The sequence below is a fragment of the Candoia aspera genome, chromosome 1 (genome assembly GCF_035149785.1).
Source record: "Candoia aspera isolate rCanAsp1 chromosome 1, rCanAsp1.hap2, whole genome shotgun sequence".
Lineage (NCBI taxonomy): Eukaryota > Metazoa > Chordata > Lepidosauria > Squamata > Boidae > Candoia > Candoia aspera.
Window position 1 is genome coordinate 304,071,147 of NC_086153.1, and position 111,811 is coordinate 304,182,957.

Consider the following 111,811-nt stretch of genomic DNA (forward strand, 5'->3'; position numbering starts at 1 on the left):
GTTCTTTTTTTAATGTTTTTTAAAATATTTTTTTTTAATGATTGTAGGCTGTCCAGTCAATTAGATTATAATTAAATGTGAGTTTGAGGAGTCCTGTTGGTTTCTACCATTGGAGTAGCATCACATGTTTGTAGATGTAAATCATATCCCAGTCAAAGGAGATGTCCATAATCTCAGAAAAAAGTTGTCAGTGCTCATGAGGCTGGAAAGGGTCACAAAATCATTGTCGAATATTTTGGCTTCATCAGTCCACTGTTAGGCAGATAATATACAAATGGAGAAAATGCTATGCCATTGTTACTCTTTCCAGAAGGTGTCCAATACAAACCACCCTGAGAGCAACATGTACAATATTCTGGGAAGTTGTGAAGTATCCCAGATTAATTACAAAAATTTTCAGGCCACCATAAAAACAAGCCCTGAAAAAGAGTAGTGCATCTTGGAGGATACCAAAGAGGAAACCACTGCTTTTCACTGTTACTTGTCTTAAGTTTGCCAAGGACACCTGGTTGATTCAGCAAGCCAGTGGAACAACCATCTGTGGATGGATTAGTCAAATGTGGAATTTTTTGGCATCAATGAGAAACTGATGTTTGGAGAAAATGAAACCCAGCATGTTAACAAAAGAACCTCACCTGACCCATGAAGCATAGCGATGGGAGTATCATGATTTGGGGCTTCTTTGCAGCCTCAAGACCTGGGCAGCTCACAGTCACTGAGCAAATAACAGTTTCTGGCCTGTACCAGCAAACTATGCAGAAGAATGCCGAGCAGAAGCTTAAACAAATGTGGATCATGCAGCATAACCACAGTCCTGCACACACAAATCTCTAACAGAACAGCTGAAGCAGAAGACATTTTGTGTGTTGGAATGGTTGTCAAAGCCCTGACCTTAATCCAACTGCCATGTTATGGTATGGCCTGAAGCAAAGCAGTGCAAGACTGCACAAAAATATCAGTTAGCTGTAGAACTTGTATGTACCTCCACCCCAATGTGCAGGATGTATTAAGAGATTCAGAAAATGTTTGACCCACTGCTGCTAAAGAAGATGCCACCAATTACTATTATAAAAAAAAATCCAGCAAAGGGAGTGAATGTTAGTTGAACGTATTCAATAAAGCCATGACACAATTCTCTGTTTTGTGTGTTATTAGTTTAACTAGAATCTTTTTATCTATTAATGTGATTTAGATGAAATTCAAATCACGCTGTAGATCACAATTCTACAGGCTTATGGATAATTCCAAAGGGTTCGCAAAGTTACTTTCTCCATTGTATGCTACCACATTATTATCAAATTTATCTTGCCACTGCCTCTGGGGAAAAAAAATCTAGTTTCAGATAAAAGCATTTCTCAACTTTTAACTACACTTCCCACCATTTCATATCTTGATCCAAAATACATGTAAATGAATATAAGGCTGTCTACCCTATTGCCTTCAGTACAAGTTACCTGAAAGTTTTAAATCAGAACCACAATTCTTGGTATCAGCAAGATCAGAAAGACAGCATCTGTTTTTCATTGTCTTCCTGATTAAGAGCTTTTTTAAAAATATAAACTAAGCATATTCTCATGTGGCGCAGAGTGGTAGGCGGCAGTATTGCAATTGAAACTCTCCCCATGACCCAAGTTCGATCCCAACGGAAGCTGGATTCTCTCTCAGCCAGCTCAGGTTGACTCAGCCTTCCATTCTTCCGTACCAGCTTGCTGGGGAAGGTGATGACTGGGGAAGGCAATGGCAAACCACCCTGCTCTATAGTCTGCCAAGAAAATGTCGCAAAAGCAGCATCCCCCCAAAGGGTCAGACATGACTCTGTGCTTGCACAGGGGACCTTTCACAAGCATATTCTATACCAGATTATCTAGTTACTGCCATGTTTTGACCTTGCCAGTTGTTTAACAATGTTTTCTTCCTTTTTGCAGTGCTTTGCATTGCTTGATAGTTTTATTTGGCTCACCCACTCGTATGTCATGCACTGCCTACCGCTGAGTAAAGCGCAGACACTGATTCGGTTGAAGCAGGTTCTGTTTTATTCATCACGTAGTGTCAGTTGTGGAAAAAAGCCGAGAGTGAAGGGAGCGCGTCGGTGCGGGGTTTAAATACCCCGCGCCGGTCAGCGCCCCCTCTCCTTAGGTTACGTCACCCGCCCTTTGTCCTGCATCCTTTCGTGCCGGTAGGTGTAGGGTTGCGGGGCCCCTGCGGGTGCCCCGGGATCGCCCATCATCGGTCTCCTCCTTCAGCCGATGATTGCTGTCCGCTGGGTGATCTCCGTGGCGCTCCTGCTAATAGCTTGGGTGTGCCTCGTGATCCGCCTTGTCTTTGTCTTCTTTTCCTTCTCTTTGTGTCGTGATGGCTTTGCGTGCTATGCTTATTTTGTGTCCCTTCCTTCTGCTTCCTTGTCTTTGTCATGTGTGCCGATGTGCTGATGTCTTCAGCTCATCGGCACTCATGACACTCTAATGCTTGGCCTGATTTTTAAAACAGATCAGTAACTATAGTTGATGAATTTAGTTTACTCTGTCTGTCAAATATTGCACAAGGTTGCTTGCTGTATAGTTAATACTTACTTATTTATCAGGCTTATATCCTGCTGCAATCACAGGACTCCACAGCTCACAAAATAAGAATGTACAATAAAGTATAAAACATAAAAAAAATAAAAAAACCTGCAACAATATTGTATTTTCTCCATTCATGAAAGCTAAATTAGTTCAAGGAGCTAGGGGTCACAAGTTACCTTCTATTGGATATAATTCCAAGTTGAGATTCTGTATGGAAGATGTAATCAGTGAGTAAATAAACTATACATTTAAACCACTGATAGTTCTGTTTAGATTGCTGCAGCTGCTCCAGGACTCAAAGGATGACAGCATAATGGAATATTTGCAATAAAATGAAAACAAGCTTGAAAGTGTGGAGAGCATTGATAGCATCAAAAATTTTTCAAAATACACTAAGTGTGTGCAACATTTCATGCATATGGGGATTTAGTTTTTAAAAATGGTTCATAGAATTCTTTTGTTGTTTATTCATTCAGTCGCTTCCGACTCTTCGAGACTTCATGGACCAGCCCACGCCAGAGCTTCCTGTCGGTCGTCAACATCCCCAGGTCCCCCAGGCATGAATTCATCACCTCTAGAATATCATCCATCCACCTTGCCCTTGGTCGGCCCCTCTTCCTTTTGCCCTCCACTCTCCCTAGCATCAGCATCTTCTCCAGGGTGTCCTGTCTTCTCACGATGTGGCCAAAGTATTTCAGTTTTGCCTTTAATATCATTCCCTCAAGTGAGCAGTCTGGCTTTATTTCCTGGAGTACGGACTGGTTGGATCTTCTTGCAGTCCAAGGCACTCTCATAATTTTCCTCCAACGCCACAGTTCAAAAGCATCGAACTTCCTTCTCTCAGCCTTCCTTATGGTCCAGCTCTCGCAGCCATATGTTACTACAGGGAACACCATTGCTTTAACTATGCAGACCTTTGTTGTCAGTGTGATGTCTCTGCTCTTAACTATTTTATCGAGATTTGTCATTGCTCTTCTCCCAAGGATTAAGCGTCTTCTGATTTCCTGACTGCAGTCAGCATCTGCAGTAATCTTTGCACCTAGAAATACAAAGTCTTTCACTGCCTCTACGTTTTCTCCCTCTATTTGCCAGTTATCAATCAAGCTGGTTGCCATAATCTTGGTTTTTTTGAGGCTTAGCTGCAAGCCAGCTTTTGCACTTTCTTCTTTCACCTTCATCATAAGGCTCCTCAGTTCCTCTTCACTTTCAGCCATCAAAGTGGTATCATCTGCATATCTGAGATTGTTAATGTTTCTTCCAGCAATTTTAACTCCAGCCTTGGATTCCTCAAGCCCAGCATGTCGCATGATGTGTTCTGTGTACAAGTTGAATAGGTAGGGTGAGAGTATACAGCCCTGCCGTACTCCTTTCCCAATCTTAAACCAGTCCGTTGTTCCATGGTCTGTTCTTACTGTTGCTACTTGGTCGTTATACTGATTCTTCAGAAGGCATACAAGATGACTTGGTATCCCCATACCGCTAAGAACTTGCCACAATTTGTTATGGTCCACACAGTCAAAGGCTTTAGAATAGTCAATAAAACAGAAATAGATGTTTTTCTGAAACTCCCTGGCTTTTTCCATTATCCATCGGATATTGGCAATTTGGTCCCTAGTTCCTCTGCCTTTTCTAAACCCAGCTTGTGCATTTGGCAATTCTCGCTCCATGAATTGCTGAAGTCTACCTTGCAGGATCTTGAGCATTACCTTACTGGCATGTGAAATGAGTGCCACTGTTCGATAGTTTGAACATTCTTTAGTGTTTCCCTTTTTTGGTATGGGAATATAAGTTGATTTTTTCCAATCGGATGGCCATTCTTGTGTTTTCCAAATTTGCTGGCATATAGCATGCATTACCTTGACAGCATCATCTTGCAAGATTTTGAACCGTTCAGCTGGGATGCCGTCGTCTCCTGCTGCCTTGTTATTAGCAATGCTTCTTAAGGCCCATTCAACCTCACTCTTTAGGATGTCTGGCTCTCCCCGATATTGTTATCCTTCCTATACAGGTCTTCTGTATATTCTTGCCACCTTTTCTTGATCAGTTCTTCTTCTGTTAGGTCCTTGCAATCTTTGTTTTTGATCATACCCATTTTGGCCTGGAATTTACCTCCAATGTTTCTAATTTTCTGGAAGAGGTCCCTTGTCCTTCCTATTCTATTGTCTTCTTCCACTTCCGCGCATTGCTTGTTTAAAAATAATTCCTTATCTCTTCTGGCTAACTTCTGGAATTTTGCATTTAATTGGGCATATCTCCCTTATCACTGTTGCCTTTTGCTTTCCTTCTTTCTTGGGCTACTTCTAGTGTCTCAGCAGACAGCCATTTTGCCTTCTTGGTTTTCTCTTTCTTTGGGATGTATTTTGTTGCCGCCTCCTGAACAATGTTGCCAACTTCTGTCCAGAGTTGTTCTGGGACCCTATCTACTAAGTCCAGTCCCTTAAATCGATTCTTAACCTCCACTGCATATTCCTTAGGAATATTAGTGAGCTGATATCTAGCTGATCTGTGGGTCTTCCCTAATCTCTTTAGTCTGATCCTAAATTGTGCAATAAGAAGTTCGTGATCTGAACTACAGTGAGCTCCAGGTCTTGTTTTTACCGACTGTATAGATGTCCGCCACCTTTGGCTGCAAAGGATGTAGTCAATCTGATTTCGGTGTCGTCCATCTGGTGAAGTCCATGTATAAAGCCGTCTCTTAGGTTGTTGGAAGAGAGTGTTTGTTATGCAGAGTGAGTTGTCTTGGCAAAAATCTATCAGCCTATGTCCTGCTTTGTTTTGTTCTCCCAGGCCACGCTTACCTGTAACTCCAGGTATCATTTGACTGCCCACCTTAGCATTCCAGTCTCCTGTGATGAAAATAACATCTCTTTTAGGTGTGTTGTCCAGTAGGTGCTGCAGATCCTCATAGAACTGCTCTATTTCAGCTTCTTCAGCATCTGTGGTTGGGGCATATATTTGGATCACTGTGATGTTAGATGGCTTGCCCTGAATTCGAATTGAGATAATTCTATCATTCTTTGGATTGTATCCAAGCACTGCTTTAGCCACTTTACGATTAATTATGAAGGCTGCTCCATTTCTTCTGTGGTCCTCTTGTTCACAGTAGTAGATCTGGTGGTCATTTGATGTGAAGTGGCCCATTCCAGTCCATTTCAGTTCACTGACACCCAAAATGTCTATCCTTAATCTTGACATCTCACCAATAACCACACCCAATTTGCCCTGGGTCATAGATCTTACATTCCAGGTTCCAATGGTGTGTTGATCCTTAGAACATCGGATTCGCCGTTCACCACCAGCACCGTCGACCGCTAGCCGTCCTTTCGGCTTTGAGCTAGCTGCGTCATCACGTCTGAGGCTAGTTGAACTCATCCTCTGTTCCTCCCCAGTAGCATTTTGACCATCTTCCGACCTGGGAGTCTCATCTTCCGATGGTATACCGACATATCTCTGGTTGTACTGATCCATTTAGTTTTCACGGCAAGAATACTGGGGTGGGTTGCCATTTCCTTCCCCGGGGATCGCATTTAGTCTGACCTCTCTGTCATGACCTTCCCGTCTTGGGTGGCCCTTCATGGTTTAGCTCATGGCATCATTGAGGTGCTCAAGCTCCAGCACCACAGCAAGGTAACAATCCTTAGCAAAGCAATATTCTTGGCCAGGTTGGATCCCTCTGAAGTTTTGGAACTAAAATGATGCTTCTCAAGAAAGCTGAATGCTGTGCTTGATGTATTTTAATATTACCAAAATACATTTTGAAATGGATGCATACTTGGTATAATGTTTATATTTCACTTTATACTGTCTTTTGAGCAATTTTAGTGAGTAATGCATTTTAAAAAATTAAAGAATGACACACTACCAATCCTAATTTATACAAATTCTTAAAGGAATGGTCTCCCTACAGCAACAGCTTTCCATTAGTAGCATAATATTTTCTTAGTGATTATAAAAGTCCCAAATCTCTTACAAGTAGAACACATTGTAGGGCTGGAAGGTGCTATTTAGGACCACAAGTCCTACCTCCTGTTCAGTACTGGAATCCAAATTGAAGCATCTCTGACAGATGGCTAATTGTGACATGACTACATCCTAGTCAATGGGAGCCTATCATATCTTGGTAATTGTTTCTACTTCAGATTGCTCTCATATTTAAGAAGTTTGTTCTAACATTCCATGGGAACTTGCCTTCCTGGAATTTGAATCTTTTATTTCACAGTCTTGGCTTATTGTGAATGATGTTTTTCAGGTGTTTGAAGAATGTTGTATATTCTCCCTCAGTATTGTTTTCTCAAGGCTAAACATTCCTGTAATCAATTGCTATTCCAGTATCTTTTTCACAAATACCAAGCCAAGCCAGGAATTCCCCAATCTAGTATTGATTTCTGTTTCTTTTATCTCTATTTGAGATATTTTATCTTTTATCTCTATTTGTTATTTTCAGCTAAATGGTCAAGATCAGGTTAAATTCTATTTCTTAGAGGGAATTAACTACCTCTAAATTTTGTCATCTGTAAATGTGATAAGCATTCCTTCCATCTACCAATCGAAGCAAATATTTGTAGCTCAGGGTTGAACTGTGGAGTCCTTGGTGCTCTCTGAACCTTGTGGCTTTCTTGCAGACATTTCATTGCCAGACTAGGCAACATCTTCAGTGCGAAGAGGGAGTGGGCCTTGCTCTCAGTTTATATACCATGGCTTGCCCTGCTTGTGTTGGTAGGGGTGTTGTTCTCTCCTTGGGAGTTCTTTGATTGGGCTGTTGTTTGCTGCTTGGTTGATTGCCTTCCATCTCTTCCTCCAAGACATTAATAAAAATGTTGAAGAACACAGGACCCTGGACTGAATCTTGTGACATCCCTCTTGAAATTTCACTCCAATTTGATGAGGAACCATTGATCAGCACTCTCAGAGCAATATTCAAGCCACTTATGTATCCACTCAATTGTTATACTATCGATCCCACACTTAATTAGCTTGCTAATCAACATCTCATGGGGTACTTTGTCAAAAGGTTTAATGAGATCAAAATACATTACATCTGCAGCATGCCCATAACAATCAAAAAAATGAGACAAGGGCAGTCTGAAAACAATTGTTAATGACAAATTCATGCTTATAAATTACTACACTGTTTTCAGGGTATTTTAAAATCAGCCTCTTTAGAATCTATTCTAGGATATCCCAAGGTGTTGATATGAGATTGCCCTCTGGATCTTGCATCCTCCTCCCCTCCCCCTCCGTCCCATACACCAGCCTTTGAAGATAGGGATAAAAATTGGCCTCCTCCAGTTGTCTGCAACTCGCGTTCTCCAGGATTTCTCAATAATAATATATAACCAGAACATCAACAAGCTCCTTTGGTATCATGGGATCTAATTTATCTGGCCCTACAGCTTTATGTTCATTCAGAGTATATTCCCTGCCCATGTTCCTATCAGTTCCAAAACTTCAATTCTGCTCGTTCATTCTGCGTTTCACAATTGCCTGGTGAAACACATACCCTCTTAGTGGAAAAGACTGAGCCTAAGTAGTTTTGCTTTTGGCCATGTCCACTGAGAAACTGGTATATTGATTCTTTTCTTTTGTATTTGGAACATAACTGAAGAAGCCATTTTTGTTGTTCTTGGCATATGTCACTAATCTAAGCTCAAACAGATACTGAGTAATTAAAAGCCCATATAATTAAAGTCCCTTTCATTATTACTTCAACTTGCAATCTGAAAGATGTGCCATTTGCTTTTGGAAAGCATCTACCTCTTGGTTGGGTAGGCAGTAATAAACACCATCAATTCTTCCACTTAACTTTAACCCTGATAATCTCTACAGTAATGCTGTTCATTTACTTGGATTTTGGAGCAGGTGTACTTATTTATAATATACAGCGTGATTTCCATTTCTATTGCTTTTGAACATATTGCATCCTTTAGTTCTTCGGAGTGTAAGATCAGTATCCCCAAAGGTGTGCAAATAGTTGCTAGGGAATTCATCAACTCTGGGCAGGGAGCTGGCTAACAAGGGAGAAGCTGTTTATCTGCAAAACAGAAGGCTGTGGTGCAGCCAAGCCTGTACTTTTTTCAAAATTTGAGATCTCTTTCTAGCAAGCTTCAGTTGTTTTCCTGTGGCTCCTTAATCCTTCTTTTTTCCTTTCTTTATACACTTCTCTTCCTACATGGATTTTTACTCCTATTTCTAACAAGAAACACTTGACCACACATCTTGAATAGATAATTATGGACAAGTGAACAGCCTATTTTCCACTACAAATGGGAGACTCAAACTTTATAGAAAATAGAATGGTTAAATGATAAATGAATATTATATTTGTGTGACAGTAAACTATTTATGACCTAGTATTTCTTCTTATATCCATATAAATTTTTTATAGTCTGTAATTTGCTTGGCTTATAGAATGCTGACCATAGCTACAGCCAATTGTCTCCACATTATGCAGATGTTGTTAGTAAAAAGTAGTAGTCAACATTTACTATATTCAGGATATACAGATGCATGTAATGACTTGAGACAGGAATTTTCAACTTGCTTTTTATATGCCATAGACCAGTGTAACCACCAAAAAGTTTATTATAATTATTAAGAAATTTTCTCATTAGCAAGTCTTCCAACCATATAGGGGAACACCTCCCTTAACTGTTACAAAGAAAGGATTTAGATAAACTGATAAAATCTTTCCATCTCATGTCATATTCAACTCAACCACAAACGAACATAGGTTTATTCAAAGCTGTTACATGAGTGCCCAGGGTAATCAAAGAAATATAGTTTCACAGCCAAGAAATACATCTTAAAATAATCCATTGGCATAGTTCAACATATTGAATGGGACTGTCATCTCTTCCCCCTGGAAGGACAGTCCTCTATGGATCATGTGAAGCTGGTTTTAAAACCAAAGCAAATTTCTAAATCAGGTTTTAATATAGTATAAGCCTGATGCCCCATCCCCATCCCACACTAAATCTTACAGTTCATCATAATATAGATTCCTTAGTATTATTTCTATGTAATAATATATGCGGAATTTGAAAATTACATAATAAACATCACATTGCATTCTTAATGCAACATTCTCTTTTTACTACAGAATAGCAATAATTTCCTCTTAGAGAAGAAGGAAATCCCCAACTTATAGCACCTGTTAAACATTTCAGGAAAACAGTGGGAAGTTATATATGCATTAGCCAAGAAAGCATGCAAATTAGTCCCAACTGAACCATTAAAACATGCTTCTTGGTTTATCCTCTAGTATGTTTTAGTATGAAAAATATACATTTCAAAACCAAGGTTTACATCCAGGACTCAAAAAAATAAGAACACTTGGATTTGGTTTGCTCATTTCACAGTGACTGGATGAACAAAGATAGAAGGAAGCAAAGCTTAGAATAAGAAACATTTACACAATGAATCCCCTACTACTTTCAGGATTCTATATATAGGCTGAAGTTCATAGGTTCAGGTATTCGTTACACTTTTTTTCACTACTGCAGAACATTTTCAAGTCAAAATTCACAAGCAAAAGCATCACTGGAAATTGAGTTTTGTTGCAATGATCCCACTGTTAAGATTGGAAGTTGTCATATTTTAAGAATTTAGGGCTTTTTATGGCTTCAGTGTAAAGTCATTTAAATTGCACGAATGTGTTTGGGAAAGGTAAACATTTCTTGTACATGGTTATAGTAATCAAGATAAGAACCTTCAAATATATGGGGAATGCTAGTGAAGAAGGAGAAAAGGGAGTGAATGAATTTATGGTTTGTTCATAACTTTATTAACTCCTTAAAGAGGGTGCATCTGTAGTCTCTTTAAATTGTAATACAAAAAGATACACTTTTAGTTTCTCCAAATTCTTTTCAGTAGAAGGATTTGTATTTATGGGGTGTGGTTGGGTAAAATAACACAGTCTAATGGGCCTCTGGGTGCTCTTCTCCCAAAGGGTAAGAGCAGACACAGCATCCTAAACCACAAGTGCTGTCTACAACTAGAATCACGTTTTTCCTCTTCTGTGTGGAATATCCATGGATCCCCTCTCCCTGAAAGCGTGTTTGAAGAGATGCACTAGCAAATTGAGTTTCCACGCAGCGTGTTCATGAACTCAATTGGACTACTGTAATGCATTCTACATGGGGCTGCCCTTGAAAACCACTCGGAAGCTACAGCTTCCAGAATGCAGTGGTGCGGGAGGTGATAGGCGTGTCATGGTATGCACATAGGTCCCCACTACTTTGTGAGCTACACTGGCAGCCAGTTGGTTTCTGGGTGCAATTCAAGGGGCTGGTTGCCACCTATCGAGCCCTTCATGGCATAGGGCCTGGCTCCTCAAGGAAGTGCCTGTCTCCACATGTTGTTGCCCATCCACTGAAGTCAGCTAGAGTGGGCACACTCTGGATCCCATTGATGAAGCAGTATCACCTGGTGGGAAATGTGCATTCTGAGTGATGCCTGGTGCCCTGTGGAATGATTTCCCCCCGAGATTCGTACTGCTCCCACCCTTTTGAATTTCCACAAACTGTTAAAGACCTCGTTCTCCGAGGTTAGCATGGGGGCTGAACCCTTTTGTTTTTTGGGGTTTGGGTTGTTTTCCAGTCGGCTGTATACTCATTCTTTGATATATGCTGTTTTATCTTATTTTTTTAATTGTAAGCTGGCCAGAATTGCTGTGGAGTTGGGTGGCCTCAGCAATGAAATAATGAATGAATAAATAAATAAATAGTCCAAACTGCCCAGCATAAAATTCTTTGGTCTGTTCCTAGATGGGGAAGGTTTCTTGAGATATCTTCTGGGCCCAAGAAAGATTTCATTTCATGTAACTTAAATTAGCTTTAGTGAACTCAGGCTTTAATTTAATTTAATCTTAAATTAGATTGTAATAAGTTTATTATTTTAATATTAATAAATATTAAAATATTATTAATGTTTTAACATTATTTTGTAATGTGCCTAGTGATTTTGAACATGCCAAAAATAAATACCAGCTGGGCAAAATTAAAGTACTTTTCTGTTCAAATGTTGTCAATGCTTTCAGTTTAGAACCTATATTAACTGTGCAAAAAATGAGGTCTCTGGGCTGTATGCCACATGTAGCCCAGTTGGGAGAAGTTAAGTTGCAGTCCTGAGAGCCCCACTTAAAACTCCCAAAGCCTTGGATACTCCCTCTTTGACTGGCTCTTCACACTATTAAAAGAAAATGTCTGGAGTATTATTTTTCATCAGTAGAGAAAGAGGGATTGCTGAAAAACTCATAAAGGGAAAAAGCCTGCATTTTACCTGAGTGGATGACAATTTTACTATTATCAAAAAGCCCATTCAAATAAGAAATAACATACATTTATATATATATATATATATTGTGCCTTTGAGTCAGTGTTGACTCTGGGTGACTGCCTGGACAAGTCCCTGCAGTTTTCTTGGCAAGGTTTCAGAAGTGGTTTGCCTTTGCCTCCTTTTTCCTAGGGCTGAGTGACTGGGACAAGGTCACCCAGCTGGCTTCGTGCCTAAGGCGGAACTAGAACTCACGGTCTCCCGGTTTCTAGCCTTAACCACTACACCAAACTGGCTCCCATTTAAGGAAAAAATAAAAAGTGGGAGAGGAACCCTTGGCATGCCATGGAAAGCTGGTACAGTGCTTGAGTTGACTGAAGTTACGCAATCCTAACCTAAATTTTATTATCTGTAATATGAGGGTATAAATAGAAAAGATACTGTAACAGGTACCTATGCCTGCCACTTTTCTCCTCAATGACATTATTATACATGCTTTCAAGTATTCAAAGATGGGAAGAGAATTCTTATGTAAGTAATCAGGTTCATTTAGATGCCATGTCTTGTGGGATGCTCTATACTGAACATTAAACATAAAAGGAGACTCTTTGGAGTCCCAGATTACCTAACATAGATTAAACATGTTTAAATATGCTGACATGTGTCTTTAAACATGTCAGCATATTTAAACATGTTTCTTTAAACATGTTTAAATATGCTGGCATGCATTTTTTAAAAATGTATCTTTTTATGATGGCATTCCTGGGTCATTAATGTTGGAATTATCAGGGGATCAACTCAGCATTGTCTCATAAAGGGTGGGTTCTCTAGTAAACGCATCTCTATTGTGCTTGTGGGATGTCACATGGGTCACCTGATTTCCACTTCCTTCTTCTTGGGTTTAGGGATTAACAATCTCCATTACCTTTTGGCACACCTGCAAGCAGGAGGTGCTGCAGAATGCGGCTCTCATCCTTTCATCTCGCTTGTACGCAGACATTTCTATTTCCATAGAAAATGTCTACAAAGAACCAATGATGATTAAGTGCTTTCTACTACGAAGCTACTTGTATCCAAATCTACTGAATAAATGTAAGCTACCTTTTTTTTTCTCTTCATCTAACTACTGTGTGAAGACTGAATTCTTTTCTGAATGCAATTAAGCTTAATGTGCAAGTTTCTTTTTTGGTTCACACTTCTATTTTGCAAGATTGTTGTTAGCTGCTTGGAGTTCTTTTATTAATCTTAAAGAAATCCATCGATTAACTCACCCTAATATTTGTCTTTTTAATGGTCTGAAGGTATTTTGGTTCTGAAATCTTGGTCATATAGTTTTCATTTCTTTGTAAATGACATTGGGATTTTTTCAGTGAGAAATGGTATGCAGGTATTTTTTATTTAAAAAAATAAGAAATGTAGAGGGGAGGTGTAGAAACTTCATTTCCTGTTTTCTAGATAAAACACTAACTGACCCATCTACAAGGCAACTCTGCTTCCGGTTTTACTTCCTAAAGTGAGTACCATTCGTTTCAAGGACACACGCTAAAGGTCTACTTTACAATGACATCCATTTTTACTGAGGAGACTTATTTCTCCCTGGGTAGCAAGGATTTGTAATTACAGAAATGCTTTGGTTGTCATTTGCCAATGTTTTCAGCATACATGATTATGCTGAGGTTATATCGTGATGCCAAAACAGAAGTTATCAAAATCCCATAATTAGCTACTCTGCAACTTTTCTGTGTAGGGACATTTTCACACAGGCTGCTTTGAAACAAATAATCATGAATGTCTGTTGTGAAGTTTAAAATGATGGGATCCTGCATGTATGAACTGATTATAAGATGACTTGAAGATCAAGAAAGTTAACCATCCTTATTTCTTCTATTAAAAAAAAACCGTAAAATACATTTGAATTATTGATTTCACTTTGAGTTTACAAAGTTTTCATCCAGAAATGCAAGGAATATGGAAGAAATAATTCCTATTGCTATTGTTTTTTTGCGACTGTTGACAATCTATACCTTCCATATACCTGAACACTAAAGTGAAGTCAGTCCCCTTCCGTTCAGCATTGCACTGCAAATAAGCACAGTGCTTTCTCATTCATTGATAACGCATTTATTCACAAGGCAAAAAACGGAGTTAGATCTTTTAGGTTTGGGGCAAGGCACTCAAAATGTGAGCAAATGTGATTCTGCTCACAGAATTTATTTAATGCTCAAATGATACAAAAACACTAAATCTGCCTTGAAGAATGGGCTCCTGCATGTCTACCAGCATTCACCAGATAGGATTACAACTCAGGCCTTAAAATCAATACAATTATGCAGGTCCTAGAAGCAAACAGTTCTTAAGGGGTTGGGTTAATTGGTTGGATGGTTGGGTGAACTAAGCAAATCTTTTGGAGGTCCACTCATTTTTTCAATTTTATTTTCACCTTAAAAAAAAAGTTTTGAGACCAGCACAGTAGTTTTCTTTTCAGTAATAAAATAAGGATTCTTCTGTTGAGTATGAGTACTGAGTATTTAAACATCCATGATGAAAGTAAACGCAATATACTGTACAGAATTAGATCAGAAATAATATAAGCCACAATCTTATTGGGGCACCGTAGACTGAGCCCAAACTCCTTCTTTATCGAAGTATTTCAGTATCTGGCAGTGAGTGGGAAAGTGATATAGGCTATCTGATATTCTAGAAATAGGATTAATTTCAAAATATTTGCAGTAGTTCATTCTTCTGATAGACTCTAGTCAGACAGATTGCTACCTGTCTTTATCAGCACCATTTCTTAAAGCGTGAGGGGCACTGGAGAACTCTTTTTGCAACCGTAGAGCAGTAATAACTCTTCCTTCATGTCACATCCTCTGTGGAAGGTCTCCATGTCTCTTAATGAGGCATATGGACACATTTCCAGACAAATATGCTGTGTTTGTAGACAGAAGGGAAGGAAAAAGAATAAGACATATGAAAGGTTAATGGATTTTAAAAGGGAAAATATTATTTTCAAAATACATGTAAAGCATACTGCAGACCAGCAATTATTACATAGGTTTCTGCTTAGGCTGACCATATTTCCTTGAGACAAAAACGGGATATTGGGTGGCAAAACGGGACGGGGCAGAGGAATGAAGGTTGACAGCGGCTGGAACGGTGAGGCAGGTTCAGAGGCGACGGTAAGCTGGGAAGGTGCAGGAGGGGTAAGTGTGGCAGTGGTTGGGTCCGGAGGCGGCAGGAGGCTGGAGAAGCGCAGGAGAGTTGCAGCGGTGAGCTGGGATGGGAGGACAGGAATGGAGGAGTCTAGTAAATGGTTGTCCCTGACAACCTGTTCGTCTCTGGCATGCCCTTTTATTTTATTTTCTTCCCGCCATTTTGGCCTGAGAGCCAATCGGCTTCTTTTCTGCTGGGTGTGCTTTTCCGACCATCTTCCACTGCACTGACTGGTGGCAGTAACTCTTCCTTCTGCTCACCACCAATCAGCTGTTTCTGCGGTTCCCACTCTAGGTTTCCCACCAGATTGAGAACTACTGCCACTGGGTAAGTCAGCCTCCTTTTCAATTTCAATTTCAATTTTTTCCCACTTTTCCCAATAACGGCTCCAACTGTCATGAGTACTGATGGCGAGCAGGAGGGGGCCTCTATCCAGGGGGGAAAACACATGCGTAGTACGGAGGAATTAAGCAGCCATTCAAAGAGACACAGATCAGACCCGCCTTAACTTTTGGGGTTTATCTGTCTGGGTTTTTCCCACGCTTCTTCAGTTTGTTAGGATTCTGTTTATGTAGCAGTAATAAACACTAGAGACCTACTCCTCATCTCAGCATGATTTCTGACTGTTAGGACATCAATCCTAACAAACTCCTACTCCCATCGAAAGAGGGAGGAACAAAGAAAAATAAAGGAGAGACATTTGGAAAATGTCTTCGGAAAACCAGGAAATTCGGCAAGCCATCCAACAGTTGGCAGCAGCCCTGCAACAACACCAACAACAAGTAGATCTCCAGATCAACACATTACAAGCAGCTATGCTACAGCAATTACAACAACCAGCTCCGATCAACCCACAACCGGTGCCAGCAGCAGCAGCTCCGCCAGTAGTCTTGAGATCCCAGGGCAGTCTACCAGAGAAGTTTGGAGGAGAAGCAGGACAGCTGAGAACCTTTCTCACACAGTGCACAATGTTTTTCGACAGCAGACCGGCAGAGTTTCCCACAGACAGAACCAGAGTCACCTTCATTCTAAGTCTGCTAAAGGGACCAGCAGCCAAATGGGCTATTCCCATGGTGGAGAACAACGACCCAATTCTCAACGACTACCAGAATTTTCTGGCAGGGTTCCGAGCACACTTTGACGACCCAATCAGAGAGGTCACTGCCAGCCAGGGAATTTGGAAGCTCAAGCAAGGCAACAAGAGAGTGGGAATCTACATTGCTGATTTCAAGCTGTTAGCAGGAGATCTGGACTGGAATGAGAGTGTCTTGAAAGACCAATTCAAACAGGGGCTGAAATGGAAAGTGAATCTGGAGGGGAGGGTGATGTCATGAGCACTGATGGTGAGCAGGAGGGGGCCCCTATCCAGGGGGGAAAACGCATGCGTAGTACTGAGGAGTTAAGCAGCCATTCAAAGAGACACAGAACAGACCCGCCTTGACTTTTTGGGGTTTATCTGTCTGGGTTTTCCCACGCTTCTTCAGTTTGTTAGGATTTTCTAACAACACTAGAGACCTACTCCTTGTCTCAGCGTGATTTCTGACTGTTAGGACACCAGCGTTTTTTAAAAAACGGGACAAAATTGACATTTATATTAAAACGACGGGATGGTCAGGAAATGTTAAAAAAAAACGGGACTGTCCCGTTCAAAACGGTACGTATGGTCAGCCTATTTCTGCTAGTTCAACAATTACTTGAGTTCAGTTTCAGACAGAGCAGAAGAAAAGGTGTGTGGATACAGTTTTGCCTCTTTTTCATATTCAGATGAAGATTGACCTACCTGCTGTCCTCTCCACCAGCACTGACAACGTATCGGTCTCCACTTGTAAAGCGAATATTAGTCACGTGAGCTGAATGACCTAAAAATCTTTTATGTTTTGCCTTAAACAAAAATTTCCATGTTAGTTTAACATTTTTTAAAATCACCTTGACTTTACTGAAATCATTATTAATCTGGACTCATTACTGAATTCCTTCTCTTTGTATTGCTCCCCTGCTGCAAAACAATCCCAGCTACCACTTTAAATATAGCATCACCTGCTGGGGGATAGTTCTATTTTTAAGGACATAAATTCAACACAATTTTCCTTTGCTCCTTTGCACGGCTTTATACCAATCTTCTTGTGCTGCTTTGGCAGAAGGGGAAGGCAAAGATGGGCTGTTGCTCAATTCTTCACCAAGGGACAATAACTACTCCAGATGAGTGGCAAATCATTTGACTAAACTTAAGTGTAATGACATTTCTACCTTTCTGGGATGTCCACAGGGTTTGGTAAAAAAAAAAAAGTCAAGGTGGTGGTCATGATGGTGCAATGAAAGCTCTGCCTGCAACACACATTAACTAACAGGCAGAGTTTCAATTGCACCATTGCAGCCACTGTCTTAATGTTTCTGAGCACACCCTGCGGACACCCCTGGTAGCTTTCAAATTCAGCCATCAGAAGGCCTAGCAATTGAATCAAAGAAAAAGCTCTTACAAACTTCTCTGGACAAGGGAAGTCGAACAACTTGACCATGCCAAAGTCATCGCCTGTCACAAGGCTAATTCCCGAGTGAGAAACACAGGCACAATTCACATCTGCTTTCTCAGCATGCCGGGACCAGATTCCAACAACCTCATCTCCTAGAATGCTGAAATAGAGGGAAGAGAAAGGAACTAAGAGAGCATGTTCTGATGTAGTGGAGGAAATAAAGAACAAGGTACACTATATTGTTAGAGGCAAATCACTGTGTCATTATTTATTATTATCATTATCATTATTTCATAACCTTATACAGGTAGTCTTTGCTTACCAACCTCTCGTTCAATGACCGTTCAGTGACCGTACGCGCTGAAAAAGGAGATTGCAACCAGTCGTCAAAGATGCAGCTGTTGCAGCATCCCTCAGTCAGGTGATTGCCATTTGTGACCTTCACAGCCAGCCTCGGACAAGCAAAGTCAATGGGGGAGCTGGCAGGAAGTTGCAAGTCATGGTCACATGACATCACACTTAACAACCCATGGTGATTCACTTAATGACCACAGCAGGAACTGACAAATTGATATCATAAGTTTGGTGCAGTCACATGATATTTCACTTTACAATCGTGTCACTTAGCGATGGAATTGCCAGTCCCAGTTGGAGTCGGTAAGTGAGGACTACCTGTATTGGTTATCTGCCTAAATATTTCCAAATAATTTACTAGACATTCATGAAAATGGTGGAATGTTTCTTTGTTTGTTTTTAATAACTTAATTATACACATTGTTTCCAAAGAAATAATTAACAGTATGACTGATTGATAGACTGACAGACAGACTGATGTTTTCTAACAGAAAATGTCCTTGAATGTAGGATACACAATTGTAGCTTAAACATTATGCAGTTTTCCCACTGAAAGAATAACATGGTTGCGGCTGTAGGCCCAAGAAGCTGGGAAAACCCAGGGAGCTGAAGCAGAGCAACATTTGCTTCAGATACCTGCTATTTCGATAGAAATATGTAACTACCCTGGAATTCGCACCAGATGTTTGATTCCAATCTGCTCATTGTGCTAAGTCTAAGCTTCTCTATGTTTCTATACAAGTTATGAAATTGGATAAAATTTCAGCCTTTATTTGTATTTGAGACAGGTTCATGAAGATTTAATTTTTAAAATATTTTTTCCTTGAGATTGGTAAGATTATTTGGAACTTCCAGATTCTTTAGAGAGACTTTGGGCAGAGAACTCTCCATTTGTAGCAGAGCATCGCCACCTTGTGGTCTGCCTGGGGCATTACATTTTCTTTTGGGTTGTCCAAATTAACTACTGTGATCTCAGTAGCTCTGTAATCTGCCTTCTTCAACAGTGAATATTTAAAGGTAAAAAGGCTTTTTTTTAAAAAAAAAAGTTTTATCTTTTGCATGAAACTGATTCTTCTCCCAAAGGGGTAAGGAAGAGTTGAATTCTCTAGTCACCTTGCCTCTGTGCTACAGGGCCAAAGGGTAGGGGCATTTAAACAGAAGGCACCTCTCTGAAGGTGGCATTGGAGGGAAGGGACACGGAGCACGCTCACCCTATCTTCCCTAGTGAGACAGGCAGATACCCTCAGGGAGAGGTGGTCCCACAAGTAACCTGGCTCTGTGCCATGTAGGGCTTTAAAGGTGATAACCAGCACCTTGAATTGCACCCAGAAGCAACTGGCAGCCAGTGCAGCTTGTACAACAGCGATGTAACTCGGGTGAACTGCCAGTTGCCCAGAACTGCACCAGAACTGCATGCTAGATTAATTGCAGCTTCCAATTTAGCAACTTAGCAACTTTTTGCTAAGAAGTATTTCTTGCCCTTCCTTTATTTGGGGAAATTCAGTGTACCATAAAGTTGAACTGCAGAACTCCAAAATATTTCTAGACTGCCCCAGCCAGAATGATTAATGGAGGTGGATGCTGTAGTTCTGCCACATCTATACTCCTGTCATAATGCACAGGTAGGTCTCGATTAGTGCGGTTTATGAATCCCATGAAATGGTCACATTACAGTATTCAAATTCACAGTATTCGAGGTGATATTTCTATGGAAAATAGTGTAATTGGTTCCAGCTTGATGGAAATCGGCAATGAAAAGTTTTAAACATAAATTGTTAAATGTTTATTAATGAAGTACTGTATAACAGTAAAAGAGGACAAACCCATATCCAAAGCATTCCTGCTATCTTCTGTATTCTGCTGTAGTTCTTCAAAATGAGCCACTTCTTTTTTCAGCTTTTTGTGAACGGAACCTTCCTTTTCTCCATTTCGCACACACAATGATTAGTGTCTAAAACTCCAATGGCAACTGTGCATGCACTAGCCTTAACTCTGCGCACACTAACCTCACACTAACTGAATTTTGGTTCACATTAGATGCAATCTAGTAATCAATTTATAATTTGCACTAAATTGAATATCACACTATTTGAATTTGCACTAGTTGAGACCTACCTGTATGCAGAAAGTGTATAAATTTATGTTCTTTTCAGTGGGAAATGATGTGCCATATTTTTAGACAGTGAAATACTGATCTACCTGGTCCAAGTGGCCCATGTTATTCTATCAATCACAGTTTGATCCAGAAGTTGTTTTCCTGAAGGCACTTCATAAACTTGCCTTTTGTAAGACCCAGTAGACACCTTTAAGAATACATATAGGGAGATATAAGTTTTATTATAAGTGTTCTAATATATTTAATACAAATTGTGTAGTCTGTAAGAAAGACTTCATATTCTTAAGTTGCGTCACCAACATGGTACAAAAACTGAAGGTCCAGAACTATATCCAGAGAAGCCTTATCTAAACTACTTCAGGTAGTCCTTGAGTTAAGACAGCAACTGGGACTGGACTTGCTGTCACTAAGCATGTGGTCGTAAAGCATGATGTCACATGACCACATCACTTAGCAACAGCAATCCAGGCAGTCCTGGTTAATGTCGTAACCCCAAGACATACGGGTTGTTAAGCAGGAAGTGGCAGGACTCCCAGGTAAGGAGCTTCGGGGTGCCGCAGGGTGATGGGGAGGCCCGGTGCAGGCCATGTGTGAGTTGGGGGAGGGGAGTGCTGTGGCGCAGCATGAAGGCAGAGAGGCCAGGGGAAGGAGGCTGTGGCCTGGCACAAGTGCAAGGAGGCCGTGGCTCAGCGCAAATACAGGGAGGCCGGCGGGACTTGCCAGAGCAACTTGCGACCTCTGCCAGCTTCTCCATTAGCTTTGCTTGTGGGAAGCTGGCAGAGAAGGTTGCAAATGGCAATTACATGACCATGGGATGCTTCAACCATCATCAGTGCAAGCTGGTTGCCAAGCGCTCAAGTTGCCATCACGTGGCTGCCAGAACTTCGAGGACTGTTGATAAGTACCACTTATTCAGCACTGTTGCAACTTCAAATGGTTCCCGAATGAGTGGTCGATAAGCAAGGACACTGGATGCTTGGGGGCACTACCTTCAAAAACTATACAATAGCCTTAGAATGAAGTGTCCATTATTACTACTATCACTACTACTACTCCTGCCTCAAATAAGAAAGTTGATGGGAGGAACCCCAAAGAACTCTAAAGTACGATATTTTCAAGGAGTAGTATTTATTAGTTTTGTATACCTCTGAAACCTCCAAAGGCTTCCAACAGTTATCAGCTACTACAACAAACATTCTAAAGTTCTGCTATAGTTTCTTCTTGGGCCGTTGAAACTCTGGTTGAAAACAACAGGAAACTGCCTATCTCAAGACCAGGCTCTTATGGATTCATACTGGAGTCAAAGATTCCAAGATATAACCTTAAAGAAGAATGTTCATGATATAAATGAAAAAAACTGCATAACAAAAAACCCACGTTATTGTGCTTACCTGAAGATAACAGCTATCTGCGGAAAAGTCCATTTGAATAACAAAGCTTGGGATGTCTTTGCAGTAGCTGGTTCGGTTGAGAGGAGGCCCCAGTGTCAAGTCATAAAAGTCTACTGCGTTTTCACTTGAACCCACTGCTAAGTAATGGGAATCTGGGCTGAACCTATGTAGATCAAACATTTTAAATTCATTCTAATTTACACAAATAACTCATCTAAAAAGTTCAAGGCATTAAACTGCTGTTTGAGTCTTTTCTGCTGTACATGGAAAATTATTCTACTTCCCCCTATTCTATGGCATTTTCATACTTCAGGGTCTTTTATTTTCATCTAGCTTGCATATATTATACACCTTTCCTACAGATCATCACTAATGCTGATTGTGTGACTCAAACAGGATTCAGTTCAGTTCCTTCTCCTCGAAAATGGCAAATGGTAGTACTAGAATTTCCCATCTGTCAAGCCATTAACAGATGAGTGCAATGCAATAGCACCATATCTTGATAAGCATCATATCCAGTAATATAACCCATGTGGAGATGTCACATTTGTTCCTGGAACAAATGAGAGATATATAATTTCTCACCTGATGTCCTGGATAGCAGATCGTCTGTCTCTTTTCTTCCCCCATATCTTCAGTGAGTTCACTAACAAGATAATAAATTCTCCATTTTTCATGCCAATAGCCACCATGTCACCCTCTGGGCTATATGACACAGTGTGTGCTGCATGGCCCAAATTGACTTTGTTCACCATCTTCTGCAATAGTTTTTAAAAAGGAACATTAAAATTAGAATAGCATATTGAATTATGCAATGCTTCCTTTTTTTTATAGACACTTGCTTAACTCTTGGTAATGCTTTAAAAAATGGGTTGAAAAATGTATCATTTATCATTACTGTGACTTTTTAAATACCATTTTTACACCTACTTTGTCAGCAATATCCCAAAGTCTGACTGTTCCATCTTCTGCTGCAGAAAGAAAAACATCACGAGACGGGTGTGTTGCCAGTCCCCAGATAGGTCCATCCATGTGCCCGTTAATCAGAAGGTTACAGGCAGCATTTTTCTCTCCAACTTCTATGATTTCAGCATTCCGTGTCCCAACAAGAATTTTTCCCTAGAACAACAGTGAATTAATGGAGATTATATAATTATATATAATAAAATAAACAGAAAGCCAGTCTGGTGTAGTGGTTAAGGCACCAGGCTAGAATCCAGGAGGCTGTGAGTTCTAGTCCCACCTGAGGCACAAAGCCAGCTGGGTGACCTTGGGCCAGTCACTCTCTCTCAGCCTAGGAAAGAGGCAATGGCAAACCACTTCTGAAATCTTGCCAAGAAAACTGCAGGGACTTGTCCAGGCAATCGCCAGGAGTCAACATATATATTTCTTCCTAACGTTATTCCCACAGGTGCAGGGTCTGCTTTTCAGATCAAGTGAATGTTGATCCGTTGGTTGCAACAGGAATTGACCAACCAGCTTGTTGCCTGAGCCTGACATTGTAGGCTGAGAGAGAGGGACTGGCCCAAAGTCAGCCAGCCGGCTTTCATGCCGAAGGCGGGACTAGAACTCTCAGTCTCCTGGTTTCTAGCCTGAAGCCTCAACCACTAGACCAAACTGGCTCTCTTCACTATATATATATTGATCGGTACCTAATAATTAACATTCATGTACACATTTCTCCAAAAGTGCATGTATGAAGAATGAAAGGAAAGGAAAAAAGAAAGGAATTAATAAATAAATTTACTGAAAGTTTGGAGACTGATTTTATTTTATTTTTTTATATCATTTTTCACTCACTGCAGTCACAGGATTCTTGGTGGGTTTAGAATCATAACAAATAAAATGTTCACAGTACAACTACATAATAGTGAGCAATATGCAGTCCCCCCAAATTAAATCACATAAAAAGTCATAAACTACAAAGCAATAAAAACAGGTGGCAGCATTTATAAATCAAAGGCTCTCTTAAATCCTTCTGCTTTTAATAATTTCCTGAAGTCTAACAGGGCCAGATTTCAGGGGGCAGGATGTTCTATAACTTCAGTGCTGCTGCAGGGAAATATTTTCAAATACTCTGGAGAAACAGAGGGAGAGAGCGAGCGAGCAATCTGTGCTACTTTTCCTCCTCCGCAAGATTGATGTCTGCAGATGTATTGACCCTTTGTTCATAAACTGCTCTGACAAACTGAAGGCAGTTTAATGGAGGTAGAGGGGAAAGTGGAGGAAATAAATGACTGAGCAGTTCAACCAGTCTTTTAGAAATAGGGACAAGGAAGGAATCTCCAATAGGTTCACTAATGGATGCCATCATGGCACAGAGAAGCTAAACAGATAAGTATATTGACATCCCTAGTTACTGGTTTATTTCTCGTGACTACACACACAGTCAAACTTTACACAGCTATTTAAAAATAAGATACTTCTATTGCACTGTATTATCTCATCTTTAACACCATTGTTGGCATTTATTTTTGCTATTTATGTGACCAGCACTAATATCAAAGCAGGGATATACACGATTCTGGTAATAAAAAAATGTTAAAATGGTGGCCACAACAGTGCAACTAAAGTTCTGCCTGTTTTTTATGTGCGATGCATGATACTATGGCAGCTTCGACTGCACTGTCATGGTCACCATCTTGATTTATCAAAGTTTAGGACTACAATAGATTAATAATGCTAGGTATGGTTTAACCCTTATTCATAATTTCCTCCAACAGGGGAAAGAAGATATTTTCTGACACTTTAGGACAAAGAAAAGCTGCACTGAATCACTGAGAGTAAGTGCTCTGTGGGCTACTGTATCTGGGCTGCAAAAATCTGGATGCCTTCTAGACAGCAAAGAAATACTGAAAACTGTAATTCTTTGCTGCCCTCTTGTGGTTGTCATGAATGCTGCAGCCCAAGTATGGTGTCTTAGTACTACAGGACAAAAATAAGTATGTTTGATTTCTTTTAACTTAAATTTAAACTTAATTTAATTAGGGAAATCAAAATAACTGCTTCAGGATACATAGTAATTTTCTACTTTTGACACTGAAAATGAAAGTGCAATGGCAATTTCTGGAAGATTGCGCCACCATTTGGCAACAAATGGGCAAATCCAACAGGGGCAATTTCCCTCCAATGTTAAAAAGTTAGGCAAAGAAAAAACTTATGTAAGACTGAAAATAAATTTGCTAGCTCACCTGAAAAGTTTTGTAAAAATCTACTTGAGATTCACATAACACAAAAAACATTGCATGAAAATCCCTACCTGCCCCCTTATGTGACATCATGGGCATTAGCCCACCAAATTGTTTTGAAAGAATGGTGGCCTAAGTGTTGTCTGTTCCTGGATTTAGAACCTAGATTTCCAATGTGGCATCCGTAAGCACCATGTGCCCGCCAAAATTTCCCATAGCACCAGCCAAGCTTCCTCCCCATAGGATTGCTTTTATTCTTTTAATTTAAAAAATAAATAAATGGGCAGCTGGCGTGCTGTAAAGTAAAGCACCAATCTTAACCCTAATTTGTATTAGGGTTACAACCCTAACAATATACCCAGCCACCTCATAAACTCAGTCAGCTTTCTTAATAAATAAAATAATGGGCGGCTACAGCCCAATGCCTTATTTGACAATGTGCTCATTTGCAGTGGAGAGAGAGAAAGGTAAACTGAATTGGTAGAGAACATCCTTGGAAGCTAGGGAGATAGTAAGCTTTTGGGTAGTTGCAATGTGAAGCTTGCAACTTGAAGGCACCTTGGAAGCTACAGCTGGTCCAGAAAGGAGTGGCACAGGTAGTGTTGGGCATGTCTCATTATGCCTATGTGATGCCACTGCTCTGCGAATTGCATTAGTTCCCAGTGGGCTTCCAGGTGCAATTCCAGTTGCTGCTCATCATCTACTGTATAAAGCCCTTCATGGCATGGGGACTGGTTATTTGAGGAATTGTCTGTCTCCCATGGCTTTTGCTGATCTGGTAAGATTGGGCAGAACTGGTATGCTTTGGATCCCCTTGATCAAACAATGCCATCTATCAGGACGCAGGAAGTGTGCCTTCTCTGTCGCAGTGCCTGCCCTCTGGAATGATATCCCCCCAGAGATCTGTGTGGCTGCCACCCTGATGATGCTCCAGAAGTTTTTTAAAAACTTGGCTGTTCTCCCAGGTCTTGGGATACAGCAGTCGTGGAGCCCCTGTTGGTTGTGTTTCATGATATACACTATAGAGTGTGGTTTGTCCAGATGCACATGACCTTTCTTCTTGTTTTCTATCTTGTTTTCTGTTTCTTTTTAAGTATAAGCTGCCCAAAATAATTCTAGATGCAAGTGGCCTCTAAATTTAATAAACAGACAGGTTTTTCTCTGCTAGCCACACCCACTATGACCACCCATCACTGCTTTCTCATAAACAGATGTTGTGTGACTGGAAACATTCACAATGGCAGCCATTTTAGGGCAGTGCCTATAACATGCTTTCAAAATTCTGTGTCCACCTCCCCAAACTGCTATGAAGCAACAGGAATTAACATAATTTATTAATATTTTTTAAATATATGTTTTAACTAAATCTACTTAATAACAAAACACAGAAACAAGACACAATGCCAGTTATTTGTATATCTATCTTTGGCCTGCACCATATTGCACTATTGAAACCATCACTTACTTTGCCTCTGCACACGGAACGGACACAGTCAATTAATTGTCCTGTCTCTAATCTGAAGGCTCGACACCTTCTAAGTTCTTGATCCCATAGCTTAACTGCGCCTCCTTCTTTTGATCTAGCCAAAATAAGAAAGAGCCTTTTCAGAGAGTATATAAGAAAGTGCCTAAGTATATGTGTAACTGTTCATTAAATTCTAGACAATTCTACAGAAATTTAAATCCAGTATTTGAAAAATTATAATGCCTCAGTCTGTGCTCTCCATAATCCACTATGGTATTTAAGCCAATTTCATAATTCCAAAATTATTTTTGCATGGCTGTTAAGCAGGTGACATCTGATTTTGTAGGCGTTTGTATTTAATGATCTCAGGACGTTATTAGAATTAAGGCTACTGTGTAAGTAGCTGAGAATAAGATGATTCAATTATACATTTCCTTGACTTGGTATAAAGATTCCCCTAAACTTTTAATACAATCTAGAACAGTGTTTCTCAACCTTGGCAACGTGAAGATGTATGGACTTCTGGGAGTTGAAGTCCATACGTCTTCAAGCTGCCAAGATTGAGAAGCACTGATTTAGAATCTTTAAGCACACAATTAACTGTTTCCTTTGCAAGAAAAAATGATGTACTATACTCCACAATTTGTAAAACATTTAACTCCACTAGACACATAGGAGAATAGGAAAAGAGATGCAAGTTTATTTCTAAAAGTCACATGGCAATTACTACTTTTTCTACACAAGGATGTTTGTTTTACTTGACTAGAAGTTTACAACTAGTCATGCAGACCCACTGAGGGGATGTAATCAGCATCTCCAAATGCATCCTATCAGGTAGAAAAGAAAAACTGAAATCCATCTCTTTGATTTATTCATTGTAAACATCATTTTTTTCCTGAAAGTATCTAGAGAGAAACAGCCATGACTAAGTCTATTGCTTACTCTGCGATCGATTAGCCATATCTGTCAATGTACAAATACAGATGCATAATCTACTGTAAATACATTACAAGTAAAATGATTATAATAAAATTTACTATAGTACATTTGTGTGGCCATTAATAATTTAGTAAAATGTATTCATGTAAGAAAACAGGACTCACGGCCTCTCTTTGCCTCCAGTTACAATTAAGCCATCACGTAATGTTGTATACATTGCAAATATAGGACCATTATGAGCTTTGCCCACAATTCGATTCAATATATGGTCCTTCCAAACACACACATCTCCACTGATGGTACCTGTAAATGTCAAATTATTCTGAAAAGGGGGAAAAATATGTCCATCATCTGATTTCAAAAAGGAATAAATGCAAGTATTTGCTATGAAAGGACAATTCGTACAGAACACAGTGCCCAATCCACAATCCCAACCTGACTTTAGTTCTGGGTTTTGGGAGAAAAAAACTATTCATTTTGAAAGTGATGACAAGTGCAAAAATCTAGTTGTTCTCCACTTCTTACTGGCTTTTAATAGCACTGATCACACATTATTCTTCAGAAACTGATTGGAGATTTTATCTACATTTTTGCTCACAGGGATTCCTAGGCACTATTATTACTTCTTAAGTGCCTTCCAGTGATTCGTCTTTGACTCTATAGCCATGGAATTTGGTTCTATAAAGGCACCTATGTGAGAACAACCTAGCAATACTCTACTGTTTGAAAGGGCCCCTGTATGCTACAGTTAAAACTATAACCATTTCCCCACAAATGACAAGTACTGTATTCACAAGATCAGTCAGCCATTGCTCAAGCGATATACAGCCTACCCCAATCTTTTGACAACCCTGGTTGGATGACTCTAGAAGACTATAAGTCATGAGTGGGAAAATACACTGAGCAGCAAGTACACAGAGTGGTTTTCAAGATGATACATATTTTAAAATATTCTTTTAAATTACGTACAGCTCCAAATGCCACAGAAAGCATGGTCTGCATTCGTGCATCTTCTATTGAACTTGTCTGTCCTTTTTTACTAAGAAGGGCTCTTCCAGCAAGGGTCCAAAATCTCACATGTTTTACTCCTACTGAAACAAACTGAGTGTCGGAATCAGGCCTGAATTCTGCTACAAAAATACGCTGGTTATGACCGGCTCTACTGGCAATTTTGGCACCTAGTGGGAAGAGTTAATTATACTTTACATTCAGATATTCATAATTGTATCAAGAAATAGTGAAAACAAACAGTGTCTTAAACAATATTCTTTCAGTTATAGTTGTGGCATCATTGCTTTCTACCACTGAAGCCACGTCTTCCTAAAACCAATCAACCCCAGGAAATAAAATAAAAAAGAGTTTAAACATTTGGCCATTTTCCTTATTGGTGCTAGTAATAATAATAATAGTAACAACAACATTATTGTTAGTAGTAACATTTTTATTTTTACCTTTGTTAATAAAGAAAAATATTTGTTATTCACTTGTTAATTTTTATAGTGTTTAAAAAGTTAAAATCAGGAAATTGTAGAAAGCTCTAAATTTTTTATATCTCATCTTGGCATAAACAATATAACATGTCTGCTATTAATCTCTGCATTATTTCTCATTCCATTGGAAGTAATACTGTATTATTTCAGTAACTGCATCAGTTTCAAGAAGGATCTATGACCATGTATTATCTACACATTATGTTGCTCAAGTAAGTAGCCCTATTAAGTAAGTATTCCTATCTAAGTGCAGGGTCAATATGAGAGATACTGGCACAAACTAGTAATTAACTGCTGCTAATAAGTATAATCCAGGACCTATAGCTTACAAGTAAGCTCTACAAAGTATGCTTGAAACCATGCATGACATCACATTTAATACTCATTATACAGGCAGCAGAAATAATTCAGAATTACTTTATGAAATAACTTGAAAGTACATTTAAAGATTTTCAGATGCACATTCACATCTTTTATAGCTGCATGAATCCACAATATACAGTATATATAACCAAAGTCTGAGTGCATAAATGAATGTATGTTTAAATTGCAAAGGCCTTTCTGGATAGTAGATTTTTTCACATGCATTAACGTTCTGCTTCTAGAACAGATTACAAGGCCAGTGAGACATAAGAACTAGTTACTTAACAGTTACTGTAGTTTTTCAAGTTGCCCTCTGTTAATTCATACCGTGAGTTCTCAGTAGCCAATTCCTATTCAGAATGTTCTGAAAGTCAGAAGTTTGACAGAAGCCCTGCCCTGACACACACCGCTCATTACAGACACACACTGCACAGAACCCTCAAACTCCCAGGCCTCTGGTAGATGACCCGAGGTTGAGGAAGACACATACCACCCATAGGGGTGAGAAGTGAGTTTTTTTACGGATAGATATATGAGCAGGGCTTCTAACCAAACTGTCAATAAAGAAGACCACAAGAGCAGAAGGAAATATTTAGTTGAGAAACTGGAAGTACCAGGAACATTGCAGGAACATGACCAATGTTGATATTTTTGATTTTAAGACAAATTAAAGCTGGATGTAGCTGATGTAAAAGAGACAAATGGAAAGTTCTTCCCTTAGGAAATAAAAGTCAACTGCTCAGGTTAATGGTACTTGTGTAAATGATCTTGGAGTAGTAGCAAACTGAGTATGAGCCAGTAGTGTGATACTGCTGCAAAAAAGGCAAATGTAATTTTAGGCTACATCAAGAGAATTTCCAAACCATGGAAACTTTTGTGATATTGTGTTGACAAAGTATTGCAAATCTGTCAGTATGAACAGTAGAATCACAGCCATCTCAAGGGAGGCTAAGATGTAGATCAAGCAGGATATGAAACTGCTGACATCTTGATTACAACAGCTTCAGATGTGGCTTGAACTATTTGGACAGGAACTTCCAAAGTTGTTGGTTGTCAGTAGTAAGTAATGCCATCAATAGTAGGGTATAAGCAATAATCATGATGGACAGTAGTATCCTGCAAAGACACAGAGGTGTCACAAAACCAAAAGGAAGAGCCCAAAGATTAAACATGTTGCAGTAAATGAGAAACAGCCAGTTGTGACCAAGATGAGGAACCCTCATTCAAGAACACTGGTGAATTCAGTATGAAGGAGGCCATCAAGATTGAGAATATCAGTATTACTTCTGTAGTTCACAATCCAGCTGAAGGGAACAGAATAGCATGAGCGGGGCAGTGATCAGTCATGGCTTATAAAGCACTAAGCCCAGGGAGCAGCAGAATATGGTTCTGTATCTCTTCCTCTGAAATACAGTCATCAAGTTGGCTGCCAACTGCCACTGATTTTCTTTGCAGTATCAGAAGAAATGCTAGAGAGCCAGTTTGGTCTAGTGGTTAAGGCAACGAGCTAGAATCCAGGAGACTGGGAATTCTAGTCCTGCGTTAGGCATGAAAGCCAGCTGGGTGACCTTGGGCCAGTCACTCTCTCTCAGCCCAACTCACCTCACAGGGCTGTTGTTGTTGGGAAAATAGGAGTAGTAAGGAGTATTAGGTATGTTCGCCGCCTTGAGTTATTTATAAAAATAATAAGGCGGGATAGAAAATTAGCAAACAAACAAATAACAGTAGCAGCAAAGGTAAGACCTACAGCATATCATAGCCAGCATTAGCTTCATTGGCATCAATCGGTCTAAGGCTGGTGGCATCAAAATTCCATTTGGAACCCATCACGGAGTCATCTTCTTATGTGCCTTTGTATCAGAGTGAAATTTGTGCTCTGGGCTCAACTACTTCTCTGAGGCTGAAGGCTTAATTTCAAGCAACTTGGCAAGGTTTGGTAGTGTTGCAGGTAATGGAGCTGTTACTTTCCTAGGTAATTCTTTACCTCAGTGGGAAGGAGTAGAATGATAGGAAAAAGCCAAAAACAGCAAATAGGATGGACTTTGTTTGCAGCCGGCCTAGTAATGAAATCTCAAGGCCCTGGCTGCCTGTTCCCAAAGGTTTGTGACACAAAGAGCAATTCTGATGGCCCTGGTTATTAGAAGCCTGGCAGTGTGGGCATGAATCCACCCTCTCATACATGCAAATGAGGCATAAGTAGTATTGATAGAGGACAGTAGTTTACTGAACATGCTACCTAAAGAATGGGCCAAGGGCGATGCCGTCCTAATGTTCTCAGGAGAAACAGAGAGACAGAGGGGCTGTAGCCTGTTTGAGTGGGGCTCCAGCCAAAATCTTAGGCACAGAACCCATGAGTGTAAGAAATGTATGTTGGGTTTAGTATTGTTCATGCACATGCTTAGTTTGCTAATCAGGCCATTTGATTTTACTTTTCTAGGGAACGTTTCTTGTCAATACGTAAAGGTGTGTTTTACAAAACAAAATATTTTCCTACCTTCCTGCCATTTCCAAATGGTAATGGTATGTTCAGGATCCAAACCAACAGACAGAAGAAGCTTGCCTGTGGCACTAAATCCAACCGAACAAACTCCTTTTGAATGGTAGCATCGCAGTACAGACAGCGTCTGCTTGTTCACTGCATCCCACACATGAATACAAGGAGTTGTTGCTGCACAAATATAAGAACAGCAGTAATTAATTTTGTTAGTGAAAGCTTGTAGCATGTTTAATAGTAAACGCATTCAAATTTGTTTTAAAACATCTTTCAATTTTTTAACATTTACATTTGTTTTTTAAAAAATTTACATTTAGTAAGCATAACCACATTCCTACTAAGATCTCTCTTACAATGCTAAACTCATTTTAGATCTGAAAGAAAGAGTGCAAGAAAGCATGTATAGGAGCAAGTGTTTTAATCAAAAGTACTTTATTCCAAATGCCAATTCACGAGTTTAAAGTTTAGCTTTCTAGAAATGTTTCACTGGATTTTAGTTGTGGGCCAAAATGCCCTTAAATGGATCTCCAGAGACTATGAGGCCCTGGATAGGAAGGTAAAGGAACTGGAAGATCAAACTGTATTTTCAACATCCTGCCAGCTCACTGTCACTGCATAGGAGAAAACAGGATCCTGGAAATGAACAACTGCCTATGCAGATGGAGCTGCTAACAGGGGTTTGGATTCTCATGGACTAAGGGAATCCAACCATGGACTACTCTACCTCCATGAAGGAATCTTGGTAAGAGATGGATTGCATCTCCCACAGACTGGGAAGGACGTGCATGGCAGGTGCCTCATGAATCACATTAGGAACATGAGAGCTGATTCTCATATTGATCAAGGAGCCATTTCCAAGTCAATCACAAGGTACAGTCTGCTCCTCCTTTACAAAAGAGGCAAACTTCTACTTTATTCAGAAAGCATTTGAGAAAGACAGGCAGACCCTTCCGGCCCTTGTTGTTGTTTATTCATTTAGTCGCTTCCAACTCTTCGTGACTTCATGGATCAGCCCACGCCAGAGTTCCTGTAGGTCGTCACCACCCCCAGGTTTTTCATTTGAAAGTAGAGTGCTTGCCAGAAATCTTACAATGCTACTTTAATCTTAATATTATTAATCAGAACTCAGAGACTTCTTCTTGTCTACCCTAGGCTGTTCCCAGAAGCCTGACAAGAAGGACAAATATGATGTCACAGGTGCCACTGAAACCTGATGGGATGAGATATGTGTTTGGAACATAGACTTGGAAGGCTACAACTAATTCAAAAGGAACAGGCTCAACAGAAATGTAGTTCAGACATGGTTTATTACTGACAATAATGTAATTATTAAGAATATTTTTATTTCGATTAAGGGAAATCTTGAACATTTAAAGATTGTTACATTATATGTTTAGTACTGAGGCAGTTTGGTCTAGTGGTTAAGGTGCTGGGCTAGAAACCAGAAGACTGAGTTCTAGTCCCGCCTTAGGCATGAAAGCAGCTGGGTGACCTTGGGCCAGTCCCTCTCTCTCAGCCCAACTCACCTCGTAGGGTTGCTGCTGTGGGGAAAATAGGAGGAGGACGGAATATTAGGTATGTTCACAGCCTTGAGTTATTTATAAAAATAATAAAGGCAGGATAAAAATTAAATAAATAAATAAATAACCAGTAATATGTTTTAATATCATGTAAATATAATCAGTTATTTACAACACACTAAGTAACATAAAATTCCTAGTTATACTTGAAAATATTAAAATTTAGTGCTTCTTACTTGACATGTCTGCTGAGTCTCCTGTAATGGAAAACCAGTAGAAAAATCATTACAGACAAAAAAGATAATGATTTATATATGTGTGCTATAAAGTGTATATTTTCAATTTATTCTCAAAAATAAATCTAAACTGAAACTATAGATAGCTGCTGTTCCCAAGCATGGGATATACTGTTCAGACCAAACATAGAGATTCTTTTACATCAATCTTGTTTCAGATTATTCACATCTAAATTATATGGAATTCTCAGCTGTGCAGAGAAATGTTACCTGGTTAAAGGCAGATCAAATTATCTTGTTTTTTCTGAAGTAACCCACAGAAGTGCCATAAATTAATTATCTTAGCTACTTGCAGGCAGTTCACAGGTGAAATGCAATTTTATGTGAATGAAAAACTTCTTGTACTAGAATTTCTCCTCTTCTGATTCCACAGGTGTTCCCAAATTGTAGTTTCATCCAAATTAGGAATGTGCACAATGTGTTTATCCAGCCTGACTGAAGATACATTCTAATTATGGGGGACAGGATTATTTACAGTAATTGCTTTTCAATTATTTCATCTTTTTTTTTTAGTTTTATTTGGGATGATCCTTCCTCCTCCTAACATAGCCTAGGATGGGAGAGCTCCCAGCAAGTTCCTTTCATTATCTTCAGGGAATCATATTAGGATGAAAGAATAAAGAACAGTACAGTGAAATCTTATTTAACAAATTAATTAGGGAAGGGTGATTGTTATTCCCCAAAGTTCAGTAAACTGACGAGAATGCCATCACAGCAACACAAATTGTACCATTTGGGTCATTTCGGTTATGATGTTATAACACGGATGATGTAAACGAATGTAAATTATAATCATATGTATAATTTGTATAATTATGTTATCATGCTCATTACACAAATTATATCAGTTGTGTCATTAAACAAATGATGTAAATTGTATATTTGTGTCATTTGTAACCTGATACCATTACACAAATGCCATACATCATAGCAGAATTTTGTGTATTGTGTGCAAAGTCCATTGCTCTGAAATTTGAGATCTGATTGTGCTATTGTTTTCAAACTTCACGAGATAGAGTATGTGGTTATATGTAATTTATATATCTACATGCTATAGAAATCTGCTCTGCATCTAGTATACTTTGAAATCTTTTCTTCATTCCATAGCTATGGTTATTTTATTAGTTAAAATAATTTGTATATAGCAGGTTTAATATGGTTAAGTTCATCAGTGTAAAATAAAAAAAAAATTATGCTTAAATGGGGATCAACAAATTTAATAATAATTTTGATATATGCTGCAATGAAAATATAATTGGCATTGTAAAAACAGAAATATATCTCTGAATAATTTTCAATGATACAAGAATAAATTTAATTGGCTCCAGTGATTGAGTAACCAGAAGCAGCGTAAGTAAATGTTTTCTTCTGTCTATGAATTCACCTGGCTAACTGCTCATAGTTATATTTTTTTTTCTTAAAAAATTCAAACATACCTACTTGGCCAGTTGCCACAAGGTTGACAAATTTGGGATGCTGATTTATAGTGAGGCACAAAATATCATCATTATGTTCCTGATAAAAAGATTGAGAACCTAAAGAGAAAAATGTATATGTATTATTTCAAGCACAGTATCACATCTGGAGGGGGAAAAATTATCACTACAGAAAGGAACACGAATAATAGTTTTTCATGCTGTATTCTTTCATAGATATGTAATTTTCCTACCTGTTGCCACATTATACAGAATCCCAACTGATGCCGTATGATAAATTATGTCAGCACCATCATTCAAATAGTGCACATTGTTTCTGCCATCTCTGCCACGATATCCAAATACCAGTTCAAGCACTAAATCCTAAGAAAACAGATTTAGGATCACTGGAATCTTACGAAAAAAAGATTTTAAACATGCGTATTAAATAACTTTTAATAAGTTCCCCAAACATTGAGAAGAACTTACGTTACCACATACTGTATATAATTGACAACAAAAAGGAGGTATGTCCTCTAAACATCCTACTTCTAGGATAGCTCACTCTGTTCCTCAGTTTTAACCCTGTAGTACTCTTTGTTTTAATTACTGGAAGATTAAAGTAGATACAGAATAAAGTCTTACAATATCACGTATTACAATTTATTCCCTTCAGTTAGCCAAATAGTGCTTCTGACGTTTAACTTTTTTTAACGGGATAGATCCCTACATAGTTTTCAAAATTATAGCTTAAATAATTTGTTTTAAAAACCACCAGTTTTTCTCACCTCTATAGGTCTCTTCTTTTTCCCAACATTATTTGTCTGGAGTTTTTCAGGCTGAGGCAGTGCCCTACTAACTGGTGGTCTGAAACAAAGAACTGAGAATAAGAAAAGTTTGTCTGTCACCTATTCAGTATAAAACAGTATCTTTTGAACTGTCACCTGGATAATGAAAAATGTTGGCATACCTGGCTAATATCCTAGGAATCATTTTATACATAAAAGTTTCTTATTTAATTGTGCATATATTATTATTTCTGTTAATCAATTGCCTTCCCTGTGTTAAGACCGAGGCAGTTTAAAAATCGTATAAATGAATGGAATAAAAATTAAATATATTTTATCATCACTTGGACAATACTAATTTAATCTTGAGATAAAGGAATTAATTTAGTCCAGATTTCTTTTTCTTTGCTTATTAGTGTTTCTAGATTTTATATTTATCAATGTCCTAGTTCTGTCTTTATTCTTTTCATAGCTAGGTAATGTATCGTAAAGTCTTGTTTGAATGAATAAGTAGAGCTTTATTAGTATAGTAATCCAGAGTAGCAAAAATTATGGTAGTATTTTATAGTATACACACACTCATACACAACATGTACCATTTAATTTTAAAATATCTCAGGATGTTCCCATCAGTATCCCAAAGATAGAATGAATATACATTGGCATAGGAATATACATAGGTAGTGCATCCTAGATAGAGAGCAATGTCCTTCAATCCTTATCTTACTGCCTATTGATTTCTGAGACTGGTAGCAATGTGTAAGAATGAAATATGATTGGCTCCTTAGTATCAGATGACAAAGGCATAGGCTATGAGTGAAAAAAAATGAGGTCCTGAATGCTATCACTAGACATACAGCGATGGAGTAAAGGCCTTGAAGACTTCTCTGATCTCTCCGTACATTATTCTATAGGACACAAGCAGCAGAAGGATACAGTGGAGAGCAAGAAAGCATGATGCCCAAGTAATCACAGCAGAATACAGCATTTGAAATCTGAATTTGTTAAAGATGCTTAGGTTTAAATATACAACAAACTGGTCGGCTGGATCAACCTAGAGCACATATTGGCAAACTAGCAAGTGGGTTTAGGACTGGACATTCTATCTATGGTCATGCCTTTATACTTCAACTTCTGGCTGAAAAATACACATCTAGAACAGGCTCAATATTATATTTTGCATTTATTGATTTTAGATCCGCATTCTATCTAGTTCCCAAAGCAAAGATATGGAATAAGGTTATAAACCCCTCTATAGATAAACAGCTACTGTTACTAATTCACAATATCTTTAAGAACTCCAGAATCAAAGTCCAATGCAGTATGCAAAACCACCACACTAATGAGATTCCAACTTACAGAGGAGTAAGATAGGGATGCCTCTGAGCTTCCCTGCTATTTAATCTGTACATAAATCCACTTGTGGCTAAAATAAATCAGTTAGAATATCAATCCCCCCAAACTAGCTAAGAGACATATTGCAACCTTGTGGTACACAGATGACATAGTACTTCTATCAAGAACTTTAACTAGACTTAAAACGAGCTTTGAATGTCCTAGCCAATTGCTGCTTTGCGGAAGCACTCGAGATCAGTTACATCAAAGTAAGATCCTGATCTTTGCAAAGAGGCCTAAATTGCATGCCTGGAGTTTATATGGCCAGAGTATTGAACAAGTGAAATCCTTTCCATATCTGGGCATGGTTTTCCACAGTTCTACCAAAGGCAGTGCACACCAACATTATTGTTTATTCATTTAGTCGCTTCCAACTCTTCGTGACTTCATGGACCAGCCCACGCCAGAGCTTCCTGTCGGTCGTCAGCACCCCCAGCTCCCCCAGGGACGAGTCCATCACCTCTAGAATATCATCCATCCACCTTGCCCTTGGTCGGCCCCTCTTCCTTTTGCCTTCCACCCTCCCTAGCATCAGCATCTTCTCCAGGCTGTCCTGTCTTCTCATGATGTGGCCAAAGTATTTCAGTTTTGCCTTTCATGTCATTCCCTCAAGTGAGCAGTCTGGCTTTATTTCCTGGAGGATGGACTGGTTTGATCTTCTTGCAGTCCAAGGCACTCTCAGAATTCTCCTCCAACACCACAGTTCCAAAGCATCTATCTTCCTTCTCTCAGCCTTCCTTATGGTCCAGCTCTCGCAGCCATATGTTACTACAGGGAACACCATTGCTTTAACTATGCGGACCTTTGTTGTCAGTGTGATGTCTCTGCTCTTAACTATTTTATCGAGATTTGTCATTGCTCTTCTTCCAAGGATTAAACGTCTTCTGATTTCCTGACTGCAGTCAGCATCTGCAGTAATCTTCGCACCTAGAAATACAAAGTCTTTCACTGCTTCTACATTTTCTCCCTCTATTTGCCAGTTATCAATCAAGCTGGTTGCCATAATCTTGGTTTTTTTGAGGTTTAGCTGCAAGCCAGCTTTTGCACTTTCTTCTTTCACCTTCATCATAAGGCTCCTCAGTTCCTCTTCACTTTCAGCCATCAGAGTGGTATCATTTGCATATCTGAGATTGTTAATGTTTCTTCCAGCAATTTTAACCCCAGCCTTGGATTCCTCAAGCCCAGCATGTCGCATGATGTGTTCTGCGTACAAGTTGAATAGGTAGGGTGAGAGTATACAGCCCTGCCGTACTCCTTTCCCAATCTTAAACCAGTCCGTTGTTCCGTGGTCTGTTCTTACTGTTGCTACTTGGTCGTTATACAGATTCTTCAGGAGGCATACAATATGAGTTGGTATTCCCATACCACTAAGAACTTGCCACAATTTGTTATGGTCCACACAGTCAAAGGCTTTAGAATAGTCAATAAAACAGAAATAGATGTTTTTCTGAAACTCCCTGGCTTTTTCCATTATCCAGCGGATATTAGCAATTTGGTCCCTAGTTCCTCTGCCTTTTCTAAACACAGCTTGTGCATCTGGCAATTCTCGCTCCATGAATTGCTGAAGTCTACCTTGCAGGATCTTGAGCATTACCTTACTGGCATGTGAAAGGAGTGCCACTGTTCGATAGTTTGAACATTCTTAATGTTTCCCTTTTTTGGTATAAGTTGATTTTTTCCAATCGGATGGCCATTCTTGTGTTTTCCAAATTTGCTGGCATATAGCATGCATTACCTTGACAGCATCATCTTGCAAGATTTTGAACCGTTCAGCTGGGATGCTGTCGTCTCCTGCTGCCTTGTTATTAGCAATGCTTCTTAAGGCCTATTCAACCTCACTCTTCAGGATGTCTGGTTCTAGCTCACTGACCACACCGTCAAAGCTATCCCCGATATTGTTATCCTTCCTATACAGGTCTTTTGTATCTTCTTGCCACCTTTTATTGATCTCTCCTTCTTCTGTTAGGTCCTTGCCATCTTTGTTTTTGATCATACCCATTTTGGCCTGGAATTTACCTCCAATGTTTCTAATTTTCTGGAAGAGGTCTCTTGTCCTTCCTATTCTATTGTCTTCTTCCACTTCCGCGCATTGCTTGTTTAAAAATAATTCCTTATCTCTTCTGGCTAACCTCTGGAATTTTGCATTTAATTGGGCATATCTCCCCTTATCACTGTTGCCTTTTGCTTTCCTTCTTTCTTGGGCTACTTCTAGTGTCTCAGCAGACAGCCATTTTACCTTCTTGGTTTTCTTTCTTTGAGATGTATTTTGTTGCCGCCTCCTGAACAATGTTGCGAACTTCTGTCCAGAGTTGTTCTGGGACCCTATCTACTAAGTCCAGTCCCTTAAATCGATTCTTCACCTCCACTGCATATTCCTTAGGAATATTAGTGAGCTCATACCTAGCTGATCTGTGAGTCTTCCCTAATCTCTTTAGTCTGATCTTAAATTGTGCAAGAAGAAGTTCGTGATCGGAACTACAGTCAGCTCCAGGTCTTGTTTTTACCGACTGTATAGATGTCCACCACCTTTGGCTGCAAAGGATGTAGTCAATCTGATTTCGGTGTTGTCCATCTGGTGAAGTCCATGTATGAAGCCGTCTCTTAGGTTGTTGGAAGAGAGTGTTCGTTATGCAGAGCGAGTTGTCTTGGCAAAATTCTATCAGCCTATGTCCTGCTTCGTTTTGTTCTCCCAGGCCATGCTTACCTGTAATTCCAGGTATCATTTGACTGCCCACCTTAGCATTCCAGTCTCCCGTGATGAAAATAACATCTCTTTTAGGCGTGTTGTCCAGTAGGTGCTGCAGATCCTCATAGAACTGCTCTACTTCAGCTTCTTCAGCATCTGTGGTTGGGGCGTATATTTGGATCACTGTGATGTTAGATGGCTTGCCCTGAATTCGAATTGAGATCATTCTATCATTCTTTGGATTGTATCCAAGCACTGCTTTAGCCACTTTACGATTAATTATGAAGGGTACTCCATTTCTTCTGTGGTCCTCTTGTCCACAGTAGTAGATCTGGTGGTCATTTGATGTGAAGTGGCCCATTCCAGTCCATTTCAGTTCACTGACATCCAAAATGTCTATCTTTAATCTTGACATCTCACCAATAACCACATCCAATTTGCCCTGGCTCATAGATCTTACATTCCAGGTTCCAATGGTGTGTTGATCCTTAGAACATCGGATTCGCCGTTCACCACCAGCACCGTTGGCCGCTAGCCGTCCTTTCGGCTTTGAGCTAGCTGCGTCATCACGTCTGGGGCTAGTTGAACTCGTCCTCTGTTCCTCCCCAGTAGCGTTTTGACCATCTTCCGACCTGGGGGTCTCATCTTCCGATGGCATACTGACATATCTCTGGTTGTACTGATCCATTTAGTTTTCACTCCAACATTATGTTATGCAAAATGTAATTCAATCCTTTCATTTTACCAAAATCGCTGAAGCTATGTTCAGCTAAGTGCAACTACTGTTTAATGTCCAGCTGGGATCTTACACTTCCTTTACTCCTCTTGAAAGGGTCCAATCTAAATTCCTAAGGGCTATATGCCAGGTAGCCCCTTACATTCCAAACACAGTGTTAACAAGGGAGGCAGGCTTGACTAAAGTCGAAACAGGTGCATGGACCTGCATCATAGCATACTGACTTGAAAATACTGTTTTTTCCCACAGGTTTGCATTCTTTCCTTATTGAGGACAGCTACGAATCAGTATGGACCAGGGAAATTTCACAAAAACTCCAACATCTCAGCTTTTCCAGGGAGGTGTTCTTAATGATGAGTTAGGAGCATGCACTTAGTGCATTTAAACAATGTATTAAAGACCTGGAAGCCCAAAAGGACCAGTCTGCCCTGCCCAAAATGTTTTTCTGAGCAGTTAAGCTCCCTTTTTCAAGCCAGCGAGATATTTACGTCATATAACCATCTCCAAATTCCAAACCGCACTAGCATGCTTCAATGTTCTCCCCAGAGGAGTTTTGGAGGGCCAATATAAAGAAGTTCTTTATGAGCTAAGACTGTGCTCCTCTGGACAAGGGGCTATTGAAATTATAGCTCGTGTCCTGCTATATTGTACCCTTTATAAGGATACAAGGACTTGTCTTATAATGCCTGACCTGGTAAAACACATAGGAAATCCTGATCTTTTTATGTACAGTTGTTGTTATCAGATCAGTATGATTTAGTTTTCTTGAACAAGGCCAAATTCTATTATACTGCCTGTAAAATTAGACATACCTTAACTGCCCACTGATGAATCCACCACTAACTAAATTTTTTTATCCTGTTTTATTTTTAATGTGTTTTATTTGTAACTCTGCTCTCTGACAATAATACAGTTCTGTCCATCTATCTCTTATTTCCTCATTATGAAGCAGAGACTGCCTACAAGATTGGCAGCTTTTCCCCCCATTTAGCCAGCATAGGAATCAGGTTGCAAGATGATTCTGTCTTCTATTGATGGAAAGAATAATTGCAAAATGCCCTTTATCGGAGAAAGAAATACCATTAAACACTTCTTTAAAAAGTCCATGGAGAAGCAGTTTCTTGCATATTTTTTATTTAGCTATTATCTGCTATATCCTCAGCCCGAAATTTCATTCATCTCTTGAAAATAAATGTGAAGTAGGGAGTTAAATTAACTAGCACCATATATGAAATTTCCAGTAAAACATACCATGTGATCATGTCTTTGATAATGGACTGAATTTCATACTCTAGTTTTATTTTATGTATGTTCACATAAATAAAAGCATTTAATTTGCAGAGATTTACTTATGTATGCAAATAACAGCATGATAAATGTTGGTAAGTGCAGGTATAAATGAATAATGACACTACAATGGCAGATAGCTTTGCGGGGCAATGAAAGATGAACGGAAAAATGGAGTAGAGGGATCAAAGCGAAAGTATTACCTGGAACCTCTTTTCAGCAGCAGATAAGAAAAAGAAAATGATTACTTATTCTAGTCTGGCTCAAAGCTGATGCATTAAAATAGGTGTGTTTTTTTTAAAAAAACCCAATCTTTTTTTCCCCATAATAGAAAAGGTTTTATATGTGTTTTTTTTATTGTCTCTTCAGCACAACACCTGAGTCTGAAATATTTTTTGAAGAAGTATCACTGCTGAGTGGCCAAAGGCTGAAGGAAGAGACTTGAATGCCAGTAGGACCCTTTGCACAACAGAGGACCCACTTTTAAATTGTCTAGTCACTGGGAGGTAGGTGGCATATAAATTTAATATATTATTATTATTATTATTATTATTATTATTATTATTTATTGGGATCCCCAGCGATGAACAGCTTTAGTCAAGTTCAAGCAACTATGAGTAACACCTCTTCAGATATTACCACTGGACACATCAAGAAAGGTATCAGGAGAGGGGGGCAACATGTGGAGCTCCATGCATCTTACTGTCATTTAAAAATATTCAGAGCCTCTGAACAGCACTGCAGTGTCAGCAAAACAGAGCACTTCCATGTGAGCCTTTATGCAGACACCCTGCCTCATATACCGAATTTCATCAGGGATAGCCATCTTCCACTGGTAACTTTCCCATGTTTTCCCCATCGCTTCTTTAATGTTTTTCTTCACACAATAAATGAAAGAAAATAAGAACAGCTACATAATATCATTTGATTAATAGCACTAGCAGCAATCCTTTTGGAAGCAACTCTACAGATGCAATTTTTGTTGCAGCTATTTGCAATTTGCCATCCGTTTTCAGAATACTGGCAATTAATCTGTTATAGCATCCGAATTATAATACACGAACTGCTTTATATAAATTTCCAGTCAGTTCCATCTACTACTTAATCTCCAATAGAGGAGAATATCTGTAGCTCAGGGTTGAACTGTGGAGTCCTTGGTACTCTCTGAGCTTTGTCATTTGTTTGCAGACATCTCATTACCCAACTAGGTAACATCATCAGTGCTAGTGCCTGGGAGGTGACATGTGGTTAGGTCCATGCAGTGGTATCAGCTTCTTTGAGGGGCAGGGTGGTTACTCTAGCTTTAAAGGAAGCAGTGATTTTATTTATTTATCCAATTTTTATCACTGCCCATCTCCCCCCCGAGGTGGGACTCTGGGTGGTTTACAATAAAAATAAAATTTAAAATTCAGTCCAACCTATAAATAATACAACTCTTATTTGATGCAACTCTTCCTCAAGAAGCCAGCCCTGGGTCCAACAATTCTGGACAATTTTTATCCAGTCTCCAACCTACCCTTTTTATGGAAGGTTTTTGAAAAGGTGGTCCAGCAGTAGCTCATGAGCATCTTGGAGGAAACAGGTTAACTGGACCTATTTCAGTCAGCTTTCAGACCAGGACATAGTACAGAGACAGCATTGATCATGCTTGTCAATGACCTTTGGTGGAGGCAGGATGGGGTGGTGTGGCCATTCTGGTTCTCCTTGATCTCTCAGTGCCCAAGTGATGCTGTTGATGTTGTATCCCAGTGTTGGAGGCTGTGTGGATCTGGTTGGGGAGGCTCAGGCTCCATCCTCAGGCTCAATCCTGACAAGACTGAGCAGTTATCAGTATTTGGGCCCTCCAGCTCTGAGACCTTTTCATCTTGGATGGAGTAGCACAATCTGCGCATTTTCCTGAACTTACAGTTCCTGTTTAAAAAGCAGGCGGCAGCTGTGGCCAAAAGGACCTTTGCACAGATTCATCTAATGTGCCACTTGTGCTCTTTCTTTGACCAGAAGGCCCTCTAGGAAGTCAGTCATGCACTAGTCACCTCATGAGTAGACTATTGTAATGTGTTCTGCATGCGGCTGCCCTTGAAAATCATTCAGAAACTACAGCTTGTTACAATGTAGGCAAAAATGGGCATGCCTCAATATGCCCATGTGACACCACTGCTCCACAAGCTGCACTGGTTATCAATTACCTTTTGGGTACAATCCAAGGTACTGATAACTACCTATAAAGTTTTTCATGTTATTGGGCCTGGTTATTTGAGGGACTGCCTACCTCCAATGGTTTCTGCCTATCCTGTAAGACCGGGCAGAACTGGTGTGCTCCAGGTCCGTTCAATTAAACTATGTCATCCACCGGGACCTAAGAAGCACCTATATAAGCAGCATCTATTGGGACCTTAGAAGAGAGCCAATTTGGTTTAGTGGTTAAGGCATGAGGCTGGAAACCAGGAGACTGTGAGTTCTAGTCTCGCCTTAGGCATGAAAGTCGGCTGGGTGACTTTGGGCCAGTCACTCTCTCCCAGCCCAACACACCTCACAGGGTTGTTGTGGGGAAATAGGAGGAGGAAGGAGTATTAGGAATATTACCTGCCTTGAGTTATTTATAAAAATAATAAAGTTGGGATTAAAAAATCTAAAAAGAAAAAAAAGAAGCACACTTCTTTGTCAAGGTACCTGCCCTCTGGAACAGTGTCACCTCAGATATTTATATGGCTCCTACCCTGATGATATTTAAAAAGTCATTGAAAATCTGGCTATTCCCCCAGGCCTTGGATTAGGGTGGGTGTTGAGCCCCTGTGGAATTTTATCTGATGAAGTATTGCTCTCTTCCAGATACACATGGTCTATGCTTTTATGGTCTTATTGTTTTTCTGCTTTTAACCCTGTAAGCCACCCAGAATCTTGTGGAGTTGGGAAGCCTCTAAACTGCATAAACAAACAAACAAGATGTGTTTTTCATTTAAAAAAATAAATCCTGCTGCAATTGTTATTTGCTCTGTGTGGAAACTGTTAGAAGCTGGTTGACCACAGTGGCTTCCTTACCCTTTGTAGATGGCTAACATTCATAACCAAACAGGAACACAGTTAAAACCCCACCTTCTTGTACTCATCTCCCAGACAACTGCACACTTCAGATGTGTTTTTTAAGAAGTAAAGATATGCAAGGCAGTAATTTATTCAACGTAACATCTGATTATTCCTAAAATAAGCTTCTTTCCCAACTCTCCCTGGTATATTCTACAGCCAGCTCATTTGGCAACTTGAAGAATAAGGGACAACTCTTGGTTTATAGAACAGCCATGCTTGTTTCATCCACATAAATTGAAATAGTTCTTGATACATCGCCTGTCTTGTGCTGACCCTCAAGCTATAACAAAACATGAACACGCAGATTGTGCAAACCATTCTGCCAATCCCTTCCTGAAGCCATCAAAGGACTCCACCCAAGCTGCCACTCAAAGCACTGAGGCAACGTACCCTCTTAAAAACTTGGTGTACTTCCTCACACTATCTGACTATGCAAGGACAGAAGACACTTCTATTAGATTGTCACTGAAGCAAAGCTGCCCAATCCTTATCTATGGTAGATACAGTAGGTGAGTGAGGCCTAGGATCTAATAGATCCAGTAATCATCCAGCCTCAGCACATCTTCTTTTGAATTTTTCAGGATGGTGATTTCCTGACTGCAGAAACAGCTGGCTTGGAAAGTTGGCAGAAAGATCTTGTATAAAATTTTCCCTACAAATATCAAAATCCCATCTCCACTCTCAGAGGGAAGAAACTCACATATCCAATTGACTCTAACATACACAATGGATGGTGCCCCAGCAATCACAGGATTACTCTGACTGAGATTAAAACCTGATACTCTCACATTCAAATCATTCTGTAAACAGAGCCAAAGAAAACCATATCTTTCCAACACAGTATTCCTTAAAATCCCATTTGACAAATAATGTCACTTCTCTAAATTCAAACCTCATTTTTTTCTAATGAGATCTGACTTGAAATATACTTTATAGTGATTTTATAAAGAGTTACTTACCTTACAACTCCTTGCCTTCAGCAAGCATAAAATTAAACAGAAAAATTAAAATACACACAATGTATATTATAAATGTACTGTAAAGAGAACTGAAATTAAGAGGACAAGATAATTGCCACAACTTACACTATTATTGAAACAGTTTGATTCACTAATATTTAAAAATCTCAGTGAATAATATTCTGTAGAGAATATATTTAACATACATGTAAGTTTCATACTTTGCTATTGGTAGTTTGTGTCTGGATTGATTCCCAAGGTAAATTTTGAACAAAGATATTGATACTAAATACAAAATGCATATGTAAAGCATAATGGACAACAGGATGTATAACGTATTGTGTGCTTCTGTAAATCACTTAGAAATAAAGAATTATTTTCCCTGGTGCCACCTGAAAGTGTGTTAAATGTATTAGACTTTTCATCCATGCACTCTTCAAGGAGATTGTGGTCTCTGAGTGAACCTATCTCTGCACTGATCCTTCCTTTACTAGAGTTATTTACTTCATGTTCTTTCAGCTTTCCTATAAGAATGTCCTACAAATCTCAAATGTTTTGCTCCCAGCTGTGCTAGAACTGACAGTTTCAAATGTTTGCCTGAAAATGCAGGACCAAAGAAGTTATTATTAGGCTTGGTAGGAGAAATATTATCACAAACATTCCCATCTTAAGGTTAGAGTTACTGTGTAATTTTTGTTTGGCATTGGCCATCCTACCTAATGATGCCACATGGGACTTTAAGGCTAAAGTTCAGGGCTAAAATCCAGGGTTGTATGCAGATGAATTTGCAGGAGAACTGCAGATATGAAATGCGGAAGGACTCAATTACCACATTTTGAAGTATGTGAAGTAACGCAAATTATTTCTGATAAAATGGGGGCCCCATTAGGCTATTACCTAAACCATTAATCCTATGTCCAAGCAGCTTATCACTATTTCTTGGTACATGGGACAGTCTCTAATGAAAACTAACTTTCTTAATCCATGCACATTAAACAAAGCATTACCAAGGATAAAGCCAAAGAAAAATAATCAACAGCCCCCTTTATTTATGTAATGCACAATTCTTTTTATTATACTATCCCACAGAATTAAGACATTAATATATGAATTAGGTGTAATATATTGGTTGGGTTTTGTTGCTATTTTATGCAGTGTTTTTATATGTTCTTAGCTGCCCAGAGTTGCTCTGGCAAGATGGTGGCCATACAGTAAATAAATAAATAAGTTTGTTGGGAGGTTTTTTTTCAAAGTTAGAAGTACCTTTCATCAGCTGAAGGCTCTTTTTGCTGCAGATGAGGCTTGATTCCAAACATAGGTCTTATGTTGGTCGATAAGGCTTTAATGGTGTAATTAATTTCATTTTCTCTTGTGATGTCACTGTCATATCCTAATAAAACATTCACAATTGTAACTGTTATTGGAGCTAAGAAATAGGGCAGTTATTATTTTATATTATTTAATTTAATTTATGTAAGGGTTCTTCTTCCAGACTATCAAAGACAATAAAGTCAATAATTTGGTTCTCATGTAGGCTTTCAAAGAACAGAAAGAAACTTTCTCTTCCTAAAAGATCCCCTTCAGTCTAAAGAACAGTCTTTAACATAACAGAAGTTTCCACTCAGAGAAGGGAAAGCAAGTTTTCCCAATGTTTCCCCCCACCACACACACACACACACACACACATTTTACACAGCTATGAAGAATCCTTCATTTTCAAAAGTAGATTTTTAAGGGACGCAAAGCATTTGCAAAGAGTTAGTAAGCAGAATCTTCCACAACTACAACTCCACTGATAGAACTTTGGATCCAAGCCATTACAGATAAAATTACAAGTTATACTTTATGTTATTGAAGCAAGTATTCACCATGCTAAACAAGAAAATGTTCTAGGTTCAAACAACAAACACACAAACAAAAATTCATAGCATACTCTCCTCCCCAGGTATAGTCCAACCATAACAAAAATTAACCATGAAACCTAAACAGATATCACTGTTTCATACTGCAGATGTATGAAAATAAATAAATCTACTCTAAAATTGGTATGGTTACTTACCTCCATCTTCCTCAGAATCCAGATCAGATTCTTCGCTATCACACTGCCTACTTTCTCGATGACCCTCCATCTCATGGGTCCACAGCATTAGCGATGTATCTCCACCTCCAACACTGACTAACAAACCGTCATCGTGAGTCCAGCGAACGTTCGTCACATGTGTACTATGAGCCACATACCTCTTGAATTTGCTATACTTCCCCTAAATATGAAATATATAAGTAAGAATAACGTTTAATTCAAAATTAAATAAAAATAATTATCTAAAAAAACACATTAAAACATCAGTGATTTTTACTTTCTGTTTCTTTTTGCTTTATCAGCAGATTCTGAACATCAATTTATGCAGTCAAACCCAGTGTTAGGATTCTTACTAGAGCAGATATAAAGACAAATGAAGTATTAAATAAAAACCTAAATTTGCAGATCTCCAGCAAAATAATCCTGTGATAGGCACAAGCTTTAGTCTTTGAACGTTCTATAATGCGTAAGTTTAAGAGTTCAGATTTAACATCTAATCATTAACACAGCTACAGAGCTTGACTGGAATGTTTCTGAATATTCCAGAATATGCATGGACTCCTCCTTGTTTCAAATTATTATAGGGAAAAAAGAAAGAAAAAATCACACACAAAAAGAATATTACATACAACAGGTATGATTCAGTCTAATTTTTAAACAAATAATTAAACCATCACCACACAAAATAATTAATCATGTCTTTCCACCATGTTGATGGAAAGCCAGTTCATAAATGCGAAGTGAGCTTGTATTCACAGAGATTGGAAGATTGGAATAATTTTATCTTTCCAGTGTTGAAAACATTGCTCCTTCTCCACGCACAATAAATCCATACCTTTATATAACGATGAATTCGTTTTTGATATAAATCAGAAGGACCCTAGCAGTACCTTTTTAGACTAACAAATTTTATTAAAAGTTTTTGTGAACTATAGCTTACTTCGTTAGATGCATGGAATGGTTTAACTGATATATGATTTAAATTGGGGGGGGGGAAGACAGGATGGTTATGCAGATGCAGGTTACATATGAGACAGGTGAGAAGTACAGTTAACCGCTGTAACATGTTGAAAACTGTAATACGTATTTGTTGAGACCTGGGTTTTTAACACATTAAAACTGTTAATTGATAAGATATTTGTAATCTGTTTCATAAAAACAGGAAGTAAATACTCAAATATTTTGCATATTCCACTTTCCAATTTGGCAAATGCATGCATTTTCTAATATTTTGATAAAATGAACATTTGCTGTTTGAAACAGACACTGGCTTAACAAAAGAAGTAAAATGAAAGTTACGATAACTAGGAGTTTATCTATATATCTATATCATCACATACATACATATATATATATATATATGGATATATCACTTGGTAACGTGATACAGGATAACCTGCAACTAACGCATGTGCTGCTTTGATTTGAAAGTATTCATTTGAGAAAATGTGACATGATGTGAAAGCTGAATCTGCAATCTGCAGTGAATCTTATTCATACACACACACACACACACACACAGTATATATATACTATATATATACACACACACAGTGTGTGTGTGTAAATATGTATGTCTATGTGTGTGTGTGTATAAATATATATCTTACTAGAACTTGCAATCATGGATAACATAAATATTCCTCCCAATTAATGTGTTGCTAAATGTAGAAACTACAGGATTGTATTGTTTTATCACGCAACCATTACATATTTACTTACTTTGGCAGGGAAGCGGAAAAGTTTTACAAATCCAAAATCATCTCCTGTTACCAAGACTGTACTATCACTGCTGAGGCACGAGGCAGTTACATCTGTGACTTCTCCAATTATCGGCCATATTCCTTCACAGCACGAACCTAAAACACTTGTCCAGGATGCCCAAGAAATCTTTTCTGCCTACAAAGATAGTAACCTGATCACAAAGATCACTCTGGTTTAGAAGCTTTCTTGTCAGTCACTGAAATCAAATATCCTCCCTTCTTTCCCTCCTTATCATATATGACAAGCACTTGTCTCTTTTTTGGGCTGCAGCCTCTCTAATCCTTTCCTTTCTGGTGCCCAAGTTCCAGAGAAATAGATAAGGACTGGGGTTTCTTTGAGGCTCAGAAGCAGAACTTGGTTCAGATCCTTCGACTCCACCTTGAGGAAATGAACATCTATTCTGAATTAACCCACTTCTTCCAGGGATTGGGATTTGGTCAAATCTGATGCATACACCTAATTATTACCCAGTATATTAGTTTAAAATGAATTTATTTTACTTCAAAATATCACACAAGAGATCTTACCTTTACATGCCTGACAATTAATTTGATCATTAATACTATTTTAATTTTAGCATAAAATATGTGAATGGAATCTTTCAACTGTAAAACTTTACAGAGAAGTAATATTACCATGTTTATTGTCACTATTATTCTGACTAACTAAAGGCTTATAGCTGCCATGTAAACACAGTGGGTTCAACTATGAAATTGCTATTGTTAGCTATGCATAAAGGGTTTATTGCCACTATGTCCAACAGTGAAAACTTGCTGCTTACATGATTGGCTTGAATGACAGAAGGCAAACTGCAGGGCAAACAGATCTGCAGTAGGTACAGCACACTCCAGGGAATGTTTCCTTGAAAATAAGCTCCACTCGGTTAACCAGAGCTTACTTGTATATAAAACACATAGGATTGCAGCCTCAGTGAATTTTATGGTCTTGTTATCCATTTGTATGAAAGTTTGGGAAGAACTTCTTGATATGGAAATCATAAAGATTCCCTGGACATACCTTGACTTCCTGTGTCTTGCTGGTGATTAGTGTAAATCATACTTGTAGCATTTGAACTGAATTCATAGAGATGAGTTTCTTAGTCTCCCTGAAAGGGCAACACAGCAATACTCACTATGCTATTCTATGCTGTTCTATTAAATTTCTTTAATTGCTTATTTGTAGTTTCTAATGGCTTGTTTCCAATAACTATTGTGCCATTTCAATGATGCAAACCATAATATTAAGCAGGGATGCTAGCTTTCTGGGAAGAAATAATACTAATACTTTTTTACAATCAAAGTTTGTTAATTAAGCATGGAAAGAAAAGTGACTTAGTAATAGAAAGCAGTTTCAGGATTCATAGAGCAAAAATAATGACACTGTAGATGAATCAGTACCCCAGAAAATAGACAATCCTTTTTATTTGGTATGAGACTATATTCTGGATATGCTCAAGAAATCACATTATTAATTATGGCTGCCAGTAAGGGTAAGGAGAGTCAAAACCACCCATTTATCATACATACATACATACATACATACATACATACATACATACATATCCAACCTCCTTTTCTAGATCCCCAGTAACCAGTAAGCTCAGATAACTTTTTCCTTTTTGTGGGGGGCAGAGGGGTACATTTACAAACAAAAAGACTGGGTTATAAAATGTGGCCCACATAAAATCAGAGCTATTCTTATCAACAGAGATGACGGTAGAAATTTATGTTTAGCTTTTCATTTTTTGAAAAAACAAAAGGATAAGAGACAGGGAACCTGGAGGACATCAAGGAATTTTTCCAGGAGCACACTACTCCTCATAGTCACTCTTCTGCCTATATCTCTTCTAGTCTCCGTGGCATTTAAGGGAGCTTCAGTGCAGCAGATTATCCAAAACAATTCAAGATCAAGTAAAAATTACATAATCAATTTAAATTTTTGATAACTTGAAAAGAGAAACTATAGCTTTATTTTTTAGATCTAAGGCTTTGCCTTACTGAAAAAAATATATACTTCATAAAAATTCACAAATTTCTTTTTCATATAACCCCTGCAACAAGCTGCTTTATCATTTAACATTATTTATCTGAAGACATGACCTAACAGATTCTATCTTTATAAAGAGATATAACCTGATTCCACTTAAGTCACGGCGTCAATACAAATTAAGAGAAGTAAGCATCATATTCTACTTCATTTTAATACTGAGAAGTGCCATTCAAAACACAAAGGTTTGTGTTAGGTATGCTTAAAACCCCATTTTCTGCTAGGTTATAATAAAAAATCAACTTCCATTCTTCTTTTTATTTGAAATTGAATTGTCCCCCAAAAAAATCCAATAATCATGTAAATGACCAAATAAAATACAGCTAAACCAAATGATGGGTTTCTTTTTACCTGTGCAGTAGAAATTATCTGCTTTTTTCCCCGCGGAGCTTCAAAAAATAACTGTTCTTTAGCACCAGTGTTGACCTGTAGAAGCTTGCCTGAAAAAAACAAACAAAAAATACATAGTTCACTGATTATCTTACTAAAGGCTTGATTGTCCACAGAATATTTATTATGACACTTATTCAGGGCATTTGGGAGTTATTTATCACTACTATTTGGAAATTATTCAGGAATCCTTCTGAATTACCAGAGACTTACCCTGTATAGCTTTATACTTTCTAAACTGTAGCACTGTAACCAGGGACAATTGCTTGGAATCAGGGTGAGTGGCAGACAGACTTCCTTCAACAGCTGTGACCCTGCAATTTCCCAGGCCACAGCAGTATACAGCAGCATCGAGCAGACTGCATGAACACTACTGCTGTTTTGTATCTGTCACACATTCACCAAACAAATTGGCAGCAGTGAGGTCAGATGTCGGTATGAAGCTGCTCCATTTCACCACACTTGACTCCCAAAGCCAATAAGGAGGAAGGTAGCTACTTGCCCAATCACAAAGGGTGCCCAAAGAGTAATCAGCAGTTCAGCATCTGGGCAAGCCACCCAGGCCATCAGGATTATATATACTTTGTGGACTAAGGAGCACAGCAGAGAATTGTCTCAACTTCCCAGGGAATGTTCATTTTGCTCCAAACACAAATGGCTTCAAACATCTTTCCAGTTATTTGACTAAATTCTTCAGCCAAAATAGGCTCCCCAAGAGATATAAAAGTCCGCACCCTGAGGCTTCCATCATTAAAAAGCACATCACACTAGGAAAAATAGTGGGGATGAAAGAGGGGGAAAGGCTTTATTGGCAATCTTCACTACAGAATCTTTACAAAACATGCTTCAGAAAGTTGGAGGGTCAGTTTAATTTTACTTAAGTGTCCTTAGCATTTTTCAAGATGGAAAGACAGTTGTCTGAAGATGGCAGACAGTTATATTTAGATGGCTCCATCAATTACATCACTTAGCTCTGCCAGTCGCTAGTTGCCATTTACCCTACCAGCAGCCACCAAAAATAACCATTTTACAGTAATTGTGTTTCCTTACCTCTTATGTCCCAATCCATGTGGGTTATGTAACTGGAGGCTCCCTTGCAGATCCCAACCCTTTTACTGCTCATTACATTGTAGATATCTACAAGACTATCATATGATGCTACAGCTAAGTACTTTCCAGCACCTGCAATGCAATTATAGGGAGACAAATACTTTCACATCATTTTCAGTATTCTACTGTTAAGTGCCCTCAGCAGGTACCAACATCTGGATCACCTTGTCTAAGCTCACATGTTAAGCAGAGCTGGGCCTGATTAGTACTTGGATGAGACACCACTGGGAATACCAGAGATGCAGGCTAGCCCAGGAAGTTGAAAAACATCCCAGCAGAAAGCAATGACAATTCACATCCGTTGCCAAGAATACTGCATGGATGTGTTCATGAAGAAGTCACTGAATCAACCTTGACTCAAAACAGACTATTTTTTTTACTGTTAACTGTTTTTTTCCCCCAAATACATCATAATCTATGCTTGGCTAATTTCCTCTTTCATTAATACAGTTGGGGAGGGTATTTCTGCAAAATCTGGATTGCCTCACATTTTAATAAGTATTTTTCTTTTATAATTTTAAGTGGATTTTCCATATGATTACCTCACAATTAATGGTGACCGTATCAGTACATGGATTCACAACTGCAATGTTATTGAGAATCTCATAATTTTAGATGTACACTGACGATATGCAAAGCATTAGCACTGAGAGAAGAATGAACGAAGTAAGAATAAATGTGATAAGGACTGCAGATAGTTAATTAGTCTTCAATGACTCTCTAAGTTAGAAGTAATTTACCACCAAACTCACACAACCAAAAAAGGTATCCTTTGAGTTTTGAAAGTATTTTAATAACATTTAATAAGTATTTCATGAAAAAAAACTCTGTGTCTGAACTCTGTGTCGAGTTCAGCTCTTGGTGACTTCATGGATATGCCCCTGCAGAGGTTGTTTCCCCCTTTCTTTTTTCGTTTGGCAACTAAAATATTTAGTTTTGAAATACAGATAATTATGTGACTCATTCAATGAAATTAACATAAAATGTCCTTTCATCTCATTCATTGCTGAATGTCTGTTTTCCCTAATTAATCACTATTACTTCCAGAATATCACAACTAAATCTAGTAAGAGATCTCTATAAATGATTTCCATTCCACAATAATTTCAAAGGCTAAACATTTTAAGAGTGTAACAAATTCAATTTTGGGTACAGTGGATTAACTGATCAATGAAAAATAATTAAAAGTGATTACAATGTCATTTCAATTGTATTATGGACAGAAAATTAATATGGAGGGATGCCCATTAGTTCACTGGCCCCACCCACTTTTCAATGCAGCTCTTCCCGTACCACACAAAAGTCAGCGTAATCCTTGGTTGAAAAAAATGGCCACTCACAACTGGCATAGACACAATACTGAGTTAAATGGACCAGTACTGTTTTAGCATGCTCCAGTGGGTATGCAACGCTAACACACTAAAGATATTTCCTGCTAAAGGTGTGAATCTTGATGTTTCCCAGGTTTTTGACTGTGTGTGCATAGATCCTCATGCATACAAAAGGAGCCTGCCACTGTAGTAAAATGCACTCTCTCTCATAAATGCTCATTTTCATTCTTCCGAACATAAAGCACTACTATCATCGGGTGTCACTTTATCTGAAGTCAATTACTTACCAGGAGAAAATCGTATTTCTGAAATAGCATCCTTCCTGTGATGAAAAGAAACAAGATCCTCCAGAGTGTCTGAATTTACCATTAAGAAACTGCCATCATTAAGACCTACTGCCAATGCCTTTCCATCAGGTGAAAAACAGCAACATCTTCCCCCTGCCAAGTACAAAAGGACATAGTTAGTTCTGATAAGATGGCCTACGTCCAATACTTTTGCTGGTAAAAACAAATGCTAAGCATTTAGTAACTGCTCAGTACTTTATTCAGAAAGAGTCCAGCAGCACCTTTTGCGTCATACTGAAGACATGGGCTGCAGCTTACTTCATCAGAAGCATCAGACTGAAAGCCCAGATGCCTTCAATAGGTTTTCAAGGAGTTATTGTGAACAAATGCCTGCTCCATTATATGTACCAGCCTTTGATATTCAGAAGTACATTAGGTATGGAGGCTTCGGTAAGTGTTTATGGTTAATTCCACAACAGACCTTCTTCTATACATTTTCTTTTTCATTTTTTTCACGTTATATTAGCTGTTCCATAAGTTAATTCTCATTCTGTGAAGTCCACGCCTGACCTTGTCTATACATGGAAGTAAAGCAGAGTTAGACCTGCTTAGCATTTGGATGGGAGACTACCAGGAAATATGAACTAAACCAAGAAGTTGAAAGTATCCAAGAAGAAGGTGATCAGGGCATGAGTGACTGAGCATAGGGACTCCTGGTCCAGGAATGGGCGCAACTGGCACACAACCCGAAGTTGCGCAAAGGTGCTTCTAGCGATGACTGCCACCTGCTCATTGAGCAGGAGTCATGAGTCCAGAAGTACTTCCAGATTGCACACTGCCAGTGTCCCTCCATCCAGAACCAAATACAGTAAATACCCAGATCCAGGTGGACACAAAACCCAAAGCCATTTAGTCTGGTCAGGGTTGAGCTGAAGCTTGTTGTTCCCCATCCAAACCTCCACAGCCTCCAGGTACCAAGGCAGGATGTCAACAGCATTGCTTATTCCACCAAGGGTAGAAATATACAGCTGGGTATCATCAACATACTGATGACACCTCACCCCATGGCTACTATGATCTCACCCAGCAGTTTCATGCAGATGTTAAAACAGGAACAGAGAAAGTACCAAACCCTATGGCACCCCACAATGTAGGGTGCCTCCCCCCGCCCCACATGTGCTACGCTTCAAGTGAGCTGTCCTCTGGCTAGTTATTCCAACCAGCTCACCCCGCAAATCTCACAACCTTCCCCAACTTCTCATCAGCTATCCCCATCATTCCTCTTCTACCCCTCTAAATCCTCCCTGATAACACTACCCCACCTCCACTCTTTCTAGAGCTTAGGGAAGGCAGAATTCCCCATACCTTGTTCTCTCACTCTAGGCCCCTTCTCAGCTCAATCTCCCTCTCTTTCTTCCAGACCTCAAGTGACACTCTGCAGCTAAAGATCTTCCTGCTACTAATGATAGTACGATCAGCGCTACAGGCCTATGTAATACCCCAGGCTTCGCAGCAGAACCCACAGCTGCCACAGAAAACTTGACTGCTGCCAGATGCTTTCATCCTCTGCTGATAGCCCAGCCTTTCTGGGTGCTGCCACTGCACAGACTTCTTGCCATGAACCCTCAGTGCTGCCAAAACAAAGGGGAGTCCAGAAACTTCAGTCTCTGCCTCTCCTCCTGCCAACTGCTTCTCCAACAAGCTTGCAAGACCCTGCACCAGCTGATCCTGATCTCTGCTCTCCAGTCCCACACCATCCTGGATGCTGGTAGTGCTCTGACTTCCTTCTATCCCAACTTCCTGCTGTCATTCATTCATCCTTCTCTTCCTTTTTCCAGCTTCACCTCACTCCAAATCCCATTCCTTCCAATTCTTGTGCAATAATTATACTCATAATCCTTCCTATCATCTCCTCCATGCACCTCCAGTATCCACTCATGTCACTCTCTTTCTTCCACTCACCATCCGACTTCAGCACCATTCCCTCTCCTTTTGCTGCAAGACCGCCAACCTACCTTCTAGCCTCACTACACCTCAAACTAGTTAACGCAGACCTCCTCCACCTTTCCCAGGGGACTACAATGACACAGATCTCTCTTGCGAAGCACATCCAACCGCTCCTCAGTCCCCAGGACCTAGGGACCAACATGTCATTCAGACGTCGTTTACATCAAATGTCTCTTCTTGTGCAACTGTGACTCCAATACCTCACTGCCAAATGTGTCGACTTATCTAGTCTTCTCTGTATGTAAGAGAAGGTCATCAATAAAAAGATCACATAGATTATTTCTGGAATTTGATTACTTAATTTATTTTATTGTTTTGCAAAAGCACAGAAATATTTCTTCCCGAAAATCGAAAACCCGCAATGGGAAAAATACCCAGATTTTCATGCAGCAATAGACCTAACTTCACAAATGCATTTATTTACTTTTTTATCTGTCATATTTATATGGCCGCCCTTTCCACAAACAAGTGACTCTAGGCAGCATACAACAAAGCTAAAAAACAATATACAAAGAAGTATTAATATTATTATTAAAAACTTTCATGCAAACATTGAATGGAGAATGAAAATACAGGTAGTCCTTGTTCAGCAACTGCCTCATTTACCGACCGTTCGCAGTTATGACAATGATGAAAAAGTAACTTTGCGACCAATCCTTGCATTTATGACCTTCTCAGGTCTGTAAAGCAAAGGAAAGCTGAAGTAACATCATAAGCTCAATCGCAGTTTCACTTAGCGACTGCTTCACTTAATGACTGAGTTGTTCGTCCCAATTGTGGTTGTCAGATGAGAAGTACCTGTATCCCTGCAAATCCGATCCCCATCTCTATGGCCAATATTAACAACCCACAGAGAAACTAGGAGGATATAGTATATAGTAGAATTTGTGAAAGGCAAGCAATTCACAAGCAAAGCTAATTTGTTTTGTTAAGTTGCCCTGGTAGCTCCACTAAAGTAAGCAAAGTATTTCAGTAGTTCATCTTAGCATTCTGATTCCATCTTTTAAAATTTAAATTCATTTTGTTTTTTAATACTCAAGAAATTGTCATATGTCACTTAATTGGAATCTAGGTAAAGTGCAAAGATGTAGATAAGATTGGAAAAATTTAAAAAAATCATAATCTTACCCTTCTTCAGTTTTCGAACAGCTAGCATACAGTGGCTTGGTGAAAGATCCCATATTCTTAAGGTTTTATCTTCACTTACAGTGGCACAAATAGGTAAATGAGGGTGAGAAGCTAAACCCCAAACATCTCCTTCCATATGACCCTGTAAAAACAAAATTTGCTCTGCAAGTCAACAGCTGATAATGATGCAGTTATAACATGGGCCTTTGGAAAAGAGCACTGAACACCTTTGGAATATTTAAGCATGTTATGGGCATCCTTACAAAATGGCTACCATAGTTAGTGTGGCCAATCACAAAACATCCATTTAGTCAAAGGAAAACTAGTAAGATTCCTCTTTTCTAACCCCCTCTTTTTTCCAAAATGTTCTCAATCTTTTTTTGGGTAGAAGGGCATATGTCCAAACAAGGCACTGGGCTGGAAGTATCCCTAATTTTCTTTTCTAAGAATACCTCTGGGGTATTTCTTGGAGTCAAAAATATTTGAGGTTGGAGCTTAGCTTTGTAACATACCCATTTATTTTAAATTAACATTGGAAAAACAAGTCAAGTGAAGCAAAGAGTTTGGCATCTGTCATCAGGAACATTGTGCCCACAAATGCCATGTTTGGAATACGGGATTTAAGACATTACAATACCATTTTCTTTCCATCCTCAATATACAGATTTTCTTTCTTTTGCTAAGGTGATACATGAGGGGAAAAGCAAGACATCGATGAGCCTGTCAATGCAATTTCTCAATTTGATTCAATTTGATTTTTTTAGTATGGCTGTTGTTATATGGATTTGGGCACCATTAGGTCCTTATATTATTATTTGGCTATTTTGAGGGGAGTTTGGGGGCTGTTTGTTTATTTGAGCTTATATTTGCTGCCCAGAGTCACAACTGGAAAAATGGGTGGATATATAAATTGAATGAATGAATGAATAAATAAATAGATAAGTAAGAATCTTCGTTTGAAATTCCATGGGATGATTTTTGATAGGACAGGGACAAAGGGAACACAACCCTATTATTCAGGTTATCTCAGAGGTTTTCAGTGCCATCAACAGTGGTGTATGTTTGAAAAGATTATTTGAAGTAGTTAGGATTTATAGTAATTCCACTCAGTACCAGGTAGCCATTTCCAGAAAGTGGTGTTGGGGGATTTCTGTTCAACTTCATGTTTATTCTGTGGAGTCTGTACAGCTCTATTTTATTTCTCATGCTGATTAGCATCTACACAAAGCTACTGGATGAGATCATTAAGACACTTAAGTGCCAGTAATATGCTGAGGATATGCAGCACTACAGCTTTATTTCCTATAGGCATATATACATTATCATTGTTATATATTCAGCAGTGGAAATCCTGAGTCAGTGCCTGGCCATGGTAACAGACTGGATGAGGGCCATAAAGCCAAAGCTTAATCTACCTAGAGGTGCTATTAGTGCCTGCTTTATCTGTCCAACTGAAAGATGTTCAGCCTGTTCTGGATGGATTGCCTTCTCCCCAAAGCATCAAGTTTATGCTTGGAGATATGTCTAGATCCAGCATTATCATTAAAGACACAAATGTTCAACGTGGCACAAAAAATGCTTTTCCAACCTAGGATGGCAAACTAGTTACATCTCTACTTGAATGGAGATAACACTTCTTTTGTAATGCATTCCTTGGGTACCATTTGTTTAGATCACTGTGATGATACACAGGGTTGTTATTGAAAGTCCAAAACTTTCAGTAAAATACTGCAACAGGAGTATAGCATTCATTGAAATTCAGTCTTATAAATATATTACTGTATTGTACTGTCTTAGTTTATTGCTGGTCCCAAGTTATAGTTTAATATGCTGGTATTAAACTATACCAACTTATTTCTGAAGGAATTTGTTTTTATATATGTTCCTACCTGTATCCTGTGATCATCTTCAAAGACTTTGTCTGAATGTCTCAACAGAATGTGGTAACACTGAATTGTTTACCATCACAAAAGGAGTAAAAAAGGGTAGCATTCTATTACCATACCTGTTCAACCTACACACTGAATTTTCCTTGTGGGCCACTGATTTGGCAGAACTGAAAGTTAGAGTCAAAATTGGTGGAAGGAATCTCAATAACCTGAAATATGCAGGCAACACTGCCTTGATGAACACAACCCCAGAAACTGAAGACAATCTAGAAACAATCATTCTAAAAGTAAAACAGGAGATTAAACCTTCAAGGCTTTCTTTGAACTTCAAAACAATTAAGATTATGTCAACTGGAAAACTAGAAGAACTTAAGATAAATAATGAGATGATAGAAATAGTTGACAGCTACAATTTTCTAGGCTCCAGAATTGATAAAGTTGGTAAATGTGCAAAAGTGATTCAAGGAAGACTAACAGTGGGTATAGAGGCATTGAACGGATCTTGACAAACTCATAAAAGACTAAGACATTTCAATCAAAACAAAACTTAGAACAGTCAGCTCAGTGATATTCCTGTTACGATCCCTTACAGATGCAGGAGATCAATACTGCACAACAGTAAGAGAAAGAAAATTGACTCCTCTGAGCTACAGTGCTGGAAAAGACTGCTTTGCATTCCTTGTACAACTAAGAGAACCAATCATTCAATACTAGAGGAAAAATAAGTCAGAATACTTATTAGAAGCAAGGAACATGAAACGAATTATCATATTGTGGACACACCATGGAGACTGATGTGCCCATGATAAGAAGGAGGAGGAGAAGAAGCCAACAGTACATAGAAAGAATACTGAAAGCCACAGAAATGCACTTGCAAGATTGCATAATGTGGTGAGAAGTGAATGGCTTGGAGAGCTTTTATCTACAGAGTCACCAGGAGTTGGCTACAACTCAACAGAGCATAAAAACAGCACAGCAATAGTTGGCTGTAAGCCACCATCAGGTTTTGAAGGGCAACGTACACATTTTTGATTTATTTATATTTATGTAAAAACACTAGTAAGTTAGTTTAATACTGAAAGGAGAAGCAAACTGGAAGGAAAAAAAAGGTGGGTTCCATGAGGTATCTTTATATACAACCACACAGCTATCATGTTATTTCTAATTCACTACAATTTCACTTCACTATTTTAACATTCCAAAACTTATACTATTAAAAAGGAGTGGCTGTTTGTTAATATTTACCTGAACTAGTAAAGTTATTGGCCCACTTTTATCAACTTCCAATATTTCACCATTCTTTGTGCCAACTAAAATATGACCGTGTCCTAATGATATGGCACGGATAGAAGGATTATCTTCTAAAAGGAGACCTAAATGGGTAAAAGAAAAATAAAGAATTCCATTTGAACAGTCATGGTATAAATAAAACCAATTTATTACTGGAACATCATATTCTGTTTCTTATGTTTAACATAATCATGACTTGAAAAAATACATTTTTTTCTTATTTATCTTTGATAATCCAATTCCTATTTACTGTGAATTGGTCTAACTGAACTCACTGGGACATATTTCTACAGACCTGTATAGTGTAATGGCATAATTGCTTTTGCCCACCCCACCAAATCGAACAAGGAGGGCATGCTCTGGGTCCCTTCCATCAAACAATGCCCTCTTGTTGGACCCTCAAGTCATGCCTTCTCTGTGGCTGTGCCTACCCTGTGGAGCAGCATTCCACCAGGGATCTGAATGGTACTGACCCTGTTAGCCTTTTGTAAAGTTCTGGAGAACTGGCTGTTCCCCCAGGCATTTGGGCCAGGAGATTAGGTGAACTCTGCTGGTGATGTGGCTTTTTGTTTGGGAGGGTTTGTTTTAACCAGGGCATCATGAGTTATATGCTGTTATGGTGGCTTTAATTTTGGTATGCTGCCCAGAATCACTGCTGTAAGATGGGTGGCTCTATAAATTATTTAAATACACACATACATACATACATCATTTTTAAAGATCTATTACTACTGGATGAAAAGTCTAATAAACTGTTGTTTATGAAAATGTCCACACTGAAATTGAGAACATTTATAGCACTAGTGTACACATTTCAGAGCTCAACAAATTCATCAGTATTTAAAAAAAATAGCACTTTATATAATTTATTTGTGAATGATTAAAATAAATATTTAATATCAAAAGAACATCTTCTATATTTTCCTAAAAATTATGATTTTACTGCCTAGTACTGCAAATTATGCTTTTGTGTTACTTTTCAGTATCTGCATAAAATGTTCAGGCACCATAAGAAAATGGGAACACACTGAGTAAAGTAACAAATATTTGAATCCAATTGATTCTTCTTTTAGTTGTAGAGCAGGAGTTGGCAACCCACTGCCCAAGTGCTGGATGTGATCTGCCATCCAAAGTCATCTGGTCTGCAGCCCCAAAAAGAAATATATCCACCTGGCCCATAAGAGAGAGGGAGAGACCGACCATCTGTCCATTTGGCTGCTCTTATGAGTGCTCGCCACCTCCTCAGGTAGCCATTTTGGCAATGCATTCACCAGCCACCTCAGCACGGGCAGAACAACAAGTCCCCTACTTGGTGCTGCCAAGAGCAAGCCGTGAGGCAGAGAAGGATGAGGAAATGGCAATGCCAGCACGGCCTCTGGCCCCTACGTGGGAGAAGGTTGCTGCAGAGGCATTCAGAGATAACTTAGAAGAAGGAATGCAAGAATTGTTATGAGAAAGTAAATGGCAGTTCAGTCATGAGAATGGAGAGGGCATGAAAAAGAGACTCAAAATAAACTCATCTTGCTTCTGTTTGGTATAGGATGGGACAGAGGGAAACTCTGGCAGGCTTTCAAGATTCTGTTATTATACCCTATAACAACAGAGTTCCACCAGTCTTTGAGGTGTCTGATTCAGGACCTGGCCTGCCTCAAAGTTACATAGTAAAATTCAGTTCCAATATGACCCCTTTCACTGCATGAAATCAGACATAGCACATCATGGGAATTACATGAAAAGCTCTCAACTACTCAGAAGTCCCACCTGTTCCTCCTCCCTGCTTTCACACTCTTCAAAAATTTCCAGCTGAATCAGATCACAAAAGTCATTATTTTAAAACAGTAGAAATTAAGTTTGTATTACAATAATCTAAAAAACCTTCAAATTACCTTTGGAGCCTGGGGCTAATGCAGTTCGTTTGATGGCATATGTTTTCAGACACCGTTCAAAGCTGTCATCCCAAAGAGCCACAATTCCGTCTTTCGCCCCAGTTACAAATCCCTAAAGTGAATGAGAAATAGAATATAAAATATATTCTGTAAGTCGTGATTCTACACAACATTGGAATATTATTTACATATTATACTTGTTCGTTCCAACAACATAAGAGACGGCTTTATACATGGACTCCACCAGATGGACAACACCGAAATCAGATTGACTACATCCTTTGCAGCCAAAGGTGGCAGACATCTATACAGTCGGTAAAAACAAGACCTGGAGCTGACTGTAGTTCAGATCACGAACTTCTTCTTGCACAATTTAGGATCAGACTAAAGAGATTAGGGAAGACCCACAGATCAGCTAGATATCAGCTCACTAATATTCCTAAGGAATATGCAGTGGAGGTGAAGAATCGATTTAAGGGACTGGACTTAGTAGATAGGGTCCCAGAAGAACTCTGGACAGAAGTTCGCAACATTGTTCAGGAGGCGGCAACAAAATACATCCCAAAGAAAGAGAAAACCAAGAAGGCAAAATGGCTGTCTGCTGAGACACTAGAAGTAGCCCAAGAAAGAAGGAAAGCAAAAGGCAACAGTGATAGGGGGAGATATGCCCAATTAAATGCAAAATTCCAGAGGTTAGCCAGAAGAGATAAGGAATTATTTTTAAACAAGCAATGCGCGGAAGTGGAAGAAGACAATAGAATAGGAAGGACAAGAGACCTCTTCCAGAAAATTAGAAACATTGGAGGTAAATTCCAGGCCAAAATGGGTACGATCAAAAACAAAGATGGCAAGGACCGATCAGAAGAAGAAGAGATCAAGAAAAGGTGGCAAGAATATACAGAAGACCTGTATAAGAAGGATAACAATATCGGGGATAGCTTTGATGGTGTGGTCAGTGAGCTAGAGCCAGAAATCCTGAAGAGTGAGGTTGAATGGGCCTTAAAAAGCATTGCTAATAACAAGGCAGCAGGAGATAACGGCATCCCAGCTGAACTGTTCAAAATCTTGCAAGATGATGCTGTCAAGGTAATGCATGCTATATGCCAGCAAATTTGGAAAACACCAGAATGGCCATCCGATTGGAAAAGATCAACTTATATCCCCATACCAAAAAAGGGAAACACTAAAGAATGTTCAAACTATCGAACAGTGGCACTCCTTTCACATGCCAGTAAGGTAATGCTCAAGATCCTGCAAGGTAGACTTCAGCAATTCATGGAGCGAGAATTGCCAGATGCACAAGCTGGGTTTAGAAAAGGCAGAGGAACTAGGGACCAAATTGCCAATATCCGCTGGATAATGGAAAAAGCCAGGGAGTTTCAGAAAAACATCTATTTCTGTTTTATTGACTATTCTAAAGCCTTTGACTGTGTGGACCATAACAAATTGTGGCAAGTTCTTAGTGGTATGGGGATACCAAGTCATCTTGTATGCCTCCTGAAGTATCTGTATAACAACCAAGTAGCAACAGTAAGAACAGACCACGGAACAACGGACTGGTTTAAGATTGGGAAAGGAGTACGGCAGGGCCGTATACTCTCACCCTACCTATTCAACTTGTACGCAGAACACATCATGCGACATGCTGGGCTTGAAGAATCCAAGGCTGGAGTTAAAATCGCTGGAGGAAACATTAACCATCTCAGATATGCAGGTGATACCACTCTGATGGCTGAAAGCGAAGAGGAACTGAGGAGCCTTATGATGAAGGTGAAAGAAGAAAGTGCAAAAGCTGGCTTGCAGCTAAACCTCAAAAAAACCTAGATTATGGCAACCAGCTTGATTGATAACTGACAAATCGAGGGAGAAAATGTAGAAGCAGTGGAAGACTTTGTATTTCTAGGTGCGAAGATTACTGCAGATGCTGACTGCAGTCAGGAAATCAGAAGACGCTTAACCCTTGGGGGAAGAGCAATGACAAATCTCAATAAAATAGTTAAGAGCAGAGACATCACACTGACAACAAAGGTCCGCATAGTTAAAGCAATGGTGTTCCCCGTAGTAACATATGGCTGCAAGAGCTGGAACATGAGGAAGGCTGAGAGAAGGAAGATAGATGCTTTGGAACAGTGGTGTTGGAGGAAAATTCTGAGAGTGCCTTGGACTGCAAGAAGATCAAACCAGTCCATCCTCCAGGAAATAAAGCCAGACTGCTCACTTGAGGGAATGACATGAAAGGCAAAACTGAAATACTTTGGCCACATAATGAGAAGATAGGACACCTTGGAGAAGATGCTGATGCTAGGGAGAGTGGAAGGCAAAAGGAAGAGGGGCCGACCAAGGGCAAGATGGATGGATGATATTCTAGAGGTGACGGACTCGTCCCTGGGGGAGCTGGGGGTGTCGACGACCGACAGGAAGCTCTGGCGTGGGCTGGTCCATGAAGTCACGAAGAGTTGGAAGCGACTAAACAAATAAACAACAACACTTGTTCATATTTTATTCCATTGCAACAACCCTGGGTAACATTTCTATTGCTGTCTTTATCAACTATACAGTCAGGTCTAGCCGCTTTAAACAATATCATTCTGCTTTCTTCTTTTCTCAAGGATAAACATTCCCTATTCTTTTAGCCTCTCTTCAAAGGAATTTGTTTGTATTCCTAGAATTTTCCTTTTTAAAGTGTGGTACTCAGAACTGGACACAGGATAATGTGGAGTCTGACCAATGTAGGATAAAGTGAAACTATTACTTATCATGATTAGAATATTATATTCACTGATGTAATCTAAAGCTAATTGGCTTTTTTGCAAATTCACCACTGACTCATACTGATGCAAAGGTTTCATAATTTTTACAGTTTATTACAGTACCTTTGATTTATACCTTTTGAGGATGAGTAAAGGGAAAAAAGATGAGAGATAGTGGGCATGCCTAATCTAACTTCTGGGCTTGAATGCAATAAAATCAATTTATAGTCAATAATAAGTTACTCACTTTTTCTAATGCATGCATGCTGAACAATGGGCCATCATGTGCTTTTACTGTTTTGATGAGGAAAATATCTCTCCATATACATACATCTCCAGTTGAAGTTCCAGAGAATGCCATTTCTTCTGTCCAGCCATAAACTGCACACATCATTGTATCAATTTTCCCCACTGGACCCACATAACCCTTTTTTCCAATTAGTCCACCTCCTTAAATTCAAATAAAACAAAATTATTATATTTGACCTTGAACATGTTTTTCTAAAAGAACACAGAAAGCATTTTAAAGTAAAACGCAACACTGACTTTAACTTCTTTTTCTTACTTTTATTAATTACAATGAATAATTTGTGCTTTCTTCAATTGTGAAATCTTGGACAGGCTACATATAGGATTTAGTCTTAAACCATAAAACACATACAACATCAAAAGAATTTTGGCTGTAATCATATACACACTAGAGAAAAAGCAAAACACAATTAGAGGGATTTATTGGTAAAATTATTTACAATTTTAGTGCTAATATCTGTTTCAAGGGATGCATGGAAGAGAGATTGTACCATTCAGTTCTATAAATATCTACTAGTCGTACACACACACACACACACACACATATATACTGTACTGAATGTTATTTTTAAAATGCACACTGGCCAGAGTTGTTATAAGTTGGGCAGTCTATATGTGATTTATTATTTTTTAAACAATAATTATTTTGTTTATAAATGAAAAATAAATTTGTTTATAAATCACATTTATAGGCCACTCAACTTAAAATGCCTCTGGCCAGCATACATTGTAAAAACAACATTCAGTATAGTAAAAAGCCAAAAGAAGGAAAAAACCTGGGGTCTGAAACACTCATGAATTGATAACATTCCTCCCAGGGCACATAATGCCTAGTCCTGTACCTGCATAAAGAAACCAGGTCTTCAAGGCCTGTTTAAAGGATGCAGGGTAGGGGCAACTGAAACCTCAGGGGGAATGTTGTGCCTCATACTCCAAATCCCTGCAAACAGTCCAGAAGGATATTATGCTCTATGGTACTAAAAGCTGCCGAGAAACCGAAAAGAACCAGGACAATTGCACCACTATTATTCTGGCTTCACCATAGGCCAGTGATATCTCTGTACTATGTCCTGGCCTGAAACTTGACTGAAAAGATAATCTGCTTCATCCAGGACCTTCTGAAGTTCCAACCTTCTCAACCACCTTCTCAACAACCTACCCTAAAAGAAAAGCTGGAGATTTCCAGTATCCAGAAATTGTCCAGTATCATTTGGTTTGGCAATGGTTTCTTAAGAAGGGTATGTTCCAGGATTGTTTTGTTCCAGGCAGAAGTAGTATGGAGTAATGGAGAAATGGAGAAATAGCCAAGGACATTAGCAACTGAAGGTAGGCAGGAGAACATTGTGGCATTAAGGAGGCAGGGAGGTTGGTGAGATATGTCATGTTCAAACAATGAGGGAGGAAAGGAAGGTACTTCTAAGATTGAGGAGGTAGAATTTTAATATTATAGTTACACTTAATAGACAAACACACACACACACATATACTCATGCTTTCATTCACACACACCAGCAATGCACCAGTGATTTCTCAAAGAAAGATGCCATAACCAAGCACTTGGCAAGTCTCTGTCATAAACAGGGAAAGCTCTCTCGGCCAAATCTTGCATCTTCAGTACATAAAAATCCAGCAAAAAAATTCTAGCCAAAGAACTTTCTCCTCAAAAGAAGATTTACGGCAACAGGAAATCCTAACTGATCCCAACAAGTCAGAACCAGAGTTACATTTTCTCACAAAATAGCTTCAGTCTGGGAATGAGAAAAGACTAACTGGGAAATATGCCTGGCTCCAGAAAAGCTGGTGAAACAAGTTCAATGAAGACATATCCCTTACTGCAGTTCTGGGAGGCAGTATGTTCACCTATAGAGGGAATATTCCCCTGGTCCAGTGTGTTTCCTAAGCCCTGGGCAGACATAATGTAATTCCACATATCTTAGCCTCCTTTGGTGGTTGTATTTAATATAGTTACAAGCCTATGCACATAATAACATACATTTTCACCATTGGCTCAGTGTTACCTGAGCCAATGGTTACCCTCACACTTTCTCAAAAGCATTTCTCAAATTATGTTCAACAGCCAAGGCAGCTTGTTATGGGGTTTATCTTCATTCACCCCCAAGTGAACTACAGTGGTCATATAAAAGGGGAAAATAAAATATGATTGACATAACTTGATAATTATTCAAAGCAATTTAAAACATGCTTTAAAATATTGTCCTTACCTGCTCTTCGCCAGAATTTTATGTGTTTAATTCCAGCTGTAATTAGTTTATCAGGCATAAAGGGGTTAATTTTAACAACAAAGATCTTGTCTTTACTCCCCCTAAAATAAAATTAAAAATACTTTCACTTTCATATGGGAAAATACTTTCTCCATGCAATAAAGCTGAGACAAAACAACATCTTCAAAAAGTATTTATATTAAAATACTTTTATATTATATTTCAAAATTAGAATTTGACATTCTTCATTTTACTTTCTGCAAAGACAAAATAGAAAAATATAGATTTTTGCATAATTCTCTCCAACATAAAATTCTTCTTGTCCTGATATATACCTTTTTTCACATTTCTTTATTGAATGATGTTGTTCCCCCATCATTCTAATTCTTCTGGATGTTTCCTGGTATACTGGTCATAAGGTTTGTTAAAGAGGTAAAGGCATTTTGAATTTCTGATCAGGAGCCAAAATAGCTATTGCTCTCTGAATTTATGCCATGAGGTAACCAACCATAATTACTCTAGTGCCCCTGATTATATAGCAAATTATATAGTTTTCTACTTCTACTTCTTCTTTTTCTTCCATTATCAGTGCTATTAGGGATGGTAACAGAACATTCCATCAGTCCACTGCTAAGAGTACTGTTTATTGTGAGAAAAAGCTAAGCAAAGTCAGACTTGGTTAGTACTCACTGGAAAACTGTTGTACCTGAAAATTTCAGGGTTATAGCTAAACTAAGAAGTTAGATAAATGTGAGAACAAGGTAATATTTAACCCATATTGCTGCCAATAAAACTATAGATATATTTACAGTCATAAGAAGTTGAAATTGATTTGAAGCAACCATTATTTTAAAAAAAATCAGCAAGCACTCCTTTCTATAAAAATTTGCCTGAAAATACTTTTTTTCATATGTAGACCTTTTCAGTGTCCTAAATTCCCTACCTTGTGAGTTATTTGGCAGTAGGGGCTAGGCATTATAAAACAGACATTTTGTCTTCTTCAGATATTGTCCCTGGAAGCTGAGCCCTACAAAGAATAACTTCAGATCCCTGATTTACTTTTCTAACTTAACGCTACTCTTTTCCATCTCCTAACAACTGGAATGCCTTCCATGTTCAAGGTCGAAATGGAAATTAATTAAATTGTATTTCTATTTTTCTTGACCAACAGTGGGTATTCTCTCTCTCTGTCAGTAGGACTGTTCACACAAAATAGAGACTCTCATGGCTTCTCCTTCTACCATTAAGTATGAGTGACAGGATGGCAGCTTGATTTTTTCCCCGTTTTCCCCTTCTCTTTCAGTACTTGAAGGATGGGGGTTCTTTTTTCCAAGCTTATTGAAAAAGTAAAAGAATAGCTCCCTCCTCTTTTGAGAGCTACTAAAGGATTGACCTTGCCTACTTCTCTCAGTGTTTGGAATGCCCTTTGGGGTCAAAGAAAAACCCTAGATTTTTTCCATGTCTTTCAAATACATCCGGTTAGATGCATGCATTCCATATACAGGTAATTAAAGACATAGACAGCAAATTTAGTTAAAGAGCCTTTTCATCTGCAAGAGGCAGATTCTGAATCCAGACCTTAAAATTCCTTGTTCACATTCTAGGCTTTTTTCACATCAGCATGCATCTGTAGGCACAATAATGTATTTTTAAAAAGTCTGAAAACATCCTCCACCCATTTAAAAAAATCCTGACTGTAGTAAAATATGACTTATGCACCTTAATCAGCAAATGAAAAATTACTGTTCTTCAGAATTCTGACCATCATACTGATGATTAATCATAATGGGTTGTACTAGCTTCCTTTTATCTTGCTGAATGTTTACAAGTGGACCTAATGTATATGTAAGGCCTAGGAATATAAACACAGTAAAGCAGATCAGATATAATTTGTATAATTCACCAACATCTGTGATGAGAAGAAATTTACCATCCTATTGTGCATTAGGTGATAATTCAAACTAGGCCAGAAATTTCCTGCTTCCTACTTTTTATTACGATTTCAGTATCACTGTAATACATGATTATAGTAACATAACAGGGTTAATTTTTTACCTTACTGCTGAAAGCTTCTCTCCTTTTCTCCAATCCCAAAGAATAACAGTGTGATTGTCATCTATTCCAACTGAAGCTAACCGTTTGCCATCAGCTATACAACAGAATAATTATAAATCATTGTTTTATAAACAGCAAAATACTTAGCAAATTATGACAATAAATATGGGGACATTCTTAATGTCTAAATTCTCACTGTCACATATTTGCACTTTTATTTTTTTCAGTTACACTCCATAATTTCAAGGCCTAAAAGTTCACTGTCATTTGCATGTGGGCTGCTTGATTTTCCAGATCTACCTCTCTACACTTTCAGTAAACTGATTAATAATCATTGTCTACTATTAAAATGCATATACTGTATTTCTCAGGCAAACCTAGCTTGTTTACCAAATTTCCTAATAAACTACTTAGACATTCCAACAGTAAAATACTTCAAGGATGGCTAATATAATTGCAATATACAAAAATGCAACTTAAACTCAATAAAAATGGACAAAGAATAAAGAGTAGCAAAAAGATTGTATTTCAAAGCTTGTTGTAATGATATAGATCTGCATCCAACAAACAATTAAGGATACTTATATATCTTCTCATATTTGTACACATTTTGAAGGAGAAAGCCACACATTGTAACTGATGTAATATCAATGCAGGCAGAGAATTGGCAGCACTTCTGATGCTGAAATCTGTGATATTTATTTTAAAGAGACAGTACAAAAATCTAATGATTTCTCTAATTCAGTCATATGCCCAATTTGAAAAGATGTACTTTTTCAATCTTACCATTTTAAAAAAATGTTTTTCTATAGCAGTGAAATATATGACAGCAATTATGCTCTTTCAATAATCTTTTCATAAAATTTGGATCATTCATCATTCTCAAGTAGTATTTTCACTAGCTTATTTTCAATTTTAACCACCTTCAAACAAATACTGGTTATCTATATCAGTCCCAACTAGCTTCTAGGCAGGCAGTTGTCTCCACTTGATGATCAGAGATTCATTTCAGCTCCTTCATCCTAAAAGACATACCCTTCAGCAGGGCCATCAAACATCCAAACTTTTGGGAGGGATGGGGCTCATAAGGATAGGCAGTGAGAAACTGAGCTAACACCATTATATATTTGCTGAGCAGGATCCAATCCCAGTGATTGTGAAGATGCAAAAGACAGCTTTCTGATTCTATCTTTCCTCACAAAGTATCAAATACGGATCTGCCCGTAGAATCAAGAAAAGAGTGTCACATTTATATAGTTTACAGTTTCACAAAAACATGATAATCATACATACCTGAAAAGTCAACAGCACAAACACCATACTGGTGATAGCCCTTTAATACTGACAGTGGTTTGATTGTCTCTGTATCCCAAACATGGGTTGAGCAATCCCGGCCAACCTTATATAAGAGATTGAGCACTTGAATATGATATATGCTTACACATGCAGTTATAAGGTTGACTTCAAAAACCCAAAGTATATAACAGAAACCATACTAAAGTTTCTAATTTTTCTATTATACACAATTCCTAACCATGCCATCCATTCATATTACAATATTTTAACTCAGATAATTAAATGAAATATTGTTCTGTCATAGTTGAGAAATCAAAATTAACTTTTAATTTAATTTAATTTAATTTAATTTAATTTAATTTAATTCAAATAATTTTTAAAGAATTTTCTCACTGTATTTTTATCATCAAATTGTCTTCATATATAAGCAATTGGACGTAACAGCTTCCAGACAGATGCCAACAACTTGTAGCCTTATTTCTTTTCTTGGACCTGTTGGCAGCTTTTCACACTATGATAGCCTCAGGGAAGCCTGGCAGGAACTGGCCTTGGGATGACTGTACCTCGGTCAATCTTGTCCTTTCCATCACATTGGTCCAGAAGATGGTACTAGTTATTTAAAGAATTTTATCAGGCTCTTCAGCCCAAAATACTCCCAGAGCAGCTTATATGCAATCAACAAGGGGAAAATCCCTTTCTTTGGACTGTCCGTTGAAAAGACAGGAGACAAATGGAAAAGAACTGAAATTTAGAGCAATTACAGTTTTCCAGATGAATGGGGATTTTACTGAGGTTTATGTTTAACTTTCTTTCTTTCTGAACTGGATAGTTCTCTGCTGCCCAATTTCTCTTCTGCTGTTTCTCCTCCTAAATTAAGTTTATTCAGGTTTTTCTCAACAATACCCAGTTTTAAAATAATGGTGGTGATAAAGTTGTTTTATATGATTATATTATTTCTATTTACCCCAGGATTTAGTTCTTTTCCTTGTCTGCAGTATTTAATATCTACATGAAACTGCTGGGAAAGGTTAACTGTCAGTCCAGGAGGCAGCATCATCAATATGCAGATGATACTCAGTTATATATCTCAGCCCTGGGATCAGTGGGAAGTGCAGCTGAAGTTCTGGTCTGGTACATGAAGGCTGTCAGGGCCTGAATGGGCAGAAACAGGCTCAAATTCAACCCAAGCAAGAGCAAGTGGCTGTTAATTCAGAAGCCCTCTAACTGCAGGACACTTCCAACTTTAATTTTCAATGGGGTTCTGTTCCCCCAAAGAGAGGTGGCTCACAATTTAGGGATTCTCCTGGATTCACAGCACCTGCTAGAGGAACAAGTGGAATTGATGCCCAGGAGGGCTTTTCCCAGCTTCAGCTGGCTATGCTAGTTGTAGCCTTATTTGACAGAGACTCACTGAAGGCAGTCACTCATGTCCTTGTTTTCTCTTGGTTGCACTACTGTAATTTATTGTACATGGGACTACCCCTGAAGACCACCTGGGAACTTCAGCTATACTTCCATATTACACCAGTGCTGAGGGAATCCATTGGTTGCTGGTTTGTATCTGGGGGTAATTCAAGGTGCTGACTGCTACTTTTAATAGCCCTATATGGCTATGTGCCTGTGTATCTAAAAGACTGCCTTTCTCAAACTGACTGCCCCCCCAATCTGGGTGGCCAGAGAATGCCTGCTGAAGGTCCCCTCCTACCAGGAAGCATGGTCCATGGGGGCAGAACAGCAGGCATTCTCTGTGTGAACTCCCCTCTTTTGAAGTTAGAGTTTGTCCCCCCTAAAGTGAGGAAGACTCCTACTTTCATGTCCTTCTAGAAGCCTGCAAAAACTCAGCTGCTCAAGAAGGCCTTTTGAGTCTGATTAATATGGAGCCATCAGCCCAGTGTTAATTCTTGCATTCTATATTATTGTGATTATTTTTACTTTATAATGTGTTTTAATTTGTCAGTACCTGTACATTCTCTAGAGTCTATTTGGATTGAGGCAGTAGATAAACTGTGCAAATACGTAAGTAAATGTTAGCTCAGCAAACAGAGCATTGTTTTTTCTTGGGATGATATTGTCTGCCATTCCAATTAATGTTGGAAATTTTTTGAAAATGAACTTTGTAAGGTATATTATGTTACTGAAACCATTAGGCCAACAATTTCTAACAATTGTTTAGAAAACAGAAATTGCTCCATTTGATCATAGGCATCCATAGAAAACCAAGATGATATCAAAATGATGATGCTTTCAGGCCAACTCATGCAAATGGCACTATTGTATAAGGGCATCATGACATGTGATGTCAGTATATAAGTTGCATCATTTGCATCAGGCCATCAAGACGTATGTGTCATCTTTTACCTCCCTTGACCCCACCACTGTCATCTGTGCAATGGATTCAACCCACTGGTTCTAATCAAGCAGGGGTGCATCAATGTATGTTATGAAGCTCTGCGTATGTGGCTGCTTTAGTATTTTTCCGTGTAAAGCATGCAGTGGAGAAGCTCCTACAGGTACGCAGAACAGTTCCCTTTGCAGGAAGAAACATGCTTCTGATTTCCAGCCACTGCTATTCTTATATAGCCCAAGAACAGTCCAAGATAGCTGTGTTTATTATTTTTTCTCATGTATCACAACAAACCCAAACACATTTTCTATAGCAGGAGATGTGTCTTTCACAGATGTAGATGCATATAATACAGATATATTAAATATTCCTTTATAGACTTACTGCACTGAAATAATGCTAGATCTCTAGTTCTCCTACCTGGCCTGTAGCCACATAGTCCTTTAGGGGGTGAATAGCAAGGCATAGGATATCATCATCATGACCCAAATAAAAGCGCTGTGTGTTTTGCTGCCGATTGTATACTATGCCAACTGCTGCAACATGGTACACAATTTCTCCAGTCTGAGTGTAAAATAAATTACTCCGACAGTCATAGCCTCTGTAACTAATAAAACAACATGGAATTAAAGTAACATGTATTTTTACATAATACTTATATACATGCATACATGCTATTCCTCTTCAACATAAGCCACATTGTAAAAAATGCAGAAAAAAGAATGAGAAGCAGAAGAGAAGAGAGAAGAAAAGGAAATCTAACCAAGTTTAGTTTACACCAATACTATTCACCATACCTTTCTATCCCTATTTTTGCTTTCACCAGGTTCATACCCTGCCTCTTGTTCTCTAAGCTTCTCCCCTCTCTCTTTCTGAGGATCTCATCAACTTCATCCAAACATTTCTCAATCTTCCTCTTCCCTTCAAACTGTTCTTTCTTCTTTCATAACAGTCATTCATTTTTGTATGCAGTCCATATTCATTTATCACCCATTCATTCTTGACCATATTTCTTTCTATTTTACCATACATTTAAGGACCACCATTCCCACTGCATTCAGCTGCCTTTTTGGTTTCTCCTGGCATACTGAGTTCTCACTTCCATGTAACAAAGTGAGTGGAAGCACATTCCTATATACAGCCCTAACCAAATTAGGTACGTATCATAGAATAACAAATCAAACTAAGTTATCTCAGTAATTTTCTTTTGAACTGTTTGCCCTGTTTAAAAAGGTTAACTAGTTAAGTTCTGTCAATGTAGGCCTCCTTCCTGATGACTGTTGGGACAACACTCACTATATTGACCTGTTTTTAATAATAACTAGTAAATTTTCAATGAAAAGCTACTTTTTGTAGAAGAAATATGCAAGCATATTATGTTTGCTTAATGTGATTCATATCAGCTTCCTTCTTCAAATTGTTATGTTAGATGTTATGTTAGGTAAATTGCCGAAGAAATCTGAGAAAGTACACATGGGCAAAATAATACTTTCCCCCAGTAGTATAGTCCCATTTGAAATAAACCCATGAGGCTAATAATAATAATAATAGTAATAGTAATAATAATAAAGCAGGACAGCCAGTCATAGAATTTATCTTTGAGGGTCCAAATCTAGATAAGTAAATAATAGGTATTGTTTGCTTTTAGGCAAAAAAAGAAAAAAAAGTGATTTACATACCCATGAACAAAATGTAATCTTATACTATTGATTGGAGCCCTCTCTCTTCTTTTTGAGGCTGCAGTTTTTCGTTTTTCTTTGCATTGCTCTTTAAGCTGAGGTAGATCTTCTTTGTAAACCTTAGCAGAGAATACAAAGGTTTTCTTAATTGTGAGTATTTGAAAAACAGATCTTCCTAAGGAATAGAAGCAAATGGCCAGTTTTCTTACTGTCTATATGAACAGCATATTGGATATAGTTGCAACACTATTAGATATTGCAAATAAATTAATTATAAGAATAAAGAATTATGAGTACTTTAAAAAGGAGATTTTTCTGTTGGTATAAGTACTTTGTACTGTAATAGCTGAAAATGCAAATGGTTTTCTAGTCATAAAAGTCAAGAGCATAGTAAAAAAAAAAGAGACTAAGACTAAGGTCCTAAAAAGGACCAAACCAATGACAACAGTTACAATCTGCCCCAGAATTGAAAATGAAGATACTGGTGGAAATTAATGTAATCTTACAATAAAGATAGAGCTAGTGCTCCTGGGTGTGCTTCTTATCTAGACTACCTCGCAGGGCTAACAAAAAATATCTCCAAGAAAACTGCATGTATTTGTCCAGGGAGACATCAGGATTCACACACATATTTTCACACACATTGATGCCCAGGGAGACATCATGATTCTCTCTCTCTCTCTCTCACACACACACACCATCATCATCAACAGCCATAATGTCTGATATAAATTCTATTTTTTTAAAAGGTGTTTTTTAGTGGCAGGCAGTAATTTGATCAATGATTGCTTCCTATCTGAATACTGCACATCTCTACTTTTTCTTATTAAAATTACAATGTATAACATACAAACTCTAACTATCACAACAGATGAAGTGACTAATTATAAGTGTTATATAATTACTTGCTTTCTGTTGTCATGTCAAAGGTTAATATTAAATACTTGGGGTAACAGCTGAAATTGCTTTTAAAAGTCAAAGGGATATGGTTAAAGAATAACCTAGCTATATATAGCAAGTGCATTTCTGTATTTTTAAAAAATCTGTTTTTGAGGATAGTAAAAAATTTATCCAGTGATACAATGCTTCAGGGGACATAATTTCTGGGACCTACCTTTAATTGTCTTCAATTTGGAAGAAGCTCCATAGACACTCAATATGACATGGCTAGATAAGAACTTTTATTGATACTAGAACAAAACCACTTAAAGCAGTTAAGTTTAACTGCCAATATGAGAGTGTGGTCCCTTCTTATATCCTCTGTTGTTTAAATTGGGCACTTCTTCTTGTCTTTTCCATGGCTTAGCAGAATCTTGCTTTGTGCTTCTCATGCTCGCTGCTAGGTGGCACTCAGGTATTAACGTATGGTACTAGGAAAGTCTAGCACCCAACATCTCCAGAACCAACTTCTTTTCCATATTCCAGCCCCTCCCTCCTCTTGACTCTGAGCAGCAGAATGGCATAGGTTAATACCTGTCGTCGATAAGTAATCTGAGTCTCTTGTTCAATTTCAGAGTCCAGCTCTGGAACGTCAGATTGATCAGAATCTGATTCTTCACTATTGGAGTCAACCAGGCTTTCTATAATAAAAATAAAATGTAAAGAAAATGCTGAAAAAGTAAAATCAAATTCAAGTCAAGAAGCAGAGCAATCTTATACATACCCCCAGAGAAGCAAGTTCTATATGGAGGGCCTTCAAGTTATGAACATAAGGGTTCTCACACCAGAAAAAAAGCTAGATAACCAAAACGTAAAAGATTGGGAAACAAGCAGCTCCCATGGCTGTTGACTCAAAAAAGACGGAAGAAGATGCCCAGGATTCCAGGGTGCTGTTTTGTGGAGAACTTCTTCAAACTATAAGGCTCCCTAATTCACTGCAGTAAATTTATGTCTGCTTGAGAATATGGAGCAGAGAGAGGGTTTAAATGTTATAAATGATACATAGCCCTGAGATCTAGTTTTCCCTTTCACTACTCCTAACATTACAGGAGGACAGCCTACCCTTGAGATTAACCAATATCTAAGGGCAGAGATTGGGGGAGATAGGCAGTGGGGGGAATTAAAGGGCCCCTGCAGTCCTAAGTGCAAAGCACCCAAATTTTGATCATGTGACCACAGGGGGCACTGCAATGGCCGTAACATCAGGGGCCAGGCGTAGGTATCATTTGTTCAGTGCCGCCATAACTTCAAACAGTCGTGGAACAAACCGTTGTACTGTAACTTGCAGACTACCTGTAACTCAGATTATGAACCAGCTAGCTCAGCAGGTGGGACAGTATTTGCCACAAGCAGCAATTCCAATACTACTCTTGGCTGAAGACCTCACAGTCGTTGCTGCTGTAGTAGCGGCCATCCAATATTAAGCACTTGCTTTCCTGTCTGACAAGGATGATTGGAATCCTGGCAGATTTATTACTTTCCTCATTCAATGTGAATTATACATACAGCATCCCCAAGGCCTGAGGATTTTCTCACCAATTGATCTCATGTAGGATTTATATTCACCCTGATTATCAAGGGAGTTGCAAAATGGGCATCCCCTTGTTCCTGAAATAGAATAGCCTGGACCTGGACAACTACAGCAAGTTTGTGACTCTTCTGAAAGTTATATTCAACAATCCCCTCAAACAGATGGCTGCCACCTGCAAAGTCCACCGCCTGTGACAAGGTACTGTAAGTGCTCTGCATGATAATATACCACTAATGAATTATTAGCTCAGGATGTAGACTGGAATGATGGGGGCTTAATCAACTAGTTTGAAAAGAGACTATGAGATGAAATACTGAACCACTTTAAAAAGAGTCCATTGGACTTGGGTGGCTAATATATTCAAATGAATGAATGAATGAATGAATGAATGAATGAATGGCTTTATCTGCCTATTTTACACCTCTGCAAGTGCTCCTACCATTTTTGGTAAGAAGGATGGTTTCTTCTGCCCAGGATTACCTGCTCCAGAATTCTGTAACCAGTTAGGGATTGTCTTCCTCTCATTTCTGAATTCCTGGAATGGCTACAGAATGCATATTCTTTTAATCAAGATGGATCCAACTAAACTTAAATTTTTTCCATCTTGGAAATCTTCGCCTTGCCCCCCCCCTGCACTACTAAGAATGTATCAGTTTTATAGGTGTTGCCAATTGGTATTGTAACTTTATTCCTAATTTTGCTATTCTAACTGCATTGTTCACTCATCCTACCAAGAAAAGGGTTTTCTTAGGTGGGTTTCTGAGGGATAAGTGCTTCTGCTACTCAAAAATTCATTCACTTTCCAACTCATCCTCTGGATTTCGCATGCCTTGCCCCCACCCATCTAATTGCTGTTGGAAACCAAGTTTGGCTTTCAACCATATCTTCTCCCTCCACATGACCTGGGTGCCAAATTTTGGAGACCATTTCATGTACTGACACAGATCAACCCTGCTATCTGCAGCTCCCAACCACACTGAAGTTACTTCCTCTTTTACATCATACTCCCAGTCATAGAATGCCATCCCTTAATAGTTGTACATCTCTGACCTGCCCCCTCACCTCCTTATCAGTTGGAGAGGGCAGAAGAATTTAATGTGGAACATATTTTTGGATTCCTGATGCAAGAAAGGCAATCTGGAATACATGTTTATTTAGAAAGTTAGCCCTTCTTAGAAAGACCAAGAGAAGCAGCAAAAGATGTCCATAACTTTTGCCTTTTTGGGCAGTTCTATTTGCAATACCCCAACAAAGGAGAGAAAGTTTAATTTTTGTATCCAGTATGAAGCCCTGGCAATAAGATAATTTAAAGGTGACAAAACCTGATTTTATCTTCATCTATGTGTACATAAAGTTTATATTATATTTTATTCTCTCCCATTCTAAATTTATTTTCCAGTTCTAATTTAACCAGTGTAACATTTATACATGACTAAATAATGTAAAACACATCTCAGAATGGAATTATGATAATCTAAATTCCTTACCCAAGTTTTCATAATATTTTATAAACAAAACCCTTAATCTATTAATATGATGAGAATACCGCAATTTCTTGTACTGAGTAGATGAAAACGGACTCTTCCTGTGTTTTATAAGAAAGGCCAATTAAAGGCTCTTTAAAAGGATAGTTTTAAAAATTATTTTATTGTGATTAAAATTATTTTATTGTAACTGCATGGCTAATCTTTCCTGGATAAGCTATGCTTCCTAAAAGCAGAAAACAAAGAACCAAGACAGGAAAGGAATCATCTGATCTGGTGGGAAATCAAAAGAAAGAGCAAGCACAATGCAGAACACTCCAATAAATCTTAACCAAATCAAATCCACTAGACTTAAAAATAAGAAAACTTTATCTAGCATTTGTCAGACATATTTTCAATCATTGTTCCAGACTGTCCTGGATTATTTTAGTACTATACTCATTTTTATACTCTATTATTGGTATTTTATTATGACTTTTTAAATATTTTGTTATTAGCCAACTATAGATGGGGAGAAGTGAAAATATCTAGAAAAATAAATACCAATTTTACACAATATGGAAAATAAACAAAGAACAAAACTTAGGGGAAAAACCTCCCAAAAATATTAATAACAACCAAAATATTGTCCAGCTCAAAACACAGTTAGCTCAAAATCATTACTAGCAATATTATGTTTTTTTAAAGCCACATTAATTTGTGCTTACTCACCTTGCGGTGCTATGTGAAGAGCATCTTTCAGCTTTCTTTCAGGAATAAATTTCCACTGGAAAACAGAGTGATCTGCTCCACCAATAGAAATAACCCACTGATAATCATGTGACCACCTGACATTTGTCACATGTGCTGAATGACCAAGGTATTTCTTAAACTTTGCCCCTATTAAAAAATACAGGTTCATTACTTTTCAAAGTATAGTTCACACAATTTATCTAACGCAGTGTTTCTCAATCTTGGCAATTTTAAGATGGACTTCAACTCCCAGAATTCCCCAGCCAACATGGGATTCTGGGAGTTGAATCCGCACATCTTAAAGTTGCCAATTTTGAGAAACAGTGATCTAATGTATGATGTACTACATTAGACGAAAGGATCCTATGACTACAAAATTCTGCAAAATATCTCTGAGTTGTAATCTGTTGTGTCCCCAATAAATATAGATTAAGAAAGTTCCCAGATATTTTGAATTTCACAGAGAAATGGAGAAGATATGGAGAAAATAAAAAAGACATAATGCACAAACAAACTTGCTGGAATCTAGCACATTAATTTTTATTACCAGCTTAGTCGATTTAAACCTTAAGTACTGGATTTCATTGAAACCTCAGTCTAACCTTACAATCTCTTTTGTCTAAAACATAAGCCAAGAACACAAATACTTAGTCGCTTGAGCGGCAGTGAGGTTTAAAGATAATATGTAATGTTTTTCTTTGCATAAAAAGCAAGCTACCAACTTTTTATCATGTTCAGAAACAAATTGGAAACGAATGTAATGCTTTTAGCACAAGTGTAACACTCAGTTCTTCCAAAGACCATAGCCTAGCTGCTGAGTTCTTGGATTAACTGAAATTTCTGGGCCAGACACAAAGTAAGCTACATATAGGACACATTACAGTAATCAAGACCAGAGTTCACTAGAATTGCTCCCCTTCCATCACAATAAGCACTCTGCCTTGTCTTCATTAAGCTTCTATTTATTACCCAAACAATTATCAGCCACATGCAATATTCAGGGCAGTCATACCAATACCTGGAGATGTTACAGAGAAATCAATTTGGGTGTCATTACTATTATTTATTTAATAAATATTTCAATAAACGATAGTAACAACACCAAAATCAATTTATGTTAATACATAAATAAATACCCTCTCTAATAAGATGATCACAACAATGGATCAAAACCTACTGCAAAAGCAAAAACCAAATTATAAAAAATTCTACACCAGAAGAATAATCAAACATATACCATAGCAAAGAGTCTCTCCATTCACAATGATTCCACAGCCAGGCTCATTGAAATAACTATGTTTTAATGACTTTCCAAAAAGTTAACAGGGAAAGCTAATCTTTGGGGTCCACTGGAGTTGGGCAACCAATTAATTTAAATAAATAAATAATATAGGATCCCAAAAATACTGAAGCCTAAAAATGGTACAACCTATTACCAGAGAGATTTGCATCTGTCCAATCAATCTGTGGCTAGACACCAGTGGCACACAATTAAATTTTTTAGTAAATGACCCACAAAGGTTACATTAGGTTGACTGAATCTGTGCTGAATCCAAACCTTTCAAAGCCTTGTGAGGGGATTTATTTTAAGTTCCAATTGGATCCAGCATGTTGGAAAATTGTTTAGGAGTATCAGCCTGATCTAACATGTCATAAAGCTTGTAGGTTTCATAGATACGTGCGTTTCAGCTGGCAGAAGTGACAAGTGCCTTATCCTAACTCCTTTCCCACCAGCACATTTTTCTTTTATTTAGGACTGATCCCTTAAAAAGATGTTTCTTTGGTTTACTACCTGGTAAAACTTATTTTCATGAAAAGTACCATACAAAAAATGTCACCTTTTCTTATACAGGGATACCGAAAGAGTTTTACTGTTCCATAATCGTCAGCTGTAACAAGAACCTGGCCCATGAAATTTGCATCAACAGAATTGATGTCATTGATCTCTGAATATTTAGGCCATATTCCATTAACTTCAAGGCCTGAAACTGAAGTCCATGAAGCCCACTGGATGCCCTTTAACTCTTCTTTATTTGTCACTTCTTTTCCACCTAAGTAGAAAAAAATACCTGCTTAATGATTCATGTCAATTATAAAAAAAACTAATTCCTTTAAGGAAATTCTGAACGTAAAAGTTGGTATATTTCACATGAAGAGCCCTACTGATGTTTTAACCAGGCTGAGAAAAGGATCTCCTTTCTCTATATAAGGCCCACTGAAAAGAACAAGTTAACAGCACATTTGTTAAAGATAGCGGGAATGTTAAAAAACATTGTTACACAGGAGGAAAGAACAACTAAATCTGCCTAATAGCATATTACTTGAATTGGAAGTAGATGCCAATATAGCTTACTCCCAAGAAATACTGATGCAGTATTGTAGCCTAAGGCATCCCATAATTTATGCTGAAACCCAGCCAATATGGGTTTCAGTTTAAGAACAGGAATTCTGTTTTATTAACATACGTTTAAAGTTTAGCATACTTTTCTGAACATAGCTATTTTGTTACGAATCATAAAGTTAGCCAATGAACTGAGTGATTTACCCTTTTATACATGCTATTCTCAAATAGGATTAAGCTTGATAAGAGTTGTTAGAGAAATAATAGTTACAGTTCCTATGGATATTCTACTAAGAATATGATATATTAGGCAACCCAACACATAATTCACTTCTGTTTCTCTTGGATTATATAACAGTAGTAAAATATCTCACCAGGCATCCTATAAAAAAGACGTTTTCCACTACCATCATTGGTTTGCAAATATTTACTGTCTAAAGACCAGTCCATATGGGTTATAAAACTTGAGGATCCAACACATTCGCCAACCTTTTTGTATCGTTGAATAACACCATAAATATCAACAGAGCTGTCATTGGAGCCAACTGCAAGGAAATTTCCATCTGGTGAATACTTTAATTCATGAATAGCTTCTTTCCTATCCTTAATGTGAACAACTTCTGTCATATCTCTGTAATGCAGAAAATGAATAATATTAAGTGATTAATACTACATTTATAAAGGTAAATCTCTTTCAAATCAAACTAAACTTCTCATCACTTGGGGGATATATCTATGTATTGCAACAATATAGAAATAGTTTGCCATTGCCTTCTGGGGTATTTTTTATTTTGTTTTACTTCCCTGTTGAGTTTACACTCCTGGTACTTCTCAGTCTCCTTTTCTAATGTTAATTGGGTTCAACCCTGCTTAACTTCATAGTAAGTCTGCTAGATGCTACCACCTACCTGGGAAGTGATACATTTAAAAATACATACTTTCATAGTATATTATAACTGAGCTCTGTTATATTCTGTGTGAAATTTGCTGCTAGCAGTTGTGATAATGGTAGACAATCTGAATAGTTTTCAAATGGGATTGGACAACTTTCCAGGAGATCAGATTGTAATACGAATATTGATAGCTTTTTGTCATTTCCTAAATCATAGGCGGGATGCCCTAAATATTAGTTTTCATGAAGTGACAATGAGAGAGGCTATCATCCTTCAACTCAGGCTTGTGAACTTCCTTGCACTTGAGTTGGCCTCCGTATAACACAGAAAGTTGGATGAAAAAGTTGCACATGATCCAGCAGGGCACTTCTTATGTTCCTTATTCTCCATATATACTCTCATTAAGCTTTACTTCCACCCAAGTAGAGAAATATTTTTACTCCTAAAAACCTGCCATGGAATTCTAAGCAGATATACACTTACTGATCTGAGTATTTATGGAATGCCCTCCCCAGAAAGGTGCCAACATTGGCATCATTTCAGTGCTAAGTGGAGACTTTTTTATTTTGCCAGGCATTTTAATGGTATTTCAATCATATTCTAATTGTATATTAATTCATATTGTCTTAAGATATTGATTACTGTCTTGCTGCTGCCTAGTTTATATGGTGTCTTTATTTTGTATTTGATTGGATTGGATTGGATATCTTTAGTTGAACTGGATGACTTTTTCACATGTGTGCACATTACGGCTTACCGTAAACCAAACAGCTTTGACTATGGATAGTTTAAAAATAAAATAAATGAAATAATCAGATTAAAGCAGAAAAGTGATGATCTTGCAGAAAAATAATCTTACTGATCAAGGCCAGAAAAAGCAGCTTTCTGCAAAAAATATACTTTCTACGTTCCACAGTGGCACATGTGAGCATTCGTAAGCAATTGTATTAAAAATGTGTCCAAATGGAAAAATGGATTTAGTACTTATGTCATGCAGCTGGCCAGCAGGGGGTAAAGGAAATTACCATTCACCAGGGAAAGCAAAGTTTATTTTAAGTTAAAAGCTCCAAATGTATAACCTACCTAACCCGAAGTACTGTAAAAGAACCATCTTTCATTCCAAGAGCAAGATGAATCCCATCAGTGCTAACAGCTGCGCAACGAATTGGTTCTTCCATATTGCATCGTGCAATCAGTGCGTGATCTATAAGGCTCCATATTCTGTAAGAAGAGTATTCAGTGCAAACAATATAATATTGTTATTGCCAATGCAGCAGAAAATATAACTGATTTTCCTTTTACAAGCAGATTATTTTCTTCTTTGTCTTCTAAATCAGACTGGTATTGAGAGTTAATTCACATCCTCTCAAAATATATCTGAGTACTGCAGTGCACAGTTCTCTGGCTGTATGGCAAAGCTATTATCTAATTGCTTTGACTGCAGATCAATTTCCATTCAGCTCAAAATTAGGTATGCTATTATTACCACATATTGAAAATCAATCTGCCATGTCATGTAGCAATTAGATAATTATTCCACTTACTATTCAGCCAGCTGCCTAATACACATTCAAATAATGCACAGCTAGGTACAATTCCTGCATAGAATTAACCTGATAAGGAATGGATATGGATGAGGCACTGGGAAAAGGAGGGAGAAATATGACACACATCTTTATTTGATTCAGTCTGTCAAACACATACAATATACAGTATAAGCTTTTATATAAATTTCACACAATTTTATGAGCATCCTGTTCCAAAGGTTTTAATCATGATAGTCATGTTGTAGCAACAAAAGCCGCTTTTAGAATAAAGCAATAATTTTAGAATAATTTGTGTAATGAGACTCAAATATAATCAGTTTGTATTTTACAATTCAAATAACACTTTATAGAATCACATATCTTTTTAGAAATCCATAGAGCTAACCTAACTGATCGATCATCACTTCCAGTCACGGCTAATGGTTTTGTAGGATGAACTGCCAGGGCCCAAAGCTCCCCTTCACAGTGTCCTTGCATAATAAGAAAAGGCTTATTGCGTTCATGCACCACAATTTCAAAAATCTCACTGTCCTGTGTTCCAACCAGGATGTGATCTCCTCGCCAGCAAACACTCCTCACTGACAGACCTGTGAAAAAGTAAAATACTTGCTCCAGCATATGTTTCATACTCAATGTAATTACTATTAGACACTCAAAACTGCTATTTAAGATAGAAGAAAATTAATTAAATCACATATAGTGATTAACCCCAAAGAGAGATTCTATCTACAACAAATGTAGGCTGCGGCCAATATTTTTGATAGCATATCACAAATATATTAGCACTGTGCATGCTTCAAACATAATTCAGAAGAAGTGTCTCAAAACGTGCTTTTCATCAAAGTAGTCTGCCTTTTCTCAGGCTGCTGTACACCTGAAGAAAAGACGGTACTGCTTTAAGGAATGTACTCAGTAAAGTTAATGTAACTGTTTAAGCCATGGCACTTTTGTTTTCAAATTCACACCAAAGCCTTTAATGAAGAGCCAAGAACTTTTGTGTTTGTGCCATGTCTGTTACACTTTTTCCAAATCACTTTATAAATGGGCACAGCCCTAATACCTATACCCACCTTACTCTGTAAGATGTTATGTATATACACACAATTTAGAGGCCACTCAACTCCTACTAAGTTCAATAGGAATCATTCCTGAAAACAGTACATATGACTGTAACCTTAGAAGCCTTGTTTTAGCTAACTCCTACATTATTTGGAGAATGAATTTGCTCATTGTACAGTATGTCCAAAGTGATTGGTCCAGGTGTTCCCATTTCCAAGGCTCCAATCTGGACTCTAGAATTTGTCTGCAAGATGCTCCAATAATCAACAGAAGAAAACTGATTATTTAGATTATAGTGGAAGTTAAACATGCAACAAAATATAGTTGCATCAACAGGTACGAAGAAGGAGGTCTAAGTTGAGCTAGAGGATGTAGATTGGCATTCACCTTGGGTTTATTTTATTTTATTTTATTTATTTATTTATTTATTTATTTCATTATTTTATTTTTTATTCCACCTTTATTATTTTTACGAATAACTCAAGGTGGGGAGCATACCTAATACTCCTTCCTCCTCCTATTTTCCCCACAACAACAACCTTGTGAGGTGAGTTGGGCTAAGAGAGAGTGACTGGCCCAAAGTCACTCAGCTGACTTTCATGCCTAAGGTGTAACTAGAACTCATGGTCTCCTGATTTCTAGCCTGGAGCCTTAACCACTAGACCAAATGGCTACTAAATGGTTTGCTCTGCAGGAGACATTAACAAGTTTTTTTGGTGGTGAAGTATGCTCAAAATGATTGAAACCAAAGTTACATTAATTTGTTTTCACACCAAGTAGCTCATTAAATTCTAAAGGGATGTGTATTTGATCACTGTTTAAACCCAGATTTCAACAGATAAATGCCGAGTGTACATTATCACAACTTCCTATCAAAAGGCTAACTTTTGTAGAAATATTTTGGCAGAATTCTAATGAGAAGTTCTATTGAGGATTTGCCTTATGTTATTAGCTTAATTCTACCAAAGTCATAATCAATCCATCAAACTGAATGTTCCCTTCATAATTTTCTTCGCATTCAAATTATCATACTGCCAAATTTTTTTAGTGATTAAAAGCATTAGTAAGCATGTTATGTCATGACTCAGTAACAGCAGTGCTGCAGTATAATAATTTTAAGGAACATGAGAGAGGGAGGATAAGAGGAGGCAGGATTGATAGACTGAAAACATGAGCAAAGCTATAACTACATTGATTTAAACCCAAGCTGCAAAACCACTTCATGCATGGAATTTATCACAGTCTCATTATTACTCCAGATGCATTCCCAACTTGGCAGAGCAAAGCTTAAATCTGAATTATATATGGGTTTTCACTGTTCCATGCTCACACACAACACTGACTGTGATAAGGGCGGGGAACCGTTCCTCTATCACTGACAAAGAACAACTAGCAGAACTACCTATTGATGAAAAAGTACCACTACTACCCACCCCCAGCTTTGAAAGCTACTCATTTGCAACACAATCTGCCCTCCTAGGTACGAAAGTATTTTTTGTTTTTTTCCACTTCACACTTGAAAAAAAAAATCTCTTAAAGTAATTAAAATAATCAAGTTTTTTTTACCTTTATAGCCCTGGTCTGTTTCCCTGAGATCGATCGCAGTAATGGGTTTGAAATTTAAATCCCAAAGGCGAATACAGCCATCCCTGCCACCAGTGGCAAAGCCTTCTTCACATGCATTCATGCTGAAAATTCCTGCCTAGCAGGGGAAAAAGCACATACTTAATTAGAGATTGATTCTAAAAGGAAGAGACTCCTTCAAGGCAAGCAACATAATTATTCACATGAGTTTAAATGTTTTTTGTTTATAATGCTTCAGGATAACTACACAAATAAGAGATTTTGAGTCTTAAAACAGAAAATAACAACTTTATGCATTTCTGTATTCCGGTATTTCTAGGAAACCCTTCCTGGAATGCAACTGCATTACACAATTGCAAAGCATCATTGACAGCTTTCCATGATTTTTTAGTAATCTGCTAACTGAAATAAGAATATGCAAAATGTGTCTTTCTAATAGTACTTTCTATGATCATATGTGCTTCATTTAAATCAAGGTTAAGCCAATTGTTCTAGTGTTTATGTACCTCAAATATTTTTTTTAATTTCTGTAATTACAATAACTAGACAGAGAAATTAATCACATATCAACTAATTACAACTACATGAATTCTTTACATGAAGGTAGTAGACACCTTATATATTAGCAATGCAGGTATTCCTAATGAAGTGAAAACTATTATAATCAAATTGTCTCTCACACAGTATATATAAATACTGTTAGAGGACAGTCGTTTTCTGTACTTTAATATCTAGCATTACTAGTTCAGCAACACACTTCTTGAGAAGGACTGTTCCTCTGGGCCCACTGCAAAACTGGTTTAGAAGCCAACCAAAAAATGTCCTTACTGAGAACTGCACAGCAGATCAGGGCTAATTTGACAATCAAGGAACTGTCCCACCATGTTCTATCCTATGCAAATAACTTATCAAATGCATGACAACTCAGAAACCAGTCCATTGCAATGCTGAGAGAAAAACAAATGGCAGAAATTACTGTATCACATCCACAAGAAAATTAGAATGATTTCAAATCTAGGCAATCCACACTTTAAATTATGACAACCCATATATCCAAAAGGAAACGTAAGATGAATTGTTGTATTTATGATTTTATTGCAATTTTAATTGTTTTTATTGTGAACCGCCCAGGGTCCTCCATGTGGGGGAGATGGGCGGTGACAAAAATCTGATAAATAAATAAATAAATAAGAAGCATAATATAACATCAAACTATCTCAGACTGTGTACTAGAGTATGTTAAATTATTAGTTTAACCAATTATTATGTATTAGTTAAAAAGGTGGATTTGATTGCTTTAAAGTTTATTTCCTATTGAAAAGCATTTGTTCTTATACCATGTTTAACATTCTAGCCTCTGTATCGTAATACCTTAAGTATATTTGCAGGTCCTCTCAGTTTTCCTTGACGAAGATGAACAGGATTACATTTTGAACTTTAAAATCAAATCAAACCAAGCCAAATCAAATCTTTATTATGGTCATAGACCAACATAAGGAAGGTGGGATAGAGTCATTAAAAAAGCATAAAGGATACCTCAAGAGTAAAAATAAACATTAAAAAAACTATGAAAAGGTAGAAGATATAAAAGATAAAAGAATTAAAAACAGAAAGTATATATAAAAAGTGAGAATCTAAAAGAAGGGGTAGGAGCATTAGATGAGTGTAGAGGAGCATAAAAAGTTAGTATGTGGAAGATGCTATCTATCAAGTTACAAACACTTTAAAATGGCAAACTAGGTGCTCATTAAATCTAGTTTATAGCACAGGTCATCATCTGACAAATTTTGAGCACTGCTGCACAGAACCTGGCAACATTTTATGTTCTAGCAGGTTTGGTATCTGAAAGAATGGGTGGTGTAAAATTGTCCTGTGTGCCCTGGGTATTTATGCAGTAATGGTGAGATGAGACTAGTATGAACGTCTCTGTAGCACAGGCACTGGAGAAGCACATGCTATGTTGTTTCTGTGTGCCCAGAGTCACAGGGGCATTGTCTCTTCCCTGTATCAGCCTTCAAAGACAGCTGAAGGTAAGGCTTGACATCATGCCAGAGTAAAGGCCCTTCTGTGTTTAGGTACTTCGAGTTTAGTTAGGTATGCCATAGGGGAGGCAGAGTACCTGTTAGATTCACTGACTCTGAGGTCCTGGTTAGATCCAACTGGTATTCTCTGTCTGCTACACGCTGGGGACATATAAGCATTTATTACCAACAGGGCATGGTGCTTGAATTGGATTAACACATGATGGGAGGGGCCTTGATGTAGCACATAGAGTAGTGGACCCTCAGGCCCCCTTTCACTCTTCCGTGCTTTACCCCTACTTCTGATGCAACTGAAAATGAATGAAAGCCATTAAGTAGCAGTTCGTCAGCAGTCCATGTTTCCTGAATCAATATATCATGGTGGGAGAGGAAGTCAGTAAAACAAGGATCTCTGGTGGAAGCAAACCACCAAGCCACATTCCAAATTAGAAGGGTGACCTTATGTTGGTCACTTGGATATCAAGCGGTTGTACTGTGAACCAGAGCTGAGTGGGTAATTTGTGCAGAGGTGGTAGTTTCATGTTAGCTGATGATGGGATAGTTGTAATTGTGTCTCCGTCTGTGGAGCGGAAGGTGGGGTACCATCAAGTTCCTGCTCTCCCTGCTTTGCCATCTGTTTGACCATCAAGCCGCTCTTCTCTTCATGAGGGGGCAGGGGAGCTTGCAATTCTGGCAAGGAGACCAGAAGAATCAGTGCAGCATGGGCAGCAAAATGGGGATCAATGGCAAGCAGAGATCCCATCTCTTTAGCAGGGGGAACATCTTTTGTCTTGTCCAGTGAAAGAAGAGGTGAGGGCAGCTGTTTCTCCTGAGTCAGGTCTTAAACTTTGTCCATAGCCATATTCTTCTTTGCATGGATCATGCTAGTTTTTCTTTGCACTGTGTGTTAAATTTGCAGATGAAATATTCATCCAGCTTTATCATAATTACTTGCGCAACAGATCTTACATAAGGAGTCAATGGAAGCAAAAATGCTGTTATTTAATTCTAAATGATTAAAAAAAACCCAAATCCATGTAAGAGGTAAAATGCTTTTTTAAGTCTATTTATGTATTTATTTATTCCATTTCTACGGCCAGCCAGTTGCAAAGTGACTCTGGGTTGTTAACAAGTTAAAAGCATTTTGAAAATACATCTTTTACTTCTCACACCATGCCCTCTTTCAATGTAGATATTTGTGTAATTTTTTTTACCTACATGGAACAGATTTTAAAATATAGTGCTCTACATATTGTAGGATGCTAAACTAATATGTGAACACATAAGGGGTGATTATCCAACCATGAGGGAACGAAAGGTAGGGTGCTGCAGCAAGTGATACACAAAGAAATCCTTTCTTTTGGGTCAAAGTAATTAAAGGAATCAAATGTCTTTCTTACAGACTCACAAGCCTCCTTAGGCTAAAGGTTAATTGACAGTGTGGTGAAAAGCCAAATGATGTTCATTTCCTAATCAATGAACCACATTTAGGCTTTTGGAACCCAGCGTAAAAAGGGTAAATAAAATTTATTCTATATTGGAAGAAAGAATGCAGCATGGGGAAACATTTGCCAGTATAATAATGCTAACATGAAAGGACTATTAAGAGTCAGGTATTGGTGGTGAATTATTATTCTGTCAAACAGTAAATCTGGAAAAAAAAATCCTAACGCACAAAGGAAGAAGATTGGAAAACATCAGCACAACCAAGAAAAGAGTCTGTTGGTTTGGGAGGCTAAAGGAAAGTATGTGATCACATTCTAAGATCATGTTACTACAACTGTACTGCATTCTAATTAGAAATAATGAAAGCCTCTTCACTGATGCAGAATTTTTGTATTTTACCATACCTCCACATTTTCAAAACGTTTTGATACCCTGCAAAAGGGCGATTCATAAGGTGGTATCTCTAAAAAAAGAAAGAATTTTGGATCTCCCCAAATAGCCAGCAGCCATTCCAACTGGTGTGGAACTTACTTATTTCATCTTCTTCCCTCCCCTCATATTTTTCTTTTTGCTCTATATGTTGTATCTTTCACTGTATACCCCTGAGAATAATTGTAAGCAACTATTGGCTCAATAGCAGGATGAAAATACTTTAAATCAATTACACTCATTACAAATATATATTTACTCTGCAGACTGAGGAGTGGAATAGTGAGCTGGCACTCAGAATAAGGTAGTTCACTTTCTTCTTATCTGTCTTATCTTTTCTCTACACACAAGCTCAGAACAATTTGGAGCAACACAAAATACTTCTTTTAGCCTCAATGCAATTAGTGCCATTAGCTACTCCAGACCAATACTGTAGCCACTGAATATTAAACTGAAAGGCCGACTGAAAACCTGTCATAATTTCATCACTTCCATAAGCCTGAACAAATGAACCTTCAACTTTTCACTCAAAATTTATTTAAAATCCTGGAATCATTTTTAAATGTGTTAAAGTCTTGTCATTATTAATTTCACTGCAATCCATTTACAAATGTGATTGCCCCACCCGTTTTAAAAAATCTTTTTAAAAAAATACGTAGTCATATCAAAAGAATACTTACAGCATGTGCCCCTTGTATGGTTCGTATAAGGTTGATTCCTTTCCATACATAGATATCTCCATTAAGCGCACCAGAATATGTTATTTCATCTCTTGCACAGGCGAGGCACAGAATAGTTTGGAGATCACCAGTCTTACCAAAGACACCACGCTTTGGTGTCAATGAATTTCCACACAGACTCCAGAACTGCAGCATAAAAGTTATATGCTTTACTAACATTATTCATCTAGGATATTTTAAGCCACTAAAACATAAACTTTGGAGATGGATGGCTGCCAAGACAAAGCTCCAAATGTTGACTTCTTTTTCTTCCACTCTGTCATATATTTAAGTAAATAAAATAGATTCTTTACATAGTATCTGCGCCAGAGCAGTTTTTATACTAAACTCTAGAGGTATTGTTGTTCATCTGCAGGAATGTTCCTTAAGAAGCAAGGATGAATCACTCTGCATGCTGTAGGCATGTCTCCCCTCAGAAACAAACAGAGGGTTTGGGAAATGTAACCACAGGTACAGTCCATATTTAGGAATTGGAAGGAGCTTCTGCAGACCATGACAAATGAAGGAGTGGTGCTCTTCATGTTAGGAATTACTTTTGAAAGTATTAATAATTAGCAGCTGGACCACAAGTGAGCTCCAAGCCACACTAGATTAATAAACTCTCAGATCTCAGTGGCCCACAGAGGAAATAATATCTCATGAACTTCTGATTCTGCTACATTTTTGACTTAACCTTGTTTACTAATATCCTATTTCCTTGACTGAGCCTCTTTTTAATTCTGAAGCTGCTTGATACCTTATCTGCTTGAACCTAATATATGAATATTGGCCTGATTTTTTACTCTAGTGTGAGTTAGGTAAAGGTAAAGGTTTCCCTTGACATTAAGTCCAGTCCAACTCTAGGGGGCGGTGCTCATCTCTGTTTCAAAGCCGAAGAGCTGGCGTTTGTCCGTAGACACTTCCATGGTCATGTGGCCGGCATGACTAAACAGAATGCTGTTACCTGTCTGCCGAAGCGGTACCTATTAATCTACTCACATTTGCATGTTTTCAAATTGCTAGGTTGGCAGGAGCTGGGACTAGCAACGGGAGCTCACCCCGTCACGCGGATTTGAACCGCCGACCTTCCGATCGGCAAGCTCATTAGCTCAGCAGTTTAACCTGCAGTGCCACTGCGTTCCTAGTGTGAGTTACTAGCTTTTTATTTTAGAATATTTATTGATTTATTTACAGTATTTGTATGCTGCTGCTGATTTGATTATCAGGTTGCTTGCTCAATAGCTTTGCCATGCAATATGTGAAAAGTTGCATGAGCTGGAGAATAACTGATTCAGACAAAAATAGCCAAAGGACAGAACAGAAAGAATTACAAGCATGCAATAAAACAACGGAACTAATCAAAAACCCAAAGGGCCACAGAAAAAGATATATATATATATGCCAGAACATCTAAAGAATATGTTTTCCTATGGAAATACTAAGCACACCATATTAGAAGGAAAGCTGAAATACCTTGTTTTAAAGAAGGATATCAATATACAGTAATAGAAACTTGATGAAATGAAGAAAATAAATGAAATCTGGTCCTTTCTGGACATATATTTTATATGGGAAGGGCAGAGAAGGATATAGTGTTATACTAGGTTCAATCATTGCCTGATTTTGGATGGATAGCAAAGATGACTTTATTCAGAAAAGCTTTTATTTTATTGTAATTTCTGCTGTATTAAGCACCATGTTGAATCTGAGGATTGGATTGCATTTTCTATATAATGTTACAAATAGTTATGTATTTATTCATTCAACCAGTAATCACTGTAATCTGGTAGGAATCCAGGTCATTAACAAACAAATGCTCATAACAAAAACATCCAGAATAAATATTAATAGTGTACCAATAAATAAATAATGATCATTCAACAAAAACCAAAGACCAACAACAATACAAAAAACCCTGATGACAGCTGCTCAGTTCAAAAAAGCTCTTTGGAAGAGCTCCATCTTCAGCATATTCTGAAACAAACACACAGAGAGAGCCCTCCTGATCTCGGCTGGATGGCTGTTCCAAACCGCAGGCACTGCCACATAAAAACATTATCTCTGTGCTTCAGCCCCTCTCACTTCATAGAAATGAGATACTACCAACAGCTTCTTCAGGGACAATCAAGTTAGTTGGTTTGATTCCAGCTGGCGGCAGTTGTATATCCCAGTTAAAGAAAGAACAGTTGTAAATAAATAATTTAGCTTTTATCAATTAATTTTATTTTGTTTTGCCAAGAGTGGAACTGCTTACCCTGTCCAATAAGACTTCAGGTTAAATAATATTGTGCCAAATACTGTAGCCATGGAGATAGAGTGTCCAGTGACAGGTAAAGGACATTTCCGCAACAGACCTGCTGGGCCAACTGGAGTTCAGCATATCACTGACTCTGATTACATCATCCCCAGGTTCATCCCTGAGGTGTCCTATATTGTCCACATAAAAAGATTTCTTTTATTTATTTATTTATTATTATATTTGGAGACCACTCAACTCCTAGAAGACTCTGGGCAGCTTACAGTACACCTCAAAAGACCAAACAATTAAAAATAAAGTGCATCCAGAAGAGTGAGAGAGATAAGATGCGTTGGGATAGGATGGAAAAGTCTATGTCATGAGCACTGATGGTGAGCAGGAGGGAGCCCCTATCCAGGGGGGAAAACGCATGCATAGTACTGAGGAGTTAAGCAGCCATTCAAAGAGACACAGATCAGACCCGCCTTGACTTTTGGGGTTTATCTGTCTGGGTTTTTCCCACGCTTCTTCAGTTTGTTAGGATTTTCTGTCTAATGTAGCAGTAATAAAACACTAGAGACCTATTCCTTGTCTCAGCGTGGTTTCCTGACGGTTAGGACAGTCTACTTACACATCAGAATATCTAAAATCAATTTCAGATTGCCACAGCAGGCTGGGGATGGAATGGTGATAACACTGTGGAGACATGTCCCTCAAAAATGTAAGGCATCCATGTGTCTCTGCAAGCAGAACTGAAATATATATTTTCTTACCTTAATATGTTTTACACCACAGCTAACAAGTTTGTTTGGTTGGTACAAATCCCAAGAAATATCAAATATCTGGACAGGGGACAGAGGAAAAAAAGTTGTTATTGAAAATGACTTTTTAATTATAAAGAAAAGCAGATATTTACATAAATATATCCACATCTCCTAATCTAAACATTACAGAAAGATTTCCTGGAAATATTTTTGTCCAATAAAGTTTTCTTAAACTTCTTAAATGTTTGTAAATGTATAACACAAACAGATAAGCTTGCTAATTTAAGTGACCATGAAAGCCACCCAAGGCTCTTTGCAAGAAATATGAGACATATATCTGATACTAATCACCTCATTTAATTCATTGTAATTTTCTCCTAGAGCCTTGTGTAGCGCAGAGTGGTAGGTGGCAGCATTGCAACTGAAAACTCTCCCCATGACTCGAGTTTGATCCCAATGGAAGCTGGATTCTCGGGTAGCCGGCTCAGGTCTACTCAGCCTTCCATCCTTCCGAGGTCGGTAAAATGAGCTTGCTGGGGAAGGTGACGACTGGGGAAGGCAAAGCAAACCACCCCACTATAGTCTGCCAAGAAAACGTTGCAAAAGTGGCATCCCCCCAAAGGGTCAGACATGACTCAGTGCTTGCACAGGGGACTTTTCACCTTTTTTTCCCCTCGCAATTTTCTCCTAAGCAAATCTGTGTAAAAGCCTTAGAGAGAATCAGAAGTATAAAGCTATGCATGGTCACTTATTCAGGTTCTGCTGGAAATGGTTGCATTTAACTTGCCAGGCACAGAAAAAGGTACTTAAAATATACATCGAAATTGAATAAAATTATACTTACTCTGTCAGTATGACCAGGAGCCATGGACAACATTTTTCCTTTTCTCCAATCCCAGACACAGATTGTATTCTTTGAATCCAAACCAACTGAAAGCAAACGCTAAAAATTCCCAGAATATTAAAGGAGAATAAAATAAAATATTAATATTCAAACGATAATACATTCTGAATGTTTCAGATGGGGAAAAGATTAGATATATCAAGGATACAGCATTTTAAAAAGTAAATAATATATTACAGTGTTCCTGAAGAGATAGGGTGAAATCCAAAGGACCACATGGAGAAGCTTTATTATTTATATTGCTTCTGCTCCCTTCAGAATCATCTGCCATGTTTTATAATGGGGAGACTGATGAATAGCCTTCAACACTGCACAAAGGGAAAGGAAGGGGAAAAAAGGAAGTTGTACTATAAGGTTCAATAAGGCTATACTGCTAATAATGGTTAGTGATAAATCAGGCTCCCCCTTCTGCAGCTTTTGAAAATATAGTTTGTAGAAAGCTTTCAATTAGAAGTATGCTTTGGATTCAGCTAAATCCTGACCCAAATCCAGCTGATTTAAATAGATTCAGGAGGTACCCAGATCAAAAGCAGAATTCTTCTGAAATCCAATTTGATTTGAACCTTGCCAATTGTCAAACAATTTGAAACTTTTAGGAACAAAATTAACCTGTAAAAACTGATATATTTTTCTTCAAACTCTCCACATACAAGAAAAACTCCAGGTTGAGAAAGGTGTAGTTTTGTAATTGATCCTTCCAGCTTGAATGGTTTAACCCAAGATCTGCTATCACAAAGTTCAAGGAGACAAATGTTGATATGGGATTGTTTTAGAATTCAGTTCTCTTTATGAGTTTTTCTTAGAAATAGAAGTGTTAAAAGAGTTTTGGTAGATTCTCTTGGGGGGCAGAGGGCTGCAGTATAATGTGTCAACTTGGAAAATGCTGTATCTTCAACTTCTGCTTCTCTGTTTGCTGCATATTCATCTTCACTAAATGTCACTAAAAGTCACTTGACTAAATGTCACACTTCACTTTTGGTACCAATTTAGCATGTCATGGGAGATTCTTAAATAATTTTCGTTAACTATACCCCCCCAATAAATTTAATTATGAAATGAAATTAATTGGAGGTATAATTAATGAAAATTACATATCTATCATACATGCTATTTTGATGCAAATTGCTATCTCCAAAATAAATAAATACATAGACAAACAACTGTGGGAGAAGGAAGAAGTGAATCATCCATATTCAACTCCCAAAGCTTATACTTCTGCTGGAAGGATACCACTACGACTATCTTTCTGAACTTTTAGATATGTATTCACAAAGGACACCTTTATTCTATATGTCATTTTCATAAATGCTGCTGACACAAAAAGCAAAACAGATATAAATGCCCTTTATTGGAACAAAGACAGTCATGGGGGGAGTCAAAAAGGCATGACGTAGATTTTTAAAAAGGATGGGAATTTGATAATGCAGGCACAGCCACCATCTTGACTTTTTGGACTCCCAGCTCATAATCAATCCTGACTGGAAACCCTCAGAACATAAGTGATCTTTTATATTCTTGCACATTTCTGCTTTCAGCCTATTAATGTTAACTTTGCAAATCTGGATCCTACAAGGAGGGATAACCTTGCATAAACATTTTATATAATTTCACCAAGAAATAAAAACGTTACCTTTTTATATAAAAAAGCTGAATGTAATGATACCTAGAATAAAAACCGCTGCTTCTGTATGTTTAAAATTCAGCATGCTTCCTTCCCTAATCTTATTCCTGTTAATATCATTCGATTTGTGTTGGACTGAAAAAAGGTAGAAGCCCTTGATGATTTCTATTAGCGATCAGTGATGGATATACTTTCAAAATGAGTTTCTCATCTGGGTTCACAATCATATCAGGGGACCTCTAACTCAGTCTAAAATCAGTTGGGATGACCAGTGGTTAATGCATGATTCAATTTAAAATATTTATTTTAAACACAATTAAAACTGGAATTGCCCATGGGGAGGGGTCAAAAAATGGTGGGTGCCGTTGGGTGATCAAAGCCGAACCTCCTTTTAAATGGTTATTAAGCATATTTCTATGCCACCACATGGAAAACAATGTGTGATGCCAGTTAAAAAGGGGCATGGCCTTGTTTGACATCGCACCCACCATTTTGACATATTGACCCTCCTTGTGGACGCACTGGTTAAAAGGCAATGAAACAGATTTTACGCTGGGAAGAAGACAGGACAGTAAACGTAAAATGCATTATAAAAAGATGAGCCTATTGGGAAATCTAAAGAAAGTAAAGAAAGCAAAGAAGAAAATTGTAAGTGGGTAATCATTTAAGGAGATAGATAAAAATCTCAAGAAAACTGCTTTGCTCTGGAATAGTAATTTTAATGAAACATGTGTGTTCCTTTAGACACATTTTACTTGTTCAAATAGCTGACAAGAGCTGATTGAAAAATTAAAAACCATAAACTAATAAGCTCAGAATTTAGGCATAAAATTACCACAGTGGAAGCTTTTGGGGAATTTCCATGCCTCTTATTATATCTATATCTTACAAGATTTAAACAGTACCATCTTGACTAATGACAGAAATGACAGTCTCATAGATCCCCCTTTGCTTTAGCATTTTAAGTATCCTAATATTGTTCTTCGATTTTACATTTAAAGAAATTTGATGAAATGTATCAAATTTCAGAGTAAAGCCAGTAGGTAGACATGTCTTCTGCAGAGCTGTATTTAATATATTTATATAGGAAATAACTGGTAGTTGTCCTCATATCTACTGCCATGTGAGAGTGACAGAAATGGTAGATGAATGAAAATTTTCCACAGCACATATGGAAAACACTATGTATGTTTCAACAATTTATTTAAAATAAACATTTATTTAAATTTATTTAAAATAAACATTTTAAATAACATTTTAAAAGTAACATTTTGAAACTCCAGTATAGACTATATTAGTGGAGAATCATGATGCTTGCCTAAATTGAATCCAGATGGCTGAACAGGAGAGTATACAGTATTTCAAATCTAATGTTATTTTCTTAAATCTGTTATGGACCACAAATAACTATGTATGGTATACAAACAAAAATATGTGTATTTGGCTTTTGGGAAGGAGAAGTGAGAGTTTGGTTTGATTTATTAATAAGGACATCCTGTGAAACAAGGTACCACGTACATATGAATGAGTGAGTGCAGGATTTGCAGTCTTAAAAGTATGTTTCTTTTACAGTTAGATTGCATTGACTAGAGATTGTCATGATCTGTCTTCCTTCAGAAGCCTCCAGACAACTTTAGGAGCTTAGATTTTTCTATAGAACTATGAAACTGAATTCATTTTCACCCTTATACAAAAGTTACATTTACACAGTAATGTGCTACATAATGCTATCCAATTATTAGAATGATAGACCAATTTTAATGATGTAAATGTACCTTAATATTTTTTTTAGATTTTTTATCCCACCTTTATTATTTTTATAAATAACTCAAGGTGAGGAACATACCTAATACTCCTTCCTCCTCCTCTTTTCCCCACAACAACAACCCTGTGAGATGAGTTGGGCTGAGAGAGAGGGACTGGCCCAAAGAAACCCAGCTGGCTTTCAGGTCTATTAATTTTCTCAGCATGTTTACCAATAGTTCTACATATTTATTTAATGTATTATCCAAAGCTAGTCTATACAGTAGAATTTACAGCAAATTATGCAGAAGTTAAACAGAATATTTAATAATATACATACCTGACCGTCTACATCAAATGCCAAGCAAGCTATACCATGTGTATGAGCATCTTTCATTACTGATACAGTCTGCACGGTGTAGGTGTCCCAAACACAGATATATGGTTCCTTCCCAACTTGACCTGTTGCTACTAATACTCGTTCAGGATGTAAAGCAAGGCTTGGAAAAAAAGAAGCATAGACGAAGTTAATAACTTTTGAAACAGGCCATCTGTAGTCTGAATTTCACTGCAGGTCTTAAACATACCTGAAATTATTAGTACTTTGAACCTTCAATGTAACATGCTGCTATGAACTTTGCTATGAGCAACTTTTGTAGTTGAACAGAACTGCCTCAAAGATATTACTTTTAAGAATACTTTTCAAATGGTAAATTGGCACAGGACAGAAGCGTGGAAGAAAGAAAGCCATTACTTGGAAACTAGATCCTGCCAATATCTTCCATAATCCATATAATCCAAGGAGAACAAATAACCCACTTCAAGGATGCAGGGATTTATTAACACTAAGGTTCCTATACATGTCACAGGAGGTGCTATAATAAGGTTTTGTAACATCTTCAGTGCTACCACTTGTTATTCTTTTTTTTTAAGAATTTTATTAAGTTTAAAGCAAAGATAAAAAACAACAAAAAAGAAAAAAAACTACAAAAAGAAAAAGAAAAAAGATTAAAACGTGTGAAACACCAGAAAAAAGGAATTTTAAAGATTACACAAAGAGTTAACGTCTGACACTTCTTTAACAGCAAGAATATACAGCAATTTCCATAATCAAACCCTTACTCTATATCAAACCAAAATCACATTATTTCTATAAATAAACCTCTATAAACCTCCTAATCAACTTCCTCCCCCAAATACAACATTTACTTAATTATTTCCTTCCTACCACTATTCTATACATTTCTGTCTACTATAATAGAAATCAAACTTATATATATATATATATATATACACACCACACACACACATACACACACACACACACACTCTGTGTGTGTGTGTGTATGTGTATGGGTATATACAGTCTACTTTTATAATTAATAATACTATAACAATCTTAACCCTATTAACCCTAAAACCAAACAATTATTATTATACCTTACAAATCTTCACAAATCATTAAGAAATAAAAACAAAACCTTAAAAGCAATCCAATTAATCTTAATCCAAATAGTTAAAGAATAGAATCATACAAGCCTTAAAAGCAGTCCAGAAGAAAATTCTTAAATCTTTACCCCCATTTCAAAATATACCAGAGTATTTACATATTTCCATAATACACACAAGGCATTTTTCATTAAAAAAGTCAAACAGCCCAACTGCCCCCTTAGAAACTCAGACTTCTGAGCAAAAAATCTCCCACGGAGCAAAATCTCTTCTTTCCCATAACATTCCACCAGAAAAACAATTCCATTTGTGATTTGCAGTTTGGTCTTTAACTCCTTCAGGACCAGAATCTGGTCATCTGGCACAACAAAAGCTTCAATTTCGCTGTTGGTAGAAACATCTCCATCTTCACTAGAATCAAGTTTTTCCACAACCTTCTCAACCTGATAAACATTTTAAAGCTGATATTTTCTACAATGTCCCGAATATCTTGCATAATAGTTTGACAGGAATCAGAGAAAATCTGTTTGATCTCACAATGAAGCTCTGAGAATGTCTGTTTAAAATCCTCCATGTTACAGGCAGTAGGTTATGGCACCCCCTAGCAAAAGAAAGAGTTTATAGAAGATTTCCGGCAATGTTTGCAAAAATAAAAGTGATAAGGGGCAACTTCCCAGAGAAAGTAGCAACAGAAAGCTGATGATTCAAAACAGCAGATTCAACGTGGAGGGAAAAATCAAATTCTTCAAATTCAATACAAAAATAATACCAGGGATGCACTTATTTATTCTCAGTCCTCCTTAATATTTAAATGGGGAAACAAGCCAAAACTTTAAAAGATTTTTAAAAATTAATCCAAAAAAATAACAATAAGCACCAAGACAGATCTCTTCTCCTTGCTATAGAAAGCCTCTCTTGGGGTACATAAACTTAAAAATATAAGTTGGGTGATTTAGAAATGGGGTGGCTCAACTTAGTGTCCCTTTAAGGCTACAGTGTGGTTTGGAAATGGTGATGTCCCTGCCTCCCGGCATCTCTTACCAGATTCACACTAACGCTGTTCATGATCCTCTGGCTGTGAGGCGCTGTTCTGGAGTACAAATGGGATGATTCCGAGCATTTTCTGTCCATGAAAATGCTCTGGGGCTTCAGGAAAAGTCTGCCTGAGCCCATAAAAAAGCCACGTCAGATCTGCCCATGGAGCTCGCAGGCACAGCTGTTCAGTCAGCCACGTCCCCACCGGAAGTCGCTTGTTATTCTTAATTATCGAGAGACTCAGGACATATAGAAACAAATTTGGATTTACAACTTTTATTATTTACTTTCAGAGCTAAAAGCTTCACTCATTCACCATAGGAATAGGCACATTTGAAGAAATTGCTGCCACGTGTGCTCTAAATATGTTTTTTCACTTTAAAGTACTGCATAGCATATGTATATAAGAACCAAACAGGTATGTTCAGTTCATAATAACACTGGTAACAATATGGTTATAGATCTGCCAGATATCTGGAAGTCCCATCCAAATTTATCATAGCAGATGCTGAAAGACCGACATGTCACTGCTGACCCCTGGCAAAAGAAGAATGTTCTCAAGAACTTTCTATTTCCTAGAACAGATTTTATGCATCTTGGTTTCGAAGTCTAGAGAACAGCCTTAAATGTAGCTGATCAAGTAATGAAAGATATGCTGAAAAAAGTAACATGGCCTCCCCAGTTAAGGTTCCCATCCCACAATTAGATGGGGCTGCCCTTGAAGACTACCCTGAAGCTTCAACTTGTTGAGAATGCAGCAGCAATGCCAATATGAGAAGCCAATTTGACCTGCTGATCCCACTGGAGAGCTGGAACAGTCCATTTTCCTGACACAGAGAGGAACAGTCTACTTTAAAAAAATTCATCCTCTCTTCAGAGAAAGGGAGTCACTCAAAGGCTTCCCCACTATATCCAGAAAAGGCAAGCCATAGCCTGCTCTCACATACTAAAAGAGGACTCTCAATTTGCCAGCTGACCATCTAAATGAAGTGGTATTGGAAACAGTCCCACATTATAGATAAATCAAACAAGCTTCTCCATGTTTTCCTCCCTCTCCTCCCCCACCCCATGTCCCCAAACTGCTGTGGTTTTATGTTACTGTTAGATATGAATGTTTCTCTGAGCACCACTAGGTTTTGGAGATATTTTTGGGAAATGATATTTTTCAATGCCTTTCAAAAACCAATGGTCTGAACAGTTGAAGCCAGCTTTCTTATTTCATTTTATGAATTTTATGAATGTTATACATCCATATTGTACCATCTGTAAAAATGTATTATTGCTGCTAATTTAGGAAGATGCAGTAGTCTGTTTCATTTAACAAATATCAATCTGTAAAATATGTTGTATTGACCTCAGTGTATTTATTCTACGTGTCACTGTGTCTGAAGCTCATTGATTGTTTAGCAGCAAAAATATGGTTGATTTTCAAAATAAGCTGAATAATTTGCTGTAGCTTAATTACCCCATTAATTTAGCTACACGTAAAATATAAAGGTTAGACTACTATTTTCTGTCAACTTCAGCTCCTCAACCTGTTGATTTGGCATGGTAGCTCTACACATATTAAATGTTTTTAAAGCTTTTTTTATTTTAATTCATTGTAAATATTTTAAAATAAAATAATTTGATACAAAATAAAACAATCACATTTTCAACAAGAAATAGGGTGCTCTGTTTTCAGCGGCAGTTTCACAGTAGAGTACATACAAAGAGATCTGGTTCAATCTCAGCATCTCCAAACAGGGCTGGGAGGGAACTTGGAGTGAAATCTTGAACAGCAAATGCCACACAGCGTTGACTATGGTGACCTAATAAAGCAGTGGCCTTATTCTGTATAAAGTAGCTTCCTACAGCCCCATATGAAGAGTGAAGCATCTGTATACAAATGCTTTACTGCAGTTGAGCAAATAAACTGAGAAAACTTTACAAAGAAAAATGCAGGAAATCAGATACAGACAAAAACAGATACTACAGAATGGTATTGATGGTTTAAGCTAGTTATCTCAAAGCTCCATGTATTCTTCATTTTCACATGCCAACTCACAAAGATTTCCAGAGAGCCAGAAGTTACAGGACATGTTTCTACTAGAACCTAGCATGTTTCAACTACATTCTGAATGACTATGAATCATTATCCATTCATCATTTATTCCTTTTCTATCATAAATATCAGGAAAAAACAATGTATACTGGGTTAAAGATAATGAGCTTTGATTTTTTAAAAACCTAATCCCTGACAAGTTACAATGTTTTATAACTACACAAAAATAAAGTACAGTAATGTAATACAGTGGTATTAGAATAATGTAGAGGTCTATTGTAATGATACCAAATAATCTAGTGGCCTACTTCTTTCTGTTTTCAGCATGTTTCCACCCTGAAATTGCTGTAATAGTGATATAAGATAGGCCTTAGGATTTTCATTCTAAATATTCTTTCTTATTGAATATAAACTGCCTTCTCTAAGCTCCTCTACACATTTAAGAGTTTTGGTTAGCTATGCACGCTGCTATTGCCACTTGCTAAGGAAAGCAGATCTGGAGAACCTCTGCAGAGAAGGCCTGGCCATGAAACTTTCTGAATCTAGCGATAAGTTATAACTGTTACAATTCTTCTCACCTACCTCTCCACCTAGTACCTAAAAAAAAGGCTGGACAGCTCCCATGTTGATCAGAACTCTGACTTGCTCTCAGTTTACTCTAGATAGTATCACTTTGTGCTGGACAGCTCCTCTGCTGTCCACGGACTTCGCTTCTGTTCCTGCAGCAAAATTGGTGAGTGCCTTGGCCGTGCAAGTGCAACGAGGCTGAAATCTCAGCTAGTGAACAGAACACGTTTGTAAAGATATGCTTCCTTCAGTTTCCTTCAGGTCGTGAAGCTATGGAGGATACACAAATCCCATCATTGAACATCCTACTGAGTCCTTCCCTGGCTTATAAGGTTTCACTAGACATGTTGATGACAAATTTATCTGTACAGCCTTATGAGATAGAAAGGAGTGTTTGTTTTTAAATAAATTTAACATTCCCTAGCTGCTGGAGTATGTTCTTACTCTATAGAAAATCATGGAGTCCCACAATCTGCACTTACTGATTTGTGCACAAGGGAGAAGAATCAGATTAAAAAACAGAGTAGAAGTTCAAGGAAATACATATTAATGTTGGAATATATGAGCCACTAATTCCATGATATGTGCTTAGTATGGAACACAATACTACAGTTATACTAATAGCAATAAATGTATAGTATATAATGATACTATAGAGAACAAACATTTTTCTTGAAAATACAGCAATAATATCTATTTTGACACTGATGCTTCAGTTAATGGTATACTCCAGTGAATATACTTTTTATTTATATGTAAATAGGAACTAAAATATGAGTGAACCCAATAAAAATGAAATATTTATTTGAAATCAAAGCTCAGAATTAACACCTTTAAAATTTTCTCTATTCTTACTGATAGTTCTCAGAAAGTTTATGAAAAGTTGTAAAGCATTTATTGTGAGCTTTAATAAAGCACTTGTCAGGATACTGGAAGCTTAAACGGAAAATGTAAGACCATCAAAAATTTAGAATCCAGTAAGAAGTAATGTTTGACTTCTACTTGGGAAGTTGTATGCATATATTCAAATGTAATCCACACTTTCATTAAATCCTAAGTGAAAACAGATTCCAAAACCAATGTTTTTAATATTATTTTCCAAGACTTTGCCAATATTATGCTATGACTGCCAATATTAGCTATATAAGAGTGTTCTATTCATTCATATAATTCTATACATTCATATAATACAGCCCTAATGGCATAAGACAATATTCAAAAGCTTGAAGAAATGGGTCACAGTTATATAATGCATTAACAGTAAACTTCTGCAAGTTTACTGATTTGAATTAATGTGAGGAATCATGAAAATTCATTGCCCAGGACAGAGAAAAAAATATTTTTCTGTGGTACAAGTGTGTCACATTTGTTTATTGATCGATGAAAGGGAATAAAATTAGACAGTTATTATTTGAACTGAAACAGCATACTTGGTAGGTATGGAAAAATACACATGTTCAGGCCAGGGTAAACACTGTATCCCAGTCAGGTACTCATAAGGATTACAATGCTTCAAAACTTACACTGCTGAAACCGCTCAATTGGAGACAATTTCATAAGGCAGTGGAAGGAAAACAAGCAGCACCTCCAGCTGCCTCTGACAATATTCAAGAAGCAAGAAAACATGTTGGTACATTCGAAGAGCACCCTCGGTTGATCTTAACAATTGCAACATACAGATCACTGATGATAGGTGTTTTTTTTTAAAAAAAGAGAAATTGAAGACCTTTCCCCACTTGCCCCTGGCCATGGCACCAACACACCGTCATCTTTTTTTTTCTGCCATGTCCACATGACATAACCCTTATCTTGTCCCAAGCCAAATGAGATGGGTTTAAGTCATTCTCAGCCGTACCAACGTTAAAGTAGTACTTATTCTGTTACCATCCAAGGGCAGACTCATGGTGTGTAAAATCTGTTGGGCTGTACCTTGGAGGAAAGTCAATTATTGTTACTGACTGGGAACAGAGGCAATAGAGGCAGAATAGCATTTGGCAAAGGAGACTGTGGATTTCATGCAAGGCTACTGTAGTTGTCTCCTAATTCAAGGATGGACGGACAAGCAGTTCAACTCAAAGTGGGAAAAGGCTAAAAAAGGGTGGAATATGAATCGAAATCAGTGATGCAGTATACATTCTGTGAATTCTAGATGTATACATTAAACCAGCCAAAAATAAGTGAATTCAAACCTCTATCTTATTCTCAAGAAAAGGAGATCACATTTGCTAACAGTTTAATTATAAATAAACTGAAGACTTTTCCACCAGATTATTTCAGTGGATCTGAGAAAAAGAAAGGAACTGCAACCAACAGATACTAAATGTTAATGTTTGGAATTATGACAGCAAATAAACAGATAAATAGAAGTCCCATAAAAGAAGAGAGGGAGCCTCGAAGAATCCCAGCTACAGCAACGCTTGCAGGGAATGAAATCCAACGGGCGCTCAGTGCCCTACCGAGGGCGCCCGCCGTTGTCCTGTGATAATTCCTGAAGGGCGGCTCTTAAGTAAGGCTTGGAAAAGAAACAAGGGAGGAGGCTGGGGAGCAGAAGGGGCATCCTACCTGATGATGTCGTCTTGGTGCCCCAGGTAGAATTTCTGCCGGTGCTCCCGGGGGCTATAGACCACGCCAACCCCCGCCACAAAATAAACGATCTCTTTGGCGGCCGTGTAGTAAAGGTTGTTGCGGCATTGGTGACCTCGGTAGCCATAAACCCACTCCAGCCTCAAGTGGCAATTCGGGGGACTTCGGTCAGCCATGCCTCTCCGTTCCCCGCTGGAGGTCGGATCCTTTCCGCCGGTGCCCCAAGGGATGGAGGGAGGGCGGGGGATTTCAGTCGGCCCTCTGCGCCAGGATCGGGGTCTCCTTCCGCTTAATCCTGAGCCGCCAACATGGAATCGTCTCATGCAGCCGCCGCCGCCGCCGCCGCCGCCGCCAATCCGTCCGCCTCACTGAAAGCGTCGCGCGCCGCGCTGAGCCCCGATCCTCCCGGCAGTGCCTCTGCTGTTGTCGCCGCTAGACATGGCTGCACGGCGGCAGAACGGCCCCCACTGTCCGAGTGCTGTATTATCCACCTGCTGGGCCCGACAGCCGCCCCGGCGCGACAGAGACACAAACTGCAGGGCGAAACAGGCGAAATCCCCGACCGTCCCCGCCGCGGTGGTGCGCGCGGCCACTTCGCTGCGTCTCCGTCCTCCCGAACCCCGCGAGCGCTTCGCCCGCAACGTCAATCCTTCCCCTCTCTCCTCACTGCGGCTGCGCAGTCCCTTCACCTTGGCGCCGGCCCGCGCTCCCCTTCTCTTTCTCCCAAAGGCTGCCTGTACGTCGGCAGGCGGCGCGGGGGGGGGGGCGTGGGTCTCGTCCCTTTCTTTGAGGCGATTTCGGCTGGCCGGTTTTCATTTCTTTTTAAATTTTGAGCAGCCAGCCCTTCAAAGCCAGGTTTTCCCCGGGCAGTCCTGGTCCGTCCTCGCGTCTTCTACGAGCCACACGAAGAGAAAACAAGCGGAAAAGAGAGAGGCGAGGCTGGCTGCGAGAGTCAGCTGCTGTGCAAATGGGAGTAGGAAGAACGCGGTTTTAGAGCAAAGGTTTTCCTAAGAATGTAAATTAGAAACAACAACAAAACACCCTTCCGAGTAAGGAACCAAACTGCTGTTTCAGAACTAGCAGAATCACTCTTTTTCCCATAGTAAAATGTCTATAAACGCAGATTTCGTTGTCCTGAGATGCCATTTGATTTTGAAAAGCTGCGAAGTTTCATCCTTGGTATGGATAAACATTCAAGCTGTAAAACAGCATAGCCAGTAGCTATGTGTATCTTAAAGTTTTCTAGCTAAGTGCATTTTAAAACGCAGCACTTAAGTGCAGCCGCAGCCTTGTTTCCTAAACCACCTAAAGGCAAACACGTCAAAAATCCTAGAGAAATTTGCTCTGAAAGGTACTTCATTATTTTCCCTCCTTTCAGCCGTCTAGAAACAGTTTCCATTAATCATTCACTCTCAAAGTGCAGCACGGTGCAATATTCTATGCTCTCCTTGATGCTTCTCAATTCATTTACAAGTGGTTTTTATCCTGATATGGAGCCAATTACTTTAAAGTGCCAGAAAGATACTGTATGTGGTTCAGTGAATAAATAGCTAACTCCAGGTGCTAGACTTGAATACATACACAAATGCACATTATTCATATCAAGACTTTCAAGATACAAATCCTATCCTATCTATTTTTTTTTTTAAAAAGAATGAGTAATATTTTAAAATAGAAAGAAAACAAAATTCTGAATTTTTCCTACAGGGCATTTAAGAAAGATGGTGAAAATGTGAGCCTAGCAAGGTAGACTTCTGGATGATCTTTGCTTGAGTCTGAACTTGATTGTCAAAATCTTATGCTATTTGCTCACTTATTTGGGAATAATTTCATGTGATTTCATTCGCAAACTATGCAGTAGAAAAGGATGGTACACAGCATGTGAGAAATGCTTCTTTTTACCATGACCACACCAAGCAGCTTCTTCAGTCTGGGCAAAGGTTGGTAAGGAGACCCCATATATGTCTTCCAGGATATCAAGTGGAGTACCACAAGTTCCTGTCTTATGACTTCAATTGTTTGATATTTTTCTTGCTAATGGATGAAGGAGTTGAGGGTTTAATTATATTTGCGGATGACACAAAACAGGAGGAGTGACTAATATTTTAGAAAAGAAAGAGATTTAAAAGGGTAAAAATAGGTTTTTACAGATGTATTTACAGGAACATAGGGTCCAGATTATGGTAAGCAATTGTCCCATCTACTTTCCCTTGTTCAGGACCTAGTATTCAATTCCACGCACTGCAGTCTAATCAGAACATCAACAAATTAGAGTTCTGAAGACTAAGATAATGAGGGGACAGGAAATCAAGTCCTGCAAGGAGTGATTAAAGGAACTGGGTAGGTGTAGTTTGATGGGTCATTGCCATATAGAAGAGGAAGTGAATCAATCAGATTCCAAGTAAGAGTAGACACCAACCAACTACCTAGCTCTCTAAATTGCTGCACTGAAATGTAGAGTAGCAAATTGAACTGGGCCACCAGAACAATGGTTCCCATTGTATTGCTGGCAACACTTTTTCCCAATTTACAGAAAAACTGAAATAAAGAGAATGGCTAGAATACAGACAGATTCAGCTTGCATTAAAATTAGCTGATTGAGATGCATTGTACACAATGGAACTCCTCTAGGTGGTTAATGGTGCAGTAAACCCAGCCTATCTGCATACAAAATCTATCTTGCATTATGCCTGACAGAATTAATTCTCCATCTGCTTTGCAGCTGAGAATCATGAAAAGATTAACAAGCTTTTCACATATGCATACTAAGCATATGAATATATCAAGCTTCTATATGGAAAGTCAGATTTTTGGACTATACAGCCAACTAAGTATATTTTATTTACCAATAGCTGGCAAAATTCCTGAGTTATTTTATTTATTTTATTTCCTTTATTTGTATGTTATGCATTCCCAAAGGAGAATTCTCTCTCTCTCTCTCTCTATCTCTATCTCTGATATAACTGCTCTCCATATTTTATATTATGTGTTATTATACTGGAATTCTTTAACTATTTGTCAAAGTACACTGCTTTTTGTTGGCAAACAGGAATTGCAGGAATTATTTCTGGCATAAATACGTTGTATAGTTGCGAAGTTCAAAACTAAGGTATCCCTAATGTAGCAGGTAGTATCTAAGATCCTAACTAGTAGTTAATATACTACAACTGCATTAGGGAATAAGTCACAATAAAGTTTGACTCTGAGTAAGTATCTAAAGAATGATGTTGCAGAACTTATATATAAGCATACAGATTTAATGTTTCTAAAAGCCACTGAAAATGTGTCCTGAATGATAAAATAATATAGCATGTTCATTTTAATGTTTTAACAATCCACTAATATTAAATGCCCCAATCTTTCCATTAAATAAGATGATCAAACATCATAAAATAATTCAGAGTATTGACTGAAGAGATTAATCTTAATTCTTTTTCTAAAGGCAGATGAAGTGGACCTACTAACACCCAGCGATGATTAAAAAGAACATGTAGCTATTTTACATTTCCCCCCTCAGCACTATCTTTCAAATCATGAGGTACAAAAAGCATTGTGAAAAACACTCAGCACACTTGCATAACATGGCTATTATTTATGAATACGTATAAGACATCTACCAGATGCAAACATTTATATTAAACACCAACAACCTACATTGCATATGAAAACCTGAACATACTTTCAAATGCAAACGTAATGCCAGATTCACTTATTATGCTGCTTTTCCTGTGAATGTTTTTTCATAGAAAACCTGATTTCCATCTCTCAGCCAAGTCTGATTTGAACTGACAGCATAATTAAATATAGAACTCTTCTAAATTCTGGTTTTATCACTGCAGTTGAAGATAAAGCATACTGTGGTTTAAGATTTTGTAAACCAAAACAACAATTAAACAATACTTTAATTATGAATTCCCCTTTTTAGATGTTATTGAATAATAATAGCACATACTGAATAGAATAAAATAAAATGTGCTGAATAAATTTTTTTATTTGTAAGCTGCCCAGAGTCATTTTTATAGTGAGATGGGCAGTGTATAAAATAAATAAATAAATAAATGAAATTATAAAGTGTTTAGATTAAGAATTTATTGATACATATAAATATTCCATTGAACATTTAATACAGTTAAAAATAGAGTACCATGGAGGAATTGTTTAACAGGGATCTTGAAATAAAACATGCAAACACCATCTGGAGTTAATGCACTGTGTGATATGGATGGGCAGATTCTAGTGGGACTGTCTCTTAAGTAAATGGGGAACCACTGCAATGGGAAACAAACTATTTAGAAATTCAGTAAATATAACAAATGAATTAGTAATAATTGGAAACAGGATTTAAATAGATCCATAATGATTAAAAGAGGTTTGCTAAATTCACGGCCAAGTCACCATTGTAAGGCATTTTTAAGCACCTAATTTCCCCTCATTGAGAAAGGATAATATAGCAGAATTGGTTCAGCCTATATAGTGGAAGGCTGGAGGTCTCAAACTTCCTCTCCCAGGATCCCTTTGGATCTCCACCTCCTGGCCCCACCTCCCTTTTTGGGATAGTGACTAGGTAGTTCCTGCTGCCACTACCTATCTTCCAGGTGACACCTTAGTGGCATCCTTCTCCCTAATAATAATTAACTGAATATGATTATTGGTTAACCATACTTAAATCTGCTTGGTTGGCCATTTTCAGTCCCATAAAAATACTTTTCTAAATTTATAGCCAGCTGTAAATAATGTACAAAAGTGCAGTGTTTCAACAATAACTGACTTCATCTTCAGGCAACTATAAA

General features: G+C 38.1%; 1 protein-coding gene across 4 annotated transcripts; it reads right to left on the reverse strand.

The window, feature by feature from the left end:
• Positions 1–13,849: 13,849 nt before the first annotated feature.
• Positions 13,850–107,522, reverse strand: EML5 (EMAP like 5). 4 transcript variants are annotated; one of them, XM_063290208.1, is made up of 44 exons: positions 107,001–107,522; positions 99,684–99,843; positions 95,920–96,018; positions 95,085–95,153; positions 92,037–92,222; positions 87,443–87,578; positions 85,203–85,404; positions 84,354–84,491; positions 82,752–83,008; positions 81,875–82,087; positions 80,016–80,183; positions 76,824–76,930; positions 75,351–75,469; positions 74,092–74,278; positions 71,325–71,430; positions 70,032–70,125; positions 67,977–68,077; positions 65,693–65,895; positions 62,696–62,807; positions 60,765–60,892; positions 57,631–57,772; positions 54,496–54,648; positions 52,818–52,949; positions 51,729–51,817; positions 49,290–49,466; positions 47,547–47,748; positions 46,751–46,877; positions 45,488–45,502; positions 41,648–41,656; positions 35,341–35,419; positions 34,807–34,936; positions 34,574–34,672; positions 33,078–33,098; positions 31,322–31,495; positions 27,944–28,152; positions 27,139–27,296; positions 26,036–26,150; positions 22,313–22,501; positions 21,968–22,140; positions 21,383–21,545; positions 20,075–20,178; positions 17,528–17,681; positions 16,831–16,931; positions 13,850–14,766 (listed from the first exon to the last, which is right to left on the reverse strand). In XM_063290208.1, the coding sequence occupies exons 1-44, from the start codon at positions 107,342–107,344 to the stop codon at positions 14,730–14,732; spliced, it is 6,081 nt and encodes a 2,026-aa protein (XP_063146278.1). In that variant the 5' UTR covers positions 107,345–107,522; the 3' UTR covers positions 13,850–14,729. The 4 variants fall into 4 exon arrangements, with proteins under 4 accessions (XP_063146278.1, XP_063146276.1, XP_063146275.1 ...); XM_063290206.1 differs by lacking the exon at positions 41,648–41,656; XM_063290205.1 differs by lacking the exons at positions 41,648–41,656; positions 45,488–45,502.
• Positions 107,523–111,811: the final 4,289 nt, after the last annotated feature.

Coding starts and splice junctions, on each gene's coding strand:
- EML5 (XM_063290208.1), bottom strand. CDS start 107,344: ATGAGACGATTCCATGTTGGCGGCTCAGGATTAAGCGGAAGGAGACCC. Junction 82,088..82,751: donor TCTTTTTTATAGGATGCCTG/GTGAGATATTTT, acceptor TTTTCTACTTAG/GTGGAAAAGAAGTGACAAAT. Junction 20,179..21,382: donor CAGATAGCTGTTATCTTCAG/GTAAGCACAATA, acceptor GTATTCTTAAAG/GTGTCTACTGGGTCTTACAA.